This window comes from Herpailurus yagouaroundi, unplaced genomic scaffold (assembly GCF_014898765.1).
Source record: "Herpailurus yagouaroundi ecotype Mexico unplaced genomic scaffold, PumYag 189, whole genome shotgun sequence".
NCBI lineage: Eukaryota > Metazoa > Chordata > Mammalia > Carnivora > Felidae > Herpailurus > Herpailurus yagouaroundi.
Window position 1 is genome coordinate 2,875,871 of NW_024412420.1, and position 144,179 is coordinate 3,020,049.

Sequence of the window (144,179 nt, forward strand, 5' to 3'; positions counted from 1 at the left end):
GTGGAACACATGTGCCATATGGATATCAAGCCTTCCTTTCCTAACAAAAAATAGGCAAGGGAACTTGAGCCACTAGAGACTAATTTCATTCTGAGCTGGCAATCTAGTTTCAGATCAAAACCACTAAATCTGGATATACCACATTCTCAAGACCACAGGGGAAGGCTGTAGCTCAGGAAACAGGAGAGCACAGTGCTGCTGACCCAACCAGGAATGTGAGTGGCAGTGTTGCACCTCTCTGGCAGAATGCTCCTTTGCCCCATCACAGAGAAGAGGCAGGCTTTGCCTGGGACCAAGACATTATGGGGCAGGGGCACCTGGGTGGCTCAGTCGGTTGAGCGTCTGACTTCGGCTCAGGTCATGATCTCACGGTTCGTGGGTTTGAGCCCCGCGTCAGGCTCCGTGCTGACTGCTTGCTCAGAGCCTGGAGGCTGCTTCAGATTCTGTGTCTCCTTCTCTCTCTGTCCCTCCCCTGCTCGTGCTCTGTCTCACTCTGTCTCTCAAAAATAAATAAGTGTAAAAAATAAATAAATAAAAAGACACTATGGGGTATTTGGTATTTTATTCAAGAGTTGGTATTTTTCCAGAAATATACAGGAGTAGAAACAACCCTGGGCCTGAGAAACAAAATGTATGGTTTATAGTCTCTGCTTTGCCCTAATTAGCTCTGTGTCTTAAACAAGTCCTTTTTGCCTATTTGAGCCTCAATGTTTACATCTCTAAAATGTAAAATCTAAAATGATTTTAATACCCAAACCAGCATATATCCAATTTAAAAAGAAATATAAATCATTAACTTGAAATTAGAGAAAATAAAAATTACAAGTTTAACACTGGAAAAAATTAGGATGTAGGGCCCTATAGTTACTAAAGTCAGGCCACAAATTTGGCTCTGTGCCTCCTGGCACCCAGAACAAAAAGAGAAACATGATAAGTTATACATTTCCAATTGCCCAAAAAGAAATATCATGCCCGTTCCTCAGGAGAGGAAAGTTTTTTCTGGCACTCATTCCTGAAAGAAATTTCTTCCTATTAACTTTTTAAAGGGGACACTAAGTGAAATTGTAGCTTAAGACTTCAACTACATCAACCCTTATAAGAAATGTAGTAGCAAGTTATATAAAGCTGTTTAGGACAACGTCCTCCAGGAAAGCAAAGGGCAGTGAAAGTTCATTTCAGTGAAAATAACTCAAGGGGCTGAGGTAATATGGCCCAAATATGCACCTTTCAGTAAGCCAGCTTAATCCAAGGATAAAACTAAGAATGGCCAGAGGAACAGGTAGACAACATGTCCTTCCAAAAACTTGCATAAATATGACTTCTTACACATGGGTGTTATTAAAAGTTGGGCAGTAGGGGGCCCCTGGGTGACTCAGTCGGTTAAGTGTCCAACTTTGGCTCAGTTCGTGATCTTGTGGTTGGTGAGTTCAAACCCTGCATCTAGCTCTGTGCTGATAGCCTGGAGCCTGCTTCATATTCTTTGTCTCCCTCTCTCTCTGCCCCTCCGTCACTTGGGTTGTGTGTGTGTGTGTGTGTGTGTGTGTGTGTGTGTGTGTTGTGTCCGTGCGCGCACTCTCTCTCTCTCAAAAACAAACATTTAAAAAAAATTTTTTTTTTTAAGTTGGGCAGCAATTTGCAATGAGATGATTTCGAACTTCTGTTCTGGTTCTGATAGATCTAAGTGACATGTTTGGTCTTCATTTATTGGCACTAATTAAAGATCTGGTGGTTTTCTCCCTCTTATTGCACATTCCCAAATCAATGGATTGGGAATTCCTGCCAAAGAGAGGAGGGAAACCTATTGATATGAGTGTTATTAAAAGCTAACAGCAGGTGCCTGGGTGGCTCAGTTGGTTAAGTGTCCTGTTTTCAGTTCAGGTCATGATCTCATAGTTGTGAGATCAAACCCCCAGTCAGGATCTGAGCTGGCCCTGGAGAGCCACGGGATTCTCTCTCCCCCTCCCCTGTGCACAGGTATGCACACACTCGAGCTCTTTCTCAAAAGTAAATAAATAAATAAAAGCTAACAGCAAGTGTGTATGTGCCCAGTTTCCCATACATTCTCTCATTTAATCTTCCCATCAATTCTGTGATAGTAACTGGTATTAGACCTTTTTTACAAAAGGAACAGAGATTTAGAGAAGTTTAGCAAATTGCCCAAGGTCACAGAGCTAATTATCCCAATCTTCCTGGTTCCTCTAGTCCTACTTACAGTGCCTCCTGGTATCAATGAAATGTGATTACTGGTAGAAATGCTTATTTGTCAGGAGAACAGTAAAAACAAAATAAAGCTACTAGGGGAGGCAAGAGCTGTTTATTAACAACAAAATGACAACAGAGCTTTTAGAGACCTATAAAAAGTATAAAAGGGTGAAAAATATTGTGAAAAGCAGAAGTCCTAAGATATATTCCAAGAGAACAGTAGCCCACCCCAGGAAAAGGAAGAGAAAAATTATGTTTCTCTTCTCTTAAAAATAAAAGTATTGGGGCGCCTGGGTGGCTCAGTCAGTTGAGCGTCCAACTCTTGACTTCGGTTGTCATGATCATGCAGTTGGTGGGATCAAGCCTGCATTGAGATCTGTGCTGACAATGCACCTAGCCTGCTAGGGAGGCACCTAGCCTCTCTCTCTGCCTCTCCCCCTGCTTGCACGTGCTCTCTCTCTCTCAAAATAAGTAAACATTTTTTTAAGTATTATTTATATTCTTAAAGATTCAAACCATTGGCTCTCTTTAGTCATTCACCCATTCCACCAACCAATATTTATCCAATGCTACCCACACCAGGTACTGTCAATAGTGAGCAAGACAGAGAAACTCCCAAGCTTCCAATCTAGCCATCAAGTAGGCAATGTATTTCCATATGGTATTAAAGTTCTTTGAAAAAAACAAAGTTAAGGAGATTCAATAAAGTTGAGGTGCAGGGAAGGGAGGAGCTGTTCTGAGAGGAGCTCTCTGAGACCCAAGTGAGAGAAGCCAATCATGTAAAAAATTATAGAAAGGCATTCCGGAAAGAGGAACTACCAGTATAAAGGCTGAATGACAAAAACAAACCTTCCAGATTTTAGAAACCTGAGGAAAGCTGGTGCAGTTGGAGCAGAGTGGACCAGCCACATAGGAGAGGAGGAGAGAGAAGTTGGGGGAAGGAGATAGGCTGTGCAATGCCTACAGGAAAAGGAGTTGGATTATGTCTGAAGGGCAATACGAAACCACTGGAAAACTACAAACGGGAGTAGCATAATCCAGTTTATTTTTAAACTCTCAGGGGCTATATTCACAAATCTCAGGGAAATTCAGGTAGGTGTGGTCCTTCAAAGAAGCAAGTAAGAGGCACCTGCCTGGGTGGCTCAGTTAGGCCCAGGACTCTCGGTTTGGGCTCAGGTTATGATCTTAGTTTGAGGATTCACGACTCCTGCACTGTCAGTGCAGAGCCTACTTGGGATTCTCCCTCTCCCTCTCTCTCTCTCTCTCTCTCTCTCTCTCTCTCTCTCTCTCTCTCAAAATAAGTAAGTAAACTTAAAAAAATATATAAAGATGCAAGTAAATATCATCTTTTGTTAAGGATGACATCATTGAAAACTATCAACTCTAATAAAATACCTTTAGCCGGAAGGTCCTGACTTCCCATAACAGGAGGCTACATTTTAAAAAGATGCTTCCTTTTCCAGAGCTTTATACCCTTTTATGCTAAATAATGCAATTGTCAGAGCACCTAGTGGTTTGTTGATGGACCCTAGGGAAATGCCAAGATAATTTACAAAGGAAACTGATCCTGAACCTCCATTTGAGTCCCACCTGGACATCTCTTCCCTCTGCTTTTCTATACTAGGATATCCTATACTTTGCCATGCATTTGTTGTTTTCTTTTTTATTACTGGCTCAAAACTAAATATTCCAAATGTAAGCTGTTTGACCAAACTGAACATTATCAATTTCAACAATCCTACAGTTAGTGTTCCCATATAAACCATATCTTTGGCAGGAAGGACCATAATTGAATTTGAATTTGGATAGGGTTCTATTTGAAGCTAAATGCAGCTTTGATTAATTCAAGGAAATTTATTTTACCAACATGTTTAGACACAATAAAGGAAAACATCTAACATGTGGATACATCAGGTTTGTGCTTGAGATAGAGGTAACAGCATCAGAAACTGGGTAACTAACAAGGTTCACCTGCACACAGAAGCCAAGCTATCATCACAGGAAAGAACCAGGGCTGAGGTAGGTAGGCAAGGAGGTCAGGGGAACTTATGTCCCTTCTTATTAACAACTGTTGACAGATAAGGCCCTGACTCTCCCAGACCCCCCTCCAAAAATCACCAACCTGCCCTTCCCCTAGGCCACATGGCCTAGAATACCCAGCTATTAAACAGCATCAACATTTTCTGCTGGCCAATTGTTAACATCCCAGGCATAATAACTATGTCACTGTCTCAAAACTATTAAAATCATTAAACCAGTAAAAATTCACATAATCTATGAATAGTAGAGCAGATTCATCAGAACTACTCACAACCCCAACCCCATGCACCTAGAAACATCCAGGGGTACAGAACACAGCAGCCCTCAAATGGATTGGGCAGGGTGGTGTGGATGCGATGGGGGGTCTTATGGCCAAGGCTCCATGACAGTTGAAAGCAAACCACACTATGCCCTTAGACTTCTCAAAGCCTAAGCTAGTGCTGTCAGATGAGTGATCTTGGGTTTGCATAGAGTGGGTCACACACTTGACTAAGGCTTTGCACACTTCATATCCAGTTTATGCCATTTCTTATTGACCACCTATATCACAATCACATGACCCACTGAGAAAAATATCTCCAGAGTGTACTGACAGACTGCAGTTTTTAAATACTTTTTTTAATGTTTATTTATATTTGAAAGAGAGAGACACGGTGCATGAATGGGGGAGGGGCAAAGAGAGACAGAGGCAGTATCCAAAGCAGGCTCCAGGCTCTGAGCTATCAGCACAGAGCCTTATGCGGGGCTCGAACTCACAAGCCAGGAGATCATGACCTAAGCCAAAGTCGGACGCCTAACCAACTGAGCCACCCAGGTGCCCCCAGACTTATTTAATACTACTCAGCTCATCTTTATGTACATTTAAGTTTGAGGACCTCTGTCCTACAGCAATGTTTCTTAAACTGTGGGTCATCACCCATTCACCCGTTTGGTCAAGAAATCAAGTTAACAGGCCATGACCAACAGATGAGTTTTTGTTTTTGTTTTTTAATTAAGAAGAAAAAACTATATATGGAGCACACTGTAGGTAGTGAGGGCAATTATTTCCTAGAACTTAATGCAGGTGTGGACCTCAGTGCAGAGATGCAAAAGGTATTCCTTATTTTGGACCCCAAAGTTTGAAAACCACTCTCCTAGAGGAAAGAAGGAAAATAATACTCTTGTGCATGTTTATTTTCCATTTTCCATCCCTAACTCCAAGCTTTCTTATTTTAGTTCAAACACAAGATATCAAGACAGATCCCAGAAATTCTATTATTAAATCCTAAACCAATATAAGCTAAGGAGGGGGATGAGCCCAAGGCCCCCACCCCTGCCTGAGACCTTTACCACGAAGATGGGGATAAGGGATGGTGCCAAAGGGAAGTTTGCACAACTCTCCTCAGGCTGGACCTTTTCCTTGGTAAAGAACTTATAGCCATTCATGTCACAATTCAGAAGAATTAAAATGTTCCTCATCAGGGGCAAGACTCAGCCTTAGTATTGAGTGCTAAGGAGATGAGGGGAGAATAGACAACTGAGATTTGGCCCATCTTTGCATCCTGTGGCAATGATGAAGTCAAAGGAAAGCCAACCCCACTGATGGCAAGGCCTGAAGTTCTCACAACGAGGAGACTACCGAAGAGCGTCAAGCATGCGAGGTCAAGTCTACTGCAGAGCCAGTGACAGGAATTACCTTGGGCAAGGCACTTAACTTCTAAACCCCCTGAGTTCCTTGCTCTGCCAGCGTTCCCTCACCAAATGAGATACAGAGAAGCGGCTTGCCTAATGCTCTGGGTCAGGGAAACCCATCTTGCTGGGCCAGAAGACAGGAACAAGAGAAGAAGGGCAAAGAAAGGAGGATGAGTAGCTAGATTAGCCTTTAGACTCACCAGAAGCAAGTACCCAGTTAAAAGAGCCAAGACTCCAAGACAACAAGTTGACAAGAAGGCCAGAAAGCAAAGCCCCATAAAACCCAGAAGCAGTTTGGTGTGCCATTCACGGAGGTGAGACTGTGGGAGGGTCCGCTACTTGCAGGAAAAAAAAAAAAAAAAAAAAAAAAAACGGAGGGCACTCACTCACTTGGCTTTTTAAGTGCTTTTATACTGAGAGTGAAGCCAGAGGTGGCAGTCTCCTGGGCTGGGTCCAAAAGAACAGGTGGTTACCCCAACCCCCAACTGGAGAAAAGCCACCACTTGACTAAAGACACCCAGGAGGTCGGCGGCCAAGGAGGGTGAACTTGAAGCAGTGAGAGGTCAGGGCTGCCCCTCAGCGCCAGTTCCTGGGAGGTATTCGCTGGAGAGGCCCCTGCATTCCGTCGGGCAGGAGAGAACTCGGCGCCCACCCCCTTGGCAAGGGCAGTGGGGAGGCTCCGGGAAGCGGCCAGGCAGGAACTCGGCTGCGGTTACCTCGGCCCGGAGCCGGCCAAGCGCTCCTGGGAGTTTCGAGGGCGGCCAGTCCCCCACAGGCGGGAGCCCCGGGGGCGACGCCCCCGGACCCAGTGTCTCCAGCGGAGACCCAGCGTCACCGGGGACAGAAAGCGTCCGAAGCCCACCCTCCGCCGACCCCCCACGGAGCCCGAACGCACAGAAACTGTGCTAAGAAGCAGCGACCCGGTGTCCAAGTCCCGTCCGCCAAACCGCGCACCCTAGACTTACTTGCCCGGCTTCTCGCACAGCTCCTCCGCCCCGACCCGGGGACCCGCGCCACCACGGGTCCCGCCGCGGGCAGCTGCCCGGGCCCTGCAGTGTTTGTAAACAAACCGGTCACGTGGCCCCGGCGGCCCGCTTCCCGCCCCTCGCGCCCGCGGCCTCCACGGGCACCCCACGCCGGACCTCGCCTCGGGGGCGCAGCGCACCTCCCGGGAGCCGGGCCGGACAGGCCACGGGACCGGTGCCCACTGCCGGGTGTCCCGCGCCCGCGCTGACAGCGCGCCCCACGCCCACGCGCGCCCGGCCCGCGCCGCGCTCCAGGCTCGCTTACCCGGCAGCAAGCTGCCCCGTCCGGCCAGCGCGGGGCTCGGCTCCGCGGGGGTGCGCAGCAGCAGAGGGCCGCCCTGCTGGCTCCCGGGCTCCGGGCGCGCTCTTAAAGCCACAGTCTCCGCCACTGCCGCCGCCGCCACTCCACATCCCTCCGGGTCGGGGCCGGGGGCTGCCCTGTGACGGACGCGCCCCCGCGCCTATCCCCTCGCCTTAGCACATAGCAACACGCCGCGGGTTGGCCCGGCTCGGCCGCAGCCCATCTTCCCCGAGCCAATCAGCGAAGGACGGAACTCCGCCCCCCGCTTCCCCAGCCTCCCACCCCCACCCCTCGGCGCTGGCCGGGCTGGGGTGCGGGGAGTGCGGAGTGCCGGGTCTGAGCAGGGTGGGCTTTCAGTGCCTGAGGGGAGACCTTTTATTTGTGTTTGGGGTTTGTCCGCAGGTCAAGGCTGGGATTCCTAGAACCTAGGAATAGGAGTGGGGAAGCTGTAATGGTGCTTGTAGGGTCAAGACAGTAACCCGCTCCTTACACCTTAGCCATCTCTAACTCAGAGCCTAAGTTACCTTAAGAGGTTCTCAGGATCCGGTCCAATTGAATTTAATAAAATAATGCCAACCCAGCCCAGGCCCTACTCAGAAGCAAGCCATTTCTCCACTTCTCCCTGCTCTGCTAGTAATTTCAGCGAGTTACAAGTAGGAAAGACGTGGTAGGGGAATTGGAAGGCGCCCAGCCCCCTATTGCTGCCGATTTTCCAAAGCTTTTGAAGGGAAATGCGGATGGCTAGCCCAGAAAAGTGGAATGGCCAGTGAACAGAGGGAGAAGCCCACGTTCTGGGTCAGTGAAGTGGTGCTTTTCAAGTAAGAGAAGGTTGAAAAATAAGCCCAGGCAGTCAGGAAATCCAGGAAGGCACCAGGTGGGTGGAGTGGGGCAGTCTCCCTGCAGGAAAACAGGTCAGTTTGAGAAAGAATGCTGGCAGGGGTCAGGGGAAGAGAGCAGCCCAGCCTTTTCACTTCACCACTAAAGTTCTGCAATTCCCCAGAGAGCAGTAGGAAACCCCATGTTTTATTGAGCAGCTCTCAGGATGTGAGATGCCTCTGGAGATACCGCTGACTTCAACTCCCTTTCATATACTGGTTTGGACATAAACTAAGAATGTTACTGAGGTAGATCCCCAGGTGGCTGTAGCTTCACCTGCAACTCCATCCAGCTGTCTTTAAAATATATTTGATTCAGATACTATACATTGCATTCATACTGTGTTCAGTTAATATACCTTGTATGGTTGGATGTGAATCCAGTCCTAATGTCAGTAAAAAGTTTGTAAAAAAACAACACAAATACCTCAAATTCATCAGCATCATATATATGTATCAGTCTCAAATTTGCAGTTTGGGTGTGTAATCCAGAGCACCATGTCACTATCACTGTTCACATTTGACAAACCTGGAAAGCCTAAAGCTGAAAAAAAACAAAAGAAAAGAAAAACCCTTTCAGATAAGAAAGAATCACAAACAAGAAAGGTTTAACACTTAATCCTTTATCTAAAATGTGATGGATTCTTTAGATTATCAAGAGCTTGATTTCTAGCCCCGATGTGCCCCCTGGGCAAATTTCTTTGTCTCTCTAGGCCTTAGTTTTCACAGTTGAAAACAAAGATCCAGATAGCCTGATCTTTAAAGTCCCTTCCCCTCCAAAATTCTAAGTAAAGCCAGGAAGTCAAACTTGTTACAACATTTCAGCAATATTCTAGAGAGTTTTTGTGTTGCCAGATCAACACTCCCCAACAGTAGATGCTGCATTAGTTTAACACCCTAGGATACTGGGATGTTATGTAACAAGATTGGTGGCTACTGTTTCTGTTTAAATAAAAGATAACATTAGCTTAGGAGGACAAGCTTGGTGCAGTGGTTCAGAGGGAGATCTGAGGACCCCTGCAGGCCTGCTGTGTGTATGCAGGGGACTGGAGAAGGGAATCAGACAGTAGGACCAGGAGACAATAGAACCAGCCAGCCAGCCAATGGCAACAACAAAAAATATTTACTAAGCCTGATCATACCTCTTCCCAGTCAAAAGGGCCAAGCATGGTGAGTTGCTAAGCATGAAGGTAGAAGTGGAACAAGTAGTAGAAGCGACTTCTGTCCCTCACTGAAAGCAAACACTTCTGACTGCCCCTCTGTACACACATACTCAGTGCCTATTACATGCAGAACTTCCTGCTTCACTTGGATGGTAGAATTCTGAAGACTACCCAGGAGAGAAGCTGGGGCCAATGGACAGTGTATGAGAATAGACAGATATTTATCCTGTAGGGCAAAAAATGAGATGGAGAGAATGTAGGGAAAGTCAAAAAGTTGTTCAGATTTTACCAAAGAGCTCTTTAAAAAAAAAAAAAATCCTGGACAGTAAAAGTTTGAGATGTTCCTGGCTTCCCAGACAGGTTATCAGTATGGCTTTGTCAATGGCCCAGTACCCTTGTCTCCTCTGCATAAGGCCAAATTCATTCATTCCCAAAGCCTTAACAGCCATTCTTTTCCAGCAACCTCTCCAGTCCCATGTTCCCACTGTTGCCACATTCACATCGTTGTATTTCATATGTTTACATGTTCCTTTCCCCCATCCCCACACCAATCCATCAGCAGGTCTTGTCAGCTCTACTTCAAAAATATATATTTGCTCTGTTCTACCACCCTGGGTGAAACCACCCACATCTCTTGCCTAGAGTAACCAACAGCTGATCTCCCTTCTTCCAATCCATTCTCTGTACAACACCAAATGGTACTTTTTCAAAAAAAACTCCTTAAGTTGGTCCATAAGGCCCTACTAACCAGCTCTGTCAAACCTCTCTGGTCTTCCCCTGCCGCTCGTTTGCTCATGCTGCTACAGTCAAGATGGCTGCCTTTCTGTTCCTCAAATAACGCCAGGCCTAGTCCTGTTAATAGTATTTTTATTTGCTGTTCCTTCCACCGGAAACACTTTGCCACAGAAGACTGCCTCCTTGCTACTTGGTTCTCAGGTCAAATGCCTCTTCCAACTACCCAATCTTCATTCTGCTCCCCCTCCCAGAGTACTTTCTATTATACTCTCTCCCACCTTATTTTCTTCATGACACATATAACTCTCTGAAATTACCTTGTTCGTTCATTTATTCGTCTTCTGTTTCTGTCCCATCCAGCTCTAAAGTGTAAACTCCATGAAAGCATCAGGGACCTTGGTCCGTCTTGCTTCCTGTTGTATTCCTAGTGCCAAGAAGAGTGTCTGATTCTCAACCAATATTTGTTTGTTTGGTAACTAACTGAGCAAACGAATGAACATGTCCACAGCCTCACATCTTTGTCTCCACAGTTTCTTTCACTTAGAACATTATTCTCTCCTTAACCCCCCACCTTCCCCCTCTGCTTTTTCTTCTCATCATTCCATCTCAAAGCCTTTTTGCTTAATGACTCAGTACAAAAATCAGATCAAATGTCACTCCTTTGGAGGAATTTCCCTTAACCTCCCTAGAAGAATTCATTCTTTTTCTCCTCAGTACCTTCACAGCACTTTATTCATAGCTCTATTATATCACTCAACACTCTGCATTCCCTAGTAGGAGTTATCAGTTATCCACCCTTCTGCCAGTGCCTCTTGGGCTGGAACCTTATCAGATGTCTTTGTATTTTCAGCACCTGGCACGTGGTAGGCCCTCTCTTGAGGTTTATATCTGAATTGAATCCAGTAGGGATCCAAGCAGGAATGGATAGCATCGGTCCTCAGAGTATACTGATCAACAGATATCAGTCTTACTTTGTAGTATGACAACATTAAACCTGAAATGTCAGGGTATCCTATAGTAATAGAGGCAACCTACATTTTAAAATCACAGTACAATAGAAAGTTCCTGGAGGTTAAAGGCTACAAGCTTTCACACTACCATATCACCTGGGAAAACACTGCCCTCTGCCTGCGTGGGGAGGGGAAGTTGCTCATCCCAGGCTTCATTATATCCCCTCCTACCCACCCCCCCCCCCCAAAGTCCCATGACATTACATCACAGAGGAAGGCTTGGTGCCATCTTCCTGTGAACAGATCATGGTAACAGTGCTTTGTTTCTTTATGTACAATAAATGCTTTCTCTGATCCTTGTCCAACTCCTTCATTTTCAGTCATGAAAGTGGCTGATTATATGCTTTTCAGACTGCAAATGGGTTAAGTGTTGTACCTCAGCCCTCCTGAACATACCCTAACAAAAAACTGCCATTATTTATTGAGCACATATTGTGTACAGAGCAGTTTCTATTCTATCTAGCTATATTTAATCCTCAAAGCAACCTGGAAGATAGGTAATTTTCTCACTCTTTTTTTTAAAGCTGATCGTATGGAATTTGAACCCTGACCTATCTGGCTTCAAAGTCCAGTCATTCTCTTTATTCCCTACCATCAAAGAATAAAAATGCTTCTCTCCTCTTCTCTTCAAATATCTCAGTCACCTTTACAAGGAAACATATCTGAACATCAAGCAAAGCAAAACCCTTTGCCAAGCTAACGGGCCTGGAAACAAGAGTTATAAGGGCTTAGCACTTCCATCTTAAAAACAACAGTAACAATAATATTTATCTTGCTCTTCCTATGTTCTAGGAGCTGGTATAGACACTTTACATGCATTGTTTGATTTAATCCAATCTTCACAACAACCTTATGGAGGAAGATACCACAGGTCTACATACCCTAAGCACAGTTCGAAATCCAAAAAAGTCTGAAAATCAAAAGTGAGTTTGACAGAGCTCATATGGAACAAAAGCAGAGCAGTAGTATTCAATAATTAAAATCTGTAGGGTAAAAAAAATGACAGAATACAAGCAATTATATTTTCCTTACTTTATTTTCACAAACTTCTAATAACATCCTCATGGAGTATCTTTTCTTACCCAGTCCTTCCCATGTGGGCTAGTCTCAATATTTGTCTAATCAGTTGATATATCTCCCAATCAGTTACAATACCATTGAGGATGTCTCTCTTCTGCACACAATTTTTTAACTTTCAACAAACTAATATAATAAACCATGGCAGATTTTTCCCATGCTCCACTTTCTAAGAAAAAAACAAAACAAAACAAAACATATGCAGCTCCTTTGATGGCAAACTTCAACTAACATGAGGTCATTCACAGGCTTTATTAATCCCATCTAGTATATTCATATGTTTCTTATAGGAATATTAATGCTTGAAGAGCTCCCACTCCCTGGGATTTTACGTTACATACAGTGTATGCACACTGAAAGCTCCTAGAATTTAAAACATCTCTATCCCTGGATGCCTGGGGGGCTCAGTCAGTTAAGCATCTGACTTAGGCTCAGGTCATGGTCTCTTGGTTCATGAGTTTGAGCCTGGCATCAGGTTCTGTGCTGACCGTGCAGAGCCTGGAGCCTGCTTCAGATTCTGTGTCTCGATCTCTCTCTGCCCTTCCCCCCACTCTCACTCTCTCAAAACTAAACATTAAAAAAAAATTATTTTTTTATTATTTAAAAAAAATTTTAAGTGTTTATTTTTGAGAGAGAGACAGAGTGCAAGAGGGGGAGGGACAGAAAGAGAGGGAGACACAGAATCTGAAGCAGGCTCCAGGCTCTGAGCTGTCAGCACAGAGCCTGATACAGGGCTTGAACTCACAGACCAGACCGTGAGACCGTGACCTGAGCCGAAGTCGGATACTCAACCGACTGAGCTACCCAGGCGCCCCACATTAAAAAAAATTATTAAAATCTGTATCCCAGAACTTCAAATATGGGATTGAGGACTATGTTATTATCCCTATTTTACAAATGAGTAAACTTAAGCTCTGAGATGTTAATTAATTTGCCCAAGGTCACACAGCTAGTAAATAGTAAATAGCTCGAAAATAGGATTAAAAATATGTCTGAAACTGTGAAAAAAATTTTTGGAACACATATGACAGATAAGGGCTCATTTTTCTGAAGGCAAAGATAATAAAGTGACAGTTCATGGTAGAGGAAAAAGAAATAACTTATAAAGATATGAAAAAATATTCAATCAATCATAGTAATAGTAAGAAAAAATTTAAATTAAAATTATAATGAGGTGCTATTTTTATTCTATCAGATTGGCAGCTAGCAAAAGTTTCGATAACATTGTGTAGAAAAGATATGAAGAAACAGCCATTCATATGTTGTTTGAAATAAGGTAAATTGGTATGATTTCTATGAAGGGCAATTTGGTAACCTCTCTCAAAAGTAGAAATTAATATACTCAGAAATTTCACTTCTAGAAACTTTTCCTTAAAATATGCTCACACATGCACACAAAAATGAGTATAAAAGGATATTGTAGCATTGTTAGTATTAGCAAAAACTGTCTCTGGAGAATGTAATTTTACCGTTGATTAAAGCCCAGACATTTTACAACTCTCTGAAACTGACAATGGGGAATGATTATTTCTTCTGTCCAGTAGAAGAAAACCTCGAAAATTATTTTTACCCTATAGGCCATTACCCAGTTTTGTATCAAAATTAACAATTTTATTTCAGAATTTCTTTTTATCCATTGACTACATTATTCAACTTTCATATTCTCTTTCAAACCAACTTTGTCATCCTGGTGGGTTCTTCATTATAAGTTAAATTAAGACTTGATATGTGCTTTCTACGCATTTATGTTGGAAATATGGTTTTCAACTTTTGAGACTGATGCTTTGAGATAACCTAAATCCATCAGTAAAGGTCTGGTTGAGGGGCACCTGGGTGGCTCAGTTGATGAAGTGTCCTACTCTTGATTTTGGCTCAGGTCATGATCTCATGGTGTGTGACATCGGGCTCCAGGTCATGCTCCGTACTAATAGCAAGGAGCCTGCTTGGGATTTTCTTCTCCCTCTCAGACTCTGCCCCGCCCCCACTCTCAAAATAAATAAATAAAATAAAATTTAAAAAAAGGACTGGTTGAGTAAATCACAATGCCTCTATACAAAGGAATACTATGCAGCCATTAAAAAGTCAGGTCCGTATGTAGGTCCTCCATGAGGGTGAGGATTTTTGTTTGATTCCTAATGAACTTAAGCACCTAGAATACTGTTTGAGCACATAATAGCCTTAGTTTGCTCCTGGCTGTGATAACAAGCAACCCCAAAATATCAATGCCTTATACAAAAACATGTTTTTTTTTTTCCCCCTCATGGATATGTAGGGCAGCTATGGTGGCAGTGCTCTTGGCTGAGGGTCACAGGTTAGGTTTAGATTGGCTTCTAGTATATGCTCATTTATGGACCACTGTAGTTTCAACAAGTACATGAAAGCATATGATGCCCCTTAAAGCCTCTACTTAGAATGACACACTGTCACTTCTACCCACAATCCATTGGCCAGAAAACATGGCCAAAACCAAAGTCAAGAGAGAAGTATATTATACCTTCTCTAACTGGAAGAGCGTCCGAAGTCAAAGGGCAGAGAGCAGGATGTATAACCCTATCATGAGGAGTAGAGAACAATATTCCAGTCTATCACAGTGCTTAATAAATATGTGTTGAATGAATGAAGAGTGAACCAATTCCAAGAATTAAATGGAAAAAAAAAAAAAAAAAGCACAGTAAAGAGCAATTGTACAAAGTATGCCCCCATTTGTTTTTGGGTTTTTTGGGGGGGGGGGTGTTTTGTTTTATTTTTTAAGTTTTATTTACTTATTTTGAGAGAGAGCGCACACATGCACGAGCAGGGGAGGGACAGAGAGAGAGAGGGAAAGAGAGAATCCCAAGCAGGCTCTGCACTGTCAGCACAGTGCTGGATGCGGGGCTCAAATCCATGATCCATGAGTTCGTGACCTGAACCGAAATCAAAAGTCGGATGTCCAACTGAATGACTGAGCCCCTGCCACCATTTGTTTTAAAATATATATTTACATGCAGTATATATACAAGTATGCTTGAATATGCCTTTACCACCTCTAGAAAAATGCTCAAGAAGCTTGTATCTGTGGTTGCTGCTGGGGAGAAGAACTAGGGGAGGGAGGGTTAGGAATGGGAGGGAACCTTACCGTATAGTATCACATGTATGTATTAACCTATTAAAAAATAAAATTGGGGTGCCTGGATGGCTCTGTCAGTCAAGCATCAGACTTCAGCACAGGTCATTATCTCACACTTCCTGAGTTCAAGCCCCACATCAGGCTCTCTGCTATCAGTGTGGAGGCTGCTTCAGATTCTCTCTGTCCCTCCCTCGGTCTCACTTATGCTCTCTCTCTCTCTCTTTCTCTCTCTCAAAAATAAATAAATTAAAAAAAATTAAAAAAACTAAATAAAATTAAGTTCTCTATGGAGGAAATAAGAATAACACACACTGTCTGACTATAGAGTCCAAATTCTAAAACTCTATGCTATAATACCTTTAGGATAAAACATGGATCAGAATTTTTTTTATTCTTAATTCATTGCAGACAAACTGTACATGGGATCCCCCTTGTCTCTAGTTCCTGCAGACTTACCTATAACACAGCACTAATTATAGCAAAATTCCATCTCAACCAATTTTTTAATGTTCTAGGGCTGTCATTTTCAAACTCTGCAGAAGGCTTCCCATTCCTGGAAAACCCTGTAGGTGAAGTCTCTGAAGAGAGAGGTTTGAAACTAGTTCATCCTGATCCCTTCAACCAAATTAACTCTGTGTTTAGCTGTTTTGCTTCTGAATTTAAATAAAACCATTCTCCTAATAGTAAAGTATGATAACTATGGCTCCCTCATTCTCATTTTATGGTTCTTATAGAGCAATATAGTCCTTAGGCACACCCAAAACTTCAGATAAAGTTCCCCTCAAGACATATCAATAAAGAGAATCAAAATATGATGAAACAGATTGAACATCTACATAAAAGACTCACCTACTCAGCTAACAGCGAGACAGAGACTAAGGACTGCCGATGTCCAATTAAGGATTAAGGGCCTAATTTCTAAGAACTATAGTATTGTATTGTATTGTATTGTATTGTATTGTATTGTACTGTATTGTATTGTGTTGTATTGTATCCAAAGCTGTAAAATATTCTAGGCTCTGAGTGAATGCATTGTATTATACATTGTCTGAAGAACTGCCTCGTTCATTACTGAAGTATCCCAGTGAAGAATGGGAATTCCACAACTGGAGGTTGACCATGGCCTCACTCATGCTTGCCTCTCAGCACAGGGTATGGAATCTTGCAGTTTGCTAAGCCCTTTTCAATGGACTTATAGATTATATTATGGTACAGTATTCAGTTTTCACTTAGTTAACTCTCACAAAGTGGACAAGGGCTTAACAAAATTCCTTCAACGAAACCACAAGTTAAAGATGATACTAATAATTAAAACACAAGCAAATAAAATGGTAGGGCTGACATTTCACTTACCTTTAATATAAGCTGTCAGATATGTTATTCAGTAAAAGCAATAACATCCTTGCCAGGTCTGACAAGAAGATGATATCAAAAAAAAAAATTCAAAATTATCTGCAGATGATTTGAAAAATGGATTTACAATTTTTAAAATGTTTATTTGTGTTTTCCTGCTAAGAAAAACACAACCAGAAAAATTTGGAGACCCCTGGTTTGAAAAAGTGACCCCTGAATAGCAAGAATTTGTCAATGACTCTCCAACGTAATCCAGACAGAAGGTGCCAGCATTTCATTCTACCTAACTGGTCACCTCTACAGAGAGATTGAATGAATCCAGTACAATAGCTTGAAGATACTATCTTTTATGATCACCTAATTTCTTAATTGTATCCTTGATTTTAAGGTTTAATTTATGATTCAAATGTGTTGTCTTTCCTACAAGTAGAGAATGTACCATCCAATATTAATGTCTAATCATTGTGTAATTCAGGATTGGACTTCTTGTGAGCTTGGTTAATGTGGGTTTATCCCTAAGAGACTGCTTACCTCTGAGTGTTATGACACAATGAGTTCCTGGGTTTGTCAAGATGTAGCCCAGACCCTAGACGACAGGGACCCTCAGTTCCCCCAGATGACTTCTCCATCTTGGTACTCTCTCATGGTGGTGCTGTAATCAAAATTCTTTCACTGGAGGTCCCATGGAGCAATACATTTAGGAAACTGGCCCTGTTTCTAAAAGAAGGGCGTTTCTAGCTCTGAATTACATTAACTCTGTAGCACACCTAATGTTATTCTTGCTCAAGAGCTTTTTCTTCTATGGCCTCAGATTTTGAACTGTTGATACACTAATTTGTAAGCTGATTGTTGCTTTGGTTTGATAGGCAGCAAGGCCCAGGATCCCAACAAGGGCTCTTCAGACAACATGATAGCCAAGATAAACTAACCTGCAGAGCCAAGTTTACAAAGGCTCAGAGCAGACCCTCTGCTACCCTGGCTGGTGATTGTGGCAGAGCCCTAAATAATTGCCAGCCTCTGTGGCACTCTCTCCCCCCCCGACTGGACACTTCCTTCTTTGAATGAAACTGAAATAGATCCATTTCCTTTAGTCAAACGACAATATCATTAGCTGTCCTAGCAGCTTGGCTGACCAGACTTTTATATTAGCCTCACTGCCTGATGGCAATATTCAAACTCTAGCAATTTCCAGGAGTGAGGAGCAGGAGCAGCCTGTGCAGAAAGGGTATGGTGGGCCCCATGGAACTGGGCTGACTTTAGATCAATTAGGATGGCAGTTCTCGGCCTTCATGGCATATTAGAATCACTGGGAGAGTTTTTTATTTTTTTTTATTTTTTTTTTTAATTTTTTTTAACGTTTTATTTATTTTTGAGACAGAGAGAGACAGAGCATGAATGGGGCAGGGGCAGAGAGAGAGGGAGACACAGAATCAGAAACGGGCTCCAGGCTCTGAGCCATCAGCCCAGAGCCCGACGCGGGGCTCAAACTCACGGACCGCGCGAGATCGTGACCTGGCTGAAGTCGGACGCTTTAACCGACTGAGCCACCCAGGCGCCCCAAGGGAGAGTTTTTTAAACATAACACTGACAGTGCCTCACCCCTAGCAATTGTAATTTAATTGGTCTGGGGCAGGACAATGTAGGCATGGATGCCTTTGAAAGCTCCCCAGGTGAGAAGTGCAGTCAGTGATGAGGACCACAGACTTAAGATCTTGCATTCAAAAGGAGTATTTGAACCTGACACAATTCTCTTGTAAGCCTTCTGTTCTGAAACTCCACTCAATCATCTGCTCACATTCCATTTTGCAATTAGCTCACAGACATATTTGCAAAAAGCTGCAAAAGTAAAAAACGTGTTAATGATACAAGGCCACACTTCACAGGTTGCAAGACATTTTCTCATAGATTCTTTCATTCGACTCTTAAAATAACCCAATGAGGTAAGCAGGACAGGTATTATTATCCATAATTTTTTGGTAAGGAAATTGATATTCTGAGCTGAGGACCCAGACTTCTGTTTTTTCTCAGCACTCTTTTAAGTATGCAATACTTACTCTACAGTGATGGTTAATAACCTTGGCTGCCAAATATAGGCAGAAAAGAATGCACAGGAGTCAAAGGCAAAAACTGTAACATCAGATGTAAAAATTTGAAATTTAGTTTTGCTACTTAGTAGCTCTATGATCTTGAGCAAAGGTATAATCTCTTTGAGACTCAGTCTTCCTCAGTTGAATACAGTACTGGAATATAGTACAAACTTCAAAGGGGTATCAAAGAGATACAACATAATGAGAATTGATATTCTCATTATATGATTGTGCCACATTTATCTACTTGTTAGTATAGAAATAATCTCCAAGAATTTTATTAAGTATTTGGGCTCCTTTATTCCATTAAGTTGTCTTTGGTACCAATCTTTGCCTTTCTTACCTGATACTCCTGCATAAAGTGAGGGGCTTGATTGCTTCATGATGGTGGCATTTCTAATTAGATCGGACATCAGAATCCTAGCAAACACACCATTTTCAAAACTTTCTCGTTTCTTTTACCAAAACAGTGCTTGATCAGATGCTTTTTAAAAAATTAAAAGATTTAATTTTGAGCAGTTTTAGATTTACAGAAAAATTAAGCTCGGTACAGAGTTTCCATATAATCCTGCCCCTGCACACAATTTCCCTTTATTAACGTTTCATATTAGTATGGTACATTCATTACAATTTAATGAGCCAATATTGATACTTTTTTATTAACTTAAGTTCATAGTTATTCAGATTTCCTTACTTTTTACCTAATGTCCTTTTCTATCCCAGAATCTCATCCAGGAGACTATCTTATGTTTAGTTGTCATGTCTCCAACTCCTCTTGACTGTGAGTTTCTCAGACTTTCCTTGTTTTTAATGACCTTGACAACTTTGAGGAGTTCTGGTTAGGTATTTTGTAGGATGCCCTTCTATTTGAATTTGTCTCATATTTTTCTCATGATCAGACTGAGATTATGGGGTTTGGGGAGGAAGGTCATAGAGGTAAAGTGCCATTTTTATCACATCATATCAAAGGACATACTATCAATATAATTTATCAGTGTTGATGTTGACCTCAAACACCTGGCTGAGGTCATGTTTGTCAGGTCTCTCCACTGCTATTACTCCCCACTACCCTTTCAATACTATATTCTTTGGCAGGAAGTCACTGCATATAGACCACACTTTTGGGATTTATGCTCCCCCTCCTTTAGAATGGAATATCTATATTATTTATTTGGAATTCTTCTGCACAGGAGATTGATCAAATGCTTTTGTTTGTAAACCTTTTGCTGTCATCACCCATCTGGTCATGAAATCAATGTATTTGGTGGTAGCCATAGCCCTAGATTTTCCAGATTAGAACCATAATGGGGTCTAGGGAGACCTCTGGTGGTGAAATAAGGGCATAACTGGCCAACTACAGGTTCTCACCTTAAACCACTTCAGTACAGTGGTTCTCATCCAGGATTTTGTCCCCCAGCCTCAGGGATCACTTGGCAATATCTGGAGATGTCTTTGTCACACTTTTGGGGGGAAATGCTACTGACATCTAGTAATAACAGGCCAGAGATGCTGCTAAACATCCTATAATGTACAAGACACAGCAAAAAGTTATCTGAGCCCACTTGTCAATAATGCTGACATTGAGAAACCCTGTGACCAATGGCAGCATACAGGTGTATAAAGGTTACAGCTATGCTCAAATACTGTTATAATGGGGTGGAGGGAGACCCTGTTTTGCAAAGAAAAAAAAAGAAGGACAAATTATTCAATAAAATGTGCACCTCAACATTGTCACAGCACAGATAGAAGAAATGGTCAAGTGACTTTTAGGAATGTGCAATTTCTATTTGGGTCAACCTTGTTCACATGAATATGAGTGGCAAGAGATCATGCTGTGGAGCTGAACAGAAGCAAACACTAAATGGAAAGCTGTTCTGAGCAGAAGAGGTGCTGGTAAAGAAAGAAACTGGACTAGGGGCCAGTATTTTGAGAAGGTGATTATTTGAAAAAACTCTTCTCAGATAATTTTTTATTATTTTTATTTTTTTTAACTTTATTTATTTTGAGAGAAAGGGAGGGAGGGACAGGGGCAGAGAGAGAGGGAGAGAGAGAATCCCAAGCAGACTCTTGGGATCCCAATGTGGGGCTCGAACTCACAAACCAGGAGATCATGACCTGAGCTGAAATCGGACACTCAACCAACTGAGCCACTGAGGAACCCCTCAGATAATTTTTAAAAAACTAACCAATTCTGAGGGAAAAAATTGTATCCAATCTATTACAACCACAGTCTACAACTACTTTCAATTGCATTCCTATACATACATATTTTTATGTTTGTGCAATCAATGAATATAACCACTTTGTATTCTGCTTTTCTTTTACTGAATATTGTATCTGAAATATTTTTTCATATCCATAGGGTCTCCATTATCTTTTATAAAGTCTAAGGTAATCCATTATGAAGGTGAACCATACTATAGTCATTTCTTCTATTGTTAGAAAATTATATTGTTTCAAATTATTCTCTTTTCTAACATTGCACTATATATTGTTGGCTTTTTTTTTTTTTTTTTTTTTTTTTTTTTTTTTTTTTTTTAGTATGTCTTTAGGGTAGGGGCACCTGGGTGGCTCAATTTGTTGAGCATCTGACTTCAGCCTAGGTCATGATCTCGCCATTATGAGTTTGAGCACCGCATCATGCTCTGTGCTGACAGCTCAGAGCCTGGAGCCTGTTTCAGATTCTGTGTCTCCCTCTTTCTCTGCTGCTCCCCCACTCTCAGTCTGTCTCTCTCTCAAAAATAAATAAACATCAAAAAAAAATTTTTTTAAGTATGTCTGTAGGGTACCTTTCTAGGAATCCAATTCTAGGGTCAAAAATGTGAATAGTATATGGCAACATAGAATGGATAATAAATAACACAGAATTTGGAATTAGGCAGCCTGGGTACATAACTCAATTCTGTCCATTACTAGTGATGTGACTAGAATGATTTGCTTAAGCAAATAAAAATTAAACAAAATTGTGTATGCGGAGTACATTGTATGGATCCTGGTAAATAGGCAAATTACTATTGTTATTCTTTTTCTTTGCCCCTGAGACCATCACATTTATATAGACTGTCTCTTTTTTTCTGACATTTCTAACATCTATATTTTTCTATAACTGTAGAAATTATAGACAAAAATCTAACCTTTAGAGAATTTGCCACCAGCTTTTTTTTTTTTTTTTTTTAAGATTTCATTTTTAAGTAATCTCTACTCCCAATATGGGGCTTGAACTTACTACCCTGAGATCAAGAGTCACATGTTCTACCAACTGAGCCAGCCAGGCACCCTTACCACCAGCTTTTTTTCCCTATAAACATGTAATTTATGAGTTTTATTTTTATTTTTTAATTATTTATTATTATTATTTTTAAGTAGGTGCCATGTGAAGCACAGAGCCCAGTGTGGAGCCCAATGTGGGGTTTGAACCCATAACCCAGAGATCAATACCTAAGCTGAGATTAAGAGTCAAACACTTGAGGCGCCTGGGTGGCTTAGTCGGTTGGGCGTCCGACTTCGGCTCAGGTCATGATCTCACGGTCTGTGAGTTCGAGCCCTGCGTCGGGCTCTGTGGTGACAGCTCAGAGCCTGGGGCCTGTTTCTGTTTCTGTGTCTCCCTCTCTCTCTGCCCCTCCGCTGTTCATGCTCTGTCTCTCTCTGTCTCAAAAATAAATAAACGTTAAAAAAAAATAAAAAAAAAAAAGAGTCAGACACTTAACCAACTGAGCCACCCAGAGACTCCTGTAATTTATGATTTTTTTTTTAAATAAAATTGAGGTGACTCAGTCAGTTAAGCATCAGCCTCTTGATTTCAGCTTAGGTCATGATTTCATGGTTCATGAGTTCAAGCCCCATGTCAGGAGCTGACAGTGCAGAGCCTGCTTGGAATCTTCTCTCTTCCTCTCTCTCTCTCTGCCCCTCCCCTGCGTGCATGCTCTCTCTCTCAAAAATAAATAGATGGACTTTTTAAAAAGTTTAAAATGAAATTTGAGTCATATGGAATATACTGTTATTTCTTGCCCTTTCTCACTATTATATCATAAAACATTTACCTAGACTTTCAAAAATATGATTTTTATTGTCACCATAATATTCTACCTTATAAATTATTTCATTTAATAATGCCAGTATTGTTTATACATTATGATCACTTCCAAATTTTTGCAATTATGAATAATTCAATAAGTACTCTTGAACATATATTTTTATTCATGTTAATTATTCCCCAAGGATAGTGCATTACTTTCCTAGGGCTTCCATAATAGACTACCACTAACTGGGTAGTTTAAAATAAGAAATTTACTGTCTCACAGTCCAAAATCACAGTCCAAAATCAGCAGGGCCCTGCTCCTTCTGAAAACTGTAGAGGAAAATTCTTTCTTGCCTTTTTAATTTTATCTTGTGTTGTTTGCTGGCAATCCTTGGCATTCCTTGGCTGATACAGTACTTTCATAAGCCCCTTATCCATAGTTTCACTTTCTGTGGTTTCAGTTACCCCAGGTCAACCACCTGCAGGAAGCAGATGATCCTCCTGATGGATCCTGGGAAAGTCCATAGCGGCCCAGCACTGCGTCACATGCCTGCGTCATTCGCCTCACTTTGTCTCATCACATAGGCATTTTATCATCTCACATCAGCACAGGAAGAAGGGTGAGTACAGTACAATAAGATATTTTGAGAGAAACCACATTCATGTAACTTTTATTACAGTACATTATTATAATTATTCTATTTTGTTATTAATCTTTGTTGTTAATCTCTTACTGTGCCTAGCCTGTAAATTAAACTTTGTTATAGGTATGCACAGGAAAAAACATTGTTTTTATGGGATTTGATACTATCTGCCATGTCAGGCATGCACAGGGGATCTTGGAACATACCCCCCCACACACAAGGGGGGCACTATTGTAGATAAACAACTCCAATCTCTGCTCCATAGCCACACAGTCGTCTTCTCTCTGTGCATTTGTCCTCACATGGTATACTCCTTTCTTATAAGACACTGATCCTATTGAATTAATAACCCTTCCTATTCCAGCCTGACTTCATCTTACTAATAACATCTGCAATGACCCTATTTCTAAATAAAGTTACATTCTGAAGTACAAGGGGTTAGGACCTCAACTTATCTCTTGGATGGAAACAATTCAACTCACAACAAATAGATCACAGGATCAACATATATGAACAGTTTCAAAATCAATGAATTTTTCTAAAATGCTCTTCAAAATATGCCAAATTTAGGGGTGCCAGAGTGGCTCAGTCAGTTAAATGTCTGACTTCAGCTCAGGTCGTAATCACACTGCTCGTGAGTTCAAGCCCTGCGTTGGGCTCTGTGCTGGCAGAGCCTGCTTCAGATTCTGTCTCCGTCTCTCTGCCCCTTCCCTGCTTGCGCTCTGTCTCTCTTTCTCTCAAATATAAATAAATATTAAAAAAAAATTTTTTTTAAGATCATACCAAATTTATTCTTTACAGGATGCCTTCTTGTGATACATTTGTTGACATTAAGCATTCTATTTATTTATTTTTAATGTTTATCTATTTATTTTGAGAGAGAAAGAGCACAAACAGGGAAGGGGCAGAGGGAGAGGGAGAGAGAGAATCCCAAGCAGGTTCCACACTGAACGCAAGGCCCAACAGGGGGTTTGATCCCATGACCATGAGATCATGACCTGAGCCAAAATCAAGAGTTTAATGCTCAGTAAATTGAGCCACCCAGGTACCCCAAGCATTTCTATGTCTAAATCCTAGCCATATTTATTAGTTTAAAATAATACATCATTGGTTTAAATGGCCTTCCTTTGTGAGATTGAACATTTTTCTACATAATTATAGCCATTAGACTATTTGTATTTTTCTTCTGTAAATTGTTTATGTAATTTTCCTCTTTTCTATAATACTTCCCTGATTTATAAACGTTGAGATAAAAGTATATTCTACCTGTCATTTATCCCATTTATTCTATTTTTAAGTCTTTTCTTTTTCTAACTTGTTCGTTTTAAACTTTTAATTTTTAGGGGCGCCTGGGTGGCGCAGTCGGTTAAGCGTCCGACTTCAGCCAGGTCACGATCTCGCGGTCCGGGAGTTCAAGCCCCGCGTCAGGCTCTGGGCTGATGGCTCAGAGCCTGGAGCCTGTTTCCGATTCTGTGTCTCCCTCTCTCTCTGCCCCTCCCCCGTTCATGCTCTCTCTCTCTCTGTCCCCCCAAAAAATAAATAAACGTTGAAAAAAAATTAAAAAAAAAATAAACTTTTAATTTTTATGATATATTATTTCTTTTTCCCTTTCTACTTAGAAAGTCATCAATTTTTAGAATTAGTTAAATATGCATATGTGTTTTCTTCTAAATATTTTATGCTTTCATTATATATATATATATATATATATATATATATATATTTCTTTAAATCCTGGAATTTATTTTCAGTATCTTATATGAGGCAAAACTCCAACTAGGTACTTTTATCCAGTTTTCTTACACCATTGATGATATTGCTTCTTACCTGTTGTGATGCATCCTTTGTAAAATATTAACTTAATCTCTTAAAAATTATATGAGATTGGTAAGTTATTATCTACATTTTGTACCTAAGGAAACAGAGAAGTTTAGTAACTTTTTCAAGGTCACACAGCTAGTAAATGGCAGAGACAGAATCTGAACACAGGCAGTCTGGCTCCAGAGACTGATTTTTAGTTAAATTAGTTAAAGTATCAATGAGTAGGTATATGTAAAGAATCTAGAACAGTAAGCTTTGTATAAATGTTTGTTTAACAAATATAATGAAAGTGTCATAGACTTATCTATCCTAAGATCTGTTTCAAGGATATCTATTTGTATTCCACTGATTTGTCTCGCTTCTGTTCTAGTTTTGTTTTTGTTTTTGTTTTGTTTTTGTGTTTTTGTTTGTTTGTTTGTTTGTTTGTTTGTTTTTGAGAGAGACAGCGCAAGCAGGGGAGAGGCAGAGAGAGAGGGAGACACGGAATCCGAAGCAGGTTCCAGGCACTGAGCTGTCAGCACAGAGCCTGACGCAGGGCTCGAACCCACGAACTATGAGAGCATGAAGTTGGATGCCCAACCGACTGAGCCACCCAGGCGCCCCCTTCTGTTCTAGTTTTGATTACTGAAGTAACATTTTAAAATGTGATGGAGCAAGCCCACACCCACATTCACTATCCTTTTGTAATACTTTCCTCGCTGGTGTGCCTACACATTCTTCCAAATTGACTGTTTTTACACACAATAATGAAAATTCTCAGATATTAAAAAAGTTGAAATAATTGCACAATAAACACTCCACATAAACTTTTTTTTCTTTATTTTTTTAAGTTTATTTTTTGAGAGAGAGCGTGAGTGGGGAAGGAGCAGAAAGAGGAGAGAAAGGATCTGAAGCAGGCTCTGTGCTGATAGCAGAGAGCCCACTGTGGGGCTCCAACCCCCAAACAATGAGATCATGACCAAGCCAAAGTCAGACACTTAACCGACTGAGCTGCCCAGGCGCCCCAAACTTTTTCTTTTTTTTTCTTTTTTTAAGTAAACTCTACAGCCAACACAGAGCTCAAACTCAGGGCCCCTGGGATCAACAGATGTATGCTCTATCAACAAAGCCAGCCAGGCACCCCTCCAGATGAACTTTTCAAACATTGGTCTTAGAACTCAAATGAAAACAAACAAACAACAACAACAAAAAAACCCGAAACCTCTTGAGAATTGGATGGAAACTAATCCACACTAAGAATTTATTTGATAATATCAGTATATTTATGCTAATTAGTATTCTCCTTCAGAGATATGATTTATTTCTCCACTTATTCGGGTATTTCTTTGTGCTTCTTAGTAATATATTCATCACCCAAATTTCTTATTAATATTAACCTGAGATACCAGAGATATTTTTCTTTTGTTTGCCTTGGTGGGAAGAGTGCAGAGCAAAGTCTTTTTTCTTTTTATAACATTGTCGGTAGTTATTGTCAGTCATTGAGGAATAAATTAATGTAAAAAGTGTGTAATCTAGTGGAGGGATGTACTAGCCTTGTAGAATTGTTAGGTAATTCACTGTTCACAACATCTATTGAGTATATATTGTATGCCAGGCTCTGAAGACATAGATGAATATGTCTGTTTCCTTGCCCTTGGGGAGCTCATAGACTTTTGGGAAAATAAATAGATGGTCAAAATAATACAAAGCTGGGTAGTAAAACACCCCAGGAAAGGCTCCATCAAGGAGGTAGTATTTGGCATACGATGTAAACAAATATTGATACTATGTAAGCAAAAGTTCACCAACCAAAGAAAGGAGAAAGTGCATTTCAAGGAGCAGAAAGATGGGGCGCCTGGGTGGCGCAGTCGGTTAAGCGTCCGACTTCAGCCAGGTCACGATCTCGCGGTCCGTGAGTTCGAGCCCCGCGTCGGGCTCTGGGCTGATGGCTCAGAGCCTGGAGCCTGTTTCCGAGTCTGTGTCTCCCTCTCTCTCTGCCCCTCCCCCGTTCATGCTCTGTCTCTCTCTGTCCCAAAAATAAATAAAAAAACGTTCAAAAAAAAAAAAAAAAGGAGCAGAAAGAACTTGTGTGAAGGTACAGGAAAGTGGGATCACTGGGGAGGAGGAAAGGCAACAACTGGGGATTACTAAGGAGGTGCTGAATAGTGCTGCACAGAGAACAGTGCACTTGTTGGGTGTAACTGAAGTTCTGGTTATTTGGAATGGGTATGGAGTCTGGAAACATAATACGTTAAGGAGTTTAAACTTTATCAGAAAAGTAACAAGTTAAGCAAAGGTTTTGAAGCAGCAGTTTTGATCAGAACTAGCTTGGCTTAGAATGGGAAGAGAGAAAGAAGACTGGAAAGATAGTGGGAGTCAGATTGGGAAGGGTGTTGCATGCCCTAGGGAGCTAAACCTGCAGGCAGTGGAGTGATGAGACCAAATAAATAACAAAGGAGTAAAATACTGTGATGATGAATGGCACAGATGGTAATAACTGTAAGCATTCCAGGAGAGGGAGTTATCACCTCATTGGAAGATGATCTTGCCCTTGAAGCCAGAACTGGGTAGGAATTCCATCTGTGAATACATTTTGTGCTCTTTGAAAGTCAATTTCCTGATCTCTAATAAAATAATAAAGCTAATAATACCTATTTAAATGCCTATTGTGGGGGTGCTCCTGGGTGGCTCAGTCAGTTAAGTGTCCAACTTCAGCTCAGGTCCTGACCTCATGGTTTGTGGGTTCAAGCCCCGCATCAGGCTTTGTGCTGACAGCTCAGAGCCTGGAGTCTGCTTCGGAGTCAGTGTCTCCCTCTCTCTCTGCCCCTCCCCCCCAAAAATGAATAAACATTGAAAAATCAAAAAAAAAAAATCTGTGTGGGGATTAAATGAGAAAAACCTGTTAAGTGCTAAATACATAATAACTATTCAATAAATGTTATTTCCAACCATGCCAGTTCCTACCTTGATTAAGCTTATAGTTGAAAAGTTTGCACTTTTACTTATCACCGTTTTCATGGTCCTGTACTTCTCAAAATCTTCTACCCATTTCGTGCTTCTTGTCTCCATTCTTGTACTTCTACCTTAAGACAAATATCTTTTAGTTATATGTTCCTTATCCTTTCCCTGCATTTTACCTTTCAAATCAACAAGAGCATTCTAGGTCTGGAGGGACCATCTCCTCCATTCTGTCCATTTCACTATATCACATTTCTTAAAATTTGCTTTGCTAGGGGCAAAGCAAAAAAAAATTTGCTTTGCTGGGTGGCTCAGTTAAGCGTCCAACTTTGCCTCAGGTCATGATCTCATGGTCTGTAGGTTCGAGCCCCACCTTGGGCTCTGCATTGACATTGCAGAGCTTGCTTCAAATCTTTTGTCTCCCACTCTCTCTGTCCCTCCTCTGCTTGCACTCTCTCTCTCAAAAATAAAATAAGCGTTTAAAAAAAAAAAAAAAAGATTTGCTTTGCTAACTCTTCCTACCTGACTCCAAGGTCAAAGATTTCAACTATAGCACAAGCAATTTTGCTTAGGGAGACAATGGCTTATTTATTTTCCTCTTCTGGCTTCTGACAAAATAATACTGAACAACTCAACAATCTTGGGAGAGTGAGAAATATGAACTGATATCCCCCATTCTTCTGCCTTCCTAGCTTTGGGCTCAGAAGTCAACCAACTAATGTTTGTCAATAAAATCTTTGTCAATAAAATCTGTAACTCAACCCAAAGGTTGACATCATTGTCCCCAAGCCCATTTCACAATTTGTAAGCAGTTGGTAAATTAGTCATAGTGCTGATTATAGGGAAAGAGGAGTCTCTCATGTTCCAGACAAAAAGTGATTTGTAAGTACATCCAGAGCTGAAGCTACAATATAGCAATTCATTATTTAACAAATCGTTGTGGAGATTTATGTGCTTAAGCATTGTTCTAAGCTCTAATATACAGCAGTAAATGAAACCCAGACATCCCTTTCGTGGAGTTTATGTCCTCGTGGGAAAGAGGCATAATAAATAAAATGATATGTTAATTATATAAAATACGTCAGCTGGTGATATGTGCTATGGATAAAAATAGAATGAGGGTGATGAGAAAGTAGAAAGGGTTGCTTTAGATAAGTGAATTTGTTTTGTTTTTTTTAATTATCAAGGTAAAGACACATACTCTATGTAAACTAAACAACTGCATATGAATTTAATGAATTTCTACATAAACTCATATAACCACTGCCTGGGTCAAGAAACAGAACAGAAAAAGAGTATCAAGCATGATTCCAGGTTGTCAGACTTGAACACGATGGGATTGAGCCTAGGTCTTTTGTACTAACTTTTTGGTGTAATTGATCACACAGAATCCAACAGGGGTCACTCCTTCAAACCTCAACGTAGTAACCTCAAGTTTAGGAAACAAGCCATGTGACAGAGCCCTGCTGGAATAGCACACTTTACAAATGCCCCATGGCCAGTAGCTTCACCTCAAGAATGAAGCCATTTCAAAAGCAGAGAATTAAGAGATGTCAAAGAGGCAAGAGAATCTAGCTCAGGAAAACAAATGTCTTTTCATAAGAAAATAGCACAAAGCTATCTGAAGTGCTTAGGTCAACAGGGTTCTAGGTCTTACAAAAGTGCTTAGAAATGACCTAAATAGGAAGCAAAAATACTCCTCTTCTTTCCGGGTACAAGAGCAAACCTAAGGGAATGGCTTAGAGAATTCCTAAGGGAATTGCTTGATTTACAGAATGAAATGATCCTGGTCACTAAAAAGTTCAAAATTAATATTGAATATGCCCAGCACAGCTGTTCTGCTTTCTCAGAGAATTATCCAAAATGCTTACGTGACTCGTTTTGCTTCATGACAACAAAATAGATTTCTGCCTTACATGCCTTAATAAGAGGGTGAGAAGAATACACTACAATTGGTGTCACCTTGGTTTGAAAAAGTGGAATTCAGAAACTTTCAAGTGACAGAGAAAGTGTGAATAATCATCAGTAAGCTCTGCTAGAAACGAAAGCACAGAAAGTGGCATTGTTTACTGGCTTCTCCTCATGACAACCTATAGCCCGCATCTTCAAGCCACTCGCCAGAACTGAGTGGACCTTGAAACTGCAACAGGTTCACCAGTGCAACATTGATTCAGTCATCCACATGAGGATTAAATCCACAGCCTGTGCCACATCACCAAGTCCTTCATATGAGGGATTGCCCAACTATGACTCATGGGCCAAATCTCACCTTTTATATGGCCCAGAAGCGAAGAATGTTTTTATGTTTTTTAAATTTTTTAATTTGTTTTTGAGAGAGAGAGAGGATTTCAAGTAGGCTCCATGTTCAGTGTGGAGCCCAATGTGAGGCCTGATCCACAACCTGGGGATCATGACCTGAACCAAATCAAGAGTCAGACGCTCAACCAAGCCACCTAGGCACCCTGGTTTTTACCTTTTTAGATGGTTGGGGGGAAAAAGAAAATAATATATTATGATATGTGAAAATTATGTGAGATGCCAATTTCAGTGTCCCTAGATAAATTATTAGAGCATAGTCCCGCTCAACAATTTGGGTAGATCTATGATTGCTTTTGCATTGTAACTGCAGAATTGAGTGGTTGTGACAGAAACCCTATAGCCTAAAAAGGCGAAAATATTTACTGTCTAGTCTTTCCCAGACAAAATTTTTCAACTCCCTGCTGATGTCACACAGAAGTGTAAAAGATAGAAATAAGAGTTGAAGGAACTTATATTTCCAAAATGCAATTGAGGGCACATCCTGGAAATGGCAAAGCACACAAACAAAACTGATTAATGTTGCATGTATATAGCTTTTGCCTGTAGCACTTGGCATTGCTTCTTTCCAGGCAATAGAAGTGAGGGGCACCTTGGCGGCTCAGTCCGTTAAGCATCTGACTTCAGCTCAGGTCATGGTCCCATGGTTTATGAGTTTGAGCCCTGTGCTGACAGCTCAGAGCTGGGAGCCTGCTTCGGATTCTGTCTCTCTCTCTTTCTCTCTCTCTGCTCCTCCCCCCACTCATGCTCTCTCTCCCTCTCTCTCTCAAAAATAAACATTAAAAAAAAAAAAAAAAGAAATGAGAATAGTCACTTTTCCAAGAAGGGAAAGGGATACTAAACCCTTTAATCAGCTAGAATGAGACACTACTCATGTTTTCTGTGCTTAGATTGTTCTTTTCCACGGAGAGTTAGCAAGAGAGAGAAGTTCCATGAAGAGAGTTCCACGGAGAGAAAAGGGTGCTTAGAGTCGGATAATACACCATGGCGATTCAGTCAACCCCCACTCGTTTGGATTAAAACTTTCAGAATGGATTTTCAGAATAGAAACCTTGCCTGCCTTTTTTGCTACTATATTCCTAGAGTCTCCGCAACGTGAACATTCAAATATTTGTTGAGTGACCACATCATAATAAACTCTCCAGGCACCTGAACAGCTCAGTTGGTTAAACGTCCAACTCTTAGGTTGGATTTCGGCTTAGGTTATGATCTTATGGTTCATGGGATTGAGCCCTGGTACTGGGCTCTGCACTGACAGCTCGGAGCTTGTTTGGGATTCTCTCTCCCTCTCTATCCTTCCCCCACTCATTCTCTCTCCCTCAAAATAAATATTTAAGATAATAATAATAAACTCTGCATACACTTAGGGAGAAACTTGGCTACCACATGTCATATTTTCTCCAAGCTGTGGTATTGAACGAAATCTTGTGGCACTGTAGCCGGGGCACAGGGGTGAAGAGCTCCGGGCTCCAGGGATCCCAAACAGACCAAGTTTGGCTACTTGCTGCTGACAAAATCCAAAGGCAAAAACTTGCCGCTGACAAAATCCAAAGAAAGATAAGCGATGGTAAAACAAGAAAGGGATTTATTTCAGTGAGGCCAACACAGGGATGACAGAGGACTAGCGTCTCAAAGACTGTCTCCAAAGTGCTGGGAACACTTCCAGGTTTATATAAGGGAAATGTGGGACAAAGGTCGGTGTGTACGTGCAGTTGGACAGTAAAAGTCAGGTCATCATTGTCTTGGGATCAATCCTGGGTGAGGTCTTGCTGGCCCCGGGGCAGTCCTTAGTGCTTGAAGGGGTAAGGATGCTTTGCCCACAGGGTCTTTTGTGTGAGATAAGAGATAAGCTGGAAAGAAAAACTTAAATCGATTATAGAGTTTGAGGTCAAAATGGAGGGAGTTGAAGTCCTCTTTCAGGTTGGCCAACATCAGACAAGTAAGGGCAAAGTCAATGTTAACAACCTTGTTCAACCTCCATATCACCTCCTTCTGCAGTCAAAACTCTTTCCTCCTTGAAGTGTTTTTCAGACTGCTGATTACGTGAGAAGAAAATGCTAACCAAAACAAATCAAAACCCAAACCAGAATGTGCTTATTTACACAAAGAAAGTTATATTATCTTAATTTACTAAATACTGAAAGAAGTTCATAGATCCCTTAACTGGTTTTTGTAATTGCAAATATGGGATTAACTAAATTATCTGAAATATGATATGCCCTGAAGAATGTTGCTGTTATCCATCCAAAAAGAATTTTATAACTCAGTTTCTCTTTTCTTGCTCTTTTCAACTTGAAGTTTTAATGAGGATATATTGTGTACCTCATATGCATTTTGCCAAGATGGGAAAGAGGGAAACAGCGGAGGTGAATAAGATGAGCTTCCTGCACAACAGAAGCACAGTGTAATAAAAGGTTTTTTTGTATGTGACTGAAACACCCAAGGGAAAGTGACATTTAGATACCTACAATACACATTGCAGACACAAAGAAAAATGTAAGACATCTCTGCTCTACTGGAAATTATTTAGTTTTATAACAACAACAAAAATGCCAATAAAAGCATGTTGGAGTTGTTACACTATCATTTAAGATCCTTTACAGATTATTGCCTAAGTAGGCTCAAGAGATAAATAGTCAGAACATAAATGCTTCTCCAAAATATTAAGTACAGGGGCATCTGAGTGGTTCAGTCAGTTAAACTTCTGACTTCAGCTCAGGTCATGATCTCATGGTATGAGTTCGAGCCCCTCGTGGGTCTTGCTCTGTGCTGACAGCTCAGAGCCTGGAGCCTGCTTCAGATTCTGTGTCTCCTGTGTCTTCTGTGTCTCTGTGTCTCTCTCTGCCCTCCCCCGCTCATTCTCTCTCTCTCTCTCAAAATCAATTAAACATAAAAAAAAAAATAAAAACAAACAAAATATTAAGTGCAAATGCACTATTGGCTAAGAATGAAAATTTTGTTTTGCCTAAAGGCAAAGAAAGGAAAGGAAAAAGAAAGGAAATACAGAGAAATAAGTCAGATCTCCAGGTTCTCTCCAAGGTCAGATACTAACTGTTAATCCTTATTGTGTATCATGAGCTCTGCCTCAGAAAACCTGTTTGGAGACTCTGTGACTTACTTGATCATCAAGCCTGGGCAATTCTTGGAACTCTCTGAGCTTCTGTCTTCTCATGACTATTTCACAGGACTTCTATAAAAGTCAATTTATGATGGGGCGCCTGGGTGGCGCAGTCGGTTAAGCGTCCGACTTCAGCCAGGTCACGATCTCGCGGTCCGTGAGTTCGAGCCCCGCGTCGGGCTCTGGGCTGATGGCTCAGAGCCTGGAGCCTGTTTCCGAGTCTGTGTCTCCCTCTCTCTCTGCCCCTCCCCCGTTCATGCTCTGTCTCTCTCTGTCCCAAAAATAAATAAACGTTGAAAAAAAAATTAAAAAAAAAAAAGTCAATTTATGCCTTGTAAATTATAATTTCCTGAAAGAGGACTTCAGCTGCCTCCATTTTGACCTCAGCCTGTACTTTCTAATTGATTAAGTTCTTCTTTCCTGCTTATCTCTAAACTCAGACAAAAGCCCCTGTGGGCAAAGCATCCCATGAGGGGAACTGAAACTATCCCCTCAAGCAACAAGGACTGCCCTAAATCATCATGACCCCACGTGACTGACCTCAGGTCAATGATGACCTGACCTTTACCACCCACCTTGCACATATCCACTGACCTTCATTCCACATGTTCCTTATATAAACCCGGAGCTTTGGAGACAGTCTTTGAGAGACCAGTCCTCTGTCTTCCCTGTACTGGCCTCACTGAAATAAATTCCTTTCTTGTTTCACTACCTTTGGATTTTGTCAGCGGCGAGTGCCCAAACCTGGTCCATTTGGGATCCCAGGAGCCGGGTGCTCTTGCACGCCTGAGCCTGGGTTATATTTCCAGCTATCTCTTGAGATAGGGACTGTATCTTATTCCTTATTAAATCCCCAGCATCTAGGACAATGCCTGGTACATAGATGACACTTAATTTTGATTGAAGGAGTATTTCACTATAGAAATATTAGCTGTTCTATAGCAACTTATACAAAATTTATAGATTAATGCTAGGGTAGTAACTGAGTATAAGATGCCAAGTTACAGGGGCGCCTGGGTGGTTCAGTCGGTTAAGCGTCTGACTTGGGCTCAGGTCATGATCTTGCGGTTTGTGAGTTCGAGCCCCGCGTCGGGCTCTGTGCTGACAGCCTGAAGCCTGCTTCGGATTTTGTGTCTCCGTCTCTCTCTGCCCCTCCCCCACTTGTGCTCTATCAAAAATAAATAAAATGTAAAAAAAAAAAAAAGATGCCAAGTTAGAAACTGTCCTTGGACCTTTACACTCTTATTGTGTCTTTCTCTAAAATATGATTTTCCTTGATGCTAGGGTCCAACCAAAGAGTCTATCTGGTATACACACTAGATACTCCACATGTGTGTGTTAACTAAAGAAAATCGAATATGCACATTAAGTAAAAACATCACTCCAAAGCTGATAGTGTTGATGCCTTTTATTTTGAAGATAATTTTAGTAACACCTTCAGTTGGATATTGTGCTTCAAGTATTCTCAACAGTTTGCAATGAACCAGCCACACCATTTCTCTCAGCTTTCCTGAGAGTAATGGCACACATCTGTGAGGCAGGTTGCCAGCGTTCAGGGGTATGAAACAGTTCCCCTCAGCAAGAAGTGACATATTCTAATGAGGGTCAAAAGTCACAGTGATATCTCATTAACTCAGGTTCCAATTAATTAAACTAACCAGACTCTAAAGTACAAAGATATCAGGCAATTCAAAGGCCAAGTAGGATCAGAGGCTCTGGGAAAGAGAAGCAACACATATAAATTCTAAAGATCAGATGCCCTCAAAACTTTTCGTTCAAAGCAACAACAAAAAATTATTTTCAAAATTTTTTGCTTTTCTATAATTTGCCTACTTATATTTTTTGCCCCTCTTTTTTTTTTTTTTGGATTGTTCATCTTTTCTTTCTTCATTTGTGTGAACTCTACATAAAATAAAGAGCTTAATCTTTCAACTATCCTATGTGCTGTAAATATTTTTCCCAGTTTTTTTCACTTTAGAATATTTTTGGATACATAGGAGATTTAAATTTTCAATAGCTCATTGGGATATAATTTATATATCATACATCCAGAAGATTTCATGTTTATGTAATCAAATGTATATGTATTTTCCTTCTTTGCTTTTGGATTTTATTTTCAAGAAAGGCTTTTACAATGTAACATTAACTTAGCCTATTTTTATAAAAAAGTTTTTATGGTTTCATTTTATGGCATTTAAATCTTTACTTCGTTTGAATTTATTTATGAAATTATCTCATAATGAGATATGAGGCAGGGATTCTTTCTTATTTTTTTATTTCCCAGGTGATTAGCAGATGTCACAATACCATGTGTAAATCCCATTCTCTAACTGCTTTGAATTACTATCTTTTGGGGCAGGTTTGTCTGGGTGGTTGAGTCGGTTAAGCGTCTGACTTTGGCTCAGGTCATGATCTCACAGTTGACGAGTTCGAGCCCTGAGTCAGGTTCTGTGCTGACAGCTCAGACCCTGGAACCTGCTTCTGATTCTGTGTCTCCCTCTCTCTCTGCCCCTCCCCCACTCTCTTTTTCTCTCTCTCCCTCTCTCTCAAAAATAAACATAAAAAGTAAGAAAAAAGAAATACTATCTTTATAAGAAGCTTAATTCAAATTGTATTTTTCTAGAAACTATGGTTTTTATTTTATTTTATTTTTTTTTTCAACGTTTATTTATTTTTGGGACAGAGAGAGACAGAGCATGAACGGGGGAGGGGCAGAGAGAGAGGGAGACACAGAATCGGAAACAGGCTCCAGGCTCCGAGCCATCAGCCCAGAGCCTGACGCGGGGCTCGAACTCACGGACCGCGAGATTGTGACCTGGCTGAAGTCGGACGCCCAACCGACTGCGCCACCCAGGCGCCCCAATATGGTTTTTATTTTTAAGTGTTTACTTATTTATTTTGAGAGAACACGTGTGCACGAGTGGGGCAGAGTAAAAGAGTATTCAAGGTTTCTCAAGACCCTGAGATCAAGTGTCAGACACTTAACCGACTTAGTCACCCATGTGCCCCCGACCCTCTGATATTTCCTGAAGACCAGAAGAAAAAGTAGTTTAAGTTAGAACACAGACACTAAAAGCACACTCATTAACAATGTGTAATCATTTTAATGGTGATATCAGGGTAGGACTGACTCTGGCGCAGTAAGATGACTATTTCATTGGGCTTTCCTTGTAGATTAAAGGTGGCAAAGCAGCAAAGTAGAGAGAATTTGAGTTGCAAACCAAAGTAGACATCAAGGAGCTGAAATGGCCTGCTCTCTGTGGTTATGAGAGCTCCCAATCATTGGAAGAGCACAATTAGAGAGTATGTATTCTTCTATTGGGGATAGAAGTATTTCTTTTTTAAGTTTGTTTATTTATTTTGAGGGGGTGGGGAGGGGCAGAGAGAGAGAGAGAGACGGAGAGAGAGAATCCCAAGCAGGCTCCACACCATCAGTGCAGATGCTCAATGAGGGGCTCAAACTCATGAAACTTGAGATCATGACCTGAGCCAAGGGATAGAAGGTTTTCTATTTGGGTATGTTTATTTTATTTGTTTATTTAACGTTTACTCATCTTTTTGAGAGAGAGAGAGAGAGAGAGAGAGAGAGTGAGTCAAGGAGTGGCAGAGAGAGAGGGAGACACAGAATCCAAAGCAGGGTCCAGGCTCTGAACTATCAGCACAGTGCCCGACTTGGGGCTCAATTCCATGAAACATGAGGTCATGACCTGAGCCAAAATAGGACATTTAACCGGCTGAGCCACAGAGGCCCCCTATTTGGCTATGTTTAGAATAGACAGTTGCGGTGCCTGGGTGGCTCAGTTGGCTGAGTGTCTGACTCTTGATTTTAGCCTGGATCATGGTCCCAGGGTTGTGAGATCACATCCCAGCCTTGCCCTGCGTCTGCACTTTGACTCAGGTCATGATCTCAGGGTTCGTGAGTCAGAGCCAAGTCGGGCTCTGTGCTGACAGCTCAGAGCCTGGAACCTGCTTCAGATTCTGTCTCCCTCTCTGTCTACCCCTCCCCCTCTCATTCTCTGTCTCTCTCTCTCTCAAAAATACATAAACATTTAATAAATAAATAAATTAACATTAGACAAAAAATCACTACAATAGAGGATCAATAAATGCTAAAATTCTAACAATATAAAAAATCCAAAATACTTCCATTCGCTCAAATCCTATCTAAAAGACAAGTGAAATAAGGGGTTTCTGGGAGGCTCAGTGGGTTAAGCATCTAACTCTTGATCTCAGTCCAGGTCTTGATTTCAGGGTCATGAGTTCAAGCCCCGGGTTGGGCCTCTGCACTGGGTGCACTTACAGAAAAAACAAAGAAACAAACACATAGTTAAAAGACAAGTGAAATAAACATTTATCTTTACAAATTGTCAGGTCTTATTAGGCCTTCCAAATAAATAAAAAAAGAAATTTAAAAAAATTTAACTGTGGCAAATTACACATAACGTAAAATTTACCATCTTAATTTTTGTTTTGTTTTGTTTTTTTTATTTGGGTGGAGTTTTAGTAAAATGTCAGCTGACCAGTTTTACACAGATAAACTTTCACGTCTATTCCATAAAGATAAGCTTTCACATTTTTTACATTTTAGATGTGTAAGGTAACATGCTTTGGCAGAAATTAGAGGCCCTCTTGTAACCTCTGGGATGACTCTATAGCTGGAAAACTAATTATCCACCACCCAAAATTTACTAAAAATTTATTTTGAACTTATTTTTAAAACTTATCCTTATTTAACCCATCCTAGACGTTAAAGAATTTTTTCTTAATTTTATGTAGGCTCCACATGTAATGTGGCGCTTGAACTCACGACCCCCTGAAATCAAGAGTTGCATACCCCAGGGGTGCCTGGATGGCTCAGTGGGTTGAGCCTCTGACTCTTGATTTCGGCTTAGGTCATGATGTCAGGATTCATGGGTTCAAGCCCTGCTTCGGGCTCTGCACTGACAGTACAGATTCTGTTTGGGATTCTCTCTCTCTCCCTCTGTCTCTCTGCCCTTCCCCCACTAGTGTTCTCTGAGTTTCTCTCTCAAAATAAATAAATAAACTTTAAAAACAAAGTTGCATACTCTACCTACTGAGCCAGTCAGGTATCCCTCCATCCTAACCATTTTTAAATGTACAGTTCAGTGGCATTAAACATATTCACATTGTTGTGCAGCCATCACTATCTTTCATTTCCAGAACCCTTTTACTCTTGCAAAACTGAAATTCTATCCATTAAACAAACTCCTCATTCCCCTCTGCTCCAGTCCCTGACATCCACCATTTTACTTTCTACCTGTATGAATTTCACTATTCCAGGTATGTCATATAAGTGAAATCATACAATATTTGTATTTTTTGTAACTGCCATATTTCACCTAATATAATGTCCTCGAAGTTCATCCATGTTGTAGCATATTGCTGAATTTCTTTCCTTTTTAAGGCTGAATGATATTTTGTTATATGTTTACCATGCTTTGTTTATTCATCTGTCAATGGACACTTGGGTTGTCCCTTGACTGTTGTGAATAATGCTCCTATTAACATGGGTGTACAAATATGTCAACAAGTCTCTGTTTTCAGTTCTTTTGTATACATACCCAGAAGTGGAATTGCTAGAGCATAGGACAATTTTTTTTTTTTTTAGGAATTGTCCTACTATTTTTCCACAGCAGCTGTACTGTTTTATATTCTCACCAACAGCGCACAAGGGTTCCAGTTTCTCCACAATCTTGCCAACACTTATTTTCTGAAAAAAAAATTTATAGTAGCCATTCCAATGATTGTGAGCTTGGTTCTCATAACTTTTCAAAACAAGTTATTTGGGAAAAGTTATTCCAAAACCCGATGAATTTAGAAAAAAGACAACTTTTTTCCTGAGAAAAATGTTGATATCTTTCTTCTCAGCATTTCCCACCTGAGCTAAGGGGTATTTTTCTTCCAAGATGGTATCATCTATCTAAGTTTTAGATAGGTTAAATTCAGATTGCTCTAAGTTATTAATAAGGCCAGGTGTATCTTGTTTGATTTTGCAAAACCGCCTACATCTTTCTTATTTCATAGTCATATGACCTAAAAATGATGACTGTAGTAATATATCCAATGAAAAGGGAAATGAGTCAGCTACAGAGGAGAAGGGTCTGATTGGGAAAGAACATGTGAAGAGTTACATAGCTCATCTGAATTTTACTTAAGCATATAAAACTATAGCTTCATCATTGATAAGCTTTAATACCTGACCTCAGAGACCAAAGAAGACAGAAAAGGTGAAACTCTTGGATTTTTTAACGTTTTTTTGTTTTTGTTTTTTATTTATTTTTGAGAGAGAGTGTGTGAGCAAGGGAGGGGCGCAGAGAGAGAGAGGGGTAGAGGATCCAAAGCAGGATCCCCACTGACAGCCAGCAAGTCCATGTGGAGCTCGAACTCACAAACCTCGAGATGACCTGACCTGAAGTCAGATGCTCAACCAACTGAGCCACCCAGGCACCCCTACTCTTGGACTTTTTAAAACTCAAATTCCTTAATTTCATAATATGGTGAAGATGGTTAGAATGAGGAATTGGGGAAAAAAATCCTCAGTGTAACACGTACAAGTTGGGAGAGGCTCAGCAATGATGTATATTAAATATTAATTTGTTTACTCAAAAGCCTTGAAGAGAAAAGAAAACAATGACATGAGAGCTAATTTGATTCCTTTTACCACACCCTTCCTAGTTCAGTGATGGGGTGCCGGGGTGGCTCTGTGGGTTAAGAGTCCAACTCTGGATTTCAGCTCAGGTCATGAGCCCTACCCTCAGCTCTGGGCTGACAGCTCAGAACCTGCTTGGGATTCTCTCTCTCCCTCTCTGCTCCTCCCTGACTCACACCAGTGTGTGCATGCACTCTCTCTCCTAAAATAAATAAATAAACATTTTTAAAAAAATTTAAAAAGTCTGTGACTTATGGTTATGGAGAAAAAGCCAGCCTGTGAACACCGTGTTGTGTGGTGAAAACAGATTTTGAACCTGGTTTCTGAGGAACTAGTTTCGCATATCAGGTTTGTCCCTTTAATAGCTGTGCAATCTTGCATGAGTCACTCAAACCATCGGAGCTTCTGTTTCCTCATCTATAAATCAGAGATGATATCACTTACTTCACAGAACTGTGGTAAAGATTAATAAGAGAGCAGGTGTGATAGCACCTGGCACGCAAAAGATACTGGATAAATGTTAATTTCATTCCTTTTTCCAAAAGAGGGTTAGAGTTGTCTAGTTATGTTGTACAGCTTATAGCATATCATACCTGGGTTCTAGATCATGTTTCTCACAGTCATTTGAATCAGAATTTCTCATATTCCCTCCAGAAGTATGTTTCTTTACGATCTTAGTAAATGCATCTGCCATCCAACTATCCAGTTATATAAGCCAAGCTTACCAATCAACCTAGAGTTTTTCCTTTTCCTCTTTACCCACTGAATCTCTTGGTTCTACCTCCAAAACAGATCTCAAATCCAGCCATATCTCACCATCTCCATTCCCACTGCCGCATCTCTGCTTTTTCCAATTTATTTCTACCCATAAGTAAGAATAATCTTTACAAATATACTACATCACTCCTCTGCTTAAAACCTTTTAATGGCTCCTCAACTGCACTTAGAATAAAATGCAAATTCTTTACCATGGCCTGTGGGAAAATCCTATTCCATCTGATTCCTGACTAGCTCTCTAGCACTTTCTCAAATTTTGCACTTGCAGTTTCTTTTGCCTTAAACACTCTTCCCTGAGGTTTTATATCATACTTCAGGCTGAAATGTCATCTTCTCAGAGATGCCTTTCCTGGCCACTGAATCTAAAGTTGCCCCCTGACCCCTTAACCTTCTATCACAATTAGCCGCATATAAGTCACTTCCTTGTTTATTGTTAGGCTCCTCCCAAACACAGCAACTGTGTTTTGTTACCATTGTACCCATAGCAGCTTGCCTGGTGCCTGGCACATGGGGCATTCAAGTATTTATTCGTTCCTTTGTTTGTTTGTTTTAGAGAGGGAGGGCACAAGTGATCAAGGGGTGGGGGGGATGGAGAAGTGGGGCTCACCTGGGGCTCGTATTTTTACCCAAAGCAGGGCTCATACTCCATGGGGTTTGAAGTCAACAACTGTGAGATCATGACCTGAGCTGAAATCAGATGCTTAATGACTGAGCCATCCAGGCATCTTCAAATATTTGTTGAATATTTGACTGAATGAATATTAAGTAAATTAACAAAAAGAATGAGGGAAAAAAGGCGTGAAAATATGCATTTTGCCTAGCTTCCCAGGTGGATCGGTCAGGGAAGAAGCAGAAAACAGGTGTACTCTCAAATTAGAATAATTTGAGTGCTGTTTAATAAGAGCTTGTTTACAGAAGATATGAGGAAATAAGGACAGTAAATACCCAAGGCTCTTCATCCCACAGAATGTAGAACGATCGGGAGCTGTTACTGGAACCTAAAAGAAGAGTCATAGAGAGAGAGCCAACTTGAAATAAGCTTGTCATTAAGTCAAGGGACTCAGTCAGCCCAAAGCAATTTTATACAGAGAGACCTTAGAGAATCAATACAAATCTTTCTCTCCTCTCTCTCTCTCTCTCTCTCTCTCTCTCTCTCTCTCATCTCATACTGGGGTTCCCATCAGCCAAACTGGAAGCAGAATGGGACTAGTCAAAAAAACAAAGGCTCATATAATAATAAATGAATATTTGTCAATTCTGGATGTTAGACTCACAAATGTGTAGTATTATTTTTTGTTTTTTATCTGTGAATCCTTAATTTCTCAAAAAAATGGTGGTACAGTTTTCCATCTACTCCCTCTGTTGATAGTTCCAGTTACTGACAGGAATACCAACCACTGATTCCCTTCTCCATGGTGCTACCCATATTGTCAAAGCCACATCAAAGGACAGTACATGCATTTGACATATAGAGATTTTCTCCTTTTACTTAGAAAGTTCACATTTTAACCTTCTCTTCTACCTGTTTTTTTGATATTTCTCTCAGGATTGAATGGTGAATTGAAGACAGATTACAAAAATCAGAGTGGCACCTGGGTGGCTCAGTCAGGTGGCTGAGCATCTGACTCTTGATTTCAGCCCAGGTCATGATCTCACAGTTCGTGGGTTCAAGCCCCACAACAGACTCTGCCCTGACTGTGCAGACCCTGCTTGGGATTCTCTCTCCCTCTCTCTCTGCCTCTCCCCAACTTGTGTATGCCCATGCAAATATGCACACATTCTTTCTCTCGAAATAAATATATAAACTTTAGAAAAACCAGTGGCACCTGGGTGGCTCAGTTGGTTAAGCGACTGATTTCAGCTCAGGTCATGATCTCACGGTTCATGAGTTAAAGCCCCACATCAGGCTCTGAGCTGACAGCAGCCTGGAGCCTGCTTTGGATTCTGTGTCTCCCTCCCTCTTTTCCCCTCTCCCACTCATGCTCTGTCGCTCTCCCTTAAAAATAAAACAAATATTAAAAAAATATTTAACTTGGGGCGCCTGGGTGGCGCAGTCGGTTAAAGCGTCCGACTTCAGCCAGGTCAGGATCTCGCGGTCCGTGAGTTCGAGCCCCGCGTCGGGCTCTGGGCTGATGGCTCAGAGCCTGGAGCCTGTTTCCGATTCTGTGTCTCCCTCTCTCTCTGCCCCTCCCCCGTTCATGCTCTGTCTCTCTCTGTCCCAAAAATAAATAAACGTTAAAAAAAAATTTTTTTTTCTTAATTTAACTTTAGAAAAATCAGAGTGGGAAGGAGGGTTAAGTCCCAGTCCTAGACAGGTGACCATGTCCTTAATTTCAATTTCATCTAATAAATAGGAATGTGATAATATCAACCAGGTTGATATCAACCTACCCTACCAGATTGTTGTAAAAAAATACTTGAGAATGTATGTAAAAATGAGCAAAATCTAAATACTTATAATATGAATATATTACCATTATTGCAATACTAAAACTTTCTTTTTTTTTTTTAAGTTTATTTATGTATGTTGAGAGAGAGACAGACAGCACAGAAGGGGCAGAGAGAGAGAGAATCCCAAGCAGGCTCTGACAGTGCAGAGCCCAGTAAAGGGCTCGAACTCACAAACTGTGAGATCATGACGTGAGCCAAAATCAAGAGTTGAGGCTCAACTGACTGAGACACCCAGGTGCCCTGCAACACCCAAACTTTCAAACTCACTGTTACTTGAAGCCTATTTTGAATTTAAATGTTTGAAAAAGTGTTTTTTGTTTGTTTGTTTGCTTTGTTTTGTTTTTTTTTTATTCTCTAGCTATCTATGGGCTTGTTTGGTATCAGCTGTCTGTAACTTTCCACCTAGTTATCCTTGGAAACTAAGAAATAAACATCAGATCCATTCTGACACTTCTGGACCACACTAGATTTTCTGTCTACCCTAGCCCCACCACAGGTGGCTAAAGTGTTTTCTTCTCCAACTCTCTCAGATTTCCTCAATTTACCCTTCCCATCTCCACCTTGTCCCACACATAATCTCCAGCTCTCCCACTTTGCCCCCATCCCCACCTGTTATGGACTCTCCTGAATTTTAGGGGGAATGAATTGTGTCCTCAATATTCATATGTTGAAGCCCTAACTCTCAGTGTGACTGTATTTGGAGATAGAACCCTTAAGGAAGTAATTAAGGTAAGTTAAATGGGGTCCTAATGGTAGGGCCCCAATCTGATATAGGACTAATGTCCCTTTTCTTTTTCTTTTTAAATGTTTATTCATTTGGGGGGGAGTAGAGACAGAGCATGTGCACACTCAAGTGGGGAAGAGGCAGAGAGAGAGGGAGAGAAAGAGAATCCCAAGCAGGCTCCACGCTGAGTGTGGCTCAGTCTCATGACCGTGGGATTGTGACCTGAGCCACAATCAAGAGTTGGACGCTTAACCAAGTGAGCCACCCAGGTGCCCTGGGTGCATTCTACTTTTTTATACTCTCATTCTATGCTGGAGTATAACAAAAAGATAACCTCTTCCTCCCTTTCTCTTAGTTCTCAATTACCTACTAACTAGACCATGAGCACCCAGGAGGGCAGGAATTGTTCTGTATGGCTCACAACTTACACCAGGTGTCTAGCATGGCAGGGGATTCATCAAAATTTATTGAAAAAGTTAAAACCCATTCGCTCTTGAAAGAGATCTTGGCTCACATGTTCTCTCTCTCCAATATCTCCCATTCTTTCACTATCTCCTTCTTGTTGTCACACATTTATAAACCTCCCCATTCAGAACACAACCCACTTGATGTCACTGACTTTTAAAATGTGCTGGTTCTCCAATTTCTTTGTATAAATGGCTGATTTTTACTCGCTTCATTTAGTGCCATTCAGTGCTCTTCATTCCTAGACAATCTGCTATCAGTTCCATCACTTCTAGAGATAAGTGAACCATAGTTAAGGAGGCCTCCTTTTAACCAAATGCTCTCATCCTATCCCAGCCCCTGCCTCCCTCAATCTCAGTGTCCTATTTTGGACACTGCTGATAACCACCTTCTGTATCAAATTCCCTACTTTCATGAGATCGAGGACATTGTACTTTCTTACGTCTATTTCTCAGACCACACCTTCTCTGTCTCCTTTGGGCATATTCTAAGGCTTAACTCTGCTCACTCTTTTTTCCTAATCACTTCCTTCAAGAGTTTTTTCATTCTCTTAATTTAAATTATCAACTCTTTTAATGACTCGAGAATTCACAGCCAACTTGATTGGTTTCATTTCAAATACAGAATCTCAAGCCTCAAGTCAGCACAGAACAGCCCAGGGGCCCCAGTACATTTCTCTAACAGGATACACATTCTCACTCCTTAAGATGACTTGACAGAAAGCCTTCACTTTCCTCAAAACTTTTATAACCCTTTCTCCATTTTCAGTTTTAGTAAAGACCTCAGCTCAGCTGTCATGGAGAAATTATAAACCATTGAATGAAAACTCACCATTCAAACTACAAAGCCCTGCTTTTATTTGTACTTTTTTTTTTTATAATTTACAATGGAGGAAAGGTCCTTCCCATCAAAAGCTAATCTCTTCATTTATGTTCTCCCTCTCCTCCTCTTCTTCTAAAAAGTCTATTTGTTTATTTATTTTGAGAGAGAGGAAAACATGAGCAGGGGAGGGGCAGAGCGAGAGAAAAGAGCTAGAATCACAAGCAGGCTTCACACTGCTCACTTGGAGCCTGATGTGGGCCTCAAACTCACATACTGTGAGATCATGACCTAAGCTGATGTCAGATGCTTAATGGACTGAGCCACCTGGGTGTCCTCTCTCCTCTTCTTTTTATTCTTGTTACCCTCCAAGCTCTTTACTGCCTCAGGGCCTTTGCATAAACTCTTCTAGCTGTTAGAGCACTCTTCCTCATTCTCTTTGCATGGTTCATTCCTCTTGCTTTAGATCTCAGTGTAAATGCCACCTCCTCAAAGAGGCCTACTTGACCATTTTACCTGAAATAAGCTTGACTTTATTATTTATCGCAATCCCTTGTTTATGTCCTTCAGAATATTTGCTTCAATTTGAAGCTATCATGTTTGTTCACTCTATGTTTGTGTTCCCAAGTGAAATGTAAGATCCATAAGCCTATATACTATTTTTCTCTTGCTTACCATTATAGCATACCTCCAGATCTAATAAGTGACTAACTATAGGAGGTGCTCAATAAATATTTACTGCATAAATGAATAACATCAATTTCCTATTTCTTCCAGAGAGGGAATTCAGTTATTGGAGGATAGGAAGGAGAAATGTCACTGTGTACCCTTTTGTACTCTATGAACCAGTGACTATATTACCTATTCAAAAATAAATTATATTAAAATCATAAAAAAGAAAGCAGTTGTATGGTTTCAGTCTAGAGATGATGGTGACTTGTACTAGGATGGTGGCACTGGGGTTGGAAAAAAGCAAATAGATTAGATATCTAGGATTTTATGATTGTTTGGGTCTGATGGAATGAGGTATACCTAATAATGTCCATCACAACATTATTCATACTTATAAACAATTAGAAACAACTTAAATTTCCATTGTCAGAGTACTAGTTAAGTAAATCATGGCACATCTACTTGATTAAACAGCATACCGTATTTTTATTTTTTATTTTTTTAAATGTTTATTTATTTTTGAGAGAGACAGAGTGAGAGCAGGAGAGGGGCAAAGAGAGAGGAGGAATCCAAAGCAGGATCCAGGCTCTGAGCTGTCAGCACAGAGCCCAACATGGGTCTTGAACTCACAGACTGCAAGACCATGACCTGAGCTGAAGTCAGATGCCTAACTGACTCAGCCACCCAGATGCCCCAAAAAGGCTTTTATTTTTAAGTGATTTTTTATTAATTTTGATTAATTAAAATTGATGTCTATTCATTGTAGAAAAGCTAGAAAATCTAGACAACTAAAAATAAGTCACTTGTAATTCCATCAGCATAAAAAACCACAACTGAAACTTTTATATCATTTCAGCTTTATTTATTTATTTTTAAAGTTGATTTCTTTATTTTGAGAGAGAGAGCGTGCACAAGCAGCAGAGGGGCAGAGAGAGAATTCCAAGTAGGCTGTGTGCTGAACCCAACGTGGGGCTCAATCTCATGACTGTGAGATCATGACCTGAGCTAAAATCAAGAGTCAGACTTTTAACTGACTGAGCCACCCAAGCACCCAAGTATTTCAGTTTTAAAATGCATATGAAGGGCTGCCTGGGTGGCTCAGTCAGTTAAGTGTCTGACCGGCTCGGGTCATGATCTCCCAGTTCGTGGGTTCTAGCCCCACATTTGGCTCTGTGCTGACAGCCCAGCCTGGAGCCTGCTTCAGATTCTGTGTGTTCCTCTCTCTCTGCCCCTCCCATTTGCACTCTGTCTCTCCCTCTCTCAAAAATAAACATTTAAAAATATAAAATGAATATGTGTATTTTTGTTTACACAGTATACAGCTTTATGACCTAATCTTTCCGCTTAATAATATCTCATATCAGTAGATATAGAACAGTAATATGATATCATTCTATGTATCTATAATTTATTTAACTAGTTCCTTAATGTTGCATGTTTAGATTGTTTCTAATTTTTCACTCTGCAGATGTACTGTTAGGGCACTTACCCTGTTATTTTCTTAGGATGTTATTCTTAAGAAATGTATTTAAAGATAGTGTCAAGTCGATTCTCAAAGTGTTCTGCCAATTTATATTTCCACCAACAACTCATGAGTGCCTGTTTCTCCATGCCTTTTCATCAAAGCTTTCACTCTTGCCCATCTAAAGAGTTGGAAATTGGTATTTCACTCAATGTTGTTTTATTTTTTATTATCTTAACATATTTTGGGGGTGCCTGGGTGGCTCAGTCGGTTGAACATCTGACTTGGCTCAACTCATGATCTCATCGTTTACAGGTTCGAGCCCCACATCGGGCTCTGTGCTGACAGCTCCGAGCCTGGAGACTGCTTCGGATTCTGTGTCTCCCTCTCTGCCCCTCCCTGACTCATGTTCTGTCTTTCTCTTTCTCTCTCTCTCAAAAGTAAACATTAAAAAATAAAAAATAAAAATAAATAAAAAATAAATAAAAAATTAAAAATTAAAAAAAATTAAAAAATAAATAAAAAATAAAAAATAAAAATTTTGCAGGTGCTTGAGTGGCTCAGGTCATGATCTCCCGGTTCATGAGTTGGAGCCCCACATAGGGCTCTGTGCTGACACCTCAGAGCCTAGAACCTGATTCAGATTCTGTGTCTTGCTCTTTCTCTGCCCCTCCTCTGCCCATGCTCTTTCTCTCTCAAAAATAAATAAAAACATTTAAAAACTATTTTTTAAAGTTTTATTTATTTAAGTAATCTCTACAGCCCACGTGGGGTTTGAAATCACAACCTTGAGATCAAGAGTCATGTGCTCTTCTCACTGAACCATCCAGATGCCTCTTGCTCAATGTTTTATTTACTTATAATTTTTATTTTTTATTTTTTTCCCAAATTTTTATTTAAATTCTAGTTAATTAGCATATAGTGTAATATTGGTTCCTGAGTAGAATTTAGTGATTCACCACTTACCTATAACACCCAGTGTTCATCATAACAACTGCTCTCCTTAATACCCATCACTCATTTAGCCCATCCACTACCCACCTCCCTCCATCAATCCCCAGTTTGTTCTCTACCATTAAGTGTCTTAGGATTTGCTTTCCTTTCTTTTGCCCTTCCCATATGTTCATCTGTTTTGTTTCCTAAATTCCACATATGAGTGAAATTGTATGGTATTTGTCTTTCCCTGACTGACTTATTTTGCTTAGCATAATACACTCTAGCTGTATCCATGTCGTTGCAAATGGCAAGATTTCTTTCTTTTTGATGGCTGAGTAATATTCCATTGTGTGTATGTACGTATGTATGTATGTATTATGTATGTATATGTATACTTCTTCTTTATGCATTCATCAATTAATGGATATCTGGGCTCTTTCCATAGTTTGGGTATTGTTGATCATGCTGCTATATACATCACAGTGCACTGTACCCCCTTTGAATCCATTTTTGTATTCTTTGGGTAAATACCTAGTAGTGCGATTGCTAGATCATAGGATGGTTCTATTTTTAACTTTTTGAGGAACCTCCATACTGTTTTCCAGAGTGGCTGTACCAGTTTGCATTCCCACCAGGAGTATAAGAAGGTTTCCTTTCTCCACATACTTGCCAACATCTGTTGTTTTCTGTTGTTAATTTTAGGCATTCTGACAGGCGTGAGGTGGTATCTCATTGTGGTTTTGATTTGTATTTCCCTGATGATGAGTGATATTGGGCATCTCTTCATGTGTCTGTTAGCCATCTGGATGTCTTCTTTGGAAAAATGTCCATTCATGTCTTCTGCCCATTTCTTAACCAGATTATTTGTTTTTGGGGTATTGAGTTTGATAAGTTCTTTACAGATTTTGGATACTCTATCAGATATGTCATTTGCGAACATCTCCCATTCTGTAGGCTGCCTTTTAGTTTTGTTGATTGTTTCCTTCACTGTGCAAAAGCTTTTATCTTGATGAAGTTCCAATAGTTCATTTTTGCTTTTGTCCCTTGCTTCTGGTGACATGACCGGTAAGAAGTTGCCAAGGTCAAAGAGGTTGCTGCCTGTGTACTCTAGGATTTTTATGGTTTCAGGTCTCACGTTTAGGTCTTTAATCCATTTTGAATTTATTTTTGTGTATGGTGTAAGAAAGTGGTCATTCTTCATTCTTCTACATGTTGCTGTCCAGTTTTCCCAACACCATTTGTTGAAGAGACTGTCTTTTTTCCATTGGATATTCTTACCTGCTTTGTCGAATCAATGTTTTAATTGATAGGTCTTTGACTACTAGGGAGGTTAGACATTTTTGTTACCTGTTTATATTTGTGGATTACATGTTTATGTCTTATGTTCTTCCCCCACCCACTGATTTTTCTTGAAAAGTTTTTGACCATTAACGCTTAAGGACTTGATTAAATGAAAAAGGCTTAAAGTGGGTTAGGAAGTAAGGGAGGGAAGGAGAAAGGAAAGGAGGAAGGAAAGAGAGGTTCTATTCAAGCCTGACAGGGAAAAAGACCTTAGATCAAAGATTATAAAAGCCAATTTTTCTCCCAGAAAACTCCTATTTTAAATCAAACCTTATATGGAACTCATATGTGAAACAGAAAGAAAAGTAGAGCAGTTCTAGTCAAATTGGGAATGTGTAACACAAAGCTATACCTGCCTCAGCCTCCTCTTAGCATAACCATCCCCATTCACCCAGCAGAAGCTGTCTAGGTCCCATCTTGTTATCTTACGATGAAGCCCTATTTCTAAATTTTAAAACGACTAGACAAATAAGATCAATATAGAGCTACTCACAACATAAGCATTCGTTGGAATAGCAACCTATTCAAACTGCTAGTAGAATACCAAACAGGAGGGGTCCCTGGGTGGCTCAGTGATGCTTTGGACTCTTGATTTCAGCTCAGGTCACGATCTTGTGGTTCATGGGATCAAGCCCCTCATTGGGCTCTTGTGCTCACAGCATGGACCTGCTTGGGATTCTCACTTTCCTCTCTCTCTGCCCTTCCCCTGTCACACATGCATGCTCTCTCTCAAAATAAATATTTAAAAAAATATATTGAGGGACACCTGGGTGGCTCAGTCAGCTAAGTATCCGACTCTTGATTTCAGGTCCTGATCTCATGGTTCATGGGATCGAGCCCCATGTCAGGCTCTGTGCTTGGGATTCTCTCTCTCTCTCCCCTTCACGTGCCCTCTCTCTCTTAATAAATAAGTAAATAAGCATTAAAGAATAAAATGAAATAAAATAAAATAAAATACTGAGAAGGAACTAACATCTCTAAAGTACTAGTTTTGCAATTTCATACCTACGAAGTATACAAAACTCCTAATCTATTCCTCCAGGACTAGACTTTCCTCCAAGGACTAATGTACCTAAAGCACAGTCACTCAAATGTCTTTCTGTCATTTCAAACTTTCTGTCATTTAAAGAGCACAACATAGTCATCAATTTTACCACCCAACTGATTCCCCTCTTCAACTTCCCCATTTTTTTGCAGCTTTGGAATTAGTACTGACTTTCCCTTCTCCTTTTAAGCTCTAGTCACTAATGCTCAATAATTCTTCCCTTCAGAGACACATAGATTCATTGTTTACCTACTTACATTGTCACTACTTTCTTTTGGATGCTTATTGCCTCAGGCCTGGATTGCTGCAAGAAGTCTCCCATTCTGTAGACTATTACCAAATTAATTACTAATTTTTGTGCAATCTAGTATCAACTGGATCTGGTTAGCCTTCTGACCTGGTTTCAGGATTTTCTCTAGCTTAGGCTTATACCTTTCCTTCATATAATAGGATGTTCCAACTTTCCAAATAGTGTGTCTGCTGCATAGGAGTTAGAAAAGCTAAGTATCACCAGTGGCTTAATGAATTGTATGCTCTCACCATTCTGATCTCTTTGATTCCTGGATCTGACTGCTTTAGTTCTGATGTTGCTTTGGTGCCTGGTCTGACTGCTATGTCCATTTTCCTTTTGGTACAGAAATTATTGTGTCATCATATTACTGCCTAGCAGTTTTGGTTCTTACTTTAAAGGTCTTGGGGCGCCTGGGTGGCGCAGTCGGTTAAGCGTCCGACTTCAGCCAGGTCACGATCTCGCGGTCCGTGAGTTCGAGCCCCGCGTCAGGCTCTGGGCTGATGGCTCAGAGCCTGGAGCCTGTTTCCGATTCTGTGTCTCCCTCTCTCTCTGCCCCTCCCCCGTTCATGCTCTCTCTCTGTCCCAGAAATGAATAAACGTTGAAAAAAAAAAATTTAAGGTCTTGAGTTCAGCCATCTACTTAAGAGATAAGACTTTTATTCAGAACAAACTCTTCAAGCTGGCATTCGTGATTTTCCTTTATTTGGAACTCTTATCTATGGCAGTTCCTTGTGTATTTTTTATTTTTATTTTTGAGAGACAGGGGGAAGGGGCAGAGAAAAAGGGGGACAGAGGATCTGAGGCAGGCTCTGCACTGACAGCAGAGAGCCCAATGCAGGGCTTAAACTCACAAACTGTGAGATCATGACCTGAGCTGAAGTCAACTGCCTAACCAACTGAGCCACTCAAGAGCCCCCTTGTAAGTTTTTTAAATGTACCTGTCCATCGCTACTATGTTGCACACCTCTAAGCAGAATCATTCAAGGTATGAATCATTCCATGTTAATGGTTTCCCATATGTACAACTGTTCTTCAGTTCTATTACATGAGCTGCTTTCCAAGACTTGGGTCCTAGTTCTGGTACCTTGTGTTCTGTTTTGCCTTGGTAACATGCCCCATACTTAAGTCCTACAGGGAAGCTCTCACTACTTCAATTTTTAAGAAAAAATTTTTAAAGTTTATTCATATATTTTGAAAGAGAGCAGTGGGGGAGAGACAGAGAGAGAATGGGAGAGAGGGAGAGAATCCCAAGCCGGCTCTGCACTGCCAATGCAGAGCACAATTCAGGGTTCAAACTCATGAACCATGAAATCGTGACCTGAGCCAAAGCCCAATGTTTAACCGACTAAGCCATCCAGGCACCCCTCACACTACTTCATATTAAAACTCCCTCATGCCAATTACTTACTAAAATGCCTGCCAACTTTTTTTTAATGTTTTGTTTATTTTTGAAAGAGAGAGAGAGAGAGAGAGAGAGAGAGAGAGAGAGCAGGGGAGGGGAAGAGAGAGAGAGAGACACACACACAGAATCCGAAGCAGGCTCCACGCTCCGAGCTGTCAGCACAGAGCCCAATGTGGGGCTTGAACTCATGGACCGTGAGATCATGACCTAAGTCGAAGTCAGATGTCCAACCAACTGAGCCACCCAGAAGCCCCTCATACTACTTCATATTAAAATTCCCTCATGCCAACTACTTACTAAAATGCCTGCCAGCTCTTGCCCATTGCCACATACTTGGGCTACTAATGGCATACTGGACTCGACCTATAGGTGAGCCTGTCACATCTAGTGCCAGCCTTATCCCAGTAGAAGGGTCTAATCACATCTTGTGACCACTTCTCTACCTTCCCCACTATGCTGTTCACTATGCCTAGCAATATCTACCTCAAAATGAAAGGGTATTTAAGCTTGTTTAAAATGTGATGCTCCAGGGGTGCCTGGCTGGCTCCAGTTGGTAGAGCATGTGACTCTTGATCTTGGAGTCTTGGAGTTGGAGTCCCACAATGAGCACAGAGATTATTTTAATCTTTTTTTTCAACGTTTATTTATTTTTGGGACAGAGAGAGACAGAGCATGAACGGGGGAGGGGCAGAGAGAGAGGAAGACACAGAATCGGAAACAGGCTCCAGGCTCTGAGCCATCAGCCCAGAGCCTGACGCGGGGCTCGAACTCACGGACCGCGAGATCACGACCTGGCTGAAGTCGGACGCCCAACCGACTGCGCCACCCAGGCGCCCCAAGAGATTATTTTAAATAAATAAACAGGTAGGGGTGCCTGGGTGGCTTAGTTGGTTAAGTGCCTGGCTCTTGATTTTGGCATAGGTTTGTGGGTTCAAGCCCGCATCGGGACCCATGCTGACACAGCTAGAGCCTGCTTGGGATTCTTTCTCCCTCTCTCTCTCTGCCCCTCTCCCACTCATGCTCTCTCTCTCTCAAAAATAAATAAACATGAAAAAAAAAAAATAGGGGCGCCTGGGAGGCTCAGTTGGTTAAGTGTCCAACTTCAGTTCAGGTCATGATCTCACGGTTTGTGAGTTGGAGCCCCATGTTGGGCTCTGTGCTGTCAGCTTAGAGCCTGGAGCCTACTTCAGATTCTGCGTCTCCCTCTCTCTCTGCCCCTGCCCCACTCACACTCTGTCTCTCTCAAAAATAAAATAAACATGGGGTGCCTGGGTGGCTCAGTCAGTTGAACGTCCGACTTCAGCTCAGGTCATGATCTAGCGGTCTGTGAGTTCGAGCCCCGCGTCAAGCTCTGTGCTGACAGCTCAGAGCCTGGAGACTGCTTCGGATTCTGTGTCTCCCTCTCTCTCTGCCCCTCCCCAGCTCATGCTCTGTCTCTCTGTCTCTCTCTCTGTCAGAAAGAAACAATAAAATAAATAAATAAATAAATAAATAAATAAATATTTAAAAATAAATAAATAATGAATAAAATAAACATTAAAAAAGAATTAAATAAATATAAATAAATAGGTAGGTAGATAAATAAATAAATAAAATGTGATGCTCCAATCAGAAAAGCAGTATTGAGATGTTATAATGAATACAAACTCTCTTATTATAGAGACTATATATATTAAGTGAATTAAGGTCACCTTGACTATAAAATTAGCAAACTTTTTTTTTTTTAAAGTAAACTCTACCCCCAACATGGGGCTTGAACTCACAACCCTGAGATCAAGAGTCACATGCTTTACCAACTAAGCCAACCAGGTACCCCCAAATTAGCAAACTTTTAAAACATAACTTTCTAAACATCTTTACCATATTGGGTACTTTATCTTCTACTGGTTGACACAAAATATATGCTCTCCCTATAAAATGAGCTGCTCGGAATCATGACGAAGCAAAATTCAGAACGAAAAAATAACAAAAAGAATCATATCTAAACAATCAAAATGATCCCTAGCAACCATAACCATAAATTATAGTGAGCACAAGTAAAAATGACTGATTTATTGGATTACCTGCCCAAGTTATTGTTCAAATGCCAAGAAGCAACTTTTTACCATAGAGTGTTTCCGTATTTTCTTTTGTTTTCCTTATTCTAGAGAGAAATATCAGGTGTGTTTACTCATATTATCAATTTATCACTTCATTAAATTCTGCCCCCCCAGAACCTATAAAATCTATAAAGCATATTTAGAATTACAACTGCAAAAAAGCAATGAAGAACGCTTATTTTGTTCTTGTAAAATTTTATTCCAGTTTAAACAAAAAAGCAAAATGTTATTTATGTCATCCAGAGACTGATGGGAGTATAATCATCCTTCATAGCTGCTGACAACTCCAAATGAGAGATGTAATCTAGGTAAAAGGCCCTTATTATTCCAGATTATATTTACCTCCCAAAGAGGTCATGAAAATCAGTCAAAAAGATTAGAAACAGATTTACATGAAGTCATATCAGAAAAGCTGAGAAAGTGATGCCTAATGCTTTGAGAAATTGTTTCCACTTAATATTCAGAAGACTAAATCCTTAAAGGTCAGGAACAGGTGGTTTACACCATAAGTATTAAATCAGTGATGTGTACTTTCATCAGTTTTATAGGTTTATTAAGATTCAAGATGTTATTTAAAATCTAGATGTAGGATCAAACAGTTAGTCATTGCCAAAAAATGGAAAATTTACACTTCTTTAGAGGAAACATAAATATATGACTATTTGGATCTTGTCTTAATTTACATTTAATAATTCCCATTTTAATGGTTACCAAAAAGAAAGGACATGGTAGCGCTGCTACACTGAAGAAGATTCCGAGATTCCATTAACAACAGCAGCCAAGAAGTTTAATTGTCTACAGTTTTTACTTCTGATCAAGTAATAAAATTTCAGTTCTTTGAGTTTGCCTTCTGTTAACAATGGACAGCTTGTCAAATAGCTATATCACTGATTTCTAAGCTCTCCTCCCACTGTATTTTCTTTCCTCTTTATTCAAGATGTACCTGGAAATAATGAGACAACTCAGAATAGCTGTAGTGGCCTTCAGTAATTTTGCTTTACTAATTAGTTGATCTTATTCCAGTGAAGGCTAATGTCAAATTTATCCAAAAGTCTTTGATTTTGGAATTACTTATAATAGTAGAACAATGCATCATATACAGAACTCTTGATCAATAATCTTCTACTTCCAACTCATAACCAGTTATCTTTCTAAACAAACTATTTACAAATGTAAAATATGTAATATTGTTTAAAATAAATATACAATATATAGTTTCTACATTCTCAGACAAGCTTAAAAATGAGGTAATAAAAACTTAACTGATTAAACCTTTACCATTCTGGAAATGGCTTAGGGAAATGATGGCAAACTTGTTTTTTTGTTTTTTTGTTTTTTTTCCTTAGGTCTCTTCAGGTTTTCTTTGAATGCTTCTGAGTACCTCCTTTTCTATGCTGAAAAATTATGTAAAAAATCCTTAAGTTTTGTTGGATAGTCTGTCATCACCCCAGTTGCTCCCAAATCAAAAGCTCGTTTGTATTCTTGTTCTTCATTTAATACCCAAATATACACCTGAAAATTAGAAGCGTGAGAAGTATGAGAAGAAATGTTAAAATAGAAAATTATTTTTATAATAGCATTTATACACTACAATCTCAGCAGACCTAGAAACAACCTATTAAACCTGTAATTTTAAAAAGTTATTGAACCCTTTAAAAAATTTTACTTTACTCATTAAATATATACTGTCCCACCCTTTAGCTTCAGCTAATCTCACCTATATACATAAGTGGACTCCAGTTATTAAAATGCCAATGCTTTCTTGTTAAACATAAGGCAGAGCTTAAGGTTTTCATATGTGAACCAGTAAAGCAGCAGCAGCAGCAGCAGCAGCAGCAGCAGAGCTGGGCCCAAATTAAGTCAGTTAAAAGTTCCTGTCCTTTACACTTGTGTTACACTGATGAGACATATTGTTTCCAAAATGCATCATTCCAGAAACTTACCTGAATGCCTCTGGCAGTGAGGTGGTCAAACAAGGCTTTTCTCATTAGTAAGCTAGAAAAGAAAAGCAGAACAAATTTAGTTATTTCTTAGTTCTAATGAAAGACCATAATTAGTCTTTAGAACTAAAATAGCCTAACATTTAGAATTTATAATTCTGATTTAAAGCAATGGCCTCAAGTAATAACTACTGTGGATATATTCATGTCCTAACTGCTGGATCTCCTTTCACTGTTGGCTGCTTGCTGGTGGACAACCAGAACCTCCTTTCTATTCTTTCTGTAACTAGATCCTCAGGAGACCCATTCTTATTGAAGCCGCTTAGGAGAGAAGAGGCTTCTTCACTTTCCCTGTTGACACCATAATGAGAGTCAGAAAGAGCTTGGAAGTCTGTTTCTAACTTTCCAAGTTAAAACAAGGTAGAGAATTTGGGCCAAGTTCTATAATATCATAATTTATTTCCATAATGGATTGGTCTTTCATGTGCAATCTTAGAAACCTAATGTTCCTTATTTACACTATATATACTGTATATATATCATTTTTTAGAGTTTGAAATAATTGACTTAAAAGTAAACTTTTAGAATACAAATCACTTGAGCATGATGGGAATGAACTATATGGGAAAGTTATACATATTATTTCTACTCTGTTTATGTCTATTAGAATGATTAAATAACAGAAACTAAACATAACAGCAACATTGTGGTATTTATCTAAAATTAAACTCAACATGTCTTAGAAATTAAAGTATCTTTTTTGAAGTAGATGCTCACCCTACAGGTGGGGCTTCCTTTCTGCTATTAAACGTTGGCGCAGATTTTTCTGGAGAAATGTGCCAGTAGTCAATGTATACTTTTACCTATACTGTATTGCTATACACTTCTTTCACCACATCTTTCTTTGACTGCAGGTTACTGAAAACAGCAAACAGGTGGAAGAGAGTGGTTATATATACCAGCTCTATATACTAACTAGCTAGATCACCCTAAGCTAATCATTTACCTTTGGGTAGGAGGGCACTCAGTTTTCTCTTGAAGCTGGCTGAAACTGTCTCTCAAGATTCCTCTTACAGTTTTGCGGCTGGTAGTTAAAGTAGTTCTAAATGATTCATATACATCCACCTATGGAGTAGGTGCTCAATATGTCCTTGTTACAAATCATATGCAGAAAGCTTGCTCTAAGTTATAAACATAGGACGTAATACATATAGCTAAAGCAATAACTTGTATATCAAGAAACTAAAATTCTTACATATCAGAAAGCCAGATGAGAAACTTTTGACTTCTGGACATAGTGTGTGGTTCTTTTAGCCTGAAGCAAAATAAAATTTGAAACATACATTAGAAACACAGGAAGGTATCAGTGTGATAAAATAAAATGAGTCCAAAAACAAACACAGTGCCTTGAACTTAGTATGTGCTCAAAAAAATTTTATAAAAAAAAACACAACAAACCAAAAGTAAATTAAAATAAAGCCCATTTGGGTCTCTGTTTCTATTGATTTCAAGCTTTTTTTTTTGCTACCACTACTGAAAGGTAAAATAATAATAATAATAATAATAACAATAATAATAAAATTTATCTTTCCAGACTGTGCGTGCCTAAGCTCATGTGTCTTCTCTATTTTGGTGAAGCGTCTTTCTCTCATTTTGCTATAACTGAGTACATGATAGATTTAGTATATGTACTGTCAAAGCAAGCACACATAGTATATAGTAGATGTAAACATACAATCAAACTTTACTACAAATTAAAAGACATATGGGGTAAAAATGAGACTAAAAAGACCCTGAAAGCATGTTTTTTCTTCCCCTTTCAATATTTGAAGACCTGGGCCCTGTTCTTCTCTTTTTTTTTTTTAGTTTTTATTTAGTTTCCAGTTAGTTAACATACAGTGTAATATTAGTTTTCAGGTGTACAATAGTGATTCAACAACTCCACATATCACCCAGTGCTCATCACAACAAGTGCTCTTTAATCCCCATCACCTATTTAACCCATCCCTCCCTACCATCCTCCCTTCTGGTAACCATCAATTTGTTCTCTATAGTTAAGAATCTGTTTCTTGGTTTGTCTCTCTTTTTTTTCCCTTTGTTTGTTTTGTTTCTTTTTTCCCCCTCAAATGTTTAAATATTTATTTATTTTTGAAAGAGAGAGAGAGAGAGAGGGCATGAGTGGGGTAGGGGCAGAGAGTGAGGGAGAGAGAGAAACCCAAGCAGATTCCCCACTGTCAGCACAGAGCTGGATGTAGGGCTCAAACTTACGAACCATGAGATCATAACCTGAGCCGAAATCAAGAGTCAATCGCTTAACCAACTGGGCCACCCAGGTGCCCTGTTTGTTTTATTTCTTAAATTCCACATATGAGTGAAATCATATGGTATTTGTCTTTCTCTGATGGACTTTTTTCACTTAGCATAATAGTAATATGTCACCTTCTTTATCCATTCATCAGTGTATGGACATTTGGGCTGTTTTCCATAATTTGGCTATTGTAGATAACGCTGCTATCAATGTCAGGGTGCGTGTATGTCTTTGAATTAGTATTTTTGTATTCGCTGGGTAAATACCTAGTAGTATGATTGCTGGATCACAGGGTAGTTCTATTTTTAATTTTTTGAGGAATCTCCATAATGTTTACCACAGTGGCTTCACCAGTTTGCATTCCCACCAATAGTGCATGAAGGTTAGCTCCTTTCTCCACATCCTCACCAACACCTGTTGTTCCCTGAGATTTTATTTTAGCCATTCTGAAGGGTGTGAGGTGATATCTCATTGTAGTTTTGATTTTCATTTCCTTGATGATAATTGATGATGACCATCTTTTTTTTAAATTTTTAAATTTTTTTTAAATTTACCTCCAAATTAGTTAGGCATATAGTGCAAAAATGATTTCAGGAATAGATTCCTTAGTGCCCCTTACCCATTTAGCCCATCTGCCCTCCCACAACCCCTCCAGTAACCCTTAGTTTGTTCTCCATATTTATGAGTCTCTTCTGTTTTGTCCCCCTCCTTGTTTTTATATTATTTTTGTTTCCCTTCACTTATGTTTATCTATTTTGTCTCTTAAAGTCCTCATATGAGTGAAGTCATATGATTTTTGTCTTTCTCTGACTGACTAATTTCACTTAGCATAATACCCTCCAGTTCCATCCCCATAGTTGCAAATGGCAAGATTTCATTCTTTTTGATTGCCAAGTAATACTCCATTGTGTGTGTGTGTGTGTGTGTGTGTGTGTGTGTGTCTGTGTGTGTGTCTGTGTGTGTGTGTGTATATATATATCACATCTTCTTTATTCGTTCATCCATCGATGGACACTTGGGCTCTTTCCATACTTTGGCTACTGTTGATAGAGCTGCTGTAAACATGGATGGGGGTGCATGTGTTCCTTCAAAACAGCATACCTGTATCCCTTGGATAAATGTCTAGTCATGCAATTGCTGGGTCGTAGGATAGTTCTATTTTTAGTTTTTCGAGGAACCTCCATGCTGTTTTCCAGAGTGGCTGCACCAGCTTGCATTCCCATCGAGCATCTTTTTCATGTGTCTGTTGGCTGTCTGTATGTCTCCTATGAAAAATTTCTATTTATGTCTTCTGCCTATTTTTTAATTGGATTATTCATTTTGGGGGTGCTGCATTTTATAAGTTCTTTATAGATTTTGGATACTAACCCTTTATCAGATCGGTCATTTGCAAATATTTCCTCCCATTCTGTAAACTGCCTTTTAGTTTTGCTAATTGCTTCCTTCACAGTGCAAAAACTTTTATTTTGATGAAGTCTCAATAGTTTATTTTTGTTTTTGTTTCCCTTGCCTCAGGAGACATATCTAGAAAGAAATTGTTATGGCCAATGTCAAAGAAGTTACTGCCTGTGTTCTCTTCTAGAATTTTTATGGTTTCAGGTTTCACATTTAGGTGTAAAAACCCTTTTGAATTTATTTTTTGTGTATGGTGTAAGACAGTGGTCCAGTTTCATTCTTTTGCATGTTGCTATCCAGTTTTCCCAGCACCATTTGTTGAAGAGACATCTTTTTTTCCCTTTGGATATTCTTTCCTGCTTTGTCAACCATTAATTGACCATATACATGTAGGTTCATTTCTGGATTTTTTATTCTGTTCCATTGATTCATGTGTCTATTTCTGTGCCAGTACCATACTGTTTTGATTACTATAGCTTTGTAATATAACTTGAAGTCCAGAATTGTGATGCCTCCAGCTTTGTTTTTCTTTTTCAAGGTTGCTTTGACTATTGCGGGTCTTTTGTGGTTCCATAGAAATTTCAGGTTTGTTTGTTTTAGCTCTATGAAAAATGCTGTTGGTATTTTGATAGGGATTACATTAAATGTATTGATCGCTTTGGATAGTATAAGCATTTTAACAATATTTGTTCTTCCAATCCTTGAGCCTAGGATGTCTTTCCATTTGTTTGTGTCCTCTTCAATTTGTTTCACCAGTGTTTATAGTTTTCAGAATACAGGTCTTTCACCTCTTTGGTTAGATTTGTTTCTAGGTACCTAACTGGTTTTGGGGCAATTATAAATGGGATTGATTCCTTAACTTCTCTTTCTGTTGCTTCATTATTGGTGTATAGAAATGCAACAGATTTCTGTACATTGATTTTGTATCCTGTGACTTTGCTGAATTCATTTATCAATTCTAGCAATTTTTTGGTGGAGTCTTTCAGCTTTTCTATATAGAGTATCATGTGATCTGCAAATAGTGAAAGTTTTACTTCTTCCTTACCAGTTTTATTTCCTTTTGTTGTCCGATTCCTTCCAGTACTATGTTGAATAAAAGTGGCAAAAGTTCACATGCCTGTGTTATTCCTGACCATAAAGGAAAAGCTCTCAGTTTTTCCTCATTTAGGATGATATTAGCTGTGGGTTTTTCATATATGGCCTTTATTATGTTGAGGTATGTTCCCTCTAAACCTTTGTTGAGGGTTTTTATTAAGAATGGATGTTGTACTTTGTTAAATGCTTTTTCCATCTATTGAAATGATCATATGATTCTTATCCTTTCTTTTATTAATGTGATGTATCACATTGTTTGATTTGCGAATATTGAATGTAGGTCCTGTTTTTTTCAATTATCTTTTCTACTGAAAAAGTGTACTTGACCTTTAGACCTACACTGAGTTCCTTCTTCAATTTCCTCAATGCCTAGAGCAGCACAACTACCTGTATCATTAATTTGGCATTGTGCCCATAGCAAATCTCTGGTTAGCGTCTCTCTACTATGAAGACTTCCCAGCTTCTAAGTTTAACAGCACACAGTGATTTTCATTCTCCCCAGATCTTCACTTCTTGTTTCCTTTTTAACTCCTCCTGACTATACTGTTAGAATGTTTGAGTCTCCACACTTAAATTCACTTTTTTCTTTCTCTCTGAATTCAGTTTTTATTAGAAGCTCTCCAAATAAAATCCTCTTTTCTTTAACTCTAGCCTAGGTGGGAAGAACTTGTTGCAGTTTTAGGAATCTCTGTTTTTTAGTATCTCAAACATTAATCAGCTCATTAAACAAATTATTATGTTGTCTTAGAAAGCACCCACTGTCATCCATCAAAGAAAAATTAAAACACACACACACACACACACACACACACACACACACACACACACAATATTCTACTTTGTCTTAACCCACAATTAGTTTTTAGAGAAAAGATTAATTCTATGAGTTTGTTCATATGTCTGTATTTCAGTAATATCTACTTCTAAAAGGAGCATGTGCACATAATTTAGAGAGCACAATAGTTCATGCCAGGCCAGAGGAAAACCTAAGTACTTTAGGAATAAATGGTTAGGAATCATTTTAATCCAGCAAATTAAAATGGTTTCTTTGTAGGCAAGAAGTGGTTTCTGTTTTGTCTGATAAATAGCTACAAAGACTGCCCAAAAATATAACTGGGAACAGATAAAATAAACATGCTCATCACAAAGAAACTCAAATTGGAAAACAAGCATGAAACATAGATGCTAAATACAAAGGTACCAACCAAACTGTTTTTCTTACCAGTATTTCCCAATCACTGTTGCACTAATGTTCAGTTTGACTTTTTAAAGTTCTGTTTGGGGATGAAAAAAGTTTCCATGCAGGTGAGATCACATTTAATTTTTTTTTTTTTTAAGTAATCTCTAGGCCAAATGTGGGGCTCAAACTCACAATCCTGAGATCAAGAGTTGCATGCTCTACTGACTGAGCCAGCCAGGTATCCCAGGTGACATCACATTTAAATGATCTCCCCAGGAGTTCCAAATTCCTTTGTCATGACTCTGATTATTAGAAATTTACAGCTAGAAATCACATTCTATTGGTGCAGGATTATGAGATGAAGCTGTCTTTCTCTGATACTGATGATAAAGATAATGGAACAATAAAAGCTATCATTTATTAAGTGCTTATTATCTGCCAGGAGGTGCTAAGTGTTTTACGTATTTTTATCTTTAAAGTAAATGAGTGCGTGAAAAGCAAGGCTTTGTACCCAGGAGAAAGATTATGTAAATATAGAAGTATCTATTATAAACAAACACTATCCTTTTCTTTCTCCTATTTCCCAGAGGTTTTTTTGGTTGTTGTTATGGTGGTAGTAGTTGTTTTTCTCCCTCAGTGTATTAATACTAATGGTGAATTTGGAGTTTAATGGAATTTCCACTTCCTATTGTGATGAAGTATAAATACATTAGGGAAGTTGGAGGGCAATTGCTATTATAGGTTAACATAAAAGCTTCAACAATTAAGCTCAATTCTTTGTATCTGACTTCTGGGTACACAGGCCCATAAAGTTATTGATACCTGAAAAGGGTCCAGATTAAATATTTATAATCCTAAATTGTTCATTTTAGAAAAATATGTCTTAATTATTTCAAAAGGCATTATTAATATAGGCCAGTTTATCAAACATGTAAATAACTACAGCAGTCTATTCTTTTTTTTTTTTTTTGAGATTTTATTTTTTAAAGTAATCTCCATACCCAATGTGGAACTCAAACTTACAATACCAATATCAAGAGTCACATGCTTAGGGCACCTGGGTGGCTCAGTTGGTTGAGACTGTGATCTCAGGTCGTGATCTTGCGGTTTGTGAGTTTGAGCCCCGAATTCGGCTCATTACTATCAGTGCAGAACGTGCTTCAGATCCTCTCTCCTCTTCTCTCTCTGCCCCTCCCCCACTCATGCTCACTCTTGCTCTCTCTCTCTCTCAAAAATAAATAAAACATTAAAAAACAAAAAAGAGTCACCCGCTCTGCCAACTGAGCCAGCCAGGTGCCCCTACAGCAATCTTTTATTTCACTGATATTGATATTAATGAGCCTTGATCTTAGTCCCCCTATAATGATAATTGATGCAAACAGAGTAACCACTTACTTCAATATGATAGAAGGCATTGGGATTTCAAAAAACTGTTCTCGAATGGGCACAAAGGGCAAGAGACCAGTGAAGAACAGGCCAAGAATGAGCAGAACACGTTGTAGACTGAAGAGTATAGGAATATCTGAATTCTAAAAGACACAAACAATATGTTACTTTACAACTGCTCAATAAAGAAGATTATTTCACATCCTCAAAATTTCCAAGACTGTATCTGGACACTTGTTAAAAGTACTCCCTGAGTTATCAATATCCATCTCTAAACACACCACATTTAAAAATAGTTAGTCCTTGGGCGCCTGGGTGGCGCAGTCGGTTAAGCGTCCGACTTCAGCCAGGTCATGATCTCGCGGTCCGTGAGTTCGAGCCCCGCGTCGGGCTCTGGGCTGATGGCTCAGAGCCTGGAGCCTGTTTCCGATTCTCTGTCTCCCTCTCTCTCTGCCCCTCCCCCGTTCATGCTCTGTCTCTCTCTGTCCCAAAAATAAATAAACGTTGAAAAAAAAAATTAAAAAAAAAAAAAAAAATAGTTAGTCCTTGACAAATGGGTTAGATCTATCTTGGAGCCCTATACCATCAACTGATGATATTAAAGTTTCTCTATTCCCTAATGTCTGCGTTTGCAACACCACTTCTGTCTGTTGGTGACAGTACTTATTATTAGAGATTAAACACACTGAATCTAACAGAACAAGATAAAGAAATGAAAATATGAAACATTCAGTAACCTTACTTCCAGTTAAAAAATATGTAACTGAAGATCAACATATATTCATATATATCTATATATAGATATATATGTATTCTTATCTATAGATATAGTTATACATTATTTAAGTAAGATATGACATTGATATGAATATCTATAGATAAAATATATTAGCACTGTTGCAAATATGTCATCTTTCAGTTACATTATTGATCAAATATAGTTAAGATTTTGTAAGCTAGTCCAAGAATCAAGCCATCATTTTAGGTTTCTACTGGAAAATATGTTCAAGATCTCAAAACTCTTAGAATGTAAGCTTCATATAGATATGCACTCTTTTTATCTTGCAAAACTGAAACTCTATGCCTAGCATACAATTCCCCATATCCTCCTCTCCCTAGCCCCTCCTATATTTGTCTTTAAAACATAGAAATTATGGTAGAGTTGATTTTTTCTATACAAAAATAATATATTGAAAAAGTTATGCAAAAAAGTAATTTATTTTATTATTTCATTTTATTTTTTAGCAGGCTATACACCAGTACAGAGCTCAATGCGGTACTTGAACTCACGACCCTGAGATCAAGACCTGAACTGAGATCAAGTTGGATACTTAACCTACTGAGCCACCCAAGTGCCCCACAAGTAATTTATTTTACATATTAGCTTTAAATTACTCACTTCTTTATTTAAAAAAAAATAGAATAAAAGAGAATAAATAAGTTTGAGCATTTCTTCTCTCTCTGTTCATATGTCTCTCTGTAATATTTTAGACTTATTTATATACAGGTGTTTCAGCTGTAACACAATGTACAAGTCCCTGAAAAACTTGATTTCTGCAAATTCATGCACTGAAAATAACAGAGCTTATGGGAAAAATAGGGCTAGGAGCTGACCCTCAAAACTTACACAACTTTGGACCCAGAGAACTAAAAAAAATAATTGGTATTTCTGGGAGCCATGCAAGGCTGCTGGTGGTGGGAGAGGGTGGGGTTTGGTATGCTGGCACACCACTGACATAACAGCTGGTGCCACTATGTATCTTCTAAATTAGAATATCTGGAGATCTTGCCATTTGTGACAACATGGATGGACTGAGAGGGTATTACATGAAGTGAAATAAGTTAGACAGAGAAAGACAAATACCGTATGATTTCCCTTACATGTGGAATCTAAAAAACAAAATGAATAAACAAACAAAAAGCAGAAACAGACCCATAAATACAGACAACAAACTGGTGGTTGCCAGAGGGGAGGAGAGTGGGAGAAATGTGTGAAGAGAAGTAAGAGATACAGGCTTCCAGCTATGGAATGAACAGCTCATGGGGATAAAAGATACAGCATAGGGAGTGGAGTCAGTGGTATTGTAATAGTGTTACATGGTTGACAGATGGTGGCTACACTTGTGGTGAGCACAGCATAAAGTACTGATTTGTCCAGTCACTGTGTTGTACGCCTGAAACTAATATAACATTATGTCAACTATATTTGAACAAAATAAATAGAATTTAGGGAATGGGACCTAAGTATTAGTATCTTTATTTAGGATTTAGGATTCCAACATCCAGCCAACTTTAAGAACCACTGCATTCAGTGGGGCACCTGGGTGGCTCAGTTGGGTAAGCATCTGACTTCAGCTCAGGTCATGACCTCACGGTTCGTGAGTTAGAGTACACTTGGGTGAACTGGTGCCCTGCATCGGGTAAACACGAGCCCCGCCTTGGGTAAGTTCCACTTTCTCTCTCTCTCTCTGCCCCTCGTGGGATTCTCTTTCTCCCTCTCTCTCAACACCCTCGTTCACTTATGCCCTTTCTCTCTCAAAAAAGAAAAAAAAAATTCTCTCTCTCTCTCTACCCCTCTCCCCTCCCCACGCGCTCCCTCTCTCTCTCAAAAAACAAAACAAAACAAACAAAAGAACCACTGCATTAAGTTAGAATGAATTAAAAGCCATTAAGTGGAGGGGCACCTGGGTGGCTCAGTCGGTTAAGCGGCCGACTTCAGCTCAGGTCATGATCTCGCGGTTTGTGAGTTCAAGCCCCGCGTCGGGCCCAGTGCTGACAGCTCAGAGCCTGGAGCCTGTTTCAGAATCTGTGTCTCCCTCTCTCTGACCCTCCCCCGTTCATGCTCTGTCTCTCTCTGTCTCAAAAATAAATAAACGTTTAAAAAAAATTTTTTTTTAAATAAAAAAATTAAAAAAAATAAAAGCCATTAAATGGAAATAAGCTCTACATGTTTTCCTCTTACCACGGTGTGCTGCTTTTTTTTTTTTTTTTATATTTTTAGTTGCTAGCATTTGGGAATTAAAGGACTAATGTAAAATTCTTATAAATCGTATTTTAAGAATTGTAAAAGAGGGGTGCCTGGGTAGCTTAGTCGGTCAAGCTTCCGACTTGGGCTCAGGTCATGGTCTCATGGCTTGTGAGTTTGAGCCCCACATTGGGCTCTGTGCTGACAGCTCAGAGCCTGGAGCCTGCTTTGGATTCTGTGTCTCCCTCTCTCTTTGCCCCTCCCCCGCTCACACTCTGTCTCTCTCTCTCTTTCTCAAAAATAAATAAACATTAATTAAAAAAAAAAGAATTGTAAAAGATGTATGACTTAATTATATGGTATGTTCATGATATGAATGACAAATATTTTGAGACATGTTTACTATGATGTCTGAAAATGACTGCTGGAAGTTTGGAGTTTTTAAATTCTAAAATGACAGAAAGCCAGAGGCTTCTAAAAAAAATTGGTGAATCAAAGGAAAAGTTCTATAATTCTGGGTCAAAAGTGGACTTTTTATTTCAAAATAATAGATTCACAGGAAGTTGAGTCTCATGTGCCCTTAGCCCAGCTTCCTCAAATGGTAACATTTGACATAACAGTAGTATAATATCATTATACTGGTATATCATTTAGACCATAGACCTTATGCAGTTTTCACCTTTTTTAAAATCTCCATTCACTTGTGCATGTGTTTGGTTTAGTGCAGTTTTAACAATGTACTGATTCGTGTAACCACCACCACAGTCAAAAGCCAGAGCAGCTCCATCACAAATGAGAACTCCCTCCTGCTGCCTCTCTGTATTTGCCCCCAGTCCCTGTCCCCTGACAGCCATTTATCTGCTCTGTGTGTATAGTTTTGAGAATGTTACATAAATGGAATCATACAGTATGCAGCCTTTTTGTTTTGGTTTGGTTTTTGTTTCTTTAGGTTTTTATTTTAATTTCAATTCCAGACAGTTAACATACAGTGTTATATATGTGAGTTTCAGGTGTGCAATGTAGGTGATTCCAGTATGTAACCTTTTGAGGTTCATTTTTTCCAAGTGAAATGACATCAAGGATGAGGGCAGCCCAAGTTGTTGCATGTATCAGTAGTTCCTTTCCCTTTATGGCTGAATAGTATTACATCATGTTTAGCCATCTACCCACTGAAGGTCATTTTGGTTGGTTTCTAGTACTTTGCTATTATAAATAAAGCTGCTATAAACATTCATAGACAGGTTTTTTGTGCACAAGTTTTCACTTTTCTGAGATAAACGTCCAAGAGTGAGATTGCTGGTTAATATGGTAAGTGTATGTTTAGTTTGGGTACACTATCCAACTAATTAAGAGAGTGGTTGTCGTATTTTACATTCCCACTAACAATGTAGGAGAGATCCAGCTTCTCCAAATCTTCTTCAACATTTGCTGTTATCACTATTTTTTATTTTAAGAATTTTTAAAAATTTTTATTTATTTATTTTGAGAGAGAGAGAGAGCACACATGAGCAGGGAAGGCGCAGAGAGACAGGGAAAGAGAGAATCCCAGACAGGTTCTGTGCTGTCAGAGCTTAATCTCATGAACTGTGAAATCATGACCTGAGCCAAAACCAAGAGTCAGAGACGTAACCAACTGAGCCATTCAGGCGCTCCTATTTTTTATTTAAAAATTTTTTGAGTGGCTTAGTCAGTTAAGCCTCTGACTCCTGGTTTCAGTTCATGATCTTGCAGTTCATGGGATCAAGCCCCACATCAGGCTCTGCACTGACAGCACCTCCCCTACTTGCTCTTTGTCTCAAATAAGTAAGTAAATAAATAAATAAAAATGTAAAACTTCAATAATACATTCACTTTTAATGACATGTGAAAATACCATTAGACAATGATGAATTATGGAAAAATATTAGTCCTAAATTCTCAGGAATCTGAAGCCATTTGTCCCAATGACTACTTTGTTTTCTCCTTTTGTACACAAGCTACCTTGGGATCTCAGAGAACCTGTGGCACATAAATAAAACTTACTTGCCTTAATGAGGCCTTCAACTGTACTTTTAATTGTAGTGGTGACAATTCTGGATCTATGTTTTTACCTTTTTTGTGAGGAAGGAGGGGCCTCCCCAAAGAAAACTTTGTATTTTAAATTGCTACTTATGTCACAATATTTCTTCTGCACTATCACTTGTATTTTGAAAGAGAGTCTTCAATGCTTAAGGTTTTTTAACATTTTGAATTTCATATTCTCCTAGTTATACTTGCTATAGTATATAACTATATAAGCTATACTTATAGAAGCTATAGTACAGAGCTAAACTTGCTTATAGAGGCTTAGCAACCATGTCAAGATATATCAAATTAACTTTTTATAGATATATTTTCTTTAAACAGAAAGATCTCAGTAGGTGGATGGCCCTACTTTTATATACCACCTGATAATTATGATGCTGGATTAATTTGATTAATTCTGTTTGGGAGGCAGGGAACAGAGAAGCTTGAGCTATAGAGTTGAATGACTAAATACTTTCCTCAATTCAAAATTACACAGAAAATTTCAATAACCGAACCAAAAAAACAGACATTAAAAGATAGGAATCATATTTTGTTTCATAATGTACATAATAAAGTGTTGGCAAACAACTAATATTAGCATGTGAAAATAAATTCTGTGAGCCAGCCCAAGTACATAGAACTTAAACTGTAAGGTCCATTATTTCTATTAAATCCATTATCTCTATTAGTAAACTTCTGGTTAGGTGCCTCTACCCAGTACCATCTGTCTTTGTATGAGGCTTTGAAATAAGGTAATTTAAAAAATTATTACTGTAAGACCATGTATAGATATACAACAACAGCAAGAAAGATCTTTCTGTATCATTTTTGAAGCTTACCTCTTTGTAGCACTTTTCTACAATTTCATAACTGGCATTGCCCCACACTGTTATGTGTTCTCGTCTGTACTGCTTCACCAACTCTGAAACCTACATGTGAAAATTCAAAAGTTGATGCATGTGCCTATTTGTAAATCCATTTACATTATTTCACTTTACAAATGGGTTACAACTGACTCTGCTAGTGAGTCATACAAACTTTTGGACGAATATATGAATCCAGATTATTTTATAAAATATAAGCAATTACTTACATTTTACCATTATATGATTTATCTAAGAGAGTACCACTATTTAGTCATTTGATATAAACTACCAACAAAGCAAGTTAAATCTGAAGAAGTTAATTGCCAGAACAATTGGTTCTCAGGAGCTCACTTTTATGCATGACTGAGACAAGACCACTCACTCTGAAAATAGGCTTTCCTATAGTAAAGTGATCTCTTCTACCAGGGCATTATTTAAAACAATACTGATCCCTAGAGTATCACATTTCCTTAAATAGTAGCAATCTATGAAGTCACTTACTCTAGCCTCATTTAGTTTGTGAAATACAATACAGTCAGAAGAGGCAATGCCTTAAGTACCTTCTTAATCAGCACATTGTTGTTGACTTTGATATCGATGTTAATGGGAGTATTAGGAAAGGCCTCAAAAACTTCCTTCAGTAATGGGATTCGGTTATCTTTTCCTTCACACTGGCATGCTGAGAAAGCAAGATTTTTGAAAGTATTTTTAAAAGATAACTTTCACTTTTTTTGATGATTAGGAAAAAAAGTATTGTTTTCACAATAGTATGTATTCATAATAAGGCATTTACAAAATGATGAAAAGTATGAAGAAAGAAAAATCATTTAAAATCCAACAACTTAGATATAAGCATTGTGACCATTTTTATCCTATGCATAATTTTTTAAAGGTTTTATTTTTAAGTAATCTCTACACCCAACATGGGGCTTGAACTCACAACCCCAAGATCAAGAGTCACATGCTCTACTGACTGAACCAGCCAGGTGCCCCTTCTATGCGTAATTTAATAAGAGTTATAATAGCATACCTACAGACCTTAATCTGATCTTTTACATAAGTAAAAAAATAAATGTTGCATGTTCATACACTATATTTAGAATTATGATTTAAAATTTTTTTCATTAAACTTTTTGAAATAACTATAGATTCACTTGAAGTTATAAGAAAAATAGAGATCTGTGCACCTTTTACCCAGATCTCCCAATGATAACCTCTTGTAAAACTATACTACAATATCATAACCATGACATTGATAGTGTTAATCCACCAATCTTATTCTGTTATTTTGAGAGAGACAGAGAGGGTGCGAGCGGAGAAGGGGCAGAGAGAGACAGAGAGAATCCCAAGCAGGCTCTGTGCTGATAGCATGTGCGGCTCAATCTCAAGAAACTGAGAGATCACGACTCAAGCCGAAATCAAGAGTCGGGCACTTAACTGACTGCACCACCCAGATGCTCCTTAATTATTTTTTTTAAGTTTTATTTATTTATTTTGAGAGAGAGATAGCATGAGCAAAGGAGGGGCAGAGAGACAGGGAGAGAGAATCCCAAGCAGGCTCCGCATTGTCAGCACACAGCTCAATGCGGGGCTCAAACCTACAAACCGTGAGATCATGACCTGAGCTAAAATCAGGAGTCAGGGGGCGCCTGGGTGGCTCAGTTGGTTAAGCGTCCGACTTCGGCTCAGGTCACGATCTCGCGGTCCGTGAGTTCGAGCCCCGCGTCGGGCTCTGTGCTGACTGCTCAGAGCCTGGAGCCTGTTTCACGTTCTGTGTTCCCTCTCTCTCTGACCCTCCCCCATTCATGCTCTGTCTCTCTCTGTCTCAAAAATAAATAAACCTTAAAAAAAATTTTTTTTAAATAAATAAATAAATAAATAAAATCAGGAGTCAGAAGCTCAACCAACTGAGCTACCCAGGCGCCCTGTCCCTTAATTATTTTAACTTAACCATTCCCCCAGAAAGGTAACAGAGTTTACCACTTCCAAAATATGGCAGTTTGGCATTAGGATTATTTTGAACGTAAGGCAACTGAGATGAAACAGATATGAGAAAATCTCGGTCCTTTCCCATCTGCCTAGAAACAAGACTTAAATTTTTCCAAAACGTAATCACCAACAACCTTAGACCCTTATCAGCACCACAGGACTCCACAATACAAACTGCTGACTAGCCTTTATCTTTCCTTATTCACCTTTATATCCACCTTCCCACAATTTGCCACCCTAGAAACTCAAAATCCCTTTTGTCTTGTCATTTCTCTGAAAATGTATTGGATTTGTTTAAGATGCTATATAAACTCAAGTTCTAGCCACCTTTGAGTTACTCATCCCTGAGGTTCTCCATGACACACACATATTAATAAACTTCTGTCTTTCTCTTGTTAATCTCTCTTTTGTTACAGAGCCTTGCTGAGAACCTAGAGAGCAGAAGGGGAAAAAATGTTTCCTTCCCTATACCCTGCTAGTGGACACTGAGGTTGTTTGGAAAGTTTTGCTAAGCTATCACCACTGAAATTTTCAGAGATTGAGAATATATATATATGTTCAGGCAAGGGAAATACATGCTAATTCAGTAATAAAGAATTGTATCAATACAGCTACTCAAAGAAAATTGAGTCACAACAAAAATAAGAAGAGGATTTTTTTAATCATTTTTTACATTTCCTGAGGGTTATTTTCTTAATTTTTTCCTTAATCTCTTTTGCCTTGAATCATTTACATAATATTCTACACATGCTATATAAGTAATTTTTAAGTTTATTTATTTTTGAGAGAGACAAAGACAGCACGCAAGAGGGGGAGGGGCAGAGAGAGATGGGGTAGGGGATTAGAGACAGAGAATCCCAGGCAGGCTCTGCACTGTCAGTGTGGAGCCCAGTACATGAAATCATAACCTGAGCTGAAGTCAGACGCCCCTTTGCTATGCAAGTCTTATAAAATTTCCCCTTCCCTCTGAAACTGCAATTCCACTATCATGTGAATAACAAAATGGTAAAAGAGCTTTTATTTCATCTTTATTGTTCAAAGAAGTATATCAACAAAGTAAATTAAATCTATTCCAAAAAGTGAAAAAATTATCCATAATAAAGGCTCATATGAAAAGGCAGCATGTAAATGAGGAAAAAAAGGAAAATGTGTTACTGTTTTGTCTGTTCTGTATTCCATTCTTTTTGTCTTTTTACTACTCCTTGTAATTCAGATGGTGGGACTCTGGGTCATACTAACTAGCCTCTCAATCATTTGGCTCTGCCTCCTTGGTCACAAAAAGAGCACATGAACTTTAAGCATAACAATATGAACACAGGGAGAGGTCTCCTGAAATCCTCAGCTGGATGGATCATGTGCTTTTGATGTTGTCAGAGTCCATCCTCATGTGTAGAAGGTGTGCCTTAAGGGGGGCCTGGGATGAGCACTGGGTGTTATACATAGGGGATGAATCACTGGAATCTACTCCTGATTGCACTATATGCTAACTATCTTGGATGTAAAGTCAAATAAATAAATAAATAAATAAATAAATAAATAAATAAATAAATAAAATAGTCACGTGATTAACTGTCTATTGTAACAGTGCAAATATAGAGCATTTCTATTGCTACATTCCATTTAAACAGTACTGTTTTTTAGTTAAGTAAAATTTTTCATAGCTTGTTAAGGGTGAAAAAATTAATTTAGCAGTCAAAAGAATTGCCATGGGCATTAGCTATTCACATGAAGGTAAGGTTGCAAGGATCAACTTAGAAGTCAAACAGACAAAACTAACTTTGGAACATTATACAATAAGAATAGTATTGCATCTAATAGTGGGAGAAACAAGGAAATTAGGGGAGCCTGGGTGGTATAGTCAGTTAAGTGTCTGACTCTTGATTTCGGCTCAAGTCATTATCTCACGGTTTGTGGGTTCCAGCCCCACAATGGGCTCTGTGCTGACAGTGCAGAGTCTGCTTGGGATTCCTTCTCTCTCCCCTCTCTCTTTGCCCTTACCCCACTTGCTCTCTTTCTCTCAAAATAAATAAATAAACTTAAAAAAAAAGAAAGAAAGAAACAAGGGGATTTAAGTTACAATAATAACTAAAAAGGGGGGGGGGCACCTGGGTGGCTCAGTCAGTTAAGCATCTGACTTTGGTTCAGGTCATGATCTCATGGTCCGTGAGTTCAAGCCCCGTGTTGGGCTCTGTGCTGACAGCTCAGAGCCTGGAGCCTGCTTTGGATTCTGTGTCTCCCTCTCTCTCTGACCCTGCCCTATTCATGCTCTGTCTCTCTCTGTCTCAAAAATAAATAAACATTAAAAAAAATTTTTTTTAAACTAAAAAAAAAACGAAGTATGTTAAAGTGATGTGAAAATATTTAAATTAATGCCTCAGCTAACACAGAATATAGAAAATGAGTTGGGGAAAGAAGTTTGTCCCCAGTATTGTTCTGGGCAGAAGATAACCACCTAGGAAATACTACAAAAAGGGAAAGAGGAAAACTAGAGTGACACGCAAGGAGTAAGCGATAGGATGTGCTGGGTGACGGGATGAGTGAAGTAGCCTATTATAAGCATGCAAGAACTTTTAAAGTGATCATTCTGACCAACCTAGACTATCCAGAATGTGTATTTTCCATGAAAAAAAATCCACTTTCAAGTTAGCAGGATAGATAAGAACAAACCCTTTGGTTAACACATTTTTATATTCTTTCTTTACATTTATTTTTTAATGTAGCCTGTGGTAGACCAAAGCACCTTTACCATCTCTGGTAAAATCGTGAATCACAAAGAAAGCAAGAGGCCTAAAATCTGTATTCCTCTGAGAGTTGACAGTCTCTCTCTCTCTCTCTCTCTCTAATATTTAAAGAAAAATAAGCCAGAATTCTGAGGAGGGGAATAGGACGCACACGCACACACACAAAGGAACAACTATCTACCTAATCTGAATCAAGTACTGTATATTAGCCTAAATGCAGTAAATTTCACATGTAAGGCATTCTTAATTGTAATATGAACTGAATGTAATATGAATGAAAATTATCCTTTTTAGCTGTCTGAAACTTGAATGTACATGGCATTGCTATTAATAAGGCATTAGAAAAGACTTTTAGGGCACCTGGGTGGCTCAGTCAGTTAAGCATCTGACTCTTGATTTCAGCACAGGTCATGACCTCCCCATTTGTAAGTTTGAGCCCCACATCTGGCTCTGTGCTGACAGCACCGGAGCCTGCTTGGGATTCTCTTTCTCCCTCTCTCTGCCCCTCATTCTCTCTCTTAAAATAAATAAATAAACATTAAAAAAGAGAGAGGGGGCGTCTGGGTGGCACAGTCGGTTAAGCGTCCGACTTCAGCCAGGTCACGATCTCGCGGTCCGTGAGTTCGAGCCCCGCGTCAGGCTCTGGGCTGATGGCTCAGAGCCTGGAGCCTGTTTCCGATTCTGTGTCTCCCTCTCTCTCTGCCCCTCCCCGTTCATGCTCTGTCTCTCTCTGTCCCAAAAATAAAAAATAAAAAATAAAAAAACGTTGAAAAAACAATTTAAAAAAAAAAAATAAAAAAGAGAGAGAGAGAGAGATACTCTTTAGGAATGCCTGGGTGGCTCAGTCGGTTGAGTGTCTGACTTTGGCTCAGGTCATTATCTTGTACTTCATGAGTTCAAGCCCTGTGTGGTGCTCTGTGATGACAGCTCAAAGCCTGGAGCCTGTTTCAGTTTCTGTATCTCCCTCTCTCTCTGCACGCTTGTGCTTTATCAGTCTGTCTCTCTCTCTCAAAAAAATAAAATAAATAAAATAAATAAATATTTTTTAAAATTAAGAAAAAAAAAAAGATTTTTTTAGATGGCGAGGCCAGACAGTACAGCTGAACACTGACCTGGTTAGATGAAGGCCTAGTTTCAAGTCCTAGCTCTGTCATTTATTTGTTGTATGCCTGCCCTTAATCAAGTTAATTTACATCTTTATGCCTCGGTTTCCTTATTTATAACAGGAGGAGATAGAATTATATAGTCTCAAAGGTCACTGCATATTCAAATATTTTATGACTTTATGAGAAAGGTATATAAATAAAAACTTAAAAAAAAGAAAGAAAGGAATAAAACCTGAAAAAAAAGTAAAAACATTTTTCCCCTCAAAGGATCTTTTAATCTTCGTGAGGTTTTGCCTTTGCTCTATAAACATAAAAAAAGAAACAAAAAAACAAAACAAAACAAAACAAAACACTTCACTTACGAAATGTTTTTAACCTTCACAAATCCACAATGGACACAAATATTATAATAGCTTGGCAAGTATAATCCTATTAAATTACAAGAATGAAAAAAGTGTTTCCTCAAACCAACCCAGCTTAATGATACTTGGAAAGTAAAATCAAACCATTTTCAGATCGAAACATCCTTTAGAGATAGCTAATTTAAGCAATTTTCTGATTTTTACTTGGCTTTCTTAAATTTTCTAACCAAACGGAAATTACACTGGCCAGTTTTAAATCTAGGTCACAAAGTAGTTACATTTCTTTTTTAATATTATTATCAATAGATCCTTGACATTTAACCAACGTTTTAACTAAATGCAAGCCATTCCAGGGGCACCTGGGTGGCTCAGTCGGTTAAGCGTCCGACTTCGGCTCAGGTCATGATCTCACGGTTCGTGAGTTCGAGCCCCGCGTCATGCTCTGTGCTGACAGCTCAGCCTGGAGCCTGCTTCATGTCTAGGTCTCCCTCTCTCTCTGCCCCTCCCCTGCTGATGCTGTCTCTCAAAAATAAATAAACATTTAAAAAAAATTTTTTTTTAAATAAATGCAAGCCATTCCATACAAAGGACCATAATATGTACCATCTTGTAGTTTTACTGAGTTACATTTGAATCATTCAAAACATGAGGCTGAATTGTGATAGTGTGGGTCCCTGTACCTGCTCAGCAACCTTTATCTCCAGGTGGTCTATTTTCCACTCTAACAAAGCTAACAAACTGGGCCAAGGGACATGTTCCTTTGTGAGAAATATTCCCTCAAAAGAGAGAAAACTGCTATGCTTGTGATTAAAAAGTGACAATGACCAGGAAATGGGTGGTTTATTTGAGTAATAGAATTCTCTTTAATAATTTAATATAGGGAGCAGTGAAATGACATAAAATCAAATGTTACAGAATCAGTAATGATCTGAAAGGGGTCCTTTTCAATGTCTTTTCACTTATTGTTTTTGCTTATGATGGATTATTACTGCAAGTTATAGTAATAGTCTACAATTTGAAGCTTTAGAAATGCAAAGCATCCCTAATAGTATCTGGGTTCCTTATAATTAGTATTCAGGCTTTTTTTTTTTTTTTAAGTATACAGGCTTAAATTACCTGTACATAAATTTAAATAGAATGAGCCAGTTAAATCTCTAGCCTTTATCATCTTAGGGTCCAGATTTCAGATCTGTAGGTCTGTTTTGTTTTGTTTTGTTTTGTTTTCAACGTTTTATTTATTTTTGGGACAGAGAGAGACACAGCATGAACGGGGGAGGGGCAGAGAGAGAGGGAGACACAGAATCGGAAACAGGCTCCAGGCTCCGAGCCATCAGCCCAGAGCCCGACGCGGGGCTCGAACTCACGGACCGCGAGATCGCGACCTGGCTGAAGTCGGACGCTTAACCGACTGCGCCACCCAGGCGCCCCCAGATCTGTAGGTCTGAAAGAGTAGGTACTGAGTACAGTACTTTTAGCTGGAATTTACTATGACAAGAGAACACACATGTATATCTAATGCTCAGTATAAACAAATATCAAATACACTTTAATGTAAATGTTTAAGCTGCAAATGGGAAATATTACCTCTTTGAAATGTGACATCCAGTTTGCCAAGGTAAGGTGGGAGTTCCTTTAAAAGATATGATTTAAAAAAAAAAGTTAGCTCTCAAAATTTTAAAGTATTTAAAAAAAATTTTTAAGTATTTTGGTGTCTTACATTAAGATAAAGATATGCTTCTTCAAAAAATAAAAGAATAAAACATTACCTATGTTTACATAGGGCACTCTTTAGCAGAATATCCCAAACAGCAAATCAATCATAGAACTACTTTCTTTCACAACTTATAAGAAAAGAAATCTGTACTATTTAATACGGACCTTTTCTCAATAATAAATATACAAATATCTCAATAGATAAGTGTCAAGAATAGACAATTTTAAACAATGACAATCAAACAGAACACTCTAAACTCACAAATAAATAAATGCTAATTAAAATTAAAATTTAGGAAATTTTTGTTATAATATTCAATAATGGTAAGGGTACAGAAAAATGGGAATTCCTCTATTATCACATTTTAGAACTCTCTTGTTTTTTGTTTTTTCTTTTTTTTTGATTCTTACTTTGTTTTTAGATAAACTCTACGACCAACATGGGGCTTGAACTCATGACCCTGAGATCAAGAGTCACATGCTCCACCAACTGAGCCAGACAGGAGTCCCAGATTTTAGAATCCTTAAAACACTTTTTTTAAGTGGCATTTTATTTTATTCTTAATTAATTAAATAAAAAAAAACTTAGAACTAATTCAAATGCCCAAAAACAGAAGAGGAATGGTTAAAAATAACTCCATATCCAATCAATGGAATAACTGCAGTCATTTAAAATGCTGATGAAAAATAAGCATGGAATCTGAAAAGGCTAAATACCAAACAATTCCAACAATATGACATTCTGGAAAAGGTAAAACTATGAAGACAATAAAAAGATCAATGGTTGCCAGGGGTTGGGGGGCAGGAAGGATGAACAGGCCAAGGATTTTTAGGGCAGTGAAATTATTATGTATGATACTTGTAATAGTTGATACATATTATTATACATTAAAACGTACATGTCATTTTATGTTAAAACCTACAGAATGTACAACATTAAGAATAAACCCTACTGGGGTGCCTGTCTGGCTCAGTTCGTTAAGCGTCTGACTTCAGCTCAGGTAATGATCTCGCGGTTTGTGAGTATGAGCCCCACGTCAGGCTCTGTGCAAACAGCTCTGAGCCTAGAGCCTGCTTTGGATTCTGTGTCTCCCTCTCTCTGTCCCTCTCCCACTCAAAAATAAATAAACTCTCTCTCTTTCTCTCAAAAATAAATAAACATTAAAAAAAAAAATAAACCTACTGTTACCTATGGATTTGGGGTGACAATGATGTGTTAATGTAGGTTCATAGATTGTACCAAATGTAACACTCTGGTGCAGGATGTTGACGGGGGGCTGGGGGGAAGGGATGGCTGTACATGTACAGGTTCAGAAGTTAGTGGAAACTCTGTACTTTCTGCTCAATTTTGCTGATAACTGCTCTAAAAACTAAAGTCTATTAAATGAGAAAGCATGGAAAAATGTGTATCATGCCATAATGTTAAAGTGTTTAAAAACACAATATACATAATATACAGTAGGATCATAACCATGTAAAAAACATACAAGATATACATACAGATAGTATCCTGTTAACATAAGTTTTCTTTAGGTGGTAAAATAAAGCATTTATTTTTCCCACCCATTTATCAGTCTTTACTATAATGGCATGTAAACCACTAAAATCAGATTTCCTATCCTTGAAGACTAAAAGTAATTCATATATTTAATCTGAATCAAATAAATTATAGAATACTTCAAGCAAGTTGAATTTTAGTAGTTTTACATTTGAAGACTTTGGTAATTTTGTTAAAATATTTATAAAAATAAGTCTCCAGGGGCGCCTGGGTGGCGCAGTCGGTTAAGCGTCCGACTTCAGCCAGGTCACGATCTCACGGTCCGTGAGTTCGAGCCCCGCGTCGGGCTCTGGGCTGATGGCTCGGAGCCTGGAGCCTGTTTCCAATTCTGTGTCTCCCTCTCTCTCTGCCCCTCCCCCGTTCATGCTCTGTCTCTCTCTGTCCCAAAAATAAATAAACGTTGAAAAAAAAAAAAAAAGTCTCCAAAATGTATCCACAGGTGTCTGTAATAAGTACAAATCCTCACTGGAAATTAGAATAGTTTTCTTTTTTTTTAATGTTTATTTATTTTTGAGAGAGAAGGAGAGAGAGAGAGAGAGAGAGGGAGAGACAGCATAAGCAGGGGAGAGGCAGACACACACACACACACACACACACACACACACACACACACAGAATCCAAAGCAGGCTTCAGGCTCTGAGTTGTCAGCACAGAGCCCAACACAGGGCTTCAACCCATGAACTGTGAAATCATGACCTGAGCTGAAGTTGGATGCTTAACTGAGCTACACAAGTGCCCCTAGAATAGTTTTTAAAATTTTCTTTGACATTCATTATTTAATCACTATCATTTATTTTTATTTATTTATTTATTTTCAACGTTTATTTATTTTTGGGACAGAGAGAGACAGAGCATGAACGGGGGAGGGGCAGAGAGAGAGGGAGACACAGAATCGGAAACAGGCTCCAGGCTCTGAGCCATCAGCCCAGAGCCCGACGCGGGGCTCGAACTCACGGACCGGGAGATCGTGACCTGGCTGAAGTCAGACGCTTAACCGACTGCGCCACCCAGGCGCCCCTCATTTATTTTTTATTATTTATTGAAACACTATCTGGCATTCATTGCTTTTAATAATCTTACAGGCTCTAGTATCTATTAGATAGTAGTTTATCATGCATTGTTACTTACACAGTACTTGAGATCAGAGATGTTTACATTGACTCCAGTTGATCTCTTTAGATTCTCATCATGTGACACTACAACTTGTTCATCTTTTGTGATATGGCAGTCCAATTCCAGCATATCAGTTCCAATTGTAACTGCACTGAAGAAATGCAAAGAATAATGACATTCTGAAAGTTAAGTAAACTTAACTTTGTCAGATGTAAAAATTTGGAGTTATAAATCAAATAGCAAAAAAACCTCTTAACGCTAAAATTTCTCTACACTGTCATCTACTAGATTTATTGATGTGAAAATATTCTAAAGTAAACACATAACAAGAGAATCATGTTACCCCTTTCCATAACTCGCTATCCATATTCCTGACAACCCAGTATAATGGAAAGAACACTGGATCAGGGGGCACTTGGCTGGCTCAATAAGAAGAGCATGCAACTCTTTTTTTTTTTTTCAAGTTTATTTATTTATTTTGAAAGAGAGAGAGAGAGTGGGGGAAGGGCAGAGAGAGAAGGAGAGATAGAAACCAAAGAAGGCTCTATGCTGTCAATGCAGAGCCTGATGCAGGGCTCGAACTGACAAACCGTGAGATCATGACGTGAGCCAAAGTCAAGAGTTTGAGCCCCACATTAGGTGTAGAGATTACTTAAATAAAAACTTAAAAACAATAAAAATAATAAAACACTGGATCAGAAGTTAAAAAAAGTCTGGATATCAGTTCCTGCTTTGCTATGAACTTGTTGTATAGGGGTACCTGGGTGGCTCAGTCGGTTAAGTGTCCAACTCTTGATTTCCACTCAGATCATGATTTCAAGTCCCATGTTGGACTCAGCACTGACAGTGAGGGACCTACTTGGGATTCTCTCTCTCCCTCTGTCTCTGCCCCTCCCCTGCTCATGCACTCTCTCTCTCTCTAAACAAATAAATAAACTTAAAAAAAAATCAACACACAAAAATCAGTTATGTTTCTGTATACTAACAATGAACAATCTGAAAAGGAAATAACAGAACAATCCATTTACAATAGCATCAAAAAGAACAAAAAATTCTTAGAAATTAACTTAACCAAGGAAATAAGAGACTTGTACAATGAAAACTACAACACACTGCTGAAAGAAATTAAATAAGATACACATACATGGAAAGACATCCCATATTCATGGATTAGAATGCTTATTATTAAGATACATTGATCTACACATTCAATGAAATTCTTATAAAAATCCCAATGATTTTGCAAAAATAGAAAGATCCATCCTAAAATGCATATGAGAAGCACCTGGGTGACTCAGTCAGAAGAGCATGCAACTCTTGATTTTAGGGTTGTAAGTTTGAACCCCACTATGGGTGCAGTGATTACTAAAAATAAATAAATAAACTATAAAATGCATATGAAATCTCAAGGAAACTCAAAGAGTCAAAACAATCTTGAAAAAGAACAAAGTTGGAAGACTCACACTTCCTGATTTCAATATTTACTACAAAGCTACAGTTATCAAAGCAATATGGTGCTGGCATAAAGACAGACATATAAATCAATGAAATAGAATAGAGTCCAGAAATAAACCCTCTCATATACTGTCAAATGATTTTCAACAAGGGTACAAAAGACAATTAAATGAGGAAAGGATAGTGTTTTCAACAAATGGTGCTGGGAAAACTGGATATCCACACGTAAAAGAATGAAGTTGGATCCTTACCTAACACCACATTGAAAAATAAACTCAAAATTGATCAAAGACCTAACCATAACTCCTAAGAAGAAAAAAACCTTTAGAAGACAACATACAGGAAAAGCTTTACCACACTGGATTTGGCAATAATTTCTTGGCTGTAACAACAAAAGCACAGGAAACAAAAGAACAACAACAAAAAAGACAAACTGTACTTCATCAAAATTAAAAATTTTTGTGTACCAAGGATGGTATCAACAAAGTAAAAAGGTGGGGCGCCTGGGTGGCGCAGTCGGTTAAGCGTCCGACTTCAGCCAGGTCACGATCTCGCGGTCCGGGAGTTCGAGCCCCGCGTCGGGCTCTGGGCTGATGGCTCAGGGCCTGGAGCCTGTTTCCGATTCTGTGTCTCCCTCTCTCTGTGCCCCTCCCCCGTTCATGCTCTGTCTCTCTCTGTCCCAAAAATAAATAAAAACGTTGAAAAAAAAAATTAAAAAAAAAACAAAAACAAAAAAACAAAGTAAAAAGGTAGCCCACAGAATGAGAGAAAATATGTGCAAATCATCTACCTGATAAAGGATTAATATCTACAGTATATAAAGAACTCCTTAAAAAAACCTCAACAACAAGAAAATAACCCAATTCAAAAATGAGGAAAGGAACTGAATAGATATTTCTATAAAGAAGACATGCCAATAAGCACATGGAACGAAGATAAACATCACTAATCATTAGGGAAATCCAGTCAAAACCACAATCAGAGGGGCACCTGTCTGGCTCCACTGGAAGAGTATGTGATTCTTGATCTCGTGGTCATAAGTTCAAGCCCCATGTTGGGTTAGAGATTACTTAAACTTTAAAAAAGAAAAAAAATCCCACTATTTCACACACTTTTGGAAGGAAGGAAGGAAGGGAGGAAGGGAGGAAGGAAGGGAGGAAGAAGGGAAGGGAAAAAGAAAAAAAAAAGTATTGGCCAGGATGTGGAAAAATTGGAACGCTTGTATACTGTTGGTGGAAATATAAAATGGCAGTTCCTCAAGACAACTAAACATAGATTTACCATATGATCCAGCAATTTCACTTCTGAATACACAAAGAAAAAACTGAAAGCAGGTACCTGAAATATTTATACAACCATGTTCATAGAAGCATTGTTCATAATAGTGAAAATTAGGAACAACTTAATTGTCTATCAGCTGATGAATAGATAAACAAAATGTGATATACCTACAAAGAAATATTATTCAGCCTTTAAAAATGAAGGGAATTCTGGGTAGCCTGGCTGGCTCAGTCGGTAGAGCATGAACTCTTGATCTTGGGGCTTGAGGCCTATGTTGCATGAAGAGATTATTTAAAAATAAAAAAAAAAATCTTAAAAATAGGAAGGAATTCTGATATATGCCACAACATGAGTGAATCTTTAAGGTACTATGCAAGGTGAAAAAAGCCAAAAATAAAAATACAAATATTCAATGATTCCACTTATATAAAGGTACTTAGAATAGTCAAATTAATAGAAATAGAAAGTAGATGGCAGATTACCAGGGCTGGGGGGAGAAGGTAAGGGAGTTATTAATTGAATGGGCCCAGAGTTTTGATATGGAAAGATGAAAAAGTTCTGGAGATTAACAGTGGTGATGGTTGCATAGTAATGTGAAGATTAAATGATACTGAACTGTACACTTAAAAATAATTAAATGGCAAGTTTTATGTTGCGTATATTTTATCATGATAAAATAAAATTTTAAAAATTGGGGGAAAAAAAGAAAAATTGAAAGGATCAGATCAGACAATCTCTAAGTTTCCTTTCACATCTAAGATCCTATCACTTTTATAAAGGGTATATCACAGTGGTTAAGAGCACAAACACTGAGCAAAAACAAGGTAACTATGTGAGGTGATGGATGTGTTAATTAACTTGATTGTAAGAATCCCTTCACAATATATATACATATCAAATCATCACATTGTATATTTTTTGATGTTTATTTTTGAGGGAGAGAGCAGGGGAGGGGCAGAAAGAGAGGGAGACACAGAATCTGAAGCAGGCTCAAGGCTCTGAGCTGTCAGCACAGACCCCGAACGGCTCGAAGTCACAAACTGGGAGATCATGACCTGAGCTGAAGTCAGACGCTTAACCAACTGAGCCACTCAGGCACAGTGGTTAAATACCTTAAATATATTATAATTTGTCAATTATACCTCAATAAAGTGGGGGGGGGGCGGGAAGTATAGACACTGGAGTCTGTGTTCAAATACTGGGTCTGCCACTTACTTGGGCAAGTTATTTAGCTTCTTTATGCTTCAGTTTCCTTGTTCCCAAAGCCGTGATGACACTATTAGCTCTCTGTACCTCCTTACAACGTACCTTACCTTCCAAGCAGCCCCACACTCTTTCAATACTCCCTTTGCCTGGAATGCCTGGGTGGCTCAGTCGGTTAAGCATCTGACTCTTGGGTTTTGACTCGGTCATGATCTCACGATTCATGGGTTCACATCTGGCTCTGCACTGACAGCGCAGAAGCTGCTTGTGATTCTCTCTGTGTCTCTCTCTGTCCATCCCCCATGCTCACTCTTTCTCTCTCAAAAATAAGTAAATAAACAACAAAAAAGAATACTCCCTTTGCCTGAAATGCCTTTTGCAGAAAGACAATATACAATAAAATAATAGACACAAAGTTGAACAGGCACTTCACAGCTGAGGATTTCCAAATGGCCAATAAGTGTATGAATAGATGTCCAAAATCAAATGTCAAACAGGGAAATGTAAATTAAAACCACAATGAGATAGCATTACATATCCACTAGAATGGCTAAAATTAAACAGCCTGACAATAAATTAGCAAGACAGTGGAGCATTGGAATCCTCATGTATTGCTGGTGTGAATATAAATTGGTACAATCACTTTGGAAGGTATAAATATAGACTACCATGTGATCCTGCAATTCCACTTCTGCTAAGTATATATCTGAGAGGGATGAATGCATTTGGCTATTAAAAAACAGATAACATTACTTCACACATCATGGGTGAATCTTACAGATATAAACTGAAAAAAGAAAAACCTGACACAAAAGTATAAATACTGTATGATTACATTTATGTTTTCAAGAACTAGCAAAATCAATTTATCATAAAATAATAGAAATATAGAATAACAGAAATTGAATAATGGCTATCTAGGGGCAACAAGTTGGACAAGTGTCCAACAAGTGTGGACTGGGAAAGGTCACAAGGACACCTTTAAGGGTGCTATAAATGTTCTGTATCTTTATCTGGGTGGTGGTTACAAAGGTACATACATACTAAAATTCACTGGGCCAGGGGCTCCTCGGTGGCTCAGTCAGTTAAGCATCCAATTTAGGCTCAGGTCATGATCTCACGGTTCGTGAGTTCAAGCCCCATGTCAGGCTCTGTGCTGTTAGATCAGAGCCTAGAGCCTGCTTTGGATTCTGTCTCCCTCTCTCTCTGACCCTCCTCTGCTTGCTCTCTCTCTCTCTCAAAAATAAACATTAAAAAAATCCATCAGACTATATACTTAGATTTTGCATTTTATGGGATGTATATTTTATACAACACAAAACAGTTTTTTTAAATGTTTATTTATTCCTTTTTGAAAGAGGGAGAGAAAGAGAGGAGCAGGGGAGGGCCAAAGAGAGAGGGAGACCAGAGACAGAGAATCCCAAGCAGGCCCTGTCCTTCAACCCAGAGCCCAATATGGGGCTCCAACTCATGAACCGTGAAATCATAACCTAGATCTAGTTTACTACTGTATTCCTAGTGCCCGGACACAAGACCTTGCACAGCTGGTACTCTGTAAATTACTTGTTAAAAAACCTCTGAATGTGTAAAATGCCCACATAGCACTTTATTCACTAATCATCGCGGGTGACACTTCAAGATGAAGAAAAAGTAAACATGGGTGAAACAGGGAGAAAGTTCTAGAAACACTTTTTTAAAATTCAAGAATGGAAAGAGTAGAGCTGTGGTGAGCAGAGGAGGTGAGAAGACACAAAAGTAGATAAATTATGTTTGTGCAATATATTCCCATGCACTTAAACCACAAATACCAGTGGTTCATAAGAGGTCAGGTCTCTACAACTGTATATTAAATTCCTAGAGGAAAGGCCTATGTCTGTTACATATTTTCTAATGTTCACAATGTGGGGCATATTGTAGGTATCCAACACATTTCTTTCTTTTTTTTTTTTTTGATAGAGAGAGAGAGACAGTATGAGTGGGGTAAAGGCAGAGAGAGAGCGAGACATAGAATCTGAAGCAGGCTCCAGGCTGCCAGATGTCAGCACAGAGTGCACCCGACACAGGGTTCAAACTCACGAACCACGAGATCACGACCTGAGCTGAAGGTGGACACTTAATGGACTGAGCCACCAAGGCACCCCATTTCTTAATTTTTTTTAAATGTGTGTTAATTCACTTGGTTAAAAAAGAAAGAATGAGGGACACCTAGTTGGCTCAGTCAGTTGAGCGTTGGACTCCTAGTTTTGGCTCACGCCATGATCTGTAGGTTCAGGAGTTTGAGCCCTGCATTGGGCTCTGTGCTGACATCACGGAGCCTGCTTGGGGTACTCTCCCTCTCTGCCCCTGCCCCATTCATGCGCTCTCAAAATAAATGAAAGAAAGAAAGAAAGAAAGAAAGAAAGAAAGAAAGAAAGAAAGAAAGAAGAAAAGAAAGAATGAAGTCATGGTAAGTGGAATCCAGTGGACCCTAGATTAGAAGATTAAGATCCTTGGCCCTCCCAGATCTAATGATTCTAAAATTATGTAGCTGCCAAAATTTGCCTTTGGAGTCAACCACTTACCCATTTTCTCTGACTTCACCTACCTCTGATGATCCACTCCAATTAGGATCCCATTCCCAATTCCCATCCTAGGGGCGCCTGGGTGGCTCAGTCTGTTAAGCATCTGACATTTGATTTCAGCTCAGGTCATGATCTCATGGTTTCTGGGTTTGAGCCCTGCATCGGCCTCTGGGCTGACAGCCTGCAGAGCCTGCTTGAGATTCTCTCTCCCTCCCTCTCTGCTCCTGATTGTATGCACGTGCTCTCTGTCTCTCAAAATAAATAAATAAACTTAAAAAAAAAAAACAACAAAACACCAATTCCCATCCCAAAGGCCACTTGATGCCTTATGCCAAAATCTCATACTGCTCCCCTACTCCTCCCTAATTAACACTCTTTTTCAGTGTCCTAATTACTACTAGTTGTTAGGAGAAAAACAAACCTGGCTCCTTAATGTAATTCTTACTAAGATGTAAATAATTACCTTTATGTGTCCTCTTCTAAAGGATATCCACCTTTAAAAGAGAATATTTGTTTGTCAATTGTGTTTGCTAGAACCACAAATGGATAAAAATAAAATCCAAAAAGAAATAAGCAAACAAAAACAGATTTTAGGTTCATAGAATTACTTTTCTGTATTTTTAAATTTCCTTAAATGTTGTTATTGTGTTCAGTTTTTTTAAAAAAGAATAAAAAATGTAGAAACTGTAAGCAATATATACAGCCAGCAAACAGTTTTGAAATAAAACCCTAAAATCCTTTATATAACTAAAAAAAATTGCTACTACTAATTTTTGGGCTTGTGCATATCTTCCTTTCTTTTTCTTTTCTTTTGTTATTTTTTTCTATGAGTATGTGAAGGGAGAGTAAGAGCAGAGACTATATTTTCCTGTATTAAAAAAAAATTGTACCTTCTACCTAAGAAATCTAAGTATTAAGCTTGCCATTAGCTAAAATGTTGGCTATTTTTAGAAATGTTTAGGAATTTGTATAAAAAATATTTTCCACTTATTGTATGCTTATCTCTTATTAATAAGCTAATAAAAATTCAGAGCAATAGTAAGTGCATCCAGGACAATTTGTAAATTATCCTAATAAAATTATCCCAAATTTGATACAGAAATAGCTAGAAAATAGCAAGAAAAAGGAAATTTTTTTTATTACTTTGGCCTTCAAAATTTTCCATAAATAACCATATGCATCTACTTCAGTTGAAGCACTAGATATTTTATATCTGAATTTCTTTCTTTTTATAATATAGCTGAATTTCTAACAAGCTGATTACAAACATAGAAAAAGGGAAGCCAAGGCTTCAATACCACCAGAAAAAGAAATAAAAACTCTAGCTCTAAAAGATATGAAATTACTTGAAATTCCAGAGAAACAATACGTAACAACTTAAAACAGACCCTATATTAAGGAATTTATTTGAATCTCTTTAATTCCTCACAACATTGAGGTTTATTATTATTTCCATTTCATAGATGAGAAATTAGTACTGTATTAATTAGATATTCTGAAAAACATAGCATGAGAACCAGGTCACTGATTAATTACTTTGACTGCCTGCCAACTTACACTTCCAGCTATTGCTAAAACAATTTGTTTCTTACTTTTACCATTCATGTTAATACCATGGGGATCAAATTGTCCCGTGGGTATTTACAAAGGCGGCCTGGTTTAATAACCTAGTTTTATTACCTCTTAGGAGCCAGATTTTATATACTCAAGGGCTTAGTAACTGTGTGTGTGTGTGTGTGTGTGTGTGTGTGTGTGTGTGTGTGTGTGTATTACAGTTCCTTAGTTTTTGGTTCTATGCTTATTATGGATGGGGTTCTGTCTCCTTCATCTGCCTTCTGTTAATATTCTGCTTTGTTCTTAAGTTCCCCATTCCATGTATCATTTGGTAAGCAACTGGTGAGTCTATTAGCACCAGAACTAGGTGTTAGGGACTGAGAGATCAATATGGAAGGATTCTTGCTACCAAAGGAATCACAGAGGAGCTATATTCATAACCTAAGGTGTTTGTGAAAGCATTTTATAAACCACATTACAGGACATTTTGTAAATTGTGAGATGCAAAAAAGAAAGAAAGAAAGAAAAAGCAAGCAAGCAAGGAAGCAATTGTGAGATGCAATTATTTCTTTGTCAGTTCTAATTACTTCTTTAGCCCCACTATAATGAATTAATTTTCCATACATTTTTTTTTTAACATTTATTTTTAAATTTTTTTTTGAACGTTTATTTATTTTTGGGACAGAGAGACAGAGCATGAACGGGGGAGGGGCAGAGAGAGAGGGAGGCACAGAATCGGAAACAGGCTCCAGGCTCTGAGCCATCAGCCCAGAGCCCGACGCGGGGCTCGAACTCACGGACCGCGAGATCGTGACCTGTCTGAAGTCGGACGCTTAACCGACTGCGCCACCCAGGCGCCCCCATACATTCTTAAAGGTCCTTTCAGTTTCCTAGACATATTTTGTCTGCATAGCCTCACATCTTACTCTGAAACATTGCACATTTTTTTCCGCTTTCTTTCTTTCTTTCTTTTTTTTTTTTTTTTTTTGACTAATCTTTGCACCCAATGTGGGGCTCAAACTCACAGCCAGAGATCAAGAGTTGCATGCTCTACCAACTAAGCCAGCCAGGCACCCAAACACTTCACATTTTAAAAATAGCTTCTTCCTCTGTACCAAATGATAACTCTTCTAGTCCTGGTATCTTTTCAATTTTCTGGTGAATCTTAACCAGGTTTCCCCAACCAACTATTTATATTTTCTTTAATATCTTCTTCTCTTCACTTCTGTGTCATAATATATATGCTCTGTAAAGTGTATATCTACACATGCACATAAATAAGATCTAAATTTTAGCTGTTCATTATATTTTTACTATCTCTCTCTCAACTACTTATCCTATCAAAGATATACCGTACTTAAGCACAGTATCTATCTTTTGCCAGTTATGTATTATAACTCCTTTTAAATATACTGTACCTTGAAAATAGTATGTTTACATGATTTTTTCTTGCTGCTCATGAAGCAGCTATTAAAAAAAAAAAACTCCTAGAAGTTAAGAATTAATAGAATATTAGTTAAGGAACTAACAGAATATTTCTAAATGAAAAAAAAAGTATTCATTGATAGCAAGAGCATTGATACATACATAAGATAAAACAAAACACAAAAACCACTACCAACAACAAATCTTAAAAAGAGGTTAAAATTAAGCTTATTGGGGAAAGGATAGTCTCTTCAACAAATGGTGCAGAAAAAAGTGGACAGCTACATGCAAAAGAATGAAACTGGGCCACTTTATTACATCATACACAAAAAATATAGTCAAAATGGATTAAAGACTAAATGTGAGGCCTGAAACCATAAAACTAGGAGAAAAACCTAGGCAATAATATTTTCGACATTAGCCTTAGAAACATTTTTTCTAGATATGTCTCCTCATACAAGAGAAACAAGAGCAAAATTAATCTATTGGGACTACACCAAAATAAAAAGCTTCTGCACAGCTAAGTAAATAATCAACGAATCTAAAAGGCAACCTACTGAATGGGAGAAGATTTGCAAGTGTCATATCCAATAAAGGGTTAGTATCCAAAATATATAAAATATGATACAACTCAACACCCCAAACCCAAATAATGCAATTTAAAAATGGGCAGAAAAGGGGCGCCTGGATGGCTCAGTCGGTTAAGCATACAACTTTGGCTCAGGTCATGATCTCGTGGTTCATGAGTTCGAGCCCCAGATAAGGCTCTCTGCTGTCAGTGCGGAGTCCACTTCAGATTCTCTATTTCCCTCTCTCTCTGCCCATCGCTCACTCATGCTCTGTCTCTCTCTCCCAAAAATAAATAAAACATTTTTTTAAAAATGAGCAGAAGATATGAAGACATTTCTCCAAAGGAGACATACAGATAGCCAAGAGACCCACGAAAAGATGCTCAACATCACTCATCATCAGGAAAATACAAATAAAAACTACAATGAGATATCACCTCACACCTGTCAGAAGACAAGTCACACAAGAAATGGGGTACCTGGGTGGTTCAGTGGATTGAGCATAAGACTCTTGATTTCAACTCAAGTCATGATCCCAGGGTCGTGGGATTAAGCCCTGCATCAGGCTGCATGCTGAGTGTGGAGCCTGATTAAGATTTTCTCTCTCTCTCTCTCTCTCTCTCTTTCTCTCACTGCTTCTGCCCCTCTTCTCCACTTGCTCTCTCTCTCTCTCTATCTCTCTAAAATAAACAAAACAAAACAAAACAAAAACCCCACAAGAAACAAGTGTTGGCAAAGATGTAGAGAAAAAGCAACCATTGTGCACTGTGGGTAGGAATGCAAATTGGCACAGCCACTGTGGAAAACAATATGGAGGTTCCTTAAAAAGTTAAAAATTACAAATAAAATTACCATATGATCCAGTAATTCCACTACTGGATATTTACCCAAATAAAATGGGTAATTCAAAAAGATATATGCACTCCTATGTTTATTACAGCATCATTCACAATAGCCAAGATATAGAAGCTACCCAAATGTCCATCAACAGATGACTGAATAAAGATGTGATACACACACACACACACACACACACACACACACACACACAGTGGAATATTACTCAGCCATAAAAAATAATGAGATCTTGCCACTTACAACATGGATGGACCTAGAGGGTATAATGCTAAGTGAACTAAGTCAGACTGAGAAAGACAAATACCATATGATTTCACTCACATGTGGAATTTAAGAAATAAGACAAATGAACAAAGAAAATAAAAAGACAAACAACAACTAAACATAGTAAATGTAATGTTGTATCTATCAAGTAAAAACCACCTAAATCAGACATTCTTTGAACATCAAAAAACTTATCAGACGATCACAGTCTTCAAAGATAAAATTATTTACATTCCATCCTTATAAATAACTTATACAAATACAGTATCCTTAGGAATAGTTTATTCTAACCAAGTATTTTAATGTTATAAATAAGGGTGGTTGGTAAAAATTTAACCAAAAATATGGAGAAAAACTTACAAAATAATATACTTTAAACATAGAGAATGCTTAGAATCACTCAAAGTTATAAGCATTTATCCCCCAGATATTATATATATCACTACATCCCAGGCATCAAATATTTGATAAATCATAGTATATTGGGTACATACCCAATATGCGTCTCAGTGTAAACTGTACAAATAAAGTGATTCGTTGATTTTTTTTTAACTTAGAGTAATTTAAATGAGTCTGGAAAGGTTTTTCCACAGACAGGAGGAAAGTTTTTGCATTTTTAGAGATGTAAGAGAATTTGGGGATTATAGCCAAATGCACTGTGTTATAGAACAGGAAGAATAAACAATGACAAACACAGGAAGACAGGATTTAGATGAAACTAGAATATGGAAAACCACTACATTTGGACCTGATAACAGGAAAAACAAACTCTAAGGTGTTTTTTGTTATTTTTATTTTTAAGTAATCTCTATGCCTAAAGTGGGGCTCGAATTTACAGCCCCAAGATAAAAAGTCACATGCTCTATTGAGTCAGCCAACCACATCTACATTTTAAGGTGTCTTTGAATGATGAGAAACAGAAACAGAAGAAAAACTTAAGCCAAATTCTCCTGATTTCTTAGCCCCAATTGTATGCATAAACATGGCTGAATAAATATATAAGAAAATATTTTTCTTACTAAATATGGAAAGGTAATGTCTTCCATGGGGTTTAACTTTTCATATTCCCTGCCTTATTTTCCAGAGAAAATAAAACAGTGTTTTCACCATTACCACAGACTGATGATGATCATTTACTCTAAGACAAAGAACAAGGTATCAATCAGCTTTCATTCCTGTCTCTCCTGCTGCTTCTCTGTGAAGTGCCCTAAAAGAGATCTATGTGAAATATGAATAATTGAAACACCGAAAAAAGTTTAGCTAATTCAGAAAAATAAGATCAGCACTCATAAAGCTTCAAACAAGAAAGACCAGATTACACGTTCAGGTCTGTAGAAGAATTACAGGGTAGACACATAACCCTATTCATAAGCAGCAATCAGTGTTAACAGTTGTTTCATTTTCTCCTCTTTCTCTCCAAGACTAATTAGCATTACACACAGTATGTTCCTTGTTACAAATGTCTTCTTTCAGCTTTAGAACTATGGTATCTTTTGATTACCCACAACTCTGATCTAGTTTTTCAGTTATGCAGAAGCCAAACACTCTTTGTAACACTTCAGACTAGCTAAATTAAAAAAAAAAAAAAAAAGCGATTTTAATGAAATAGAAACAACTGTCACAAGTGGATGCTATGTGTATACCAGCTTCACTTTGTGAATCTTTATCATAAAGATAAACTGTAAAAGAATACCTTTTTATATACTTACTGCTGAAAGGCTGCCATTGTATTCTCCAAATTTTCTCCAGCACCTGTGAAAACATTCCATTTAAACTTCAGTTACTTAGCTAATTTGAACTTTTTATTTTTCTAGAAATTCACTTTAATAAGATACATCTAGTGAATCTTGATGTCTATATACTATGAAGACATCATAAGTGTTTTAAAGAATGTAATGGTATTTTGAAATTTTTTTTTTTTTTGGCTGCACCAGGACGAATGAAAGATTAAAACAAAGCCACAGCAACACAGAAAGGTTAGAAGAACCTAAACATGATTTTTAAGCTACAATATCTTGACAGAAGAGGACTCGGTACATATACACCTCCTCAGAAAGGGTTAAACTATCTCTCCTCTGCACGCGCATACTTTATTATGCATCTCTCTAATAAAGACATTTATTATACTACAGCATAAATTATTAACCTGGCTCCTCCTTTTCCTCAGAATTAACTGAAAAGAAGTGACTGGTTTAATCACCCTGGCTGAAGGCAGTATAGGGTAGTAGTTGAGGGTGGAGTTAGGATCTTTGTTCTCAAATTATTTGATATTTGCATGACCTTGGTAAAAGCTACATAACCTCTCAGTGGCTGAGCTTCTTTATAAAAATGAGGGGCGCCTGGCTGGCTTAGTCAGTGGAGCATTGACTCTTGATCTCAGTGTTGTGTGTTTGAGCCCCACATTGGGGGTACAGATTACTTTAAAAATATATAATTAAAAGATTTTTTTTTTAATTAAGTAAATTTACCCTCAACGTGGGGCTCAAACTCAAGACCTAGATCAAGACTCACATGCTCTACTGACTGAGCCAGCCAGGTGCAGCCTCCCTTGCCGCACTCCCTCCTGCCAAATAAAATCTTAAAAAAAAAAAAAAAAAGAATGAGGTTAATGATGGCACCTGTCTCATAGGATTGCTGTAATTAAATGAATTAACATTGTCAAGTGCCTATGTCAACAATTTTAAAACATGATAGTTTTTCCCGTTTTAATATCTCTGAAGCTAGGGTGATTTTACAATGGATGGTATGTACTAGTTTATTTGACAAGATTTTTTCTTAGCAGCACATTAAAAATGTGCATTTTATAACTAATGGCATTAGGTTCAATGAAATACAGTAAAACCCTGGTTTGCAAGCATAATTCATTCGGGAAACATGCTTATAATCCAAAACACTCATATGTCAAAGTAAATTTCAAAGACCACTAGCTCAATTGTGACATTCAGTGTCATGTACTACTCGTATTGCAAGACATTGCTCATTTATCAAACTAAAATTTATTATAAATGTTTGCTTGTCTTGCAGAACACTTGCAGAACAAGTTGCTCACAATCCAAGATTTTACTATAGTGAAAATTCAGTAAAAGTAAAGGATTACTGCTATTATTATTACTAGTAATTAGTGCTTGGTGAATGTCCATTGACTAATGAATGAATAATATTGCAATAACAAAAAGGACACAGTATATTATATATACTAGGCAGAATCAATTAACATAACATGCTAGCCACAAGTTTTAAAATATTTTAAAACTAAAAGATTTCAGTATTACTAATTAATGGAACGCACAGGTCAAATACTTAGGAAATATTTTTCCAAATACTTCAGAAAACAATTTCTTCTTAACAAAAAGAAACACTTCAAGTTTAGGGTACTGTTCAAGTATTACCATTAACATGTTTTACATACAATACCATCTGGACATATTTGTGAGAGTATTAAAATATTCTTCTTCTTTTATACTGCTAGATTGTATTTTTTTGACAACCTAATAATCAATGGAAACACAAGGTAGGAAGAAATGAATATATTAACCTAATGTTCTAAAGCTCCATAGTTTAGCAGACAGAAAAGGATATCCATATGAAAAAAGCTACTTTGATTTTAGGTTCTCTTAGTTACTAGAGATGATGCAGATGAAGTAAATAGGAAGATTAGGTTTTTTTTCAAAAGTAAGTGCTCTTTTGGGGTGCCTGAGTGGCTCAGCTGGTTAAGCGACGGACTTGTTGGTCATGATCTCATGGTCTGTGGGTTTCAGCCTTGTATTGGGCTCTGTGCTAACAGCAAGATGCCTGCTTGAGATTCTGTCTTTCCCTCTCTCTCTGCCCCTCCTCACTCGTGCACACAAGCTCTCTCTCTTTCTCAAAATAAATAAATAAACTTAAAAAAAAAAAGTAAGTGCTCTATTGAGGTTAAATGACTTTTATTTTCTTTGATAGATTAAATGACTTTTAAAAATCTAGCTGGTGTGGGGCGCCTGGGTGGCTCAGTCGGTTAAGCGTCTGACTTCAGCTCAGGTCATGATCTCACAGTTTGTGAGTTTGAGCCCCACGTCAGGGTCTGTGCCGACAGCTCAGAGCCTGGATCCTGCTTCGGATTCTGTGTCTCCCTCTCTCTGCCTCTCCTAGCTTGTGCTCTATGTCTCTCTCTCTCTCAAAAATAAACATTTAAAAATAAATAAAAATCTATAAAAAATTTAAAACTATAGAAATATGTTATATTTGGATCATCAATATTCAAGAACAAAGCACTCTAGAATATGACCAAAAAAGACAAGAGTGCTCTAAAATGGTTATTAGTAGGTTAAATAAGTTAAACTACTGACTGCTTTTTGTGCCAAAAAGCAAGGAATTTAAAAGGATACAGAAGCCAGTTTGAAAAAGCTCTCATTGGCCAAACCAGGGACAATGTTATCAACAAAATAATGACAATAATCATCAAATAAAACAGAATACCTTGAACCCACTCCCAAAAAAGAAAGAAAACATTGAGCCCATTTTACTAAGTACACTGAAAGTCTGATGAAGAATGGGATACACATGTAGTTTCAAAGAACCTCCCTACAAAAATACTTATCCATTACAAAGAAAAAAGGAGTAATTTCAAATGGAAAAGTTTGGCAGACACCAGCTTCCCTCTTCATCAAGAGATCGAAGTAAATAAATATCATTAGCCTTCAAGCTGACTTCTTGTGTCTTTCCATTTTCTTTGCTTTTTGGCACAAAAAGCAGTTGGTAGTTTAACTTAACAAATCAAATAGCAGTTATCTCCAGGTGGCTGGAATACAAGTGATTTCTTTTCTAATATGCATTCTTTTAATCTTACAATCCCTCTACAATGAAAATGCATTACTTTTAAAATAGTTGGGAGAATCAAAATCTTAAGCACATGGCATATATGCTGAAACCTGGAAAATTCTCTTCACCACAGCCTCCCAATATTTCTTAACCTTAATACCAGAATGAATTCAATTCTCAACTCCTCCACATAGTACTTTCTTACCACTTCAGATTACAATGATTCTTTTTACAGTCCAGAGTTACTGCCTTAAACTGTTCCCAACCATTTCAGTCTCAGGATTCTTTTACTGAGTACCTCAAAGAGCTTTTAATTATGTGGATTATATCCATTAATAATTACATATTAGAAATTGAATATCAAAAAATTGTTTAAACTATTTTAAAAAAAAGTAATCTCTATGACCAAAATGCGGCTCAAACTCACGACTCCGAGATCAAGTCACATACTCTACCGACTGAGTCAGCAAGGGGCCCACACTATAAAATTTTTAAATTTGTTTACCTGAAATAACAATAATAAACCCACTACATGTTAACAAAACATTTGTTAACATAACATTTTATGAAAATGAACTCTCTTCCAAAAAAAAAATGTAATGATAAGAGTGACATTGTTTTACATTTTTGCAAATCTCTTTAATGCCTGGCTTTATAGACGGCAGATGCTCATATCTGCTTCATACATGTATATCAACCTTCACCCAGACAGGCAGTTGGAAAAGAAATATTCTTTTTTTTAAAAATTTTTTTACATTTATTTATTTTTGAGAAACAGAGTGAGACAAAGCATGAGCGGGGGAGGGGCAGAGAGAGAAGGAGACACAGAATCTGAAGCAGGCTCCAGGCTCTAAGCGGTCAGCACAGAGCCTGACGCGGGGCTCGAACCCACAAACTGTGAGATCATGACCTGAGCCGAAGTTAGATGCTCAACCAAGTGAGCCACCCAGGCACCCCAAGAAATATTCTTTTTTGATACTGCACCAAAATTTAACAAGTGGTAGTTTCTTAAAAGTTAGCTGCAATATGGAATCTGAACCGTATGAATGACGTTTTCATACTCTATTACATGAAAATCCATTGGTCCATCTTGAACTTTGAATGGATCTTTCACCCATGCATACTTTTATATCATGCATTGGTCTTTTGGAAAATACGAATTTACTGAATCATGCTGCTCTTCTAAATGTTCACATGTTTTACTATACAATAGGTTTTAATTTTTTTTAATGTTTATTTATTTTTGAGACAGAGAGACAGAGCACTAGTGGGAGAGGGGCAGAGAGAGAGGGAAACACAGAATCCAAAGTAGGCTTCAGGCTCTGAGCTGTCAGCACAGAGCCCTATGTGGGGCTCGAACTCACAAACCGTTCAGATCATGACCTGAGCCAAAGTCAGACGCTTAACCCGACTGAGCCACCAGGGCACCCCTATACAACAGATTTTAAAGACACATTTGTTAATACCTCATCTCATCAGGAAAATCTTTAAGAAAGCTATGAAGCTTGCAGTGGAGGATACAAGTTCGCTAAATTTCTAATTTTTGCTTGAAAACTCAAATGTAATCATTGGCACTGCCTTCAGACAAGGCAGCTAGCTTATTTTTTTTTCTAATGACAGACTCATTTTATAATTTTCAAGAGCACATCTGCCAAATACTCAAGTCTGAATAACCAGTTTTAGTTTTTCAAGGCTAATTCAGCTCAAAGCTCAAAATTCAAATGATTGCACAAGTAAGTGCTTTTCCTCAAGACAACCACCATCATACTTTGATATGCAACAAAAGTGTTTTGTGTGTGTACTTCCAATTTGTCACACAAAATATTAAAAGTTATGTGTACTTGAGGTGCCTGGCTGGCTCAGTTGGTAGAGCATGTGACTCTTGATCTCAGGGTCATGAGTGCAAGCCCCACACTGGATGTAGAGTTACTTAAAATAAAATTAAATTAAAAAAAAAAGATATTTGCTTTTAAAAAAGTCACGTGTACTCAAGGGTTGAAATTTAATAACATAATTTTTATTAATGCATGAAAGATATTAAGTGAAGTTGCTTTTTAAAAAAAAACTGTGAGTCATTGTATTTGGGTGATGGGTTCATGGAGTCTTAATATGTTTGTATGTTTGACTTGAAATTATCTTTTGGTTTGGGGTTAGGAAAAAATAGGATAGTGATTAGGTACTCTGAAATACATTTTCCCACAGTTAACTGTTACTAATATTTACATTCAAAGTCTGCATGTTTGTCTTTTATGTCTGCTTTCCATATTAATTTTAATTGTAATTCACTAAAACCTAACAGTTTAAGCATGAAAACATTGTTACTTAAGATCTTTGATTTTGTAAGTTTCTGAAATAGCTAAAACTAAATAAAATATTGAAAAGTCAATCAAGATATTAATAATTAGTAGAAGCTATCTATACACGGTGCTTAGCACTTTACATATTATTTCATTAAAACTCCACAACCAGAAAAAAATTGGATATGGTCACATAGCCAACAAGGGGAACTACAATTCAAGCATAAGCCATGATTTCAGATCCCATCCTTTTTACCACTATGTGGCAGCTTCTATGCTGCCATTCATAGAACACCTTTATTTCAGTTTTACAGATAAGTTGTTCATATTGATCCTTACTCCCATATTCTTCTATTTGGTATTTGTTTGTAAAGCTTGAAGATAAATTCCACAGTGATAATACCCACAAATTACTTGTTAGATTCATATGGTGAAAGCCTGGAAGAGTAACTAAGGGACTAATTAAAAAGCATGCCATTCCTCTCCAAGGAATTATTTGGTGGTAGCTCTTCTTTCATGAAATTTTTGAATTCCTTTTGTTTCCAGTTAGCATATCATTTATGGAAGCACACTTGCCAGTAATTTTTCTTTTCCTTCAACAATCAGTTTAAACAATGCCTGGTTTGTGGGGTGCCTGGGTGGTTCAGTCAGTTAAGTGACCAACTTGGGCTCAGGTCATGATCTCATGGTTCGTGAGTTCGAGTCTCACGTCGGAGATTGGAGCCTGCTTTGGATTCTGTGTCTCTCCCTCTTTCCGCCCTCTGCGCTTGCGCTCTCTAAGTAGATAAATGTTAAAAAAAATTACAGGGTGCCTGGGTTGCTCATTTGGTTAAGCGTCAAACTTCAGCTCAGGTCATGATCTTGCGGTTCATGGGTTCCAGTTCCATGTTGGGCTCCGTGCTGACAGCTCAGAGCCTGGAGCCTGTTCCAGATTCTGTCTCCCTCTCTCTCTGCCCCTCTCCCACTCTCTCTCTTTCTCTCTCAAAAATAAGTGAACATTAAAAAAAAGTAAAAAAAAAAAAAATGTGACTTCAGCTCAGGTCATGATCTCACAGTTCGTGAGTTTGAGCCCCACATCAAACTCTCTGTTGTCAGCACGGAGCCCACCTCCAGATCCTCTATCTCCCTCTCTCTCTGCCCCTTTTCCCCTCTCTCTCTCACTCTCTCTCCCTTAAAAAAAAGAATAAACATTAAAAATAAAGGAAATAGCATTCTGCAGTTGCACCCTGAAACATGTTTCACATCAGGATATCAATTCTTTCTCTTCACCTCTTGTTCCCTCATTCCTTGTTCCTATTTCCAGGGAATCTCCTTCACCTTTCAATGAGGTGTTTTTTGGTTTTGTTTTTGTTTTTTGAAGTTTATTTTTTTAGTAATCTACACCCAACATGGGGCTTGAACTCACAACCCCGAGATCAAGAGTCGTATGTTTTAACTAAGCCAGCCAGGTGCCCTTTCAACAAGAACTTCTTTCTCACTCATTTACTCAACTGGCTCACTCATTCCTACTGATGCCTTATTAATAATGGAGTCATTTATCATTTACTTAATAGTACTTTCTTGTTTAACAAAGCAAACTAAAATATACTTATTATTGGCAATGGCTGAATGATCTGAATACAATACCAAATTTTCTATAATGATATTTTTTATATTTAATTTTTCTAAATCTGAATACAATTTAAGATATATATATTATATATATCTTAACAATTTAAGATATTTATCTATTATATATATCTTAAGATATATATCTTACATATATATATCTTAAATTGTATTCAGATTTAGAAAAATTAAATATAAAAAATATCATTATAGAAAAATTATTGGTTACTGGTTGGCTCAGTCGGTTGAGCATCCGACTTCGGCTCAAGTCATGATCTCGAGGTCCGTGAGCTCAAGCCCCGAGAAGGACTCTATGCTGACAACCTTGAGCCTGCTTCAGATTCAGTGTCTCCCTCTCTCTCTGCCCCTCCCCCATTCTCTCTCTCTCTCTCTCTCTCTCTGTCTCAGAAATAAACATTAAAAATGTTTAAATAAAAAAAGGAAAATTATTGAAATTATGACGAGATACACAACAAAAACCACTTATAATTAAAGAGAGCATACATGTGGTAGTTAGTTGGCAAATGCTGCCTATCAATATACAATTTGAATATCAATATACAGATTTGAATATCTTATGCTTTTGTGCTATTGCTGTGTTTAATTTTTCTTATACCTGTAAATACATATTTCACTAGTTTTTTTTGTACACTAGTTTTGTATCCTTGAGATACAGAAACAGTTCTGCAGTGTTCCAGGGAACCCCTATTGAGAAATGCTCTTAGTATATGCCATCTCTAGTCCTTACAAGCTCTTTATGCTCTTATGTAAGTCATATATATACTGTTTCCAAGGTGAACTGTAAATGTTGAATGAACAAATGAATTCAGAAATGGAGAAGGAACTTACTTTGTTCTTTGATTTACTGAATAATTTCATTTTTTAAAATGTTTATTTATTTTTGATAGAGAGAGAGATACAGTGTGATGGGGGGGGTGGTATGGGGAGAGAGAGAAGGAGACACGGAATCCAAGCTGTCAGCACAGAGCCCAACGCAGGGCTCAAACTCGTGAACCATGATATCATAACCTGAACCGAAGTTGGAGGCTTAACAGACTGAGCCACCTAAGTGCCCCCTGAAGTGAGACTCTTAACCAACTAAGCCACCCAGGCACGACCAGAATGCTATTTCCAACGACACTTTTGAGACTCAAATCCATGCTTCAATTTCTTCCTTGAACAACCAATTAAAGTTTAGGACCCAGCAGCAGCAAGTGCCCAAGGGCAAACTAATCACTTGCCAAATCATTCTGTGGCAGGATACCCAGATAGTGACAGTACTCTGCCTCAAGATCAAGGGTAAAAGATTAGGAAGGTGGAGATTTGATGGGTTGGTCATTTTTTTTTTTTAAATTATCTGGCCATTGAACCATAATAAATAGACTTTTTAAAACGGGCTGTTGCTTAATTCAGTTGACTCACAGAGATAGATTAAGGAGTATTAAAGCAAGTTATCTCCCTACTTTCCTACAATCATATCTCTATCCAACTCAGTCGGCATCTGAAATAAATGTAAATACATTATGATTCAGAAAACATGTATTTAAAGGATATACTTCAAAATGTTAACAGAGATTGTGTTTTGATAGTAAAGTCTGAGGAATTATTTTTTCTTTTTTCATTTCTAAATTTTCCAAATTTTCTACAATGAACGAGTTACTTATGCAATTGCAAAGAACATTAATAAAATTCATATTTTTATGGAGAAATTAAGAAAATGAACTTTGAGAGTATTTCTTGCTCTCCATTTAATCCGAAGGGTGTATCTTTGATCTTATTGGTTTTTCATCAATACATTGTAGTTATAAAAGGTGTTCTTTGGTCAAAAATTTAGTAAACACATGGGAGGGATTTAGCATGCAGTAGATAATTAGCAAACAATAAGCTATTATTTTGATTGTGTTAAAATCTGTACTAGAAGTGAGAGACAGAAGCACTAATAAAATCTGAAACCTGCCCTTGAAGAACTCAGTCTAGAAAAGAAACCAGATGTATTAACATATCCTATTACAATATAATGTAATACAATGTATGCTTTAAAGAGGCAAGAATAAAATAAGCCTATAGCATTTAATTTTTGAAACCTTAATTTCCTCTTTCAAGGACAATCAATCTTAGTAAAAGGCAGTATGTTCACTAAAACTTTGAAAACATAAGTATAGGGTGAGTTTATTCCTTCCCAATCAACTCAGTTACTGCAAAATACATATGTGGATCTCTCGTATCCGTATTGGTATTTCTAAACAATTTCACAGTTTTCAAAGTGCATTTTATTTATTTTTAATTTTTTTTAAGTTTATTTATTTACTTTTGAGAGAGAGACAGAGACAGAAAGAGACAGAATGAGCGCGCAGGGCCAGGGGCGGGTTAGAGAGACAGGGAGAGAGAGGATCCCAAGCAGGCTCTGCATCATCAGCACAGTGTCTGATGCAGAACTCGAACTCACCAACCATGAGATCGTGACCTGAGCCGAAATCAAGAGCTGGCAGCTTAACCAAATGAGCCACCCAGGTGCCCCAAGTACATTTTATATACCTAATCCTCCTAACAAACTAAAGACAAGCAAAGCAAACGGTCCCCATTTGTAAATAAGGAAACTAAGTCTTCTTCCCAAAGCTAACTAGTGGTATAAATTCAGAATCTGACCCAGGTGATAATGCTTTTACAGCAAACAACATAGAACACATTAAGGGTTTCAAGGTATGGCAATCACGGTGTATATACTTTGTACACATATTTTGATCAATGTTTTTATTTAACTTTGAGAGAGAGAACGAGTGGGGAGGGACAGGGAGAGAGGGACAGGGAAGGAGGGAGGGAGGGTGGGAGGGAGAGAGAGAGAGAGAGAGAGAGAGAGAGAGAGAGAGAGAGAGAATCCCAAGCAGGCTCCAAACCGTAAGTGCAGAGCCCGATGCGGGGCTGGAACTAACTAACCATGAGATTATGACCTGAGCTGAAACCAATAGTTGGATGCTTAACTGACTGAGCCACCCAGGTGCCCCTTGATCAATGTTTCAATCTTGGAATGGTCATACATCTAGTTTACATGAAATATCAGGTATTTGAAGTTAGGGTAAGAGAGAATTAGCCCAAATGTTAGTAATACACACAAGGAGACTAGTGATAGCTATTAGCAGTGTCCAAGACAAAATTTCAGAGTAAGCAAGGAGAGGACTCCTTCCTCGTCTATTATTTTCCAGAAATTTAGTATCTTGAGTTACAAAGTATTTTTTAGTAAATATCTCCTCTATTCACTCTAGATTCAATTGTATTACTTGGTGCACATACTCAACAAAAGCACTAACAACACAGGAACTTACCACATTGCGTTAGAACCGTCATATAAGCAAACAGATTAAAGTCTGCAGATATTTAACAAGATTCTCATGACAGTTTCAGCTATATGTCTTTGAATATACAAATACTGATGCCATATTTACATATAACGAATGGAAAATTCTATATAAAGGGTGAAATTTAAATAACTGAAATGACTTAATATCTAGAGAAAAATATTTTTAAAGTATTTCCAACAGTAAATGAGCATTGGAAATCCAGCTTATCCTGGTTTTGATACTGGTTTTGCTCATCTAGCACATTTTAACCTCAATAGAGTACTGATTTTTTTCACCTGTAGAATGTCACAAAAATTCAAAGATTAACATGTATTCTAAAATAAAATTTAGACCATCCATAATGACAGTTTAGATAGCTTTTTAGAGGATCTAGTTTTGTTTTTGGTTTGGGTTTTTAATAAGCACAGTTTCCTTTTTTTTTTTTTTTTTTTTTTTTAATCAGTAAACATGGTGTACCTGGCTGGCTCAGTCAGAAGAGGGTGCAACTCTTGATCTTGCTGTCATGAGTTCAGGTCTCACATTGGGTGTAGAAATTACATACATACATACATACATACATACATACATACATACATACATACATACACAAACTTAAAAGAGAACAAGCAACTATTTTAAAAAATTATATCAGTAAACACAACTGTAGTATGTGTACTGCCTATCTCCAAAATAAAAGGACTACTACCATTGAAAATTGCTTCTACGGCAACAATTTAAACACTAAAAGCTGGTTTGGGGTTTTAATGAGTGAAGGTACATTAGTGGTCATGTCATCCTATAGTTTAACTATGTATCTAATTAAAACACAGATAAACCAAATAAGCAATAACATGGCATTTTGCTGGTGAGCGCTTAAAACCTCTGATGCTTTTCATGAGTAAGGAGACTAGCATAACTATTGAAGTCATTCTTTAGAACTGTTTTTAACATAAAATTGTTCAGATTATACAGAAGAATGGTAATGTATTTCTGTGGTATTTAAAACTGTATTCCTGGCCAATTCTTGTTAAAAAAGGTGTTATGATACTACATCAAGTTTTAGACTGTAAACTCCTAGAATTTACCATTTCAAGTTATTAGACTGTAAATTCCAAGCAGTTTTAACCTAGTTTAACATTCAGCTCTTAACAGTTAAAATTAATTGACTTAATCCAATTTCACAACATTTTACACATCATGCTTGAAATGAAATAAAGACACATTATTCTACAATAACGAAGAAGCAAAGATTTGGCCTGCTGTTTGGTAAACTACAGGGTGGACTATCTAGGCTCCTTTGTAAGATACTTTTCCAAGAAACAACTTCTTTTTCTTTAAACAAATACAGTCCTATCATAAACGACATCATCTTTTCGTCTTTAGGAAATCCAGGTGTCATTGCTGAGGTGCAGGGTGGGGCTAAAAAAAAAACCAACAAAAACAAAAAAACCCAAAACTGGTGGAAGGCTTGCAGCCTTGGGAACCAGGATGCTCCAGTTTCTGTCCCAGTCCAGCCCAAGCTCGAATTGTGACCTTGGGAAGTGTCCCCAGGTCAGTGACTCGGTTTCCCTCTTTTCTTAATTATCAGTGCTCTGAGACGGGGGTAGGGGTGGGACCAGCCCCAAGGACTGCAGACAACTGGCTGCAGCACGGTCCAGGTTCACGCAGTTCCTCAAACCTTGAAGCATGTCGCCCCGGATCTCCCTACAAGCTCAGCCACTGGTTCCGCTCAGAGCAGTCCATTCAGGTGCCCCAGCTGGGTACCCCTGGCTCTGCCCGGCGCTCCCCCCACCCTCCTGGTGCCTCGCTGATAGGAAGGGACCTTGCGATCATCCTTCCATCTGCCGAGAAACGCTCCATCTGCCCTTAATTCTCACCCTAGTCCTTCCTCCTTCACAGAATCCCTGACACCGCTGCACTCGAGAGATCCCCCACCTTGGTCTAAAGACCCCTTATCTTTCCTCAGAAGACCTCCCCGTCACATCGCCTTCACCTCCAGAAAACCCTCTTTCACACACCCCATTCTTCCTCAAACTCTCACGTATTTCCACCCGCCTGCCTTTTGCGGAGCTCCAAAGGACCCTAAGCTCTAGTGGGGAAAAGAGCCTCCCCCACCTCCGCCATCGGGATCTGGGGACCCCTCTCACCTCCACGGTGAGAGATGTGTTTACTGAGGAATCGCTGCTTCTTTCTCGGGTGCAGCAAGGTCGGGTATTTGAGCAACAAGAATGAGGTCACCAAGTACCCTCCTAGGGTGGAGAGAAGGTAAAAAGCCGCGGTGGACGACATTTCGGCCACCGTGTGGGAAGTCTCCCACCTCCGGGCCCTCTGAACTCCGCTGCGGCGGTCGCAACGGCTGCGGCGGCGGCGGCAGCTGCTCGAGGTCTGCTCGCCCCCAGCCGGTGCCAGCGGTGCAGCGCACTTGGAGGCGCCAGCCCTCCACGCAGGCGCAGCCGGACCCCAGCGCCTGAGCAACAAAGGGGCTGCGGTACGCAGGCGCGCTCCGGCTGCTGGGTAGGAGCCTGCAGAGTCCGGTAGTATTTGTCACCTAGCTCTGTGGTAGACCCAGAGCACTTCAGAAAAGCTCCAAACTGAGGCGAAAGCTTGGAAACCTGCCAGTGTCTTTGCCATCACTCATGCCGAAAAGGCTAGTCAAAGATAGCCTTCAGGAAGGCCTGACATAATTAGAAAATACGCATCAAAAAAGGAAAGTTTCCAGGACACATCTTAGCCCCTACTCTAGGAAGTGCAAAGAACTGTTAACCAATGGAGGAGTTAAAGCTTGCTAAAATACATAATAAACTCACCTATTTATCCAGCCGAGATAGAGCTTTCCCTATGGTCACACTTACATAAGACGTACTAGTTTATCAGTCAAATATTTGAGGGACAGACTCCTCTCATTTCACTGAATATGCAGTCCCCATGCTTTATACAGGATAGGCAGTCAAGAAATATTTGTTGACTTGCAAGTCTATTCACAATAAGACAATGTTGACAAGGTTATAGGTTATTACTTAAAAGTTTTACAAAGACAGGAAACTCAATTCCAGAAGGCCCAACTAGTTTTCCTCTCACCCATACTTCCAGGTTTATATAAGGAAAATGTGGGACAAAGGTCTGTGGCCTCATGCCGGAGGGCAGTGAAGGTCAAGTTGATCACAGTCTTAGAGTCAAACCTGAGTGGGGTCTAGTTGGCTCAGAACTGTAGCTGAAAAAAAGATTTCTGCATCAGTTTACCACCACACTAGTCTATTCCTTTTTTTTTTTTTTTTAACTTTTTAAAATACTTATTTTTGAGAGAGAGAGTGAGACAGGGTGAGCTGGGGAGAGCCAGAGAGGGAGACACAGAATCGGAAGCAGTCTCCAGGCTCTGAGCTGGAAGCACAGAGCCTGTCGAGGGGCTCGAACCACGAACCTTGAGAACATGACCTGAGCCAAAGTCAGAGGCTTAACCGACTGAGCCACCTCGGTGCCCCTATTTCTTGATGTAATATCAAAATATCCTGAGACGTGATAAAGCCTTTATGGAAAAAAAAGAACGAAGTATAAAAATTTCCAAATATAACCACACTTTTTAAGTTAAAACATTTTAGGAGTGCCTGGGTTGAGCTCAGTTGGTTGAGCTTCTGACTCCTGGCTTCGGCTCAGGTCATGATCTCGGGGTTTCATGGGTTTGGGCCACGCATACGGCTCCACACTGACAGTATGGAGCCTGCTTAGGATTCTCTGTCTCCCTCTCTTTCTGCCCCTCCTTTCCCACTATACATATAATTAAAACACTTTAAGGAAATTCATGAGTTGAAAAATACTGCCTTGTTAAGAATTAAGGGGAGTACTTAGGGCTGCCAAATTCTATCCTACAGAGAATATACACTGGTTGCATATATATATTTGCATAATCTCACCTGAAAGCAACTTTTCTCTAAATTCGATTATTACTATTTTTGATGACTATAGACCCATGTATATGATAAATATTTTCTGGAAAAAATATGTAACTAAGAATATTTAACCTTCAAGTATAGAGTTACCTATGGCTTAGTAGCTAGAGCTCTGGACTTAAAACCCATATACATAGCTATACCATTTGCAAGCTGAGTGACTTTGGGCATAGCTGACTGACTTTGGGCATATTATTTAGTTTAAGCCTCAGTTTCTACATCTGTAAAATGAGGATAGTAGTATCTAACTTCACAGGGGCATTTTGAGGATCTAATGAAGTAAAATGAAAGCATTGAAAGTATCCTGTATATGTAAAGCATTATGTCAGAAGTAAAAATAGTTTTCTCTAAAATATTACCAAAAAATTTAGGAAAAGTACATAGAAATATCAAAATAAGTAGCCAAGCAGGACCACATATACTTCATTGGAGGCCCAAGAAAACTAAAATTAATTAAAGAACAGGCAAGCAATAATAATAGAAAAACCTCTTTTTAAAAAAAAATTGCACCAATATGACCAGAGATGTCTTTCAGGATAAAGGAGTCAAATTTACAAGAGACACCAAAGTTAATAAGACATTATTTAAATCAAGAATGGAAGGGGTGCCTGGATGGCTCAGTTGGTTAAATGTCTGACTCTTGATTTCAACTTGGGATTTTCTCTGTCCCTCTCTCTCTGCCCCTCTCCCTTGCTCTCTCTCTCTCACTCACTCAAAATAATTAAATAAACTTAAAAAAAGAATGGAAATTAGTACAATCAGTTGTCATAGGGGAGAAAATGTTAAAAAATAAAGCATATCAGAAATCGCTGACCTGTTTCATCATAAAGAAAAAAACTGATGTCTGTAGAGGTTAAGTAGTTTGCCTAAGACTACACACCTAGTGACTGACGTTATAAAGGTCACCAATCTTTTTTTTTTTTTTTCAACGTTTTTATTTATTTTTGGGACAGAGAGAGACAGAGCATGAACGAGGGAGGGGCAGAGAGAGAGGGAGACACAGAATCGGAAACAGGCTCCAGGCTCTGAGCCATCAGCCCAGAGCCTGACGCAGGGCTCAAACTCACGGACCGTGAGATCGTGACCTGGCTGAAGTCAGATGCTTAACCGACTGTGCCACCCAGGCGCCCCTTTTTATTTATTTATTTTTTTAATTTTTTTTTCAACGTTTTTATTTATTTTTGGGACAGAGAGAGACAGAGCATGAACGGGGGAGGGTAAAGGTCACCAATCTTAATTCACTTCAAGGGGTTGGTTGGAGAAGATAGTATTGATCTTCCGAAAAATAAAAGATTAATGAATGATTCCTTAGGTTGTCATTTCAATCCCATTTCCAATTGCACTGCCCAAATCATTAGTGCACTAGATAGCAGATGCAATTGCCTAGGAATATATATCACTGGGATCAGAAGGCATTTACCCGAGTTCTGAAGGAACCCATAAATTACGTTGTGATACTATTCAAAATAAGAAAACTAGTGATTAGATTGGTAGACTGCCGTCAAGATTCCCAGCTATGACAATGGGAATGTGATACTAGGCTAGAACATGGTTCAACTTTCTGTAGGGCAATTTAGCAATATGTATCAAAATGCAAAATGTGTATATCCCTTGCCCCAACAATCCAAGGTCTAACAGTTTATTCTGCAAAGAAAACTTCACAAGTATTATTAAACAGGGTATGAATGCATCATGATGTTCCATCATTGTTTGTAGGAGCCCTAAGTCAGAAAGACCTAAATATCAAATAATAAAAGACAGACTGTAAATCATTTGGGAAAATGATGCAGCCATTAATGACATACTTTCATTTATTGACAGGAAAAATGGCTGCCACATGTTGTTGAGTGAAAAAAAGTACATTACAAAAGAAGATGTACTCTGCAATTATTTAAAATTGAATACATATTTGCATGTGCATAAATGCATAGAGATGCCTAGAAGGATATTCACTAAAATGTTGCAAGTGGTTGACAGAGTACTAGCAGAGCAACAGAATTTCAAGTAATTTATTCTTACCTTTAAACATTTTTAAAATAAGGGATATAGTGACTGCATACTGGTTTTACAAAAACATCTAAGATATATTCAAAAACGAAACAAAAAATGTTTTAAATGGGATTATAAATTAGGTAGTCTTACTTTTATATTGAGAAAACAGCTAGGATAAAATCAAAGATAAAAATCACTGGAAATTCAAGTACTGTACATATAACTTAGTAGGAAAAAGGGAGTAATAATCAACTGTTGTAACATAGTCCTCTAAGAGTGGAATAAAAAGGAAGCAGAGGATATAATTTACACCTTAGAAATTTGTCTTATACCTATTCAAGTAGAAAATGATTTTTAGGGCGCCTGGGTGGCTCAGTTGGTTAAGCTTCCAGCTCTTGATTTTGGCTCAGGTCATGATCTCAGGGTTCATGGGATTGAGCCCTGGGTCAGGCTGATAGCACAGAGTCTGCTTGGGATTCTCTCTCTCCCTCTCTTTCTGTCTCTCTCTCTGCCCCTCCCTCATGCTTTCTCTCTCTCAAAATAAATAAACACTAAAATAAGTAAATAAATGAATAAATAAACCACAGAAAGATACAAGAGGAAAGGTACAAATCAAGTCTACAAAACTGCTATACATCATGGTGCTTACTGCAGTGTTTTGCAGGCACTAGGCACTGTTTACCTGATTATAAAAGGTAGGACTAAAACTAACCAAAATTTATTCACCATCTCCAAAACTATTAGAATTATGGTATACCTTTAAAAAGTAAATTCAAGATAAATTATAGTTATTATCAACAATATTTATGTGCCAGAGCGCCTGGGTGGCTCAGTCAGTTGAGCGTCAGACTTCAGTTCAGGTCATGATCTCACCGCTTATGGGTTTGAGCCCCCTGTTCAGGCTCTGTGCAGACAGCTGGGAGCCTGGAGCCTGCTTTGGACCTGTGTCTCCTTCTCTCTCTGCCCCTCCCCCACTCACGCTCTGTCTCTCTCTCTCTCTCTCAAAAATAAATAAACATTTAAAAAAATTTATGTATGTGCCCCTCTAATACTCCTCACAAATATCCATTGTGATAAATAATAATTATCTTTTTCATTTTAGAGAAAACAATACTCAAGAATTAAGTAAATTGTCGAGGTTTCTTAAGTGGTAGATTTTTTCTTTTTCTTTTTCTTTTTTTTCTTTTTTTTGCTTCAGTTTACTATAGTACTATTTTATACAGGAGAAAATCTGGAACAAAAGATGGTGTAATATAAAGACTCGGGCGTCTGGGTGGCTCAGTTGGTTAAGTGTCCAACTTCAGCTCAGGTCATGATCTCGTGGTCCATGGGTTCGAGCCCCGCATCGGGCTCTGTGCTGACAGCTCAGAGCCTGGAGTCTGCTTCAGATTCTGTGTGTGTCTCTCTCTCTGCTCCTCCCCTGCTCACACTCTGTCTCTCTCTTTCTCTTTTAAAGATTCAGTACAGTTTTAGACAGAATCAAGATTCATAGTCTTAAAAGAAACTACGAAGCTTTGGTGGTATCATGCCAAATGTTTTTCTGACATTAAAAACTCACCCATTCATATGTCTTAAGACCAGAGTCATATATTCAGTTGGAGGAATTGGCAGTTTTCATTCTTATATTTTTTTGAAAAGGAAGAGCACAGCTTTAAAATTAGAGTTCTCAATTTAAATTCTGACTTTGCTACTCCCTAGGTATGTGACCTTGAACAAATTATTTAACCACTTCAACCTTCAATTTCTTGGTCTATAAAATAGGGGTAATATTTATCTTGCAATATTTTGAGGATTAGAGGCAATGTAGACAAAACATGTAGTAATATCCTAACAAGTGGATATTCATAAATAGCTATTATTGTGTGCCATTCAATAAAGAGTAGCTATTTTATTCTTGTAAATCAGGCTTTCCTAGTCCCACTTTTCTAATTTCTTTGTTTTGCTTTTTCTTGGAACTTGTTTGCTTTTCAACTAAGATACAGATTTCCTGTTTAAGTAGTACAGAGGAACCTAACTTTAATCCAACATGTGAAGCCATTTTAAAAAATCAGAATAACATAATACACATGACAGAAAGATTTATCATATTAGTTCTTTAAATAATAAGCACTCCTTGAATAAAATATAATTTACTTCCTAAAATTCTATGCAACTTTTCATAGAACATCACAGGATATCCTGTGAAGTCCCTCCTGACCTAGTGATTCTTTAAAAAAAAAAAAACAAAAACAAAGACGAAACAACTTAGGGGCACCTGGGTGGTTCAGCTGGTTAAGCGTGGGACTTTGGCTCAGGTCATGATCTCTGGTTTGTGGGTTCCAGCCCCACGGCAGGCTCTGTGCTGACAGCTAGGAGCCTGGAGCCTGCTTCAGATTCGTTGTGTGTGTCTCTCTCTCAAAAATAAAATAAACATTAAAAATTTTTTTCAAAAATCAATTTCAGGGCAACTGGGTAGCTCAGCTGTTTAAGTATCTGACTCCAGCTCAGGTCATGATCTTGCCATCTGTGAGTTCAAGCCCCCCTGACACTTGTGTCAGGCTCTGTGCTGAGAGCTCAGAGCCTCGAGCCTGCTTCAGATTCTGTCTCCCTTTCTTCTGCGCCCCCCCCACTCGAGCTTTCTTTCTCTCTCTCTCAAAAATAAACATTAAAAAAAATTTTTTTTAAATCAAAAAATTTGAATCATCTGCTTATATTTCCATAAAAAAAGAAACATCTGCTAAGCAAAGGACAAAGCAGCAAGAGCTGCTACAGAAGAAACATAATTTCTTTAATAAAATCATCATTTTTGAAGTTTGCTGACTAAGGTTTGTATCAGTAATGAGAAAAGCAGTAAGCGATACAAACTGCATAGTCCACATTTCTCTAATGCAACACTCTATGAGCCAATTTATGGATAAAAACAAACATGCAGAAGTTCTGCAACTGTTTTTTAAGCAGGCTATAAATAGTAATAGCATACAAAGTTTGTTTCAGAAGTTCAAATTAGGGTGGCTTCTGCAATCAAAAATCATTAAGGAAAATCACTAATTTAAGCAGGAATATAAAGTTTTTCCATATAGAATGACATCAAAGAAACAAAGGAAAGAAAAGGCACGAGTTTGCTCTTTTGACACCTAATTTTTCTTACAAACTACTTTGTTACGGTTTCTTTAATCTACCAGTTTATACAACTTGTTATTCAAGTCTTAGATGCTACTAAAAAAACAAAACCATTATTAATACAGGTCCTACAGAGCAATCTAGTTATATTTCCAAATGCAGTAGCCTATTTAATAAAACCAACCAAGAACCATGCTTAATACAAAAGCAATTGTGATTGTTAAAACTGATATACAAGGAATTATAAATTAAAAGGATGAAAAATAAAGATGGGATGCAAGAAAAATGTAGGTTAATTTTCATATTGGCTCACATTCTCCTTTAAAAAAATTTTTTTTAATGTTATTTTTTTGAGAGAAGAGCGTGAGAGGAGGAGGGGCAGAGAGAGAGACACAGAATCTGAAGCTGACTTCAGTCTCTGAGCTGTCAGCACAGACCACAAAATCATGGCCTGAGTCAAAGTCAGATGCTTAACTGACTGGGCCACCCTCACAGACTCCTTCTCTTAATTGAACTATAATAAAATTGGCATAAAAATATAGTCACAGTTCTAAATTGGCTATTACATTTTCTCCCCTAACATCAAAATCTAAATAACTGCTTTACGTTGGTAGCAAGATGTATTAAGCAAATGCTGTATTTCATACGTATTGAGACTAAAATCTCCAATTCTTTTTACCCAGTATTTCAAAATCAATGTTTCCAGGAAAATATAATCAATTACACTACAATTTTGGTGTATTCACTTATTCCGTGTATTTATTTAATTGGTGATAAATTAGCATCATGTTGACGCTGGTGAAAGTTAACCATAGATTGATAGGCTCTCTATCATTTAGTGGTTGTTTCACATACAGAAATTCTTACAGGGTAACTTTTTATTTTTTTTTAATTTTTTTTTTTTAACGTTTATTTATTTTTGAGACAGAGAGAGACAGAGCATGAACGGCGGAGGGTCAGAGAGAGGGAGACACAGAATCCAAAACAGGCTCCAGGCTCTGAGCTGTCAGCACAGAGCCCGATGCGGGGCTCGAACTCACGAGCTGTGAGATCATGACCTGAGCTGAAGTCGGCCGCCCAACCGACTGAGCCACCCAGGCGCTCCCCTGGGTAACTTTTTAAAGGGTCTTTACCCTTTACCCTATTAATGTGTATTAATATTTTGGATTAAAAAGTTTTACTTCAGGGGCACCTGGCTCAGTTGGTAGAGTAAGCAATTCTGATCTCGGGGTTGTGAGTTCAAGCCCCAGGCTGTGTGTAGAGATTACTTAAAAAAAAAAGAAAAAAGGCCTTAGTGCGCCTGAGTAGCTCAGTTGGTTAAGCAGCCAACTCTTGGTTTCAGCTCACATCATGATCTGATGTTTTGTGGGTTCAAGCCCCATATCAGGCTCCAAGCTGGCAGCATAGAGTCTGTTTGGGATTCTCTCTCTCTCCTCCTCCTCCTCCTCCTCCTCCTCCTCCTCCTCCTCCTCCTCCTCTCTTTCTTTTGCTCTCACTCTTTCTCTCTCAAAATAAATAAATAAACTTAAAAAAATAATAAAGCCTTAAAAAAAAGTATTAGTTCAGATAGCATTCCTTTAAAATATGCTATCACATCAGTCCAGGAATAAAATGGCAAAAACAAAACAATTTGACTCAGGTACTAGAATTGTGAGCCAAACAATAGGGCTTTTTTTGCAATTAATCCTCATACTTTTGCCAGATAACCTACTGGATCATCTTGTTTTGAAAATAATTTCAGAAGCAGCATCTTAAGGAAAATCCCAGCTAAAACATCATTTTTTAACCAAAACAAAATTTTGGTTCAACATGATTAGGCAACATTCAGTTATGATAGAAACATGTTTTATTATGGACAGTGAAACAGAAACAAAAAAAAAAAACCCAAAGGTATCAACCAGATATTTATGTCCTTTCCTGCAAGAACCAATGTTTATTAAGAAGGTACAGGCCCATTTACAATAAATATCAATAACATCATGAAAGAGTGGAACTATTGTATCAATACTGAACTCCTGTAACCAAAGCACATTCTGTATTTAAGGAAACACAGCATACACGTACCAAAACAAAAACAAAGAAACAAAATGAAAAAAAAACCAAACCCATACACAGCAAAATCAAACATCAGCCTTAAAATGGAACCAGCTATAGGGGCACCTGCGTGGCTTAGTCAGTTGAGCATCGACTTCGGCTCAGGTCATGATCTCACGGGTTGGGTTCAAGGCCCACATCAGGCTCTGTATTGACTCAGAGCCTGGAGCCTGCTTCAGATTCTGTGTCTCCCTCTCTCTCTGCCCTCCCCTCCCCACACTGTCTGTCTCTCCTTCAAAAATAAATAAACATTAGAAAAAAAATATTTTTTTAATTAAAAAAAAAAGATGGAACTGGCTATAAAACACTTATTGTGTTACTGCTTTAAGAACTCCACGGAGCACCTTGTAACTCATTAACTGCACGTTTTCCTTAGGAGGGAAACAAGGTCCTCTCTCAGTCACATATGCATAAGGAAATCTCAAAACCCAGAGGCCATCTGGTGGAAGAGTGATTTCTTGTTTTTCTGGGTAGAATACTGGACATGGTGGTGGGCCTGGTTGAACCTGAAAAGTAAAGGCAATATACTTATTTTTGCATTTTTCCTTAAGAAATACCTGAAAGATAAGTGCCTAAACAAACAGTAAGTTCAAAGAGCATATAAGATTAAGTAGGTAATAGGTAAACTAATCATATCCAAAATTACATTATTGAGTCTCAAATATTATCCAATTTTTCTACAGATTTTTCTTTTTTTTTTTCCTACAGATTTTTAACTTCAAGTTCTGCCTTTGAACTAAACAATGTGAATTGATGGTGTGAACTGAGAAATACACCCGCAATTTATTTTTCAAGAACTAGATTAGGTATAAAAGGTAATTAAGATTAAGACCTGTTTAATGAAATATTAGATATTATCCTGCACTTTTTAAAAAACAATCAAAACAAGCATCAGCATTTTTTGTCTGAAAACAGAAAAGGGTCATATTTCTTACCTGGGGCATTAGTATTATCTGCAAAGGAGCATCAGGAACTACAACAAAAAGCCTCATAAGTTGAGCATAATGTGGTTTTAGCCCTCTACCCTGAGATGATGACAGAATATATAAGGGCATATCACTATTCAGGGCTTTTAAAGCGGACTCCTTTGGCCCACTTCCCATTACTTTCATTACTTTGTCAGGTCCTGAACACATAAACCTCCGACCTCTAGAGTCTTCATATTCAAAGCCCACAAATGCTCGAGCTATGTCATCTCTCCGTCTTCCTCTTCCCATTACTACTGCACTTCTCTTTCCAGGAATAGCTTTATTTGGAGCAGGCCAAGAATTTGTGTCTAAGTCTCCTTCATCTTCAGCTCTAGTCCTGATGACAATGTCCCAAGGCATAAGATAGTTTGTTCCTGGAATGAAGCCTTGTTGGTCTAAACCTGTATGAAAGTTATAAGACTTAGCAGGGCCTAATTTAACCAATGACCAGCTGGAGAATTTGGGTAGTAGACCTTTAGGGCAATTTGAATGTAGCATGCCTGGGAGATACTCAACTGTGGATGCCTGTCTATCAACCAAGTTTGGTCTCTTCTCAGTTTTTACTTCTCCTTGACCATGAACTTCTGGATTATCTCCTCCTGCTTGTGGATCAGCTGGATAGGTACCTAAACTATCTGTGGACTGGCCTAAACTCAAAGCTAAACTCAGGCTTGTGCTCTCTCCTTGGGTTTGAGGTTCTTTTTCTTTAAGTTTATCAGCATCTGCATCTGGAGGGGCAGGAGAAGATTCATTTTTGGCAGGAGCAGGATCTGGAGTACTTGGTTCAAATACTGGGAAATTGATATGATCCAATTTTCCACAACATTTTTCTTCCAGAAGCTATGGAGGAAGAAACAAAACAAAACAACTCTGTGACCTTTTCATTTAAAATAACAGATTCTTCACTCTAAAAAGCAAGATTAACAATTAATGGGTAAGGGGTGCCTAGGTGGCTCAGTCGGTTAAGCGTCTGACTTCGGCTCAGGTCACAATCTCACCATTTGTGAGCCTGAGCCCTGCGTCAGGCTCTGTGCTGATGGCTCAGAGCCTGGAGCCTGCTTCAGATTCTGTGTCTTCCTCTCTCTCTGCCCTTCCCCTGCTCATGCTGTCCCTGTCTCTCTCAAAAATAAATAAACATTAAAAAAAAAATTAATGGGTAAGCAAATAAGTTCATACAAAGAACTTTCCCTTGTCTATATCACACTCAAGTCACATTTACTTTTCTAGATTTTTTTCTAACATTAAAATAAAAATGTTTATTTATTTGAGGAGCCTGGGTTGCTCAGTCAGTTAAGCGTCTGACTCTTGGTTTTGGCTCAGGTCATGATCCCACAGTTGGTGAGATCGAACAGCCGCATTGGGCTCTGTGCTGAAAGCATGGAACCTGCTTGGGATTCTTTCTCGCCCCTCTCTCTGCTTCTCCCCCCACTCATGCTCTCTCCCTCAAAATAAATAAACTTAAAAAACTTTTTTTAATTAAAATTTTTAAAAATGTTTATTTATTTATTTTGAGAGGGAGAGAGCGAGTGTGAGTGGGGGAGAGGCAGAGAGAGAGGGGGGAGAGGCAGAGAGAGAGGAGAGAGAGGAGAGAGAGGATCCTAAGCAGGCTCAACTCTGTCAGCGTAGACCCTGTTGCGGGGCTTGATCTCATAAACCATGGGATCATGACCTGAGCTGAAATCAAGAGCCAGATGCTTAACTGAGAAGCCTCCCAGGTGCCCCTACTTTTCTAAATATTTTGCTTCTGAAAATATGTACTTTTACTTAGATGGTAGTTAAAAAAAAAAAAAGAAAGGAAGAAAGGAAGAAAGGAAGGAAGGAAGGAAGAAAGAAAGAAAGAAAGAAAGAAAGAAAGAAAGAAAGAAAAAAAGAAAGAAAGAAAGAAAAAAGGGAGGAAGATGAAAAAATCAGAGTCTACCTGATAAAAGTCATAGTTAGCTGCCTTGATATCAAAGGGATCATCTCGAGGTGCTTGTTTCCTTCCACAGTTACAGGCACCAGTAGATCGAGCTCGGCTGTTGTGATACAGCACAGGAGGATTTCTATCAGCCTCTGGCTTTTCTCCTGGAAAACATAACACTTACTGTTAATTTCACACACACAATGCAGAGTCAAAGTTATTTTATATTCTATTGCATCTAACCCCAAAATTTCTCCAAACAGTACTTTGGAAATGAGATTACAAAAACAAACAAACACCAAAAACACAAAACCTTGAGTATATACACATAACAGAAGAAGCACTGAAAATTCTTAAAATGATACACATTTTCAATCTAAAGTTTTAGATGTTTAGGGTTTCTTTTCTTTTTTTTTTTTTTAAAGATGTTTAGGGGTTCTAAGTACATTTTATCATCATCATGGTGACCTTACATTTTCAATGAATTCATTTTAGTTCAACAAAAACTCCAAAATAAAAATGTTAATATGAAATTTCTGAAACTTTATACTCTTTAATAATTCTAATTTAATAATCCCCTATGGATCATCCTTTAAATACAAGAAAATAATTAGTAGTCATAGTTGTTATTTTCTTTTTACAACAGGAGATAAAACTTAAATTTGATTCAACTAAATTTCTGTGGGGCTTTTTATAATTATCAATACATAGTGAAAAGCCTCTCTTAAAACAAGAATAAATGGCACCTGGCTGGCTCAGTCAATAGAGTATGCGACTCTTCATCTTGGGGTTGTGTGTTTGAGCCCCACATTAGGCATAGAGATTACTTACAAAAATAAATAAAATAATAATAATAATCTTTAAAAAAAAAAGAATAAAAACACAGCTCAGTTTTGATTTCAAAATGCTGAGAAAATTTTAGCTACCTGATTTAGGTAATGAGTGAAACTTATGTACACAGTGTTGATCAGTTAAACTCCTTTCCTCACAGAGCTGATGGCCATTGCTCCAAAACTTGTAGCAGTCCTCATGTAACTGCATGGCATACTTGTGAAAGGCTGGACCCCTAGCATGTTGACTGTATACTCGAAGAGCCTGGGCAAGCTGATTCTTATGGACAGTCATTGTGTAGTTATGAGGCAAGTTTGACTGATAGGCACTATGGGCCATGGGTAAAGCTTTTTGGCACCGGTTTTCTGAGAATTTGGTGTCAATATCCAAAAACCCTTCCAAGACTTTAATACTGCTTAAAATCTTAGATGTTAGCTCCCCAGTAGGAGATCCCAGGTCCTCCTCTTTCCCATCTATAGCTACTTCATACAGTTTTGAAGCTGCTGAGATCCACTTCTGATAAGTGGGAAGTTCAAAATGGGAAGGCTGTGGGTTCCTGCCCACACTGTCATCAAAACCTTTCTTGCTTAGGACTAACTCCACATGCTGCCATAGAAACTCCCGAAGAGTGAAATCCACTAGCTGCCCTGAAGAACTGGAACTGCTGCTGTCAATGTGAAAAGAAAGCTGCTGTCGGCTATGCTGCCTCATCACCTGGTATCGCCTGGGCCCAGAAAGGGGTGCAGGCACCAGCAAAGATTCTGGGTCCTTCACAGTACAATGACTCCTAAGTTGGTCCAGCAACATGCCTACTGGGTCCTCCTCTTGGCTTCCGGGAACTATGTACACAAAAGCTTGGTTGGCAGGCACAGTAAAGAGGCAATTGATACTCTGATTAGTTAAGACGCGACTCTTCCTAAAGATTCTATAGATCTGGTCCTCCAGGGCATGCTGCAGTCTCCTTTTGGGAGAATGTTTCTTGGGCTTGTCTGGATGAGTTGGGTCTTGGCTCCGAGGGGGTTCCACTTTGAGGGCTCCATTGAGTTGAAAGAGGAAAAGGAGTCTAGGAGGGCAAGGTCGGCAGTTTAATTTCCAGTCTTTGCCAACCGGACAATCCTTAATGGCTGTTTTGAGGAGGGGCAGTACCTTCTGTCTCAGTCCATCAAGGGCTCTGAATACTCGATCATACGTGATGTCAAAAGAGCAAGTGGGATGGACCAGAAGCAGGATGTGACAAACGGAGAAAAGGTAAAGGAGACTGAGACACTGCAGCTTCTCTTGGTGCTTCCAGAACTCGTGCGCTTCTGCATGAGGTAAAGAGAGGCCACCTCCTGCTTCCCCACTCTGAAGGGCACGACAAGCCCGCAGAAGCTGGGAATTGTCACAGATGGAAGTGAGAAGAAGATAAAGAACTTTGCTTTCTTGATTGTAATAGGCCTGCAGAAGACTGTAGTCCTGGGAGCCTGGCTCAGTTCGGTTCCCTTCAGCGGTAGCTACACCTCCCCGAACTGAATCCCCCGCCCCAGCCCCAGCCCCAGTGTCTCCGGCTCCACCAGCCTCCCCGACGGCGCCAGCCTCGGTCCTGATTCCAGGCCCTGAGTCCCCAGGATCTTGGTGGCGAAAGAGGGGAAAGACCTGTCGGTCGCAAACCGTATTCACAAGTGAGAACTTCTCGGAATTCAGTCGCAGAGCCGTCTTGCCGAAGATTCCTACCACGCAGATCTCATCCTCTCGCCAAGGAGGCTCGGGTCCACCAGCCACGCTCCCTCCGCCCTCTGTAGGGGACCCCTCGGGACTTTCAGAGCCGGTCCAGGATGAAGCGCCCATTAGAAGCTCTCGCAAGCTGACAGGACCCGCCATGGTGCAGAGACTTCTTTGGACTCTTTCCGGTCCGCCCTGAAAACCTAGCCGGCTTTCGTCCAACTTTAAAATCCCTCCTCCGCTTCTTCAGTTCCTGCTTTCCTCTCATTTTTAGGTTCCGCACCTCGCTCATCCTCTCCTGGTTTTTGCGGTTTTCCCTACTCCTCTACCACGGTTTAAGATTTTCCTCAACCGGCGACTGTGGGAATTGAGAGATTAAAAAAAAAAAAGTGGAAACAGCTGGTTTGCATTTCAAGGAGTACAAAAACACTGCAAAAGAAGCTTGTCAAGTGACGTGCAAAAATGGAAAAATGGTTCAGTTTAAGCTCTAAAATCTTGATATAGAAGGTGTAGTCTTCAGGACGAAGGGGGAGTTAGAAATGCAGAATCTCAGGCTCCAATCCAGACCTACCGAATCAGAGCATGCATTTCAACTAAATGCTAACGAATAGTTTCACTGCCCTAAAAATCCTCTGTGTGCCAACTATTCATTCTTCCTTTCTCCAACCCCTAGCAACCACTGATATTTTTACTGTCTCCATAGTTTGGCCTTTTCTACAGTGTCATATAGTTGGAATAATACAGTATATAACCTTTTCAGATTGGCTTCTTTCACTTAGTAATATGCATTTAAGTTTCTTCCATGTCTTTTCATGCTTTGATAGCTCATTTCTCTTTAGTGTTGAATAATATTCTGTTACCTAGATGTACCACGGTTTATTTATCCATTTGCATACTAGAATACATCTTAATTGCTTCCAAGTTTTGGAAAATATTAATAAAGCTGCTACAAACATCTATGTGCAGGTTTTGGGTAGATATCCTTTGTATTTTCTTTTAAAGATTTTTTTATTTTTAAGTAATCTCCACACCCAATATGAGGCTTGAACTCACAATTCTGAGATCAAGAGTTGCACACTCTACTAGCTGAGCTAGCCAGGTGCCTCCCTCTTTATTTTTTAAAATTAATTTTTTTTATTGAAGTAGAGTTGACATAGTACATTACAACAGAGTGATTCAAAATATATTATGAAATGTTCACTGTGATAATTATAGTTACCTTCTGTCACCATAGTTATTACAATATTATTTTTTTAAGTAATCTCTACACCCAACATGGGACTCAAACCCACAACCCCGAGATCAGGTCACATCCTCCACTAACTGAGCCAGCCAGGCACCCCTACAATATTATTCACTATACTTCCTATGCTGTACTTTTCATCTTTTATTTTTATCGATTTTCTAATTTTCTACAATGAACACTTTTGTCAACTTGTAATATTGAACAATGCTTCCTTGAAAAAAAATGTGGAAAGCCTTAACTCAATATTTGATTTAGTTGATTGGAGGTTTGAATGGTTAGATTCATTTTTTTAAAAATACTCTTAGCTTTAAGATATAGAAATGGAATTGGATAATTTGTTTTTAATGAGTTCTTACTTGTGATGTCAAATAATGACAAAATAATAATAAGCACAGATCATTTACTTTGTGTATGGCTCTGTGTTAAATCCTTATCAAGAATTGTCTCATTTAGGTATGATCTTACTTACATATGGAATCTAAAAGAACCTAGGTCATAGAAATGGAGAACAGGGGCACCTGGGTGGCTCAGTAGTTGCTTAAGTGTCCAACTCTTGATTTTGACTCAAGTCATGATCTCACAGCTCATGGGTCTGAGCCCCCCTGTTGGGTTCTGCACTGACAGCATGGAGCCTGATTGGGATTCTCTTTCTCTTCCTCTCTCTCTACCCTCCCCCTGCTCACGTGCTCTCTCTCTCTGTCTCTGTCTCTGTCTCTCAAAATAAATACATAGACTTGGGGTGCCTGGGTGGCTCAGTTGGTTGAACATCCAAATTTGGCTCAGGTCATGATCTCATGGTTCATGAGTTCAAGCTCCACATTGAGCTCATGGCTGTCAGTGCAGAGCCCTCTTCAGATCCTCTGTCCCCCACCCCCCTCCTGCTTGCTCTCTCTCTCTCTCTTTCTCTCTCAAAAATAAATAATCATTAAAAAAACCAAAATAAATAAATAGACCTAAAAAGGAGGAAGAACATGAATTTAAAAATAAATAAATAAATAAATGGAGAACAGACTGGTGGTTGCTGGGCCAGGGTGGGGGGTGCAGATATGGGTGAAGGTGGTCAAAAGGTATATACTTCCAGTATTAAGGTAAGTAAGGTCTGGGGATGCAATGTACAGCATAGTGACTATACTTAACAATACTGTATTGTATATTTGAAAGTTGCTAAGAGAATACATCTTAAAAAGGGCACCTGGCTGGCTCAGACAGTAAAGCTTGAGACTCTTGATTTCAGGATGTTTAGTTTGAGCCCCGTATTTGGGTAGAATTTACTTTAAAAAAAAGTTCTCATCACAAAAAATTGTAACTATATGAGGTGATGGATATAACTAAATTTACTGTGGAAATAATTTTGCAATATATGCATATATCAAATCATGATGTTGTATGTCTTAAACTAATACAATGCTATATGTTAATTATATCTAAATAAAACTTGGGTGGGGGAAAGAATTATCTCATTTAATTCTCAAAGGAAAGATGGAACCCTAAGTCATGGTGATGGTGTTTTAATAAATTAAGCTATATTAGGCTTCTCAACCAACTTTTATTTACTAACAGGAATTCAGAAAGGAGTAGGAGTGGGTTTTTTAATGTTTGTTTTTTTTTTTTAATTTTTTAGGGGCACCTGGGTGGCTCAGTCGATTAAGCATTCAGCTTCAGCTCAGGTCATGATCTCATGGTTTGTGAGTTCAAGCCCTCCATTGGGCTATGTGTAGACAGCTCAGAGCCTGGAGCCTACTTCAAATTCTGTGTCTCCCTCTCTCTTTCTCTCTGCCATCTCCCCTCTTCTCTATCAAAAATAAATAAACATTACAAAATTAAATTTTTAGGGGCACCTGGGTGGCTCAGTCGGTTGAGCGTCCGACTTTGGCTCAGGTCATGATCTCACAGCTCTGTGAGTTCAAGCCCCACACCGGGCTCTGTGCTGACAGCTCAGAGCCTGGAGCCTGCTTTAGATTCTGTGTCTCCCTCTCTCTCTGCCCCTTCCCCACTCTCATTTGTCTCCATCTCTCTCAAAAATCGATAAACATTAAAAAAATTTTTTTAAATTAAATTTTTGTAATGTTTATCGATTTTTGAGAGAGAGAGCATGTGAGAGAGCAGGGGAAGGGCAGAGAGAGAGAGAGAGAGAGAGAGAGAGAGAGAGAGAGTCTCAAACAGGTTCCGCACTGTCAGTGCAGAGCCCAATGTGCGGCTCAGACTCACAGACTGTGAGATTATGATGTGAGCCAAAACCAAGAGCCCAACGCTTAGCCCACTGAGCCACCCAGGAGCTCCGACAAACAGAATTTTTAACAATACATTTAGTGACGCCTGAGTGGCTCAGCCAGTTAAGTGTCTGACTCTTGATTTCTGCTCAGGTCATGGTCTCAGGGTTAGTGAGTTTAAGTGCTAAGTTGGGCTCTGTGCAGAGCCTGCTTGGGATTCTGTCTCCCTCTCTCTGCCCTGCTCCTGCTTGCTCTCCCACCCCCTCTCAAAGTAAATAAACTTAAAAATATTTTGCTTGATTATTTGCCTTTTACTTATTCCCTTCCCTACTTCTACACATCCAGATCCTACCTCTCTTTGAAAAGCCAAGTAAAATGAGAAAGTCCACGTTTATCAACATAAATTATATTGTGATCCTCACCATGTATTTTTTTTTAAATTTTTTTTTTAACGTTTATTTATTTTTTTGGGACAGAGAGAGACAGAGCATGAACGGGGGAGGGGCAGAGAGAGAGGGAGACACAGAATCGGAAACAGGCTCCAGGCTCTGAGCCATCAGCCCAGAGCCCGACGCGGGGCTCGAACTCCCGGACCGCGAGATCGTGACCTGGCTGAAGTCGGACGCTTAACCGACTGCGCCACCCAGGCGCCCCACTCACCATGTATTTTATATGCTATGTTTAGTATGTGATTTTGTTGATTTAAAATCATCTCAACAATTCTTTGACTTATAAATCCAGGAAAAATAGTATATATTAACTGTAAACATTGTAAAGATTTCCCAAGTAAACAAAATTTTGAAAAATCAATTATTTAAGAGTCCCTTGGGGCGCCTGGGTGGCTCAGTAGGTTAAGTGTCTGACTTCAGATCGGGTTCAAACCCCGCATTGGGCTCCACACTCGATGCCTGCTTGGGATTCTTTCTCTCTCCTGCTTGTGCTTGCTCTCTCTCTCTCTCTCTCAAAATAAATTAATAAACTTAAAAAAAAAAAAAAGAGTCCCTTGAAGAAAACAGGAGCAACAAGAACTCTCCTACTTTGCTGAAGGGACCATGAATTGATTGGTACAACCACCTGGGGAACCAATTTGACACGTTCTGGAAAATAGGCATGTTTATTTAATTTTATTTTACTTTATTTTAATGTTTATTAATTTTTGAGAGACAGAGTGCGAGCAGGGGCAAAGAGAGGAGGACACAGGATCCAAAGGGGGCTGTGTGCTGACAGCAGAGAGCCCAAAGTGGGGCTCTGACTCACTAACCATATCATGCCCTGAGCCAAAGTCAGAAGCTTAACCCACTGAACCACCCAGATGCCCCTAGGCATGTTTTAAAATCTAGCAGTTCCACTCTTAGGTATACACACTAGAGTAATTCTTGCGCATATGTACATGTTCAAGAATATTCATAATGGCATGCATGATTTATAGTAGCCAGAAACTACAAACAATCCAAATGTCCACTAACAATAGGATGAATAACTATATTTACACAACAAAAATAAGTGATCTATTGCATTACACACTAACGTGGTTGAATCTTAAAAATAAATGTTGATTAGGGGCACCTGGGTGGCTCAGTCTGTTGAGCGTCTGACTTCGGCTTAGGTCATGATCTCACAGTTTGTGGATTCGAGCCCCGTGTCGGGTTCTGTGCGGACAGCTCAGAGCCTGGAGCCTGCTTCGCACTGTGTCTCCCTCTCTCTCTGCCCCTCCCCTGCTTGCACTCTATCTCTCAACAATAAATAAATGTTAAAGAAAAAAATTAAAAAAATATATTGATTGAAAGAAGGCAGAAACAAAATATATAGTGTATGATTCTATTTATATAGTTCAAAAACAAGGAAAATAAACCATAACATTTAGGGATGTATACTTAGAGGGTAAAAACAAGGAAATATTATTTTTAATTTTATTATTTTTTTAAGTTTATTTATTTTGAGAGAGACAGAGACAGTGTGAGTGGGGCAGGGGTAGAGAGAGGGAGACAGAGAATCAAAAGCAGGATCCAACTCACAAAACTGTGAGATAATGACCTGAGCCAAAACCAGGAGTTGGATACTTAACCGACTAAACCACGCAGATGCCCCATGGAAATATTTATTATAACAAGCATACCAGTAGTTTCTTCTTGAAGAGAGGGATTATGTTAGGGGGAGGGAGACAAGCAGGGTTTCTACAGACATTTATAATGTACCTTTCTTGGTGGTTATATGAGCATTTGCATTACGATGTTAATTTTTTTTTTTAATTTTTCAATATTTATTTTTGGGACTGAGAGAGACAGAGCATGAACGGGGGAGGGGCAGAGAGAGAGGGAGACACAAAACCGGAAACAGGCTCCAGGCTCTGAGCCATCAGCCCAGAGCCTGACGCGGGGCTCGAACTCACGGACCGCGAGATCGTGACCTGGCTGAAATCGGACGCTCAACCGACTGCGCCACCCAGGCGCCCCACGATGTTAATTTATGTATTGATGTTTTATGCATTTTTCTGTGTTATATGTCTAGTAAAAACCATTAAACAGAGAAAAACCAAAGGTTTCTTATTGCTCTTTATTTAAAAACATAATCAGATGTACCTTGGTGTTTATATTGTCTCATTGTTATTCAGCTGAAAATAAGCATTGAAAGTGTATAATTAGCAACAGCTTAATGAAACCATAGCATTTATAGGATTCTCATATGGATACAAAATAAAACCTGTCATAAAAATTCGTAAAAGATACAAGGTAGAGCACATTTTAATACTGGTACAATGGCAACAGCAGCTTTACAAATGTTTATTATATAGGATTTCTATAGCATTTTTTAATGACCCTTTATTCCACAAGAATAATCAAATCATCAAAAAATTTTTTTTAATTTGAGAGAGAGAGAGAGAGCATAAGCTGGGGAGAGGGGCAGAGGGACAGAGAGAGAATCTTAAGCAGGCTCCACGCTCAGTGCCAAGCTTGACAGGGGGTGTGATCCCCTGACCCAGGGATCATGACCTGAGCTGAAATCAAGAGTTGGATCCTCACAGACTGAGCCACCCAGGTGCCCCATCAAGTCATTTCAATTAAATTGAGACAGTACATGCTGGTTTATCAATGTAGGCATTATAAATGCCCCATAAAATACTTGTTACAAATACTCAAATGTTTTATTCTCAGTGATCATTCCCTTTATTCTTATATAATATAAATGTAGCTAGCAGATTTTTTTTCTAACTAGAAGCAGGTATGTGTCTTAACTTTATTACCTGCTTCATTTTCATTTATAAATGTGTTATAAACATAAACATGGGTCTCATAAGAACAAAACATCACCCTCAGATTGGCTTTCTAGTCTGGTGACACAACACTCTATTTGGCATCTGAAAGCAATCTTTATCTGTGGAAATATAGGCATTTCTGAGAAATAACTAACATATCTTTTTTAGCCTATGCTAACCAGGATATATTTCAAGGGTATCATCTATGCAGCTGCTCCCTGTCAGGCTACAAAGTTCAGGGACGATCTAAAACCCCTTGTTTCCTATCCATGAGCAGCTGCTACCATTATTCTTGGAACTGCAGGGGAGGTTATCGTCATCAAAGCTAATCCTCACCTTCAGTCACAAGAACTCACCCTAATGAAAGTTCCCCTTTCTCTGTGATACTTAACACATTAATTATGGGGATCCTGGCTGAAGCTACAGTTGTGTCCAAGGCTAAGTAGACATGTCTGACAAGCTGGGGGCTCCCAGAAATACCTGGCAACTTTGCAGGGTTACCAGATAAAATATAGAATGCCCAGTTAAATCTGAATTTCAGATAAACGATGAATACTTTTTGTAGTAGAAATATCTCCCATGAAATATCTGGGACTTCCTTATGTTAAAATAAACAATTCATTGTTTAACAGGACATATTTATATTTATTTATTTAAAAAATTTTTTTAATGTTTGTTTATTTTTGAGAGCAAGAGAGAGAGAGAGAGGGAGAGAGGGAGAGAGAGAGAGGGCAGAATTCGAAGCAGGCTCCAGGTTCCGAGCTGTCAGCACAGAGCCCGATGCAGGGCTCGAACTCATGAACACTGAGATCATGACCTGAGCTGTAGTCAGACACTTAACCGACTGAGCCACTCAGGTGCTCCTGGACATATGTATATTTAAAGGTTGTTACTTGTTTATCTGAAATTCAAATTTGTTATATATTTGTTTTTGTTAAATCTGGCAACCCTGGACTGGTGGGAAAGAACAAAAATCCAGTGAGGTGTGCATTATTACTGGTATTGAAACAATAGGCTGATGAGGATAGGAATTAGGTCTCAAAGTGAATCTGCTATGGACTTCAAATAATCCTTGGCAGGCCACTGGGGAAAATACAAGGTTCATGTTGAGGTCCTTGTAAAACTTATATTTAGCTGCATGAATGTGGACAGCAAATATCAACGAAAGGAATATCTCAGACTTCAGTGAGCCAGATAGAACTACCTAGATATCATTTCTTTTTTTTTTTTTTAATTTTTTTTTCAACGTTTTTATTTTATTTTTGGGACAGAGAGAGACAGAGCATGAATGGGGGAGGGGCAGAGAGAGAGGGAGACACAGAATCGGAAACAGGCTCCAGGCTCTGAGCCATCAGCCCAGATGCGGGGCTCGAACTCACGGACCGTGAGATCGTGACCTGGCTGAAGTTGGACGCTTAACCTATTGCGCCACCCAGGCGCCCCTAGATATCATTTCTAAATGCTAGAAATGATATGTTCTAAATTTTAAGGTTATATTGGACATTTTGCTTCACATCCTTTTGGAAAATAACTGGGTTGAGAGGGGGAAAGGTCTTACCTCTTAACTGTTTATAGTAAACAGAAAACAGAAATCATTTATTTGATCAAATAAATGATTTCTGTTTACTATCAGACTTTTTTACTGATCAAGTCTGTAGCACTTAGAGAATGCATTAGCGTTACGGGATGAAATAACTTTTCTTTTTAATTACCTGAGGATACGGAAGATGAATGGGGACCAGTTTACTTTAATGTCATAACTCTACCTATTGAATACAAATCTGTTATCTAGTTAAATGTGAACAACCTCTCCAACCTAATTGGGTAATTCCAGGATAAACATCACTTTGGGGATTGCATTTTCCTATCTGTTCTCTTATTGATCATGCAAACTAAAAAATATCCAAATACTGACTTTGTATCATAGTATGTATGGGGGCTCCACACATACTTTAATTCTTTAGATGGAATTATATATTAGTATAATTACTTATACCTACTCTACTATATTAAAAAAAAGGATTGGGGTGATTTTATCTGTGTATTTTATGGATCATCACACGGAGTCAGGCTGAGTTGACATCAGTTTTGTTCATCAAAGCTATTTGTAGAAAGTGGCAGAGTTTGAGTTGGGCTTCTAGGGTGAGCCATCTATGGAAAAAAAAAAGGTCCCAGTTATAATATGAATTATGTTCCTGTGGCCAACACAGTTCTCCTTCCTCACTAACAGAATCCAATGCAGCCAGACTCTAAAAACCACTTTTCCCACTTTCTTTCATATAGTCAGAAGTTCCTGGATAGCACCTTCTGATGAGGGGTAGCTTAGCTAGCACACCCTTTTGCCCTTTGCCTTTCACCTATCTTGCCTAGAATGTGGACACCAGGCTTCAGGAGGTATAGGCATTCTTCACCATGAGGATAAAAGCCACACCTTAAGGATGGAAGAGCAGTCGGGGCACCTGGGTGGCTCAGTTACTTAAGCATCCCACTCTTGATTTCAGCTCAGGTCATGATCTCATGGTTCGTGGGCTTGAGCCCTGTGTGAGATTCTGCACTGACAGTGCGGAGCCTGCTTGGGATTCTCTCTCTCCCTCTTTGCCCCTCCCCCACTCACTTACATGCACTCTCTTTCTCTCAAAATAAATAAATAAAAATCCTTTAGACGGGCGCCTGGGTGGCTCAGTTGGTTAAGCATCTGACTTTGACTCAGGTCATGATCTCATAGCTCGTGGGTTCAAGCCCCATGTCAGGTTTGAGCCCGACGTTGGGTTCTGTGCTGACAGCTTAGAGCCTGAAGCCTGCTTCTGGTTCTATGTCTCCCTCTCTCTCTCTGCCCCTCCCCCTGCTCATGCTCTGTCTCTCTCTCTCTCTCTCAAAAATAAATAAACATTAAAAAAATTAAAAAAAAAATCCTTTAGAATACGATTCTAAATAAATGATTTTGAAGAAAAGGAAAAATTTTATTTTTTTCCTAAAGGTTTACCTGAAACTTTCTCCTCAAGGCCCGGGTCATTACTGGAGTCAGTCCAGTTCCTGTATCCATATTTTCTTTATTCGTAAGTGGGGTTCCACCTGGGCTCCTGCAAAGATAATGAAAATATTACAAGCTGTGTTATATGCCAATTTTTCAAGTGGGTTTAGAAAGCATAAAGATAAGGGAGCGTATTACCTCTCTACGTCAACTTTTCTAAGTAGTTTCCGCAGATCTATCTGGCTTTTACCAGGAGTACTGACGAAATAAAAATATAAAAGTTAGAGCTTGCCAGATTTTATCATTTTTCCCAAAGCAAAGCAGTCATTTCTACAGGCAACATCCTAGAAAGTACTTCTATTTGTTACATTAAAAAATAGCAGTAGAGGGGCGCCTGGCTGGCTCAGTTGGTAGAGTGTGTAACTCTTGATCTTGGGATCGTGAGTTCAAGGCCCACTTTGGGAATGGAAACTACTCAAAAAAAAAAAAAAAAAAGCAGTAGATGCTGATAGGAACATAAGGCAATATAATCATCCTAATAAGTAATACTTCTTGCCTCAGTAATTATACATTTATGATTCCATCTTAGGGAGGAACTCAGCTATGCACACAGATTATGGACAAGGATGTTCACTGAAGAGGTGGAAATAAATCATAAACAACCTAAATGTCTCAAAACAGGAGTTTATCTATAAAACTTACATATAATGAACTGCATATATTAAAGAAGTAAAAATGATGATTTAAACTGATTTTTAGGGTGCTTGGGTGGCTTAGTTGGTTGATTGTCTAACTCTTGATTTCAGCTCAGGTCATGATCTCGTGGTTCATTAGATCAAGCCCCATGTCAGCCTCTATGCTGACAGCATGGAGCCTGCGTGGGATTCTCTTTCTCTCTCTCTCTGCCTTGCCCTACTAGCTCCAACTCTTTCTTCCTTTTTTTTTTTTTTTTTAGTAAAAAAAATTTTTAACGTTTATTTATTTTTGAGACAGAGAGAGACAGAGCATGAACAGGGGAGGGGCAGAGAGAGAGGGAGACACAGAATCGGAAGCAGGCTCCAGGCTCTGAGCCATCAGCCCAGAGCCCGACGCGGGGCTCGAACTCACGGACCGTGAGATAGTGACCTGAGCTGAAGTCGGCCACCCAACCGACTGAGCCACCTGGGTGCCCCGCTCCAACTCTTTCTAAATAAATAAACAAACAAATAAACTACAAAACAAAAAACCCAAAACAAAAAAACCCCCAAAACTTTAAACTGATTTTTAATGAGATGAGGAAAGTTCTTGACACATTAAATGGGAAAAGCCTTAAATTGTATGTACAATATGATCATATACAGGTACACAAACAAGTACATGCACACACACACATTTCATTCATTCTAAGATATACTAGTTATCATATCTTATTATTTCTGAAATTGGACTGCTCTTAAAATTTTTGATAATATTTTGGGGCACCTGGGTGGCTCGGTCATTTAAGTGTCCAACTTCAGCTCAGGTCACGATCTCATGGTTCGTGAGTTCGAGCCCCCCATCTGGCTCTGTGCTGACAGCTCAGAACCTGAAGCCTACTTCAGATCCTGTGTCTCCCTCTCTCTCTGCCCCTATCCCATTTGTGCTCTGTCTCCATCTATTAAAAATGAATAAACATTAAAAAAAAATTAAAATTCTTGATAATATTTCAAGAATAATATATTCAAGAATAATAAAAAAAATTCTTGATAATATTTCTTTCCCCCATCCACTATTTTTTTTTTTAGTAATCTTCTGTGCCCAACGTGGGCCTTGAACTCATGACCCCGAGATTTAGACTTGTAACACTCTACCAACTGAGCAAGCCAGGTGCTCCCCCACAAACCCACTATTAAATCAATGGTGTATCTTAACAATAAACAGCATCATGAAATGGAAATAATAGAGTAGATACCTATTCAAAGATTACAATGCTAAACAATAATATGTTAACAGTGACTATCTTCAATCATACGGTTATTTGAATGATTGTTTTCTTCTTTAAACTTTTCTGTGGATTTCCATTTTTCTACAATGAGCATATATAACTTTTAAAGTTAGAGATAAGCAAAAAATCATTCTTTTAAGTAACAGTAGAGCACAACACAGTACAGTTCCTTACATTAAGACATTTGTAACTCGAGTTGATAGCACTTTGGAGTTGGGTTTCAGGGTGACATGCTGCAGGTCAGAGACAGTAACTAGTGGATTCCGTGTCTTTGGTGATGATACAAGCTTTAAATAAAAAAATGAGACAGTATCAAAACACACTTAAAAATGTCATTCAAAATATAAATATGCTGAAACAATGAATATTTGGATGCTGAGTATGTGTAAGATATATCTACTATTCTACTCAACTTGTATTCCAAAACTTCAGAGTATGTCTCTACCTCTTTAGACTAATGGTTGGTAGATAAAATTGAGGTTTCATCTCATGGAAACCTCTGCTCCAAGAGAGCCAAGTGTAGGAAGAAGCAAATGTGCTGGCTGAAGCATAAAAGAAGAAAGATGAGGCAGAGGTCCAAGTAAACCACTAGCTTGTACACCCGTGGAGCCACAGGCGTAGACATAAGGAAAGCCAGAGGCCAGGAATGCTGGTACCAATTGTTGCACTGCATGCCTACTTTCTAGAGCTTGATTCAATGGATCTAGAACATTCATCACCATTTGGTTGCAGTGACCACTTTTGAGAGACTCGCCTTGCTCATACCAAAATAGTGTCTTTTGGTCCTTTGCTCTGAACCTGTGACTTTTGGGACTAATTCTGTTTTCATTTGTGGCTGAATGTAACACATGTACAATAAATCCTCTCTTCTGCTGTCTTAGCTGAACCAAAAAACCCCCAAAACATCAAATACTTACCACAGAATGGCTTCTATACATAAGACTTATAATTATTTTCCAGAAAGAGACAACCAGGTTAAAAGCTGAAAGACCATGTGTATGGTCAGTGACATCTTACCTTCTTCCTTTCATCAAAACACTGTGTCTTCTTTAATTTCACAGTCAGTAGATCTTCAACTGTTATTTGCATGGGTCCATCTTTTTTTAATGGTCCAGCCTTAAAATACACAGAGAGGTTACAATTCAGATTGTAACCAGGATATCTAGTCAAATACAAATCCAAACCTAGTTTTTAAAGGCTCATTTAATGGGGCGCCTGGGTGGCTCAGTTGGTTACGTGTCCGACTTCAGCTCATGGGTCATGAGTTCGAGCCCTGCATCGGGCTCTGTGCTGACAGCTCAGAGCCTGGTACCTGCTGTGGATTCTGTGTCTCCTCTTTTTCTGCCCTTCCCCACTTGTATTCTGTCTCCTTCTTTCTCTCAAAAATAAACATTAAACAAAAGTTTTTAAAGACTCATTTAAATATTAATGCTTATTTACACTAGGAGCCTATTAAATTCTTTCCATTCAATAAAAAATGATGCCGTTTTCAGTACCCATGGATGCTAATGCTATTGCAAAGTATTTATCAAAATGTAAGGCTTTGATAGTACATAAGAGATGGGCTAGTTCCCTGCAGCTTTACATCTTCCTCAGGAGTCACTATAATAAGTCAGGGGTTGAAGGAGTTCCTCAGGGGCACCACGGTGACTCAGTTGGTTAAGCATCCAGCTCTTGATTTCAGCTCAGATCATGATCTCATGATTTGTGGGATTGAGTCCCACCTCTGGCTCTATGCTGACAGTGCAGAGCCTGCTTGGGATTCTCTCCCTCCCCCTCTCTCTGCCCCTCCCCAGCTCACGAGCTCTCTCTCTCTCTCTCTCTCTGAAAATAAATTAAAAAAAACATTAAAAAAAAAAAAGGAGTTCCTCAAATCAAAGTGAAATTTTGCTTGAATTACCTAAAAAGATGATTCAGTTCCCACAGAACAAGAATGTGTAGCCAGAGAGGTATACATTATGGCAAACATAACAATAGGGTCTAGATTTATTTAACTCAGCCATTTTAAACCAAATGCATCTGTAGTGAAAATCCAGCAGATTTGAAAACAGGGTCATGTTTATCTTAGTGATACACAAATATTCTGATCCCCTTGGCAGATAACTAATTAATGGAGACTGGTCTTCCAGTCTAATGACATTATACTTGAGGATCCATCACTTCTCTTTATTCTGACTTTACTCACTAAGCCAACTTCTGTTCTTACTTTGGTTTTCCAGGGTGGCTTTGCTTTTGGTAAAAAGATATTATGACAATCCATTAGGAATATTCCAGTTTACTGGGTTTCATTCATTTATCCTTAAAAAAAAAATCACTTTTATTTCTAAATCCAGCTTTTGTGAGTTCCTATGGGTCTGAGTTTTTAAAAACATAATAATTGACATAATTAAGATATGGAATCAGAAAAAAAATGTGGCTTTCCTCTTAAGGGCCTTAGCCTAGTCTTAAAAGTCTGCCTTGGAGCGCCTGGGTGGCTCAGTCGTTAAGCGGCCGACTTCAGCTCAGGTCATGATCTCGCGGTCCGTGAGTTCGAGACCCGCGTCGGGCTCTGTGCTGACAGCTCAGAGTCTGGAACCTGTTTCAGATTCTGTGTCTCCCTCTCTCTCTGTCTCTTCCCCGTTCATGCTCTGTCTCTCTCTGTCTCAAAAATAAATAAACGTTTAAAAAAAAAAAAGTCTGCCTTGCTTAAAAAAAATTTAAAATTTTAAAAATTAAAGAAAAAAAAAAAGGGCGGAGGTGGCGCCTGGGTGGCTCAGTTCGGTTAAGTGCCAGACTTGGGCTCAGATCATGACCTCATGGTTCCTGGGTTCAAGCCCCACATCAGGCTCTGTGCTGACAGCTCAGAGCCTGGAGTCTGCTTCAGATTCTGTGTCTCCCTCTCTCTCTCTGCCCTGCCCCGACTTGTACTCTCTCTGTCTCAAAAATAAATAAACATTAAAAAAAAATTTTTTTAAAGGCTGCCTTGTTTTACTCCTACATTATACACTGATCAAAACACATCATTACTGGATTGTTTCCTACCTGAAGTGCTTTAGTGCGACTGGATTTTCTGAGCAGCAAAGGTGCTATAGGTGGTGGAGGTGGAGGTAGAGGAGGAGGTGGAGGGGGTGGAGGCGGAGGTGGAAGAGGAGGAAGATGGGTGGCTGGCTGTGGCAGCGTGGGAGGAAGTACAGCTCTAGATTCTCCAGGGGTGGTTGGAGCACAGGCAGGCACATTTGTAAGTTTACCACTTATGTGACATGTCTGACCACAGTTTGGGCAGGAAGAATTTTCCAAGATAGCCTGTAAGAAAACATTACATTTGGCAAATAAATAACAGATTAATTTGGTTCTTGAAGCTCAGAGTCATCAAGATAATAGCTACCATGTACTGAATGCTTTCTCAGCACACTATGTGTTTTATAATGTTTTCTCAATTATCACAAGCTCATTCACTCATTCATTCATCTATTCATTCATGTATTTGTTTTGTGTGTGCTATATGCCAGGCACTATGGGAATGTGAATCCTGTTTGTCATATCATGGAGCTGACAGTCTGGTAAGGAAGACAGATATTAAACACACACATACTCAGAACAAAAAAAAATAATGCTTCAGTGAAAACAGTGAATTGTGCTGTGATCATGAATAGTGAGAAACCTGGGGAGTGATATTCAGCCATAATCTCAAGGATGAATTGTGACTTACCAGGTCTCAAGGGAGATAAGGTCTGGGGAAAGAAAGTTCTTGGCAGAGGCAAAAGTACTTAATGAAGCCAAGACTACAGTATACTCAAGGAACTGATAAAAAGGCCAAGGGGATGGAATATGAATGCTATGAGCTGAATTGTATCCCCTACTCCCCTCCCAACTCATATGTTGAAGCCCTAATCCAAGTACCTCAGAATGACTTTGGAGATAGAGCCTTTAAAATGATTAAGTTAGGGGTGCCTGGTGGCTCACTGGGTTAAGTGTCTGACTTCAGCTCAGGTCATGATCTCACAGTTTGTGAGTTTGAGCCCCATGTCAGGCTCTGTGTTGACATCTTGGAGCCTGGAGCCTGCTTCGGATTCTGTGTGTCTCTCTCTCTGCCCCTCTCCCACTGTTCTTGCTCTGTCTCTCTCTCTCTCTCTCAAAAATAAATAAATCACATTAAAAGAAAAGAAGTGATTGAGTTAAAATGAGGCTATTAGGGTAGGCTCTCATACAATTTGACAGATGTCCTTATAAAAAGAAGAAATTTGAACACACAGGAGAAACACCAGGGATGTGTGTGCACAGAGAAAAGACCATTTGAGGACACAGTGAGAAGGCAAGCCAAAAGAGAGAGGCCTAAGAAGAAACCAACTCTGCCAACACTTTGGTGTTAACTTCTGGCCTCTAGAACTGTGAGAAAATAAATTTCTGTTATATAGGCCACCTGGACCATGCTACTTTATCATGGCAGCCCTTGCAAATGAAATTAGTTTCCTATGGCTGCTGTATTGAATTATCACAAACTTTGTGTCTTAACACAATTGAAATTCAGTGTTTTAAAGTTTTATTTATTTAAGTAATCACTATACCCCATGTGGGGATTGAACTCACAACCCTGAGAACAAGAGTTGCATGCTCTTCTGACTGAGCCAGCCAGGTGCCCCTGAGATTCATTTTCTTCAGTGCTAGAGGCTAGAATTCCAAAATCAAGGCATCAGCAGGGCTGTGCTACCTCCCAATGCTCTAGGTAAGAATCTGTTCCTTACCTCTTCCAGTTTTGGGTAGCTGGGGCCATTCCTGGGCTTGGGGCTGTATCATTCCAATCTCTGCCTGTGGTCCCACTGCTCCTCCTTTCCTCTGTGCATGCTCTACTCTGTCTCTTTTATAAGGACATTCGTCATTGGATTTAGGGTCCACCCAGATACCAGTTTATGATCTCCTCATCTACAAATCATTAACTTCAGGGGTGCCTGTCTGGCTTAGTTGGCAAAGTATGCAACTCTTGATCTTGTGATCATGAGTTCGAGCCCCATGCTGGGTGTAGAGATTTCTTAAAAATAAAAGTCCTTAATTTAATTATATGAGTAAAGATCTTTTCCTCAAATAAGGTAACATTTTCAGGTTCCAGGGATTAATACTTGGACAGATCTTTTGGAGGCCATCAATTCAGCCCGTTATAGATGATATCATCCTCATTTTTATAGCTGAGGAAACTGAGGCCCAGAGGAATGAGGTGATTTGCCTTTCTTCCTCTGTCTAATTCATTTTGAGGTATAAATTCTGGGAGAAGGGTTGTAATCCCAGAAGTTTCACTCCAAAACAGTAAGTGCAATGTTTATTTTTTGAGTTTTAGATGTTGAAAGTAAGGGCCTTGTTTAGGGGAGTTTGGAGAGAGTGGATATTTATAATTTTTTTCTGCCTATATCAGTCAAGGAAATAGAATTATCCCGAGTATTTAAAAGCGGGGTGTGGGGGGGGAATAAATAAAAATAAATAAATAAAAGAGGAAGAATATAATGTAGGCAGTTGGTTACATTGATGATGAATGAACTGAAAAGCACACAGGGGACACTGAGGCAGCCCAGAGATTAGCAACAGTAGAAAGCCATTGAATACCCTGAGGCTGGAGGGACAAAGGGAAGAGCAGTATAACCAGATCTCTGGAGGTGGGTTAATCCAGAGAATCAAGAAACAGGTAGATTTACCTGGAGCAAGGTAGAGTGAGAGAGACAACATCAACCATCACTGGAGAAATTGCCCAGTGCAGAGAATGAAGAGGCAAAACACCCCACCTCCCCTCCAGCTCTAGTCTCTCATCAGTGTCTCCCATTAGCCCAGCACAACCAGGAACCAGGTGACATGGAGCTTGGGAAATACAGCCTGTGCGGTTAGCCCCCTGCAGTACAGAACAGAGCCTTGAAACCTAAGGAATGGATCTGAGGACAAACAGGCCCAAGATTAGCACTTACCTGCACCCATCTCTCCTTCTGGTAAAAGCATAATGGAATTTCTATGGGGGATAACGCCTGCCCTCCTTCCCTAATTCTGGATTGCTTTTTTATTTAACAGTACCAACCTTCAGGGGCCCCTGGGTGGCTCAGTCGATTAAGTGGCTGAGTCTTGATTTCAGCTCAGGTCATGGTATCACGGTTTGTGGGTTCGAGCCCCACATCAGGCTCTGTACCGACAGCATGGAGCCTGCTTGGGATTTTCCCTCTCTCCCTCTCTCTCTGCCCCTCCCCAGCTCTCTCTCTCTCTCTCTCTCTCTCAAAATAAATAAATAAAACTTAAAAACAAAATAAAACAAAACAAAACCCAATACCAACCTTCAGAGTTTCCTGGAGCTTGCAGAATTGATTTTCCAAAATGCAAAACCGTTGTTTCAGACTGTGAAGTTCTCGGTGGCAGAAACGGGATGGAAAGATGGTGTCTTTCAATACTTCTAAACTCTGAAATTAAAAAAAATAAACAAGGCTGAATTCTATAAGCAGCATGATAAAGACAGGAAAAAAGAGACAAGAAAGTGGTTTGATGTATGTTTTACAGAAGCAAAGGCATACATGACCTCATAATTTCATCTTACCTGAGCTTGGCCTGAGTGTTGTGCTGACCTGAGCATACACACATGTGAACATACACACCAAATATGTAGAAAAACCATATTGCTGAAAATAGGTATGTCAAACCCATACCTGGGCCATGCAGTTCTGGCACCAGTTGTATACAGACCACAGTCTATTTGTCCAAAGTTTTACTGTATCTTTGATATTGGGAAATTTGAAGTTCCAGGATGATCTTAGCCAGCTTCTGCTAAGGGGTATATCTGCTGAAGGAGTAACCACTCTGTAGGAAAAACAAAACCAAACAAATAAAAAACTCCTGAGTTGGAGTAACAGCTTCTGTTTAAATAACAAGCTAGTTTTATAGTATGACTCAGGAGCAGAGCCCACCTACCAAAAGCCAAATTCTGCATCAAATTCTAGAGTTTTGAGATCCACAAATTATTTTGTAAAGCAAATAGATTGTAATAAAGAAAATAAATAGCAAATAAAGAGGCATCATTGGGGGGACACCTGGGGGTTCAGTCGGTTAAGTGTTTGACTTCAGCTCAGGTCATGATCTCATGGTTCATCATGGTTCATGAGTTCAAGCCCTGCATCAGGCTCTATGCTGACAGCTCAGAGCCTGGGGCCTGCTTCAAATTCTGTGTCTCCCTCTCTCTCTCTGCCCCTTCCCTGCTCATGGTCTGTCTCTCTCTTTCAAAAATAAATACACATTAAAAAAAAAAAAAAAAAAGAGAGAGGCATCAGGGATTCAGTAATGAACAAAATAGATAGAAACCCTGCCCTCACTGAACTTACATGTCATGAAAGAAAGGTAAAAGTAAGTAAATAATATATATGGGTTGCTATTTAGTGAATACTAAGGAAAAGGATATATCAAGAGAGAAACATTGGGTGGAGGTGAAATTGTAGGTAGGGTGGGCATTGAAGTCTCACTGAGAAGGTGACTTTTGAGAAAAAAAACCTTAACAAAGTAAAGAAGCTAGCAACATGGGTGTCTGGCTGGATCAGTGGCAGAGCATGCAACTGTTTTTTTTAACTTTATTTATTTTGAGAGAGAGGAGAGGGAGAATCCCCAGCAAGCTAGGGGTTGTCAGCTGTCATTAGGGAGCCTGACACAGGGCTTGATCTCACAAACCATGAGATCATGACCTGAGCTGAAACCAAGAGTCGGCCGCTGAGCCAACTGAGCCACACAGGTGCCCTGAGCATGCGACTCTTGATCAATGGATCAATGGTCATGAGTTCAAGCCCCACTTTGGGCATGGAGCCTACTTAAAAAAAAAAAAAAAAAAAAAATTGGAGGGGCACCTGGGTGGCTCAGTCGGTTGAGTGTCCGACTTTGGCTCAGGTCATGATCTCGCGGTTTGTGGGTTCGAGCCCCGCGTCGGGCTCTGTGCTGACAGCTCAGAGCCTGGATCCTGCTTCAGATTCTGTGTCTCCCTCTCTCTCTGCCCCTAACCCACTCGCGTTCTGTCTCTGTCTCTCTCAAAGATAAATAAACATTTTTTTTTTTTAATTAAAAAAAAAAATTGGAGAAGTCAGCAATACAAATATCTGGGAGAAGAGCATTCCAGGCAAGGGTAAGAGTAAGGGCAAAGGCCCTGAGATGGCAGCTTGTCTGAGGTGTCTAGGGAACAGCAAGGAGGCCAGGATGACTAGGGTGGAGAAACTGAAGGTAGGGGATTAGGAGATAATGTCAAAGTCAGATCATAAAGGTCTAGTAGGTCAAACAAAGGATTTTAATTTTTACTCTGAGAGAGGAAGACATTGGAGAGTATGTATATTTGTATGTATGTATATATGATTTACTGAAATGTAATCTCTATGTCTAAGGTGGGGCTTGCACTCAGGACCCCAAGATCAAGAGTCACATGCTCTTCCAACTAAGCCAGGAAAAGCCGCTGGAGAGTTTTAAGCAGAGGGGCAATTTGACATGATTTTTAACAGACTCACTCTGACTACTGTGTTGAAATATGCTGCAGAGGGCAAGGACAGAAGCAGGAAGACCAGTTAGGGGCTGTTTTTAATATTCAAGAGAGATAGAGAAGGGTTAGGATAATATCATGATTAACGCTTTTTGAGGGCCTGTTTATTTAAAAATTTTTTCTGTAAAGAGAGTTATAACAATACAATGTATAAAGTGTTTTATTTTGAAACTCAGTATCCTAGGATTCCTATGACTTAAGAGCCTCTTTCAATAGCACATCTAGGGGCGCCTGGGTGGCGCAGTCGGTTAAGCGTCCGACTTCAGCCAGGTCACGATCTCGCGGTCCGTGAGTTCCAGCCCCACGTCGGGCTCTGGGCTGATGGCTCAGAGCCTGGAGCCTGTTTCCGATTCTGTGTCTCCCTCTTTCTCTGCCCCTCCCCCGTTCATGCTCTGTCTCTCTCTGTCCCAAAAATAAATAAACGTTGAAAAAAAAAATTAAAAAAAAAAAATAGCACATCTAAACCTAAGGCCCAGAGAATAATTGACAAAACCAAAACTAAGATTTAAATTCTAGCCCTATACCCCTCTTTCATCACTTAGCAGATTTATACAATTAAATTGACTAGGGAAGAAGAAAATAGTCAATCTGTGCATCTCCAATACAATTCTGTGATTTTTACTCTTGAACTATGTTCATCACATAAAATCCAGGATGCTCAGTGAAAATTTTATTTCAGACGAAGGATGAATAATTTTGTAATATAAGTATATTGCAAATGTTGCATGGTACAATATTAAAAAAATTATTGTTTATCTGAAATTCAAATTTAATTGGGCATTTTGTGTTTTAATTTGCTAAATCTGGTAATTCTGATATGGGAAACAAAGGCAAATGAAAAATTAGATTTTCTTCTTGCCTACAGCCCATTGACAAGTTCTTGAAATACAGTGACCTTTCTCTGGGAGCTCAGCTGCTTCGATATTGACACTTTGGGCAAAAAGCAATTTTAGCTTAATATTATCCTGACCTCCCAGGATCCTATAAATCTTCTTTAGCATATGAAAATCCCTTTGGAAACTTCCTTTATCTCTACTCCCTCAAGATATATGTTAGCAATCATTCTCCAAACATATTGCCCACTGATAAAAATCTAAAGGTCTCACGACTAAGGTTTTACTAGACAGTTAGTAAATGACTTTATCCTAACAGCAGCTAGCCTCTCAAGGTCCTGGAAACCTTGCCTCCAAATTCCTTAGAGACTTATGCTATCCCTAACTCCCTCCCCACTTGAAAGTATACAATCTGTCACCCAACACAACCTCAATGCAGCTCTTTCTGCCCATGGGTCCTGTCCCTGTGCTTTAATTAAACCATCTTTTTGCACTTAAGAGGTCTCAAGAATTCTTTCATGGCCATTGGCTCTGAACCCCAACATTTTCAACATCAACCCTATCCTTAATAGATTAGATTTTTAATATTTTTTCTGTTCTTTATTTAAACCTTACCTTTCTGGTGAGGGTAGCTGAGGAGGAGGTATAATTAGCTTGGGCTGAAAGTGAGAGACTTCTCTCTTTTTGAATAATCTTTTGGCTTTGGCTTTTAGCTTTCTTCTTCGTTGCTTGAACTTGGGCATGATTTCTGTAGAGAAAAATTTTTTTACATTTTTTATTTTAGAATTATATATACATATAGAAAATGCACAAATCTTAACAGTACAGTTCAATGAATTATCACAAAGTGAGCACATCCTTGTAACCAACCACCATGGTTAGGAAATACATTGCTACTAGCATCCTGGAAGTCCCCTGAAGTGAAGAAAAATTTAAACCCAGATTTGAAGTATCTTTAGAGAGACTCAGCTTTGGCATAATATTACTCTCTAATTTTGTTTTGCTTGCCTTGCTTTTCTTCATTAAGTCAAGTGTATTTCCCTTTCTTATAACAGAGAAAACGGCTCGAGTTGGTATTAAAAGAAGTGTCTTTACCAGTAACATTTACTGAGCATCCACTGTGATAGGTAGAGTAGGTAGTGGAAGAAACAAATTTAACCATTGAATGCCCACTTACTTTTATGCACCTTCACATACATTTTTTCAGTGACTCTTCACTGAATAAATCCTGCAAGATTTTATCCCTGGGGAAGAAGATTTTTATTCCTATTTTTACATAAAAGTAAACTGAGACATAGAAAGATTAGATGATTTGCCCAATGTAAAGCAGTATATAAGTAAGTCTACAGAGACCATGTTCATTCTAACACTCTATCATGCAACAGTAGATTAAATAGGAGATATACAATGTAATAAGTTACCCCAAATCTAAGACATGGGTGCTTCAAAACATTTATTTTAAAGCATTTTAAAACACCATCTAGTGGTAGATTTTAATCTAGATTCTTTTCTGAGGAAAATTAAGTCAGAGCTACTTTGATGAGAAGAAGGGCTTTGCTGGTTTCAGTTGTTGCTACCTGAAGAACAAAGATGTCTTTATTCAAGTAGCAGAAATAAAAATGGTCTCAAGGGCTGGGCCTCCTTCTTTTCAAACTTACATTTGAATAGGAACAATTGGCCTTTAAAATACACATTCATTCCACTTTTGTTCACCCAGTAACCTTTCAATAATTGGTATGCAGTTGTAGGCTTGCTCAGCTCTCAGATTGCACTGGTTGAAGAAACCCAGCCTTTTACCCACTGTGGATTGTAAAAACCCAGAAGCGGCTTACTGTAGTTCCAAGAGCTTTGGACTTGCAGAGGGCACCCCTAATGGCAATGGGTGACAGTGCATATTATCAACAGCTCTTCCAGGAGTAAAGTTTCCTTACAGCATCTTAATTGAATTGATGCCAGGTCTCAAACTAACAAACAGTGTTTCCTTAATTGTTCTTAGAGGCTTGGGAGACACACTGAAAAATACTTAGCTGACTTCACCTTTATTATATCACTTCTCCTTCCTGCTGAAATAATAAAAGAAGGCCAAGCAAGGATTGTTAAATACAAAGGATGGCTAAAGGATTGATTGATTTTTTCTAAACAAACTTAAAATAACACAAAACGGAAATACTCTGAATGAAGAAGTTTAGGGAAGCCTCAGAGGAAGCGGCAATCTTGTGGTTGCCTGAAAAGAAGATTAAACCTCATCAAACTCACGCCCACAACTTTCTATCGAGAAATGTCACTGGGAACCTCTCTCTAAGGTGCAGAGTTCACTGGTTGAAATCCCCAGAACCTGAGACTTCCATGGTAAACTCCTCTTCCTTGTCTTCTATCTGCCCTCCTCTACACAGCCCTCCCCCTTCTGTTCCCTCTCTCCCTTTGATGTCTTTTGTTAGACATCAAACTGACACAGAGAACTGGCCTCCTGCCTCTTTTTTCCCTTATTCTCACCAATCCCTTAGTTATAAAAATAGATTTTAAAGAAAGGAGCTGGACATTCTCATTTAAACTTGGTTCTATACCTTTATCTCCACTCCAGTGGTATGCTGGGATTGGCATCAACTGTTACCTTTTCAGGAAATCTGCGAGTTAGTTGTTAAACACATCCACCATTAAAATTAAGTTATATAAGCTTATAATTAGATAATTTATATTTAAAATGGTAATAAATATGATGTAAAACTCATCACTTTCTAATGATTTTACTATTATCTATGCTTTTGAGGCTATTCACCTTATTGTATCTATATAGTGAAAATGCTATATATTCTGCAGAAATGCAGAATGTTCATTTCTGTCCAACCCCATATTCAATGACTTCATATTGAAAACCTGAAATTGCCTATGATGGGAGTATTTACACAATGAATATTAAAAAAACACTACAGGGACACCTGGGTGACTCAGTCAGTTAAGCAACCAACTTAGGCTCAGGTCAGGTCAGGTCATGATCTCAAGGTTTGTGAGTTATAGCCCCATATAAGGCTCTCTCTTGTCAGTG

The 144,179-nt window shown here is 38.9% G+C and overlaps 4 protein-coding genes and 1 long non-coding RNA gene across 13 annotated transcripts in view; 1 reads left to right on the plus strand and 4 right to left on the minus strand.

Moving 5' to 3' along the window:
- Positions 1 to 7,392, minus strand: part of YPEL2 (yippee like 2) — a 106,137-nt gene extending 98,745 nt beyond the window's left edge. Inside the window, exon 1 of one of the 3 annotated variants that reach the window (XM_040496968.1) lies at positions 7,204 to 7,392. The gene's annotated coding sequence lies outside the window, so the exon portion shown is untranslated. Of the gene's footprint in view, positions 1 to 6,878; positions 6,979 to 7,203 lie in introns of those variants that run through there. The other 2 variants (XM_040496966.1, XM_040496967.1) reach the window with 2 other exon arrangements.
- A 47,440-nt stretch (positions 7,393 to 54,832) lies between these two features.
- GDPD1 (glycerophosphodiester phosphodiesterase domain containing 1) lies at positions 54,833 to 106,036 on the minus strand. 2 transcript variants are annotated; one of them, XM_040496969.1, is made up of 10 exons: positions 105,773 to 106,035; positions 93,298 to 93,340; positions 80,434 to 80,569; positions 77,618 to 77,663; positions 70,396 to 70,514; positions 69,809 to 69,898; positions 63,968 to 64,101; positions 57,850 to 57,909; positions 56,598 to 56,649; positions 54,833 to 56,166 (listed from the first exon to the last, which is right to left on the minus strand). In XM_040496969.1, the coding sequence occupies exons 1-10, from the start codon at positions 105,912 to 105,914 to the stop codon at positions 56,044 to 56,046; spliced, it is 945 nt and encodes a 314-aa protein (XP_040352903.1). In that variant the 5' UTR covers positions 105,915 to 106,035; the 3' UTR covers positions 54,833 to 56,043. The 2 variants fall into 2 exon arrangements, 1 of the variants encoding a protein (XP_040352903.1); XR_005797437.1 differs by lacking the exons at positions 54,833 to 56,166; positions 56,598 to 56,649 and adding exons at positions 57,366 to 57,512; positions 57,601 to 57,719 and having other exon boundaries at positions 105,773 to 106,036.
- Positions 106,037 to 114,951: 8,915 nt separating this feature from the next.
- Positions 114,952 to 120,336, minus strand: SMG8 (SMG8 nonsense mediated mRNA decay factor). Its single transcript, XM_040496970.1, has 4 exons — positions 118,549 to 120,336; positions 117,641 to 117,786; positions 115,690 to 116,562; positions 114,952 to 115,260 (listed from the first exon to the last, which is right to left on the minus strand). The coding sequence occupies exons 1-4, from the start codon at positions 120,311 to 120,313 to the stop codon at positions 115,063 to 115,065; spliced, it is 2,982 nt and encodes a 993-aa protein (XP_040352904.1). The 5' UTR covers positions 120,314 to 120,336; the 3' UTR covers positions 114,952 to 115,062.
- Positions 120,337 to 128,912: 8,576 nt separating this feature from the next.
- The window catches only part of PRR11 (proline rich 11), a 24,244-nt gene continuing 8,977 nt past the window's right edge, over positions 128,913 to 144,179 (minus strand). For all 6 annotated transcript variants that reach the window (XM_040496972.1, XM_040496975.1, XM_040496977.1 and 3 more), the window contains 9 exons: positions 141,752 to 141,884; positions 138,445 to 138,595; positions 138,079 to 138,201; positions 134,819 to 135,079; positions 132,815 to 132,913; positions 131,972 to 132,084; positions 130,033 to 130,092; positions 129,847 to 129,943; positions 128,913 to 129,014 (listed from right to left, as the gene is read on the minus strand). In XM_040496972.1, coding sequence (XP_040352906.1) covers positions 128,946 to 129,014; positions 129,847 to 129,943; positions 130,033 to 130,092; positions 131,972 to 132,084; positions 132,815 to 132,913; positions 134,819 to 135,079; positions 138,079 to 138,201; positions 138,445 to 138,595; positions 141,752 to 141,884 — 1,106 coding nt within the window. In that variant the 3' untranslated portion in view covers positions 128,913 to 128,945. The remainder of the gene's footprint in view (positions 129,015 to 129,846; positions 129,944 to 130,032; positions 130,093 to 131,971; positions 132,085 to 132,814; positions 132,914 to 134,818; positions 135,080 to 138,078; positions 138,202 to 138,444; positions 138,596 to 141,751; positions 141,885 to 144,179) is intronic.
- Positions 132,287 to 144,179, plus strand: part of LOC121044705 (uncharacterized) — a 15,800-nt gene continuing 3,907 nt past the window's right edge. Inside the window, exons 1-2 of the long non-coding RNA XR_005797438.1 lie at positions 132,287 to 132,414; positions 137,390 to 137,398. This is a non-coding gene — a long non-coding RNA (uncharacterized LOC121044705). The remainder of the gene's footprint in view (positions 132,415 to 137,389; positions 137,399 to 144,179) is intronic.

Excerpts from the sequence above, each read along its gene's own strand:
- GDPD1 (XM_040496969.1), bottom strand. The coding sequence starts at position 105,914 with ATGTCGTCCACCGCGGCTTTTTACCTTCTCTCCACCCTAGGAGGGTAC. Across the intron at positions 77,664-80,433 it reads TCTCTGATCTCAAGTACTGT|GAACTCCCACCTTACCTTGG; the intron begins GTAAGTAACAAT and ends TATCTTTTAAAG. Across the intron at positions 56,167-56,597 it reads TCACTGCCAGAGGCATTCAG|GTGTATATTTGGGTATTAAA; the intron begins GTAAGTTTCTGG and ends TCTAATTTTCAG.
- SMG8 (XM_040496970.1), bottom strand. The coding sequence starts at position 120,313 with ATGGCGGGTCCTGTCAGCTTGCGAGAGCTTCTAATGGGCGCTTCATCC. Across the intron at positions 116,563-117,640 it reads CTAACTATGACTTTTATCAG|CTTCTGGAAGAAAAATGTTG; the intron begins GTAGACTCTGAT and ends CTTCCTCCATAG. Across the intron at positions 115,261-115,689 it reads AGATAATACTAATGCCCCAG|GTTCAACCAGGCCCACCACC; the intron begins GTAAGAAATATG and ends TTTACTTTTCAG.